The 144,179-nt window shown below is 40.7% G+C and overlaps 1 protein-coding gene across 1 annotated transcript; it reads right to left on the bottom strand.

Annotated features, from left to right (window-relative positions):
• Positions 1-65,005: 65,005 nt before the first annotated feature.
• On the bottom strand, positions 65,006-133,557 carry LOC128655029 (proton channel OTOP2). Its single transcript, XM_053708877.1, has 6 exons — positions 132,907-133,557; positions 110,784-110,923; positions 108,892-108,950; positions 92,270-92,409; positions 80,008-80,876; positions 65,006-65,904 (listed from the first exon to the last, which is right to left on the bottom strand). Exons 1-6 carry the CDS (start codon positions 133,235-133,237, stop codon positions 65,734-65,736), a joined length of 1,710 nt encoding a protein of 569 aa, XP_053564852.1. The 5' UTR covers positions 133,238-133,557; the 3' UTR covers positions 65,006-65,733.
• Positions 133,558-144,179: the final 10,622 nt, after the last annotated feature.

Below are 144,179 nucleotides of genomic sequence, written 5' to 3'. Positions count from 1 at the left end.
TTTTCATTCATGAAATCGTTAGTAGATACTTATCTTCAGAGATATTTCCCTATAAGCGCTACACGGTTAATAGCTGAACCTCTGGTCGCCATTTTCAGAATTTGATTGACAGATGAATCATCTGCAATTAACTAATCGTTGTTTCCCCCGGGCAGTGACGTTTGTGCAAAGGGGTTGGATCCCCCCGGGGAGGAAACAACGATTAGTTGATGGCAGATGATTCATCTGTCAATCAAATTCTGAAAATGGCGACCGTAGCTTTAGCTATTAGCCGTGTAGCGTTAATAGGGAAATTCTCGGAAGATAAGTATCTACTAACGATTTCATGAATGAAACTCATTCATTTTTTCAATACTATCGTTTCACTTTTGCTTTTATAGCTAACTTTATATTCACTTTAAGCAAAGTGTGTAAAAAGTGTAAAGGTCTTTAGCAAAAAGTTGCAATTTCCTTGACAGGAGTGTAACTTTAAAGTAACCTTCATTTGAGATGAGTGAGATTTTCACAGTAGCAGTGTTTAGAATTAAATGTGCAGTTGTCCCCTTTCTGTTGTTATCTCCTATAAGGCTTATTTGTTGGACCTGTGTGTGTTATTACAAGCAGATGATCCATGATATTGGTTTGATTGTGCAGATTAGATCTTTAAAGTGAATGTAAAGTTTCATGAATGAGTGCCCGGTTTTTTAAAAATACTATTAAAAACAGGGGTACTTTCATTGATGCAAGTTTATAGTGCAGCGTTTTTTTTTTTAAAACTTACCTTTTTCTTTAGCAAACAAAGACCGGTGATCCTCCGCCCGCAGCTCCTCTGTACTTAGCACTTCAATGACGAAACCGGCTTCCTCCAATCATGGCGTGGCCTCATGAGATGGACGCTCTGGGGTGCATGTCCTGATTGGAGGAAGCCGGTTTCGTCATTGCTGTGCTAAGTACAGAGGAGCTGCGGGCGGAGGATCACCGGTCTGTGTTTGCTAAAGAAAAAGGTATTTAAATAAAAAACACTGCAATGTAAAGTTTCATGAATAAAAGTGCCCCGGTTTTTATTAGTATTTTTAAAAAACAGGAACTCATTCATTCAACTTTGCATTCACTTTAAAGATGCCCTATGGGACAGTTATTGCTTGTCATCTGCAAGTGGTAGGGTCTAGAGTAAAATGCAATTTATTGTCTCTACTGCCCTCATGTGGCCAGCTAATACACTTTAGTTTTCATAAAGCAATTTAGCCCTATTAAAGCCCTGAGACCTACAACACAAATGCTCTTCTCAGCTTCCCAGAACTACAGCACTGCAGTCCTTTTCCATCCCCCAGAACTACAGCACTGCAGCCCTATTCCAGTCCCCAGAACTACAGCACTGCAGCCCTATTCCAGTCCCCAGAACTACAGCACTACAGCCCTATTCCCCCCCCCACCCAGAACTAGAGCACTGCAGCCCTATTCCAGTCCCCAGAACTACAGCACTACAGCCCTATTCCCCCCCACCCAGAACTAGAGCACTGCAGCCCTATTCCAGTCCCCAGAACTACAGCACTACAGCCCTATTCCAGTCCCCAGAAATACAGCACTACAGCCCTATTCCAGTCCCCAGAACTACAGCACTACAGCCCTAATCCACCCCCACAGAACTACAGCACTGCAGCCCTATTCCAGTCCCCAGAACTAGAGCACTGCAGCCCTATTCCAGTCCCCAGAAATACAGCACTGCAGCGCTATTCCAGCCCCCAGAAATACAGCACTGCAGCGCTATTCCAGCCCCCAGAACTACAGCACTGCAGCCCTATTCCAGCCCCCAGAATTACAGCACTGCAGCCCTATTCCAGCCCCCAGAACTACAAGCACTGCAGTCCTATTCCAGTCTCCAGAACTACAGCACTGCAGCCCTATTCCAGCCCCCAGAACTACAGCACTGCAGTCCTATTCCAGCCCCCAGAACTACAGCACTGCAGCCCTATTCCAGCCCCCAGAACTACAGCACTGCAGCCCTATTCCAGCCCCCAGAACTACAAGCACTGCAGTCCTATTCCAGCCCCCAGAACTACAGCACTGCAGTTCTATTCCAGCCCCCAGAACTACAGCACTGCAGCCCTATTCCAGCCCCCAGAACTACAGCACTGCAGCCCTATTCCAGCCCCCAGAACTACAGCACTGCAGCCCTATTCCAGTCCCCAGAACTACAGCTCTACAGCCCTATCCCAGTCCCCAGAACTAGAGCACTGTAGCCCTATTCCATCCCCCAGAACGAGAGCACTGTAGCCCTATTCCATCCCCCAGAACTAGAGCACTGTAGCCCTATTCCATCCCACAGAACGAGAGCACTGCAGCCCTTTTCCAGCCTTCAGAACTACAGCACTGTAGCCCTTTTCCAGTCCTAGAACTACAGCTCTGGAGCACTATTCCAGTCCTCAGAGCTACAGCCCTGCAGTCCTATCCCAGCCTTCAGAACTACAGCTCTGTAGCCCTATTCCAGTCCCCAGAACTACAGCACTGCAGTCCTATTCCAGCCCCCAGAATCACAGAACTGTAGCCATATTCCAGTCCCAGAACTACAGCACTGCAGCCCTATCCCAGTCCCCAGAACTACAGCACTGCAGCCCTATTCCAGTCCCCAGAACTACAGCTCTGCAGCCCTTTTCCAGTCCCCAGAACTACAGCCCTATTCCAGTCCCCAGAACTACAGCACTACAGCCCTATTCCAGTCCCCAGAACTAGAGCACTGCAGCCCTATTCCAGCCCCCAGAACTACAGCCCTGCAGCCCTATTCCAGTCCCCAGAACTACAGCACTGCAGCGCTATTCCAGTCCTCAGAACTACAGCTCTACAGCCCTATTCCAGTCCCCAGAACTACAGCACTGAGCACTATTCCAGTCCTCAGAACTACAGCTCTACAGCCCTATTCTAGCCCCCAGAACTACAGCATTGCAGACCTATTCCATCCCCTAGAACTACATTACTGCAGCCATATTCCAGTCCTAGAAATACAGCACTGCAGCCCTATTCCAGTTTCCAGAACTACAGCCCTGCGGCCCTATTCCAGTTCCAGAACTATAGCCCTGCAGCCCTATTCCAGCCCCCAGAATTACAGCTCTGCAGCAATATTCTAATACCCAGAACTACAGCACTGCAGCCCTATTCCAGCCCCCAGAATTACAGCTCTGCAGCCAAATTCTAATACCCAGAACTACAGCACTGCAGCTCTATTCCAGCCCCCAGAATTACAGCTCTGCAGCCCTATTCTAATACCCAGAACTACAGCACTGCAGCTCTATTCCAGTCCCCAGTGCTACAGTCTTGCAGCCTTACTTAGATATCCAAAACAATAGCTTTAGAGTCCTCATCAGAACCGCAGTCACAATAGATCAGAATGAACAGCTGCCATTAAGAGAAATGACTAGGCCAGGATTTTGTTTATTTTTCTGTTGTTTACAGACCAGGAAATACAATGAAACTGTTACTATACATACACTATGTACACATTACAAAGTACTGATGATTATAGTTAAATGTACACTTTGTTAATGTTAGTGACATTCTCTAAACAAATGGCTTTTACTGTGACAGTAATGTAGCATCTAAACACTTGGAACAAAGAATATGTGCAGCATCATAACAGAATATGTCATTACCTGTGGATGAGTCCCATGACATTGCCAATGTAAACTAATACAACTTGTCTGACACAATTAGTGTTGTCACTCACACTTATACATGAGATGTCACCAGTTTATCAATGAATAACTAGGTGAAAGAAAACACATTAAGATGCTTAGGGACAGGGGACCATATTTAGGGCTGATTACGAGTGGAGCGCCCGCTTGCGCATTAACTTCGCTTGATAGAGGCTTTTTGTGAGCGTTGGGTTGCGCTCGTATTGCAAGCTGAAAGAAAATGTTTGTGCATGAGCACTAACCCGACATGCGCAAAAAGCCAAACTTCAAATATCCCAAACACATTAATGTTTTCAACCATAGAATGGAGTTATATAAATATTTCACATTCCAATGTTCTTGAAATAGCAGAATATGTTCTATTTATTCTTAAATAAATATTTCAATACATATCTGATGTTGTTTTGGTAAATATATCTTTACCTGTGTGTGTGTGTGTGATTTTCTCATACACAATGGCAAAAAAAGAATGTCATCTCATCTTCATCAAAGTCACAAATACATAATGTGCTTAAGCTAACAACACACAATTATAATCCTTCATATCTGTATTGAACACATCCCATTAAACATTCACAGTGCTGTTGAAAATGTAAGCGAACATTTGGATTTATTAGCCAGTTGATCCTCCTTTGGCAGAAATAACCTAATGAACATTTCCAGTAGTTGCAGATTAGGGGCGCGATCCGATATACGGCATAGTTTTCGGCGCAAGCGAGGAAACCCACGCCGCCCGTAGTTTCACCTCGCACATCGGGGTATTACATATATCCCGCCGGCAGTTGCTAAAGTGCCGTAAGTCGGATAAACTAGCGATGTCCAGAAATAAGCGTAACTACAAATTTCTGGAGTCGCCAGTGACTTACGGCACTTTAGAAACTGCCTGTGCCTAAAAAAATTAACTAAAATATTAAATCTCCTGTAACTGTCTAACACGCCTCCCAAAAATAGCCCGACACGTATACCCCTATATACGCAATCCCCCCTCTCACTCCTAATAATAAATGTATTAACCCCTAGACCGACAACCCCCCACAACGCAATAAGCCTAATTATTAACCCCTAAACCACCATAGCGCACACTGCAATAAACCTATCCTAGTATTAACCCCTAAACCGCCGCTCCCGGAGCCCACCGCCGCCTACATTATATGTATTAACCCCTAATCCTCCGCTCCCGGACCCCGCCGCACCTAAATAAAGTGTTTAACCCCTAAACCGCCACCCCCGGACCCAGTCGCACCCAAATAAAGTGTTTAACCTCTAAACCGCCACTCCCGGACCCCGCCACCACCTACATTAAATTTATTAACCCCTAATCTGACCCCCCTACACCGCCACCACCTACATTAAATATATTAACCTCTAATCTGACACGCCTACACCGCCGCCACCTACAATAAATTTATTAACCTCTAATCTGACCCCCTTACACCTCCGCCACTTACATTAAATGTATTATCCCCTAAACCTATGTCTAACCCTAACACCCGCCTAACTTAATTATTATTTAAATAAATATTAATATTATTAAAGGGACACTCAGGTTAAATTAAATTTTCATGATTCAGATACAGCATGTAATTTTAAACAACTTTCCAATTTACTTCTATTAATAAAAATGGGCACAATCTTTTATATTTACAATTTTTGAGTCACCAGATCCTACTGAGCATGTGCAAGAATTCACAGACTATACGTATATGCATTTGTGATTGGCTGATTGCTGACACATAGTACAAGGGGAGTGGAAATATACATAACTTTGCAATTTGTTAAAAAAAAATCTACTACTCATTTGAAGTTCAGACTAAGTGCTATTGCATTGTCTTGTTATCTTGCATTTGTTGATTATGCAAATCTAAAGTGTTGACTGGTCCTTTAACTAAATTATTCCTATTTAAAACTACATACTTACCTATAAAATAAACCCTAAGATAGCGACAATATAATTAATAATTACATTGTAGCTATTTTAGGGTTTATATTTATTTTACAGGCAACTTTGTATTTATTTTAACTAGGTACAATAGCTATTAAATAGTTAATAACTATTTAATAGCTACCTAGTTAAAATAATTACAAAATTACCTGTAAAATAAATCCTAACCTAAGTTACAAATGCACCTAACACTACACTATCAATAAATTACCGTAATTAAATAAATTAACTACAATTATCTTAAATAAAATACAATTAAATAAACTAAACTATAGTACAAAAACAAACACTAAATTACAAAAAATAAAAAAATATTACAAGAAGTTTAAACTAATTACACCTAATCTAAGCCCCCTAATAAAATAAAAAAGCCCCCAAAAATAATAAAATTTCCTAAACTAAATTACAAATAGCCCTTAAAAGGGCTTTTTGCGGGGCATTGCCCCAAAGTAATCAGCTCTTTTACCTGTAAAAAAAAGAACAATCCCCCCCCAACATTACAACCCACCACCCACACACCCCTACTCTAAAACCCACCCGATCCCCCCTTAAAAAAAACTAACACTACCCCATTGAAGATCACCCTACCTTGAGCCGTCTTCACCCAGCCGGGCCGAAGTCTTCATCCGATGGGCCAGAAGAGGACTTCTAGACCGCGGGCAGAAGAGGACATCTGGACCGGCAGACATCTTCATCCAAGCGGCATCTTCTATCTTCATCCATCCGACAAGGAACGGCTCCATCTTGAAGACCTCCGGCACGGAACATCCTTCTAGGCCGACGGACTAACGACGAATGAATATTCATTTAAATGACGTCATCCAAGATGGCGTCCCTCGAATTTCGATTCAGCCAATCGGAATTAAGGTAGGAAAAATCTGATTGGTTGATTTAATCAGCCAATCGGATTGAAGTTCAATCCGATTGGCTGATTGGATTTAATTGTATTTCATTTTAGATAATTGTAGTTAATTTATTTAATTAATTTATTGATAGTGTAGTGTTAGGTGCTTTGTAACTTAGGTTAGGATTTATTTTACAGGTAATTTTGTAATTATTTTAACTAGGTAGCTATTAAATAGTTATTAACTATTTAATAGCTATTGTACCTAGCTAAAATAAATACAAAGTTGGCTGTAAAATAAATATAAACCCTAAAATAGCTACAATGTAATTATTAATTATATTGTAGCTATTTTAGGGTTTATTTTATAGGTAAGTATTTAGTTTTAAATAGGAATAATTTAGTTAATAATATTAATATTATTTAGATTTATTTAAATAATAATTAAGTTAGGGGGTGTTAGGGTTAGACTTAGGTTCAGGGGGTAATACATTTAATGTAGGTGGCGGCGGTGTAGGGGGGGTCAGATTAGAGGTTAATATATTTAATGTAGGTGGCGGCAGTGTAGGGGGGTCAGATTAGGGGTTAATAAATTTAATGTAGGTTTCGGCGGGGTCCGGGAGCGGTGGTTTAGGGGTTAATACATATAATGTAGGTGGTGGTGGGCTCCGGGAGTGGCGGTTTAGGGGTTAATACACTTTATTAGGTATTGCAGTGGGGATTGCGGTTGACAGGTAGATAGACTTTGCGCATGCGTTAGGTTAGGTTTTTTTTTGCAGGCATTTTAGGGAGTTACGGTGCTCCCATACTCAGCGCAAGGCCTGCTATGGATGCTTTTTATGGCGAGGTGAAAATGGAGTAAGATTTCTCCATTTATGGCACGTAAGGCCTTGCGCTGGATATTGGATACCAAATTGCGCAGGTTTTATATGTTAGTCTATCAGTGAAAAAACTACATCCGACGGGTGAAATATACGTGCCGCATTTATATGCGGCGCTGTATATAGGATACCAAACCCGCGCAAAAACCAGCATCGCCGCTTTTGCGGGCGACGCTGCATATCGGATGGGGGCCTAGATCTGCACAACGTTTAAAGTGATGGTAAATTCACTTCCATAACAAGAAGGTTTGGTTTTGCACACATAACAAAAACATTTTATATATTAGCACACATACTGTGGGAGTGCTTCCAAAATGACCAAAAGAACTTATAATACAAAAACGATTATTGGCGCACATACAAACACATAAGACCACATATATTTTCACATATTTTTAACATATTTATAAATGCTGCAAAATCCCAACTTTATTTAAAAAATTTAAAAGTTTAAAAATATTAAGAAGGCAAAAAATGTTTGCAGCATTTATAAATTTGTTAAAAATATGTGAAAATATATGTGGTCTTATGTGTTTGTATGCGCGCCAATACTTGTTTTTTGTATTATAAATTCTTTTGGTCATTTTAGCAGCACTCCCACAGTATGTGTGCTAATATATAAAATGTTTTTGTTACGTGTGCAAAACCAAACCCTCTTGTAGTTCTTAATTCTCAGGAAGACTGACCAAATCTCTCTACTGGTTAAAGCACACCACCCTGCTCAGGTGTGTTCCAAGGCAATTAAATTGAGTTATATATATAAAAAGTCTCATTTTTGCAGTCTTGATTTGTGGCAAGCACTGCAGTGTTGGAACTCTATTTTGGTAAATATGTATCAAATGATTTAACCCAGTAAGGCTTAGCTTTATAGTGTTAGGACCAGTTCATTTTGGGACACCTTGTAAGTGGTGACTGGCTGAGCAGAATATGGCCATCTTGTGTGACTAAGATCCCAACTTTATTTAAAAAAAAATGTAAAAGTTTAAAAATATTAAGAAGGCAAAAAAATTTTTGCAGCATTTATAAATATGTTAAAAATATGTGAAAATATATGTGGTCTTATGTGTGTATGTGCGTATGTGCGCCAATACTTGTTTTTGTATTATGAAAACTTTTCTCCTAACTAGCATATTGATATGCTTATTTTGTTCTAATGTCAAATGTACTTTTAATACTGAGCGTTTTTGTCAGGCTCTGTTACCTAATTCAATGCAGCCTTTCTGAATAATTTTCCCTTAGGCTTCTTTGACTGGCAGTTCTTTCAGCCAATCAGAGCCTCACCATGCACCCCATGTAAGTTAATAACCGCACGCTCCCGTGCTTGGAACTCAGGCTGGAAGTTGAACTGCGCAAACGCAACTGCTACGCTATTTGCGCAACATAAACAGTGAGGCTTCAATAACAGTAAGCAACATACTGTACACCCCTAACATTTAAAAAAATGTAAGGGGTGTACTCACTTTTGTGAGATACTGTACACATGTATAATTACACATACACAAATATCTACCAACAAACAAATACACACACATTTATAATTACACACACATACACATATATCTACACACATACAACTTTGAGCCTTTCCCACCTTGTCATACACCATATTCACTTAAATAGCTGTTAAAACAATTTTCAATAATAAATCTATATTTTAGATTTAATATGTAAAAATTTAAGTGAAAGACTAATTAAAAATATAAAAAATGTTGGCTGCATTAAAGGTAATGATGAAGAAAGTTCGGAAGATCCGTGGATAAAACAAACCAAACTTTATTTTTCGTTAAAAGCAGTGGAAACAGCAAGCATCAGCACAGAGAGAGCGCAACACCAATCTGGCTTACGCATTTCGGCTTGACGCCATAATCATAGCCATTGGTGTCAGGATCTCACTGCTTGTTATTTAAAATAATTAGAAAGCACCCATTGGTTAAAACATAATCCCTAATAACGCCCCCTCCGTGCAAAAGACTCTTTAAACAACACACTATAAATATAATTGACAATGTGTAAAATGAAATGCATAGATGGAAACAATATACATATATAAAAACAAAAACATAATTGATTAGATGTATAAGGAACAGTACAAAATATTACAAAATATGGCCCAAAGATAAATCCCATTTCAAACACATATCAGATATTGAGTACAAACAGAATGAAGATGAAATTATAATCAATCTATTAATATTGTGTAAAAAACCCACTAACATCATAATTACCCTTAAACCATCAACCGAAAATTGATGAAAAAAACATATCTTAGTATACTAAAATCAGATACATATAATAATACAATAGTTAAACTTGAAATTATCAAAAGTTCTAAGGTAAAACCCATAAAAGCTAATATGAAGATATATGCAATTTACAAGAACACTATAGCTGCCTAAAGAACATTTAACTGCAAGTAAAACTATTGGTAGTCAATATAACTCTGAAATTAGTCCAAAAATGGATATGTCAGGATAGGTAAAGTCCAGAGTTAGACCCAAATGCTAGAATGAGTTTAATAACACCCTAGCACAGTGAGTATATACCAGGACCTGACCCTGCGACAGCTTTAGTATAATATACTCACAGTAATAGACTGGAAGATGGCACAGCAGGGTCAGGAGAAGAAACTTTGTGTAGATAGGATTAATCAATAGAGTAATCAGGCAAGCGATGTTCAGCAACGTGTAATCAGGCAGGTAAGGTTAACCAATAGAATAGTCAGGCAAGCAATATCCAGTAACGTGTAATCAGGCAGATAGGGGTTAACCAGTAGAGTAATCAAGCAAGCAATGTCCAGCAACGTGTAATCAGGCAGGTATGGGTTAACCAATAGAGTAGTCAGGTAAGCAGTGTCCAGCAACATGTAATCAGGCAGGTATGGGTTAACCAATAGAGTAGTCAGGTAAGCAATGTCCAGCAAGGTGTAATCAGGCAGGTATGGGTTAACCAATAGAGTAGCCAGGTAAGTAATGTCCAGCAACGTGTAATCAGGCAGGAAGGGGTTAACCAATAGAGTAGTCAGGTAAGCAGTGTCCAGCAACGTATAATCAGGCAGGAAGGGGTTAACCAATAGAGTAGTCAGGTAAGCAGTGTCCAGTAACGATATGATCAGGCAGATAGGGGTTCAGGGTTCAGAATAAGAAGGCACAGGTTCAGAATAACACAGGTATAACTTGTACTCACTTAGCCAATGAGTGAAAACAAACAGGCACCGATGAGAGGAGACGCTGGAATAAGAAGGCCTCCTGACATCATCAGAAGTGCCGACAGGAACAGGGTTGCTAAGCAACCAAGAAAGCTCTACCGCGCTGAGACAGAGGCAGAAGAAAGCGATCAGCAGCTGAGCAATCGCGACAGGATAACAGTAGGGAAAATATACAAGCATATTAATATTAAAACAAAATCAATTTTGTTTAATGTGATATAATTTATTTTATTTAATTTATTAAATTGATTTAAATTTGGCTTTATTTAGCACTTAAAAGAAAATACTGGAAAAAGAGGCCATGCACACCTTTAATGAAAATACTAATCATTCCCAATAATTTATGAGGTCATATTTAGCATTAAGACCCCTAGAAATGTGTGTGCATAACCTATGAATCCAGTACATCTCTCTTTTGGCCAGAATCTGTTCAAGGTCACCTCCTCTTTTCGGAGTCCTCACTTTTTCGATGGCACACCATCTTAGAAAATCTACTTTATATCATATCTACTGGCAAAATGTTGTACAAGTGGGGTGGTTGATCGTCCCTGTGAAATAGTTGACAGATGTATACGGGAATTTACGTCCCTACTCGTGAGTCCAACATATTGAATTTGACAAACTGTACACTCTAATAAATAGACAACAAAGGTTGCTTTACATGTTAAACAAGATTGAATGTCAAAAACCTCACCTGTAGCATAAGACTGGAAATATTTGGTGATAGAAACATACTCACAGGGCCTACATTTACTGTGGCCACACCTGAACAATACATCCCTCAATGTTTTCACCATGAACTGGATGAGTTGGAAATGGGTTTTACTTGTGTAGGGGACAACAGTGAACCCAAAGTTCGACATTTTCTATAAGAGCATTTTAGACCTTTTTTAACATTATCTAGTAAGCCATCATCAGCTGCAAGTAGAGCAAAATGTTTCTTCACTATTGCACAAATTTGCCGATATTGACTACTTTAAGCTGTTACAAAATGTATACTCTGAGGCTGCATGTCCGTACTTCTGGACAAATCTCCTGTAATTAGGCTATTTCTATCAGTAGACACAACTTCCTTTCTGGCTCTTTTTACCTCACGTTTTGAATATTTTCTATTAAAAAGCCTTTTTTCCAGATCGTCAGATTGTTTACTGCAATCACGTTATATATATATATATTTTTTTTTTCAAAAGAGCTTTATTGAATATAACATATTACAGTAATATATCAGAAATGAATACATACAATTAAGTTTCATAAATGTAGATACAAGCGATGACAGTGGGATAGTATTCTTAGATCCTCTACACATAACCAGTGACTGAGTATTACATGTCCATAATGGGCGATGAGGTGTAGAACGTTCTGACCTGGTAGGTCATCAAGTACTAAGTTTAACAACAAAGCTCAACTTTTTATCTTTTTTCATGTCATGTTACAAGAGACAAACTTAACAACTTTTTGTGGTCAACAATGAACAAGTCTCTTGATAATCAAAGTCCCAATAGCAAAAATTAAGGCATTAGTAGCCAAGCAATACGTGCCTCTACTCTTTACACACAGATTAATTATCCTACACTGGCTGCTTAAGGTGTGGTGCTGTAAGAAAATAAAATAAAATAAAAATTATGGGGGGGGGGAGATGGGTAGAAAAGGAAAGAGAACGAAGAAAAAAGGGGGAGCTCCGCGTTTATCTAGGGTTCATAGCGGAGGGGCGAACCAGATTCGGGGCATCGGACACGGTCCGTCACCAGTTGTCCATTTCAAGGAACTCAAATCTGAGGCCTCCCCATAGTTGCATGAGGAGCTCATATGTGTCTAATTTAGAAACTCGGGCATAGTGAAATCTTTCAAGTGTGAGCAAATTCTGAGTTTTCTGCCTCCACTCAGATAGAGTCGGAACATGAGGAGATTTCCAATGTAGTGGGATCAAGTTTTTTGCTAAAGTTATCATCAGGAGCAAGAGTGTTCTCTTGATTGGGTCAGATATCTGGAATGGCAAATGGAAAAGCAGGGTACATGGGTGTCTTGGGATATCCATATCCATGATGCTATTTATCTCATCCCAAACTGAAGACCAAAAATTGTCTAGTAGGGGGCAACTCCACCAAATGTGTACCATAGTGCCTGATTCACCTCAACCCCTCCAACATCTGTCAGAGGCACTTGGATATATTGCTTTTAAGCGTGATGGTGTCAAGTACCAGCGGCTCAAATGTTTGTACTGTGTCTCTTGTGTATGCGCTGAGACTGAAATGGCTCTGATGGCCCGGAATATCTTTCACCAGTCCTCAGTTGATAATTCAATTCCCAGCTCCCTATGCCACATTTTGGCATAGGTCGGCAGTAAGCTTCCGTCTGATATTAAGAGGATTTTGTAAATTAAAGAGAGAAACCGACTTTCTTGAGCATAGCTGCTCAAAGGGCGTAAGCTTTCTCATTAGTTGGGGCTTGTGCCGGTGTGTGGAGATGTAATGGCAAATTTGTAAGTAAGCGTACAGGGGATAGGGAAGTCCGGATGGGCCTCCTCAATCTCTCTACGCGATCTAATTCCGCCATTGGATGCGTAACTGTAAACATGGTTGCTCAGTTTTCGTTCGCCTAAGGCGGCCTTTTTCATGTGTAAAGTTAGTCCGGGGTTGTCATATATGGGTGTCAGCGGGGAGTAGACTGTCGAGATGTGTGGGTCAGTCCATTGTGTCATGTCCCACTCCACTAACATTTCGTTTAGAAGGGGGAAATGGGCAGTGTCAGAGTGCCTAAACTGTTTTTCGGTCCATAAATAGGAAAATAAGTTCTTGGTGCGTAAGGTGGATTTATCCAGCATTATCCAGAGCTTCTGGTCACTGTCCTGGCACCACTCCACCACTCTCTGGAGGAGTGTAGCTCTCCAATATAAAAAAAGGTTTGGGAGACCCAAACCGCCATATTTTCTAGGCAGATACATTGTGCTTTTATTGACTCTGGGTTTGATACCTTGCCACACACATTCCTCAAGCATTCCCTGTAGTGATGGTAGGAACGCCTGGGGCAGAGGGATTGGGACCGTCTGCAAATACAACAGCCGGGGGAGAATATTCATTTTAATAACATGGATCCGGCCAAGCCAGGATATTGGTTTACGTCTCCACAAGGACAGGTCTGCTGAAATCTGGTTCTTTAGTTTTACATAATTTTCCCTAAAGACGTCAGCTTCATAGGTAGCTAGCTTGATGCCCAGGTAGGTGAGATGCTTCGTTTTTAGCGCAAACGGGCTATGCAGCTTGAGCCAATCTAGCGCAGTATTAGGTAATGTGACATTCAGAAGCTCAGATTTAGTGCTATTTAAATGGAAATATGAGGCTTCCCCATATTTCCTAAACTCTTCCAGCAGCGCTGGGACTGTCCTCTCGACCTCTGTGATTGTAAACAGAAGGTCATCTGCATACATCGCTATTTTGTGCACTCTGCCCTCTATCTCCAGTCCCTGTATAGTGGGGTTAGCTCTAATGTTACTTGCCAGGGCCACCACTGAGATAGCAAATAGCAGGGGTGAAAGTGGACACCCCTGCCTGGTACCATTGGTTATTATAAAGATGTCTGACAAAACATTGTAAACCTTGACCCGTGCATTAGGTGAGGAGTATAGAGCAAATGTTGTCTTAAGGAATCTTTCATCAAAGCCCAGTTTGGATAAGATTGAGCGCAAGAAGTGCCAACTCACCCTGTCAAAAGCTTTTTCAGCATCTGTTGATAACAGGGCGAGCGGCACTCCCGCTTTTTGTGCATGGGCCATCAGCTGTTGTACCGTAAGGGTGTTATCCCTCGCCTCTCGGCCTGGGATAAACCCGACCTGGTCTGGTGAGATCAGGCCTGGTAGGTATTTGTTCACTCTGTTCGCCAAGACCTTTGCAAGAATCTTGACATCCACGTTAAGGAGCAAAATAGGCCTATAACTTTGAGGCAGATCCACTGGTATCCCCGGTTTCAGGATAACCGCTATGTAGGCCATTAACATAGAGGAGGGGAGTTGTTCTGAGTCTGCTAATTGGTTAAACAGGTCCTGCATGAATGGAAGCAGTTATGCCAGGAAGTATTTGTAATACTTTGCCCCCAGACCATCAGGACCCGGGCTCTTGCCATTGGGAAGGTCTTTCAAAGCTGTCTGCATTTCCTCTCTTGTCAGAGGGGTCTCTAGAAAGTCAGTTGCGTCTTGGTCTAGTCCCTGTAGGTCAGTGGTGCGCAGGTATTCCTGTACGTCGTTGATAGTGGTAGCCCTTGGTTGTGTGCCAGTTAGGGTCCATTCAACATTATAAAGGGAGCTATAATATGACCGGAACGTGTTAGCGATATTGTGACTATCTTTATGAATCTTTCCCTCGCTATCTCTTAACGTGTGAATGAACGATTTCAGTTGGGAACGTCTGAGTCCTCTAGCAAGCAATTTGCCAGATTTGTTTCCGCCCTCATAGAATTTTTGCTGCATGTAGAGTGCAATGCGTTGATTTTCCTCTTGCAAGAGGTGTTTAAAGTCTATTATAGCCTGGCCGAGAGCAGACTCAGCTTCTAGGTCAGATGGGCATTTCTTATGTCTTTCCTCGAGTACTGTAATTTTTCTAAGAGCTAGCTTATATTTTTCCCTGCGTTTGCTTCGTTAGTCTTGCCTTGTGTTTTATTAGGTGACCCCTGATTACACTTTTATGGGCTTCCCAGAGAGTGGGCAGTGCCATCTCTTCAGAATTATTTAATTCAAAGTATTCTGTTATATTCGAGGAGATATTTTCTCTGATTGGGGGATCGTCTAGGAGTGATTCATCAAGGCGCCAAATAAATGGCGTATCAGGGGTGTCTGGCCATATCATGTCAAATGTAACTGGGGCATGGTCCGACCAAGTAATAGCATTGATGTCGCTATGTGTAACATAACCTATTCCTTGCGAGTCTGTGAAGAACAAGTCAATGCATGAGTATTTTTTGTGTGGGCTTGAGTAGTATGTATAGTTAGAGTCTGTGGGATGCATGGTCCGCCAAATGTCATGAAGCAAGTTGTCTCTAAGCACTGCGTTAATCTGCTTCAGTACCTGGTGAGGTGCACTGGAGATGCCATTTGATGTGTCTAATCTGGGGTTCAGTGGAGCGTTAAAGTCACCCCCCAAAAACACTACCCCCTTAGCTAGTTCTTGCAGCCAACTAGAAAGGTTTCTGAAAAATATATGTTGAGCGGTGTTGGGGGCATAAATGTTCGCTTTTTTTGTTTGTAGGTGAGTCATCTTGGGTAGAGGCAGCGAGAGAAAGGTAGCGGAGCAGGAGGGTGGAAGAAGCTGGGACGGGGAGGAATTAGGACCGAGATAGGGGTAAGGCAAAGAGGCGGGGAGAGAAACGAGAGGGGTGGGAGGAGGACAGGGAGAAGAGAAAATAAAGGGAAAATTATAACTATATACTTATTATAAGTGTGTGGTTTCCCTGTTGAGCAGCGTTACAGACTGTGCAGCCAGTAGAAGACAAGTTTGTTAGCTCTGTGAAGGGCTGAGAGTGTGGTGAGATCAGGAGAAGAGAACTAAGGTATAAAGGGGTAAAGGGGATAGGAAAAAATAATCACTGGAAAACCAAAGTGGTATTCCACAATAAACTCTTACACTAGAAGGGTCTATTTAGAGAGGTATGTGCCGTAAGCTGGCCCAATTTGAAGTATAAAGACATAGTTAAGCCTGCACACAATTTTAAAAAACAATTCAGACTTTATAAAACAACTAAATCTTATAATTGAACAATAATAGTATAACAAATTTTAAAGCATGAGAACCATTAAACCGAGGTATGGCATATTGCATTCTGAGGAAAAAACAGTCAAAAGCAAACATTATGGGTTACATTCTTATCCATTAACACTTAAATAGGGTAGCCTGAAGCAGGTGGTAAACAGTAATTTTAGGATTAAAGTAATATACAGACCTGATCAGGATATTATACTGATTACTTTTTCATCTCGCTATGTGAGTGAGTCTTTTCTAAGTAAAGGCAGTTCAGCCAGAGAGGGAATCCAGCAATATGAATGTCACTCATGACTGGGGTTGAACTTCACTCCTCATAGGAGTCTGTTGAGGCTGGTCAGGAACAGGAGTTGCAACACTCAGTGTGTCACAAAAAAGGTCCAGGTCAGATAGTGACCTATACAGAGCGGTGGCGATAATGCATGTTGGAAACCCCCATCTATAGGGAATTTTATTATCTTGAAGAGCTGTGGTGAGGAATTTCAGCTCTCTGCGTTTCTGCAGAGTTGCCGGGCTGAGATCCGAGAAGATCTGTAAAGTGATGCCTGCATGTTGGATCGGGTTCTTGTTTCTGCTGTTTCTGAGTATTTCCTCTTTGTCCTTGTGATTAAGGAGCCTGAGAATTACATCTCTTGGCGGTGCTTTGCTTGAGGCTTTTGGGCGAAGTGCCCTATGTGCCCTTTCTATGATCACTTCAGAGGCCATAGGTGTGCCTTTAATCAGTCTGAATAAGTCCTGCAGGTAACCTGGAAGTGCCCCAGGGTTGATCGATTCGGGAACCCCCCTGATGCGGAGGTTATTCCGCTGACTGCGGTTGTCTAAGTCCTCAATCCGATCATGTAAGCTCTGAATCATATTGGTGTTTTGCTGTGTTTGTGAGATGTTTTCTTTTAGTTGCTCCTGAATGGTGTTCTGGGTTTGTTCCACTACTGTAACTTTCTGTGTCACCTCTGTCAGATCTCTACGCAGCTCGCTGAATAAATTTTTAATTTCAAAGACCACCTCCTTTATATCTTCCTTGGAGGAGAGAGCTTTCAAGTCATCTTTAGTGACATATTGAGGCGATATATTGGGTTGTGAGAGGAGCTGTGGGGTTTCAGTTAGAATTACGTGTTGTAACTGTGTGTTTTCTTCTTCTGAGTGCACGTCTACACTTTTAAGATAATGGTTCATATTTCGTGTCTTTGAGCCTTTATCTTGTAGGCCACTTTTTTCTGCACCATTTTGTAGGTGATCGGCAGTAGAAAAAGTAAAGAAAAGTGAATAAAAAGGATCCACTACAGGTTAAACTAATTGCTGGATAATATAATAAATGTCCTCCATAGAAAACACCACAAAGGGAGAAGACCCTGCAGGCTCAGTTCTAAGTGCAGTCTGTCAGTGTTAATACATTAGGGCCTGCTAATCGCAGATGCAGTGGGTGTTATGGGGTGTTGTGGGGAGTCTCCCCTTATGTAAGTTCACCGCTGGTGGTATAGAAAAAGCGTACCCTCTTGTTTATAGCTCTCTAGGCCCTTGATACTCTGGGCTGCGTGGAAGAGTACTCACTCAGTATAGACCGGTAGTCCACCAGGTCTGTCTCCTCTGTAGCGTCCGATACAGTAAGGGGCAGCAAAATAAGTCGACCGCTAGGTTTTGGGATAGCTTTAGGCAGGTCTGACAGTGTCCACTGCTATCCGGGTCTCTGCCGCGTAGGTGCCGGGTCCCTCTTACTCAAGTATGGTTGCGGCCTGCGCGGGAAGTGCACCGCGCGTCTATTAAATTCTCCGGGTCTCGTTTCTGCAGTTTATGCTTAAGCTGGTGCTTCCCCTCGGTTTAGGGTGTTTATTGTGTGCAGGGCTCAGCTAAGGAGCTATAAAAAAGATATTTGGGCCGACTTTAACTCCGGAGCTCTAGGCAAGTGCGACCATTCTCCAGCACGGTCAGGCTCCGCCCCCGCAATTACGTTATATTTTGTAAATTGCCCTTTAGCCACAGCAAACCTGACATGTTCAGGATGGCAACTAGTGGCGTGCAAAAGAGTATTCCCTGAAATGGGTTTGCGATAAACCAAAGAAGTAATGTCACCATTCACTTCCCCTTTCAACGTTAAGTCCAAAAAATTGATAGACTTGGAGTGATACTCATAGGTAAAACGCAAACCCATATCATTATCATTAAGGTAAGTCACAAAATTTGATATAAGATTTTCAGGTCCTGACCAAATTAATAAAAGGTCATCAATATAGCGATTGAATACTGCGAAATAGGGTCTGTAGGAATTCCTTTCTCCAAAGATGTGCACCATCTCCCACCATCCTAAATATAAATTTTCATAGGATGGGGCGAATTTCGCACCCATGGCAGTACCACACCTCTGGAGAAAGAAATCACCCTCAAACCTGAAAAAATTATGTGTGAGTAAAAACCTTGCAATCCTAACAATTTTTGAAAATCAATGAAATAATCAGTGAATCGTGATAGAAAAAATTCCAATGCCAGCAAGCCTTTTTCATGGGGAATTGACGAATACAGGGATACTGCATTATTCAAGCACTATATCGATGACCTTTTATTAATTTAGTCAGGACCTGAAAATCTTATGTCAAATTTTGTGACTTACCTTAATGATAATGATATGGGTTTGCGTTTTACCTATGAGTATCACTCCAAGTCTATAAATTTTTTGGACTTAACGTTGAAAGGGGAAGCGAATGGTGACATTACTTCTTTGGTTTATCGCAAACCCATTTCAGGGAATACTCTTTTTCATGCCACTAGTTGCTATCCTGAACATGTCAGGTTTGCTGTGGCTAAAGGCCAATTTACAAAATATAACGTAATTGCAGTAAACAATCTGATTTTGTGGCGGCAGCAGACGATCTGGAAAAAAGGCTTTTTGATAGAAAATATTCAAAACGTGAAGTAAAAAGAGCCAGAAAGGAAGTTGTGTCTACTGATAGAACTAGCCTAATTACAGGAGATTTGTCCAGAAGTACGGACATGCAGTCTCAGAGTATACATTTTGTAACTGCTTGTAGTAGCCAATATTGGCAAATTTGTGCAATAGTGAAGAAACATTTTGCTCTACTTGCAGCTGATGATGGCTTACTAGATAATGTTAAAAAGGTCTAAAATGCTCTTATAGAAAATGTCAAACTTTGGGTTCACTGTTGTCCCCTACACAAGTAAAACCCATTTCCAACTCATCCAGTTCATGGTTAAAACATTGAGGGATGTTCAGGTATGGCCACAGTAAATGTAGGCCCTGTGAGTATGTTTCTATCACCAAATATTTCCAGTCTTATGCTACAGGTGAGGTGTTTGACATTCAATCTTGTTTAAATTGCACAGCAACCTTTGTTGTCTATTTATTAGAGTGTACAGTCTGTCAAATTCAATATGTTGGACTCACGAGTAGGGACGTAAATTCCTGTATACGTGAACATCTGTCAACTATTTCACAGGGACGATCAACCACCCCACTTGTACAACATTTTGCCAGTAGACATGATAGCAAAGTAGATTCTCTAAGATGGTGTGCCATCAAAAAAGTGAGGACTCTTAAGAGAGGAGGTGACCTTGAACAGATTTTGGGCGAAAGAGAGATGTACTGGATTCCTAGGTTATGCACACACAGATAGGGGTCTGAATGCTAAATATGGCTAGGGAGCAAAGATGTGTCGAACCTACTCTTCCAATCAGTCCAAACTAGTTAAAAAAAATCAGATCTACCTGATATGTAATAAATGTTTTTCTCCATGGAGTATATGTATGCCATTGTTAGTACAATGTCTATCCAAGCTGGGGGGAGTGATTTTTTCCAAGATCTTGCTATGTTAAGTTTAACCACAGAAAAGAGGTATATACTTAACGTACCATAATGTTTGGGTAATTTACATGTGCCTAGGTGGAATAAGGCCGTCTCTGGAGTTCTGGGGAGGCTTATGCCTATATTTGCAAGCATTGAGAAGCATTTATTCCAAATAGGTCTGAGCTTGGGGCAGCTCCACCAAATGTCACCTGTGTGTGAACAGTCTCTCCAACAAACTGGGGAGGCCTTAGGAAAGATTTCGGCAAGCCGAGCTGGAACATAGTACCAGTGTGTGAGTAATTTTATATAAGTTTCATATATAGTGATACAGTGAAGAGCTTTTTTTCGTAAATAAGTGCGTACGATGCCACTCCTTGGTGGGTGCTGTAAAGTCTAACCTCCGCTCCCATTTCTGAATGTGTTGGACTTTATCATCTTGCATCGCACCTTACATGATAGTATAATGCAGGGATAAGGGTTTACCTAGCCTGAGCCCTTGCTGCCACCTGGCTTCCCATAAAGTAAGTTGGCGGGATAGGGAAGGTTTGAAACCCCAACTGGACAGGAAACTAATAACCCTCGTGTATTCAAATTTCATGTATGATGGAGTGGATGGGGAAATATCTAGTTGATTGTAAGGAACAAATGTTACTTGAGGTGACGCTGACCAAAGGTCCGCAACTCTCGTAATACCTAGTCTGGACCAGGAGGTCGGGTGTGAGTCCAGTAGGCCGGATAGGAAGCCAGCAATAGAAGTGATTGGAGATGGGTGAGGAGCCACCTGGGGACTATGTCGCAATTGTTCATAGGCTGTAAAGCATTCTCGTATTAACAGATTAGCTACTGCCAGGTTTCTCCTACAGTGAGGTGGCGTCCAGACTAGGTCCCTCAGAGTAAGACTGTGAGGTAAGGAAGCTTGTTCGTTCATCCTCCATTTACTGTCGGAAGCTTTAACCCCCCACTGAGAGATGTGTGTGAGCATGGCAGCATCTGCATACGTACAAATAGATGGGGAAGCCATGCCCCCGTGCATTCTAGGATACTGTAAGATTTTATGGGTAACTCTGGGGGGTTTTCCTTGCCAGATATACTTAGTACATGCACTCTGGAACTGAATAAGGAGAGTTCTGGGTATCTTGATAGGCAGACAACGCAGAGCATACGTCAGCTTAGGCCTAACCAGGAGATGCATTTAAAATTCCACTTAGTATTCAGGGCCCGAAGTTCGGCCAAGAGTGGTTTGAAGTTATCTTCTATTATTTGGGGGAGTGAGTTGGGCAATTTAACACTGAAATTAGAAATATAATTATTACTAGGAATTAATTTATATTTTTCACATAAACTTTTAGAGACATCCTCAGAAAACCCATATGTAAATAACTCGGATTTAGAATGATTCAATTTGTAGTATGAGAAGGCCCTAAATGTCTCTAGCAGGGACAAGAGCCTTGGAACCTCCCTCAGGGGTCTGGAGAAAAATAATGTGGTGTCATCGGCGAACAAAGCCACCTTATGAACCGTACCATGAAGTGTGATTCCTGAGATTTCCCTATCTGCTCTGATGGCTGCAGCCAAGGGTTCCATGGCTAGTGCAAAAAGGATAGGGGAGAGGGGGCAACCCTGTCTAGTGCCATTAGTGATGGAGAAGGGAGTAGAGTCGAACCCCAGCCCCCTGACCAAGGCCGCCGGGGTTGAATACAGGGCACGCAATGCTTGTATTATCTGCGTTGGGAACTGGAAAGTTTCCATAACCCTCCAGAGGTACTCCCATCAGGCTCGGTCGAACGCTTTTTCAGCATCCAAGGAGAGCACCGCAAGTGGCTTGTTAAGCCTCTTGGCCTCTAGGAGAATGTTGAGAAGTCTCCTGGTGTTATCTGGACTCTCTCTCCTAGAGATAAAACCGACTTGGTCAGGATTAACAAGGGTTGGAACTAGTTTTGCTAACCTATTCGCAAGTATTTTGGAGTATATTTTAATGTCAGTGTTAATAAGCGAGATGGGTCTGTAACTAGCACAAAGTGTTGGGTCTTTATTGGGTTTGGGGATTGTGATAATTGAGGCCTCCAGGAATTCACTGTCAAATTTCCCCTTGTCCATTGCCAGGTTAAAGAATCTGGTAAGGATAGGGATGATCTCATTAAGGTAAGTCTTGTAAAAATAGCAGTGAAACCGTCTGGACCACAGGCTTTAAGGGATTTCAACTTTTTAATGACCTGTTTAACTTCCTGACATGTAATTGGGGTATCAATGCTCTCAATATGGGCTTTTTCTAAGGTGGGAAGTTTCAAGGATTTGTAGGAATGGGCCTATGGTTTCTGAGGGAATCTGTCAGAGTGCCATCTTGTCTTTAATGTCTTTAATGTCTTTAATGTTATAGAGTTCGGAATAAAACTTGTTAAACTGTTGGCCAATCAGGGAAGGGAGTCTGAAAGATTGTGTGCCCTGCTTAATCTCGTGTATGCAAGATGCACCTGTGCGCTGCCTAATTTTATTAGCGAGTAAGGAGTCCGCTTTGTTGCCTTTCAAGTACATGAGTTGTTTTAATATAAGAAGGTTGGATTGAGTTCTGGTAAATTCTAGGTGGCATATGTGTCACCTAAGATCTTTAATCTCCAATTCATATGCCGTGGGGTCTAAGGCGCGCCGTTGGGTTTCAAGAGCCCGTAACCTGCTAATCTACGCATTTGTATGGGCATTGCCCTTAAAAGGGCCCTTGGTAGTTTATTATAGATTAGTTGTTTTTTTTACTTTGGAGGTTTTTTTGTTTTTTTTTAAACGGACTATTAGAATAGGAATAATTTTTATTGCTTTGTATAATTTCGTTTGTTCATTCTTGTAATAGTATTTTTTTTTATTTTTTGTAATTTTAGTGTTTATTATTTTTTGTAATTGTAGTCTACATTTTTTAGTAATCTTAGGTTTTTTTATTTTTAGTAATGTTAGGAATCTTACGGCTAGATTACGATTTTTGCGGTAAGAGGGGTGCGGTACTAACTTGCACGTTATTGTCACCGCTCACTTTCCTACAGCGCTGGTATTACAGGTTTTCCTAAACCCGGCGTTAAAAGGGAAGAAGTGAGTGTAGAGCAAAATTGTGCTCCATACCGCACTCCAATACCAGCGCTGCTTAAAGGGACAGTAAACCTTGTGTTTTTTTCAAACAGCGCATCGGGCCAGCTGTATAGTCACAGCCCGGCCTGACCGCGCCATAGCACTAAGTGCAGCTCGCTCCTGCTGTCAGACCACAGAGAGCGGGTCTGCAAAACAGCAGTTTTTTTAAAAAATTCAAAGGGGAAATTATGTTTTATAAAGATTGTGCTAATATAATGTTATATAATTCTGCACTATGTGCAGAATTATATAACATTATTTTTAAGGTTTACTGTCCCTTTAAGTCAGCGGTGAGCTGGTTTTACGTGCTCATGCACAATTTCCCCATAGACATCAATGGGGAGAGCCGTCTGAAAAAAAGCCTAACACCTGCAAAAAAGCAGCGTAAAGCTCCGTAACGCAGCCCCATTGATTCCTATGGGGAAACAAAATTTATGTTTACACCTAACACCCTAACATGAACCCCGAGTCTAAACACCCCTAATCTTACATTTATTAACCCCTAATCTGCCGCCCCCGACATTGCGACACCTAGATTATACTTATTAACCCCTAATCTGCTGCCCCCAACATCGCTGACACCTACATTATATTTATTAACCCCTAATCTTCCGTCCCCAATGTTGCCGCAACCTACCTACACTTATTGACCCCTAATCTTCCGCCCCCAACGTCGCCGCCACTATAATAAATATATTAACCCCTAAACCACCATACTCCCGCCTCGCAAACACTAGTTAAATATTATTAACCCCTAACCTGCCGTCCCTAACATTGCCGTAACCTACATTACAGTTATTAACCCCTAATCTGCCACCCCCAACGTCGCCGCCACTATACTAAATTTATTAACCCCTACACCTAAGTCTAACCCTAACACCCCCTAACTTAAATATAATTAAAATAAATCTAAATAAAAACTACTATTAATACCTAAATAATTCCTATTTAAAACTAAATATTTACCTGTAAAATAAACAGCAGAAATACAAACTTGCCTGTAAAATAAAAATAAACCCTAAGCTAGATACAATGTAACTATTAGTTATATTGTAGCTATTTTAGGGTTTATTTTACAGGTAAGTATTTAGTTTAAAATAGGAATTATTTAGGTATTAATAGTAGTTTTTCTTTAGATTTATTTTAATTATATTTAAGTTAGGGGGTGTTAGGGTTAGGGTTAGGTTTAGGGGTTAAAAAATTTAGTATAGTGGCGGCGACATTGGGGGCAGCAGATTAGGGGTTAATAACTGTAATGTAGGTTGCAGTGATGTAAATAATATTTAACTAGTGTTTGCGAGGCTGGAGTGTGGCGGTTTAGGGGTTAATAACTTTAGTATAGTGGCGGCGACGTTGGGGACAGCAGATTAGGGGTTAATAAATGAAGGTAAGTGGCGGCTATGTTAGTGACGGCAGATTAGAGGTTAATAATATTTAACTAGTGTTTGCGATGCGGGAGTGCAGCGGTTTAGGGGTTAATATGTTTAATCTAGTGGCGGCGATGTCCGGAGCGGCAGATTAGGGGTTAATAATTTTCATTTAGTGTTTGCGTCGGTTTTTTTTGTTAATAGGTAGTTTATGGGTGTTAGTGTACTTTTTAACACTTTAGTTATGAGTTTTATGCTACAGCTTTGTAGTGTAAAACTCATAACTACTGACTTTAGAATGCGTTGCGAATCTTGCGGGATAGGCTGTATCGCTCAGTTTTTGGCCTAAAAAAAAAGCTTGTAATACCGGCGCAATGGAAGTCCCATTGAAAAAAGACTTTACGAAAATTGCGTACGTTAATTTGCGGTACGGCCAAAAAAGTGTGCGGGACATCTGTACCTACAAGACTCGTAATAGCAGCGGTAGTAAAAAAAGCAGCGTTATAACCCATAAACTCGTAATCTAGCCGTTAGGTTTTTTTTATTTTTAGTAATGTTAGGTTTTTGTTTTTAGAAATGTTTGATTTTATTAGTGTAAGCTTAGGTTTTATTTTTATCTCACAGGTACGTTTGTATTTATTTTAACTAGGTAGTTAGTAAATAGTTATATTGTAGCTGGCTTAGGTTTTATTTTCAGTTCACAAGCAAGTTTGTATTTATTTTTAAATAGGTAGTTAATAATTGTAACTTTAATTTAGGTCTATTTTAATTATGTTAAAGTTAGAGGTGTTAGGTTTAGGGGTTAATATAGTTTAATTTAGGTTGTTGCAATTTTGGGGATGGCGGTTTAGAGGTTAATAGGTTTATTTAGTGTTTTAGTTAGTGTTGGCGATGTCAGGGAACTGCGGTTTAGGGGTTAATAGGTTTAGTTAGTGTCGGCGATGTCAGGGAACTGCGGTTTAGGGGTTAATAGGTTTAGTTAGTGTTGGCTATGTGGGGGGGCGGTTTAGGGGTTAATAGGTATAGTTGTACATTCATGGATTGGCAATACAACATGGGGCTAGGTGCAAAGACCGGCTATTCCACCCCACTAATTACAGTTCTGAAAAGATGGATCTAACCGATTCCCTGCATGCAGACATCAGGGTATAGGTATGGTAACCAGTCTAGATCGATGCCAAGACTAGGCTCAAATGGCTCATCTCCACTCTTAAATTCAGTACCTTCTCCAATTGGTAAGTAATACAGAGCCTTTGATTTATTATGTCCTCGCCTCAGAAACGACTGTACATATATAAGAACAGAAGAGGGCTTCCTTTGTTGAGAGTTGCAGTACACTGCTTTGTAGACAGCAAACTCCGGATCTGCACCAGCTGGTTTTGACTTCTTGAGGAGCAGGCCGATCTCGCCCCGGGGGCGCCTTCCCATGGCTCGACCAGCTGGTTCTGTCTGGCAGGACCGGACTGGGAACAAAAATAGGCCCGGGCATTTAAAGGCAGAGCAGCCCACATCAGTTAGACTTCTGTAAGCTAGGTAGCCATTAGGGATGGGCGAATGTGTTTATATTCAAATTTAAATGTTAGAAGGAACGAATGTTATTGTCGAAATTCGATTTACATAATCGAATGTTGATAAGAATGAAAATTCTTAAAAATTCTATAATTGATTGCTATTTACAGTTTTCTAAATGTCCCTTTTCAAATGTTTATAATTAAATTGAATGTCTACATTTGAAATTTGAATGTAATAGTCAATTTAACAAATACTATTCAGAAGTTCAGTCATGTGGTAAGGAATTTAGTACACTGATACATAATAGATACAAATTTAAAAATGCAAATATTTCTATTTGAATATTGCATAATTTGAATATTATTTTTAAAGAAAGCATTAGAAATATTATTACAAATATATAAATTCGAATTTTTCTAATTTGAATATTGCGTAATTCAAATAGAATTTTTAGAAAATTTGAATAGAATATTACATTTAAAGAAAGCATTAGAAATACAATTACATTAAACGAATGTTAGAATGTTGTATAAACATTTGAAATGAACGAACAAATGTGTTAAAATTTGTTTCAATTTTCAAATGTTGTGAAGCATTCACCCATCCCTAGTAGCCATAATAAACCAGAACTTTCATTCTGCAGCATCTGCTTAACAGCCAGACAGAAAATGTACTTTCTGTTTTACAAAATAGGCAGACTGTAACATCTCTCCTATTTTTAAGAGAGGGCGGGGCTTCTATTTAGCAGCAAGGCCCACATAAGATACCCGGCCCACCTGGCATTTGCCCTGTATGCCCTATGGCCAGTCCGGGCCTGCTGTCGGGCCCTCTGTCAACGGCGTGGTTAGACTTCCCAAGGGCCTCTGAATCCATTTCCCTTTCTCGTTGCATTGTTCCCTAGAAGCCCAATTTTCAGGGCTCACAGATGTCACAGTTGCAGTGACACATAGCAGCCAGTCTGTACATAGGTGTGTGCAGAATGTGTCGAATCCTAATGCGTTTTATTAGTGCAGGTTATAGGTCTATCTATATATCCTATACTCAATCATTTATTTTATTACTATAGCTTACTACTGAGGCACCTTTGGGGCCCAAACATTTTTTTGCACCAGGGCCCTTTTTGAGTAGGTTCGCTACTGAGTCCATATGTCCCTTTAAACTTTTCTCAATGCAAAAATCCAAAGGTAGTCAAATATCTAAAATTATAATTAAAAAAGTCATAAAAGTCAGTTAGGGGTTTATACATGCATAAACTTAAAGGGACAGTCTAGTTAAAATGAAACTTTCATTATTCAGATAGGGCCTGCAATTTTAAACAACTTTCCAATTTACTTTTATCATCAAATTTGCTTTACTCTCTTGGGGCTCGATGACATAATCTTCGCCAGTTCAAACCTACTTTTTCTCGCCGACTCACGCAGGGCTGCCCCGGTACAATGAACGTAAAAAAGGAGCAGTCCCTGCGAGTGGCGAGGTGGCTCCTATTAAAAGTAATGGAGCTCGCTAGTTAGGGAAACTTCGCTCCTTAGTGCGAAGTTAGCAGGGAGCAGGGGGAGCACTGCAGCCAATATAACTCACATTACGCTGCTTTCTGCTTATAGCATCTTACATTCGCCTATATTTTAGTATGCATTTGTTTTTCTATTGGGGTTATAAGTGTTCGTATTGTTTTGACAAAAGCTCGCCACCTTTTAGTTGGCGAGAAAAAGCTGTGAGATTTGCAGTGCAAAAATCTTTATAGAATTACGCTGGGATTAGGGAGACATTTTCATATACGCCCATGGAACGTCCATGTTCAGCCCATTTTACGAAAAAACTATAATTACGCTTTGCATTTTGTATTTATAAGTTCATATTTTGGTGCGATTTTTGCACAACCAGTGTACTACAATTACGATTTACGCTGTGCATATTTAATTTGATTTATTCATGTGTAAATTACATACAAATTTTACTTTTTTTAACATACAATTTTTGGTGAAGCATTTTTGATGCACCTTAGCAATACAATTTTTCCCTGCTTATTTTTGTGTGAATGGTTCAAATATTTGTTTTGCATGATGTTTAAAATACAAATTTAATTGTGCATTTTTCATATGAAAATGCAGTATACGCCCCTTAGGGAGACACCCTGTTTTTAGAGTAAAAAGTGGCTTTAGATCATTCCACCAGGGAAATAGGACTGGCGAGCATTCTTTAATAATCTTGCCAGCCCAGAGACCTTTCAATCATAGAGCCCTTGGTATCCTTTGTGTAAAGCAAACCTAGGTAGACTCATATGCTAATTTCTAAGCCGTTGAACTGCCTCTTATCGCAGTGCATTTTTTTTTGAGGAATATTAAAAATATAACAGAAACAAAAAGTTACATGTCAATAATTGCAAAACAACCTCATGTAGGTATAATGCTACATAAAGACAGTATTTCACTTTTATAATGATACAGTTAACAATAGAAGGGTATCGTTACATGGGGTACAATAATAGTCAGTTGCATGGAATCCTCATTTTAAGTTGTTTATACAGTTGGAAATAAGCAGCCATTAGCTTAAGCCTATCAATTCAACAGATCTTAGAGTAAACTCTGTGGCCACATAGCGGGCCCATAAGATGTAGGCTATAATATGTATTTGGCTCTAACGAAATAATTTAAAAGGAGCGTTACGTTAATGAGTATTTACATGTATTAGCTAGATACTCCAGGCCTCTGTGGGGAGAGGGTAATATAGCAGAAGGGGACATGAGGGAAGAAGAAGAGAGAAGAAGAGGGGGTCCAGAGGGGGGGGGGAGGTGTTTAGATCAGCTCCAACTTTATGGTACAAGCATCAGTAATCCCAGACTTCTATGGTGTGTGAAGCTCACTCCATTTATTCCAGATCTCATGATATAATTCAAGTTTGTTTAAGTGTCCAAAGGCGAATTCCTCCATATTTCTCATGTGTTCAATAATAGAGATTACTTTTTTAGGGGACAGGGAAGAGGACTGCTTCCAGTCTCTGGCAATGGCCAATTTAGTGGCCATGAGTATGTAGGAGGCAAGAGTTCTCTCCGCCTCAGTCATTTCTGGGAAGCCATGATGCAGGAGACCCACAGACGGGGAAGGTCGTAATGGAATATTAAGAGCTTTAAGAATACTAAAAACAGATCTCCAGATACCCTTTATTGTGGGACAATTGCAGTGCATTTTGACAGTTTTTCATAGTTAAACATTTTTAGTTCATGTGTGTCATATAAATAAAATTGTGCTCACTCCAGTGGAGTTATTTAAGAGTCAGCAATGATTGGCTAAAATGCATGTCTGTCAAAAGAAATGAGAAACGGGGGCAGTCTACAGAGGCTTAGGTACAAGGTAATCACAGAGGTCAAAAGTATATTAATATAACAATGTTGGGTATGCAAAACTGGGTAAGGGGTAATAAAGAAATTATCTTTTTAAACAATAAAGAAGCCTTACATACATGTAGCAATCTATCTACAGGCCTCACACATCAAGTTCATTTGGAGATTTCCCGGAGGGGGATCATGTGGCAACTGTGACATCTGTGAGGCCTGAACATTGGGCGTCTAGGGAACGATGCAACGAGAAAGGGAAATGGATGCAGAGGCCCTTGGGAACTCTAACCACGCAGTTGACAGAGGGCCCAACAGAACCAGCTGGTCGAGCCATGGGAAGGCGCCCCCGGGGCGAGATCGGCCTGCTCCTCAAGAAGTCAAAACCAGCTGGTGCGGATCCGGAGTTTGCTGTCTACAAAGTGGTGTACCGCAACTCTCAACAAAGGAAGCCCTCTTCTGTTCTAATATATGTACAGTCGTTTCTGAGACGAGGACATAACAAATCAAAGGCTCTGTATTACTTACCAATTGGAGAAGGTACTGAATTTGAGAGTGCAGATGAGCTATTTGAGCCTAGTCTTGGCATCGATCTAGACTGGTTACCATACCTATACCCTGATGTCTGCATGCAGGGAATCGGTTAGATCCATCTTTTCAGAACTAGCCCCATGTTGTATTGCCAATCCATGAATGTACATGTATTTATGAGGTAGTTCCTGTTAATGTTAGCTCCATAGCTGTTTATTATTTCTCTGATCTAACTGTGTTTGTTTTCTTTATAAATACTGCCTCACATGTGTATTGCCCACTAGAGTCTACAGCTTAGATAGGTATTATAAATCCTTCACTGTTAGCACCATGTTTATACTTAATGAATCATAGCTTATTTTAACTGTATTTCTATACCACAGAGTTCTAGAAAAATGAGGGGACTTAAGTGTTGTAAACCTCTAAATATTAGGTTTGTCTAGCCTGACCTAGAGATATGAAGGTCTCTCCATACTTGGGATTGAACCATACTTAATGCAGCCCTTAGATTCAGGCCCATCACTGTACTCTTCTGGATGGAGAATTGCCCTAGGTGATAAAAGTCTAGTTGGTGGGGTATTATAAGGCTTAGCTGTACTCATATAATATTAGGAGATCTCCAGTTGGCCAGAGCAACTCTTGACTATTGAATTTAGTTAGACTAATATAAACATGAAATAACTCACCTTAGGGGATGTGAGACTAGCTGACACCCAACAATAAAGCTGATTTAATATTACAAGCATACTGAGGCTTTTTACCTCTATCTTATCATAAAGCATCTGAACGAGAACAGGGATTTGTGTCAGTGTACTAGAATGGTTATCAATCTCTTTATAGAAGATCTATGTATATCCAATTGCATTCCTCTCAACAGAGATAAAAAAAGTGGTGTATTCTATATTCAATCCATATATTGGGTCCAGGTTCTTCAGCTGCTCTTAAAATAAGATACCTGTTAGGGTCCTAGAGTGACACTTTTTGTTTGTCCCCTAAACCCTCCACTCTACTGTTTGATTTATGTTCCTGGTCCAAACGTGGCCAACGTTTATAATTAAGGGAGCTTATACTCTGTCAATATCCTAGAAGGGGATACTCACTTTTACATATCATTTTGTTCCTTCCCTAAACCCTCCCCATTATTGTTTGATTTATATTTCTCATGGTCTAAGAGTGGCCATTGTTTATAAGTAAGGGAGTTTATATTTCATACTTTATCAATATCCAGGAAGGTGATATTTGCTTTCTCATATAAAGGAGAACTGAGGTTGATTACGTGTCTTAGTAATAGAAAATATTCATACTGTAATACTGCATATATAATAAAGTATTATATTTAATTGTCAACTTGTATTATAATACATGCCCAGAGGGACACTGAGCCCAGGTTTTTTCTTTCGTGGTTCGGATGGAGCATGCAGTTTTGAGAGACTTTCTAGTTTACTCCTTTTGTCGATTTTTCTTTGTTCTCTTGCTGTCTTTGTTTAAAAAAGAGGGCATCTAGGCTTTTTTTTTGGTTCAGACTCTGGACAGCAATTTTTTATTGGTGGATGAAATTATCCACCAATCAGCAAGGACAACCCGTGTTGTTTGCCAGGAATGGGCCGGCATCTGGGCTTACATTCTTGCATTTCAAGTGGAGATGCCAGGAGAATGAGGAGGATTTGATGGTGGGAGTAGATTGGAGAGTTGCTTGGAATGTCATGCTCTGTCTGAGTCACGGGGGAGGAGGTTTGGGTTCATTGTCCCTTTGACCATCCATGCATCTTGCAATGCTATGTATAACAATGATCTTGTTGATTGCTACCATGTGTTTTACGCTGGCTGTATATACGGCAATCTTGTAATGTTTTTATTTTTCAACCTCAATAAAAACTATAAAAAAAAAATGCTAATAGAATACGCTGTCGGCATTTATCATTGCACAAGCAGTTCTGGTGAACTGCTAGTGCAATGCCACCCCCTGCAGATTTGCGGCCAATTGGCCGCTAGCAGGGGTTTTCAATTAGCCCGATCGTATAGGATCGGGCGGATTGATGTCCGCAGCCTCAGAGCAGGCAGACCAGTTATGAAACAGTGGTCTTTAGAACGCTGCTTCATAACTGCTTTTTCTGGTGGGCCTGAAGGCTCACGCAGAAACAGGGGCATCAAGCCCCATTTGGAACTGCAGGTGCAATGATAAATGCAGAGAGCATATGCTGCCGGCATTTATTGATGTGCAGCGGACATGATCCGCAATATCGGATCATGTCCGCTCGCACAATAATAAATAGGCCCCCTAGACTTAACTGGATGTTCATGCCTAGATTTATTATTGTTTAAAAAAAAAACTACTCTTATTACCACTCTATTGGTGGACATTGACACACCTCCACAAGCTTAAAAAACAAAATAATGTACAGTTTTCACAGTAAAAACAAACAAACTCTGTAACACATTTTAAAATATCCCTTTAGAGTTTTAAAAAACAAACAAAATAGGACCTAAAGGGACTTCCGGTGGGCGGGCTCCGGGATAGGCAGCAAAGCAGCAGAGCTCCGCATCAACTTGCTTCCATTTGCCATATAATCTGCTTTTTTTCAAATTCTTTGGCGAGCAAATTACCCCTCACATACCTAACTGCCTACCCGGAACCCCACAAGAAATTCCTTGGCAGGTCTCGCTGCCCGGAGCGGTGGGGTGACTAGAAGGTAACCTGCTACCGCACTTTCTCATAGGAGCGATCCCGGCTCCCCCACCGAAGACTCCCATCTTAACAAGAGGACCCTTGGACTAAGTGGCTTTACCTGATTACGCCCGCAGAGGCCATCCCGACCTACGCCACTTGCTGCGGAGGACTTTCTGGGAGTGTGGCACTGCCGCGGAGTCCCGCGCCACTACCTTGGCTGACGCCATATTGGGCCCACGTGGCTCACCTTCTTCCAAAGCCGGAGCAGCGAGTTGCAGCCGGGAAGGCTGTACATTACAGGGACAGGCTATTGCGACCCTCGACACCGGATACCCATGACTCCGGATACAAGCTCTTGATCAGTGGGGCCTAAAACTGCGGATTCCTCATCGCGGCCTGCCAGTGTATGCTTGAAGGAGCAGGGAGCCGGCCCGCTAGCCTAAGAAAGCCCTTGGACGTCAGGAGAAATTGGTTCAGGGCTCCTTCCATCCAGCGCTGAAATCAGTGGCCGCACCAGGGAGACAAACCCACGCTTAAAGGACATTGTTGCGGCCCAGGGTAAGAGAACTGCATTTGCACTCCCATATAAACATACTCTGCTCTCCCATATAACTGACCACCGGCCTTAACTACATTCACAGCGCATACCAAAAACAATAGCCTGGGCCTGCTTGTCACTGTCACGCCTCCCTTACAGCAAACGGACTTGGCCTCTCTTGGCTACCCACAGAAATGACCACTTCAGTATCTGCTTAACCCTTTGTGGGGAACAAAAAGGGGAAAAACAAAAAAACCTTGTTGGCCACCACTGCTGACTCTATATCAGACCTTACCAGGCTATTTTACAACAGGCCCTGGTGGACCGGACAAACACAGATTTCATAGTTCCCCCCAACGCTTGTCCATATCACAGGGAAAGAGGAACGACCCTTGTGCCTCCCAAGACCCCTGGAGTGGGAAACCGCATCACAACACATCTGCACCCCTTGATACTTGGAGACACTATCCTAGAGCTACGGGGCCTAAACATTCCTGCTACCATTTTATTTAAAGCTACCTTGTGCTACATGGTGCATGCTTGCTGTTTATGTTTTCTTCTAATCAATCCCTTCTCTTTTGCACTATGAAACAGTGTAGCCCCTAGTCTATACTGAGATCCCATTTCTCTGCAAGGAGGCCACAGGCTGGAGTAGCTGTGCAGGACTCTCACATCCCCACTTTTGACAGGTCTTGACATTGTTTATTCTGTTGCACACCATTTTGTTTTCTGATGATTGATGTTCTTTGTACTATAACTGTCTTACCATTTCTAGGTGTGTAGATATCTTTGTGCATTGCATTTGACATTTCATTCTGTTATAACAACGTAGTGCCTGCTTTCCAACACACCATACTCCCCCTTAAAGATCCCTGAGTTTATGGATAAATTTTTAACCAACAACCCAATGGCGAGTCGTAGCAAGGCCAATGACCGCCGCCATAGAGCTGCTAATGACCAACACTCACAGAGCCACAGTTCTGAAAACCCGATAGAGGGGGACCAGATTGAAACCCATCCCATTGTTAAACAAATTACCTTACTATTCATGCCTAAAATTGACAACCTGCAGAGTGGTGTAGACACCCTGGCGGGAGAGGTCAAACAGTTCTCCACTAGACTCGGTGAGGCGGAGGGCAGGATATCAGACCTGAAAGACTCTAATCTCAATACATCGAGTAGAATAACACACTTAGAGAAACAAAACACATCTCTCCAGATGAAAATAGACGATCTAGAAAATAGATCGAGGCGCAATAATTTGCGTCTCCTTGGCCTCCCCGAATCTGCTAAACAACAGGAGTTAATTCACTTTATAGAAAACACCCTACCCACACTACTGAACATACATCCCAAAGACCTTGCTGAAGGGGTGGAGAGAGCACACAGGGTTGGACCGGACAGACCGGGCCAGAACCTGGACCAACCCCACTCCATAATGATTAAATTCTTGCATTTTCAAACCAAAGTGGCCATCTTGAGAGCCTACAGAAAAGTAGGCGAGCTGATGTTTGAGAACTCAAGACTACTTTTATTTCAAGACTTCTCTGCGGACCTCATGAAACGCCGCAGAGAATTCTCACCCCTTTGCTCACAACTTCATAAGGAGGGTAAGCAGGCCTTCCTTCTATATCCCGCTAGGCTCAAACTAATCACCCCTAGGGGCTCTAGATTTTTCGACACTCCGGCTGCTGTCCGGGATTTCTTAGATAACTACGAGCCCCCAGTGTACAGTCCCGCACGCAGCCCCCAGAGACAATTGAGAGGGGAGGAGGGTTGATTGGGGAAACCAGGTTTGTCTAACAAATGCTCAATTATATTCGATTGTATCAATCTTCAATTGCAAATATGGTTAATTGGATATGGTTAATGTCTCTATCTCAACTACTCGCACTACTACTTAGACCCCCTTGAAAGGGGGACGAGAGTCTGGCCTACTCCCAGACCAGAGGTTCATGATCAGGGCAGCCCTGGCGGATTGCCCCGGTTGTGACCCCACGAGATTTGGTTATAAAGGTTTTGAGTTTTTAGTTGGGACAGTTCTTTTTTGGCTGCTCCTTATTGTTGGCGCACAAGACGAAGGAAAAGATATCTGTCATATCATGTTACTTTCAGCTGTTCTTATTATAAATACTGTATTAGATTTGGTTCTGATGACAAATTTGAATTTCATTACAGCGCCAAGTTTTGCAATGTTTGTTCAGTGGCGCCTGGCTGGATACCGGCAAGGAAAAGGGCTGAACCGGGAGCCTCTATCCCCGCCGCAAAGGTTTGGTTTTTTTTTTTTTTTTTTCTTCCCCTTTCTCTCTATTCTTCTCTCTCTCCCCCTCCCTTTCGCCACCCACCCTCCCTCTTTTCACGACCCCGCAACCATTTGCCTCTTCCTTTCCCTGCCCACCCCCCCTGCCTGTGCTTGCGTTACAACTTACTCCACACCACCCCTTAACCATGAGCAGACCCATAGCATTCATATCCTCCCCAATAAATAAGATTTAACTTATATTCCTGGAATGTTGGGGGTATCCATTCCCCTATTAAGAGGAAATCGATTCTAACCCACCTACGGAAAAAAAGTGCAGAAATTGTATTCTTGCAGGAGACCCACCTCTCAGATTTAGAACATGGCAAACTACAGACGGGTTGGGTGGGGCGAGTTGAGTTTGTTTCCTATAAGTCAGCGAGTAGGGGATTGTCTATACTATTCGGTAAACAACTGGAATATGAGATTTTAGATGTGCTAAAGGACCCAGAAAGTAGATACCTAGTAGTGCAGATTAGAATTCTAAACAACACCTACACCTTGTGTAACATCTATGCCCCGAATCAAAAAGACAAAAAATTTTGGGACTCCATTATTACCTTACTCACACCTTACCTGGATACTCACATCATCCTGGGTGGGGACTTCAACCTAGCCCCCAATCCCCATTGCGATAGACTAAGAGACCCTACTAGATGCGCACCGAAAAGCCTGCCTAAAGTGTCAGACAAATTCGAGAGAGAAATCTTCGAGAATCTGGGAAGTGCCCTGAATGTCTCTGACATCTGGCGTCAACTTAACCCCGATGGCAGGGATTATACCTGCGTCTCCAGGGCAACACCCTCTATGTCACGCATTGATCTATTTTGTGATCTCCAACTCGATGATTACTCAGGTCATAGATACAAAGATAGGTGAAATTATCGTCTCTGATCACGCCCCCATAGCACTCTTTCTAGATACCACCCCCAGGGTACCCAACAGGCGTACCTTGCGCTTCCCAAAATATCTGGTAACTTCCCAAGAATTCCAGTCCTATCTGGTACACTGTTGGGATGATTATAAGGCAAACAACATCCAACATTTAAACTCGCCGGAACTCTTCTGGCACACGGCTAAAGCTGTTCTCTCGGGCAACATCATTGCGTTCCTGGCCCGTAGAAAAAAGCAATGCATGGAGAAAATCTCAGGACTGAGAGATAAACTGGCGGAGGCTTACCGTGCATATTGCACTAACCCCTCTCAAACCACCTATCGCGCCTACACCGGCGTCAAACTGGAATATGACTCACTCCTTGCGCACCAGGCCTCTCAGACACTTATGCGAACCCGGGGTAGATATTATCGGTACGGAGACAAATCAGGGAAACTCTTGGCCACTTTAGTGAAACATAGTACCTCCTCCAAGCACATTGCGGCGATCAAGGCCATCAAACTCCGTCAAACCTTTCCGGGTATTGATGTCGCGGGTGCCCCACAGCACTTGGCTTTATATGCAGATGATATGCTCTTATTTGTACAGGACCCCCAAATACACCTACCTAATATTCTGCAAACCCTCTCCGAATTCGGCCTCTTCTCCGGCTATAAAGTCAACGTGCAGAAATCGGAGATCCTCTGGTTGAACCGCACTAGGGGCTCAAATATGCAATACCCCTTCTCGGTAGCCACACAAGATATCACATATCTGGGCATTAGGATCTCGGCCAACCCCAATAAATTATATGTTAATAATCTGACCCCGGTCTGCGCGAAACTCAGATCTCTCCCACTTTCGTTATCGGGAAGGGTGGCCCTACTTAAGATGGTGGTACTCCCTAGATTACTTTACCCGTTGCTCATGCTCCCCTTACTTGTGAGCAAATCTGATCTAAAACTCTTAAACTTAGCAGCAAGAGCCTTTATCTGGCAGGGGAAAAAGTCGAGGATCTCAAGAGATAAGCTTAGCCTACCCTTTAGCCATGGAGGTCTGGCGCTTCCAGATTTCCGGCTTTACAACTGGGCCGCACTGATCAGGTTGGTAATAGACTGGCAGGTTGGTTCGGGTCACTTTTGCCGTACAAACTTAGAACAGGCGGTGTTGGGTGATGTCTCTTTAGCTTATCTCCCACATGTCTCGGACACTAAATCCCTAAGACTCCTGGGTCTCAACATGCTATACAAAGACCCCTTAAAAGCCTGGCTATTATCTCACAAATACCTGGGTAAAACCTGTCATGCCTCTCCCTACTTGCCAATTAGAAGAAACCCTGATTTCACGGCAGGCTCTGAGACCCTGCCTTTTCGTATATGGGAGACACGGGGACTATCCTCCCTTAAACACCTGTTGGACCCCCTATCAAAAACAATTAAAACTTTCGGCACCCTGCAGAGAGATTATCTTATACCAAGGACTCATTTTTATGCCTACTTACAGGTCCGACACTATATGGGGACACTGATCAGAGACGATACAGACTTTTGGGAGGGCTCTCCCTTCCGCCTCACTCAGACATTATACACCATGGGCAGGTTCTCGCTTTCGGAAATATATCAGACACTCCTACAACACCTTTTCACTTCTCACCAATCCTCGATACAGTTGGGCTGGGTTAGAGAGGGTTTGAGAGAGGTCTCCTGGGAGGAGGTAAGGAACAGCCTGGACAAAACCAGGAAAGCTACTTTGTCAGCTTCATACAGAGAATCCCAAATACGTTTTCTCCACAGGGCCTACCTCACTCCAAGGACACTGGCAAAATGGGCTCCATCCTTCCCTAACACGTGCACTAAATGCACTTTAGCTAACCCCGGGCTCCTCCACTACATATGGGAATGCCCCCCAATCAGGCAATATTGGGGAAAGATACAATTCTGGCTCCGAAGGCAGCTGCAGATACAGATTGATTTACTCCCTGAAACTATAATTTTCCTGTTGTGGGATGAGAGGCTACGACAACAAAACTCAGTGTTGTGCCTAATTATCTTAGTGGCCAGGAAACACATACTACAACATTGGATAGCAGACAGAGGCCCTTCCTTCAGGGGTTTCAAAAACCTGCTGAAATCACAAATTTTCATAGAACAGATGGACGTGAGATTTGACGTCCAGAATAGATTGGGCCATTTCCTACGTAAATGGCGCAGACTTATACTCACTTTTGAACTAGAGGTCCAGAGGCTTATCCTTAGACCTTTTAGGGACTCGGTTGCCTTCCTGGAAGACACACTTAGAGGAGACTGGGACCACCTACTTAACTAAAAAACCTTTAAGAGATCTTGGACCAATCTCCATGCCTTACCTATACTCCCGCCCTTCTCTCCCTCCTCTACCATCACCACTACAATACTCCCCCTTCCTTCAACCCCCCCCCCTTTTTTTTTTTTTTTTCCAGCCAGGCCTCAGTACCCCAATGGCCTTGTCCCACAAGGTCCATGACAACCACCTCTAATAGAGGTTGTACTTTTTGTATTTGTTAGATAGTAATACATTGTTTAGTTAGGTTTGTAGTTATGTTTGTTATGCAGAAAAAGGAAAAACAAGTGGAGTTTGGACTAGGACTGATGCAACACTGCTCTGATCTCTACCTGATATAAATTGAGACTCAGTTTTCAACTGTTATTCTCCTTCAGTAGATAACATGCTAAAATTGAAATTGTTACCCTAACTGAGATCTTTGTACTGTACAATCACTCTCTGTTGTAATGTATCAAATTCATGTTCTTCTGATTGTTATATGTGTGCATTTTGTCCTACCGAATAAAAATGATATTGTAAAATAGGACCTAAATTCCTAAAGGCAATAAAACCAATATGCATGTGCTAATAAACTGTCATATCAAATCTTAATTAGAACATTCCAATGATATAAACATTTAATTATCTAGCTTATAACCGTGTAAGTAAATATATTTCATAAGTTTTACTGCAGTGCCAGCATTACAAGAACCATAATAGTACCATCCCTGCGAGTTCTACTAAACTAAATCCTGAGCTCAACACCCCAGTTGCTATAGCAATTACCGCAATTACCTGTTTGCAAACTACTTTATTTTGCTTGCAGAGAACTGCCTTACCCCAAGGCTGTAGTATAAAGTGCATTGCTGCATTAATTGTCGATGTAGCTTGCTAAAGAGAGATACATTCTCTATTTTATCCTATTGTATTTCTATTTGTTTTTTTTTTTAAATTGGAAATACTTGTTAATTCAGAGAATTGTTTAATTAATCATTGAAGCATCTAGCTAAATGAGTTCTCGCTATTTATTCATAGCTACTACAAAGGTTTGAAGCATAAAATAGAAAGTAGGGTCTATAGTGAGATTTGGGACATGGTCCTTCTCATCTTATATATATGTACAAATACACTCAGAAATATGTACATACATATACACAAATATGTGCATATTCATGTATAAATATTTCTCTCTATATATGTGTGCATTTATAGTGACCACTGTAGGAGCAGGGAATTGTGTCTGCAAGACATCGCTGCGAGCAGACAACATATGCTGTCTGCATTTAACATTGCACAAGCAATGCTCACTGGTGGCCAATCAGCTGCTAGCAGGGACTGTCAATCATCCTGATCGTATTGGATCGGGATGATTTCAATCTGCCAACTTTTAGGTGTTGGACAGGCTAAGGAACAGAGACCTTAAGACCGCTGCTACTTAACTATTGTTTCAGTCGTACCTTAAAGATGACCCTCTGAAGCAGCAATTGCTGCTTAGTGAATGGGGCCCATTAACATCCAAATACCAGGGTAAGATGAAAAACTACAGAACATTTAAAAACATACTCAGACCTATTAGTGCGATCTCCCAGCCTTGTTGTTATTTAGGCAGATATGTCCTTTGCTTACTTGCTACGTGAATGATATACAGTGGGGCAAAAAAGTATTTAGTCAGCCACCATTTGTGCAAGTTCTCCCACTTAAGAAGATGACAGAGGCCTGTAATTTTCATCATAGGTATACCTCAACTATGAGAGACAAAATGTGGAAACAAATCCAGACAATCACATAGTCTGATTTGGAAAGAATTTATTTGCAAATTATGGTGGAAAATAAGTATTTGGTCACCTACAAACAAGCAAGATTTCTGACTCTCACAGACCTGCATCTTCTTCTTTAAGAGGCTCCTCTGTCCTCCACTCATTACCTGTATTAATGGCACCTGTTTGAACTTGTTATCAGTATAAAAGACACCTGTCCACAACCTCAAACAGTCACTCTCCAAACTCCACTATGGTGAAGACCAAAGAGCTGTCGAAGGACACCAGAAACAAAATTGTAGACCTGCACCAGGCTGGAAAGACTGAATCTGCAATAGGCAAGCAACTTGGTGTGAAGAAATCAACTGTGGGAGCAATAATTAGAAAATGGAAGACATACAAGACCACTGATAATTTCCCTTGATCTGGGCTCCACGCAAGATCTCACGCCATGGGGTCAAAATGATCACAAGAACTGTGAGCAAACATCCCAGAACCACACAGGGGGACCTAGTGAATGACCTACAGAGAGCTGGGACCAACATAACAAAGGTTACCATCAGTAACACACTACGCCGCCATGGACTCAGATCCTGCAGTGCCAGGCATGTCCCCCTGCTTAAGCCAGTACATGTCCGGGCCCATCTTAAGTATGCTAGAGAGCATTTGGATGATCCAGAAGCGGTTTGGGAGAATGTCATATGGTCAGATGAAACCAAAGTAGAACTGTTTGGTAGAAACACAACTTGTCATGTTTGGAGGAGAGAGAACACCATACCTACTGTGAAGCATAGGGGTGGCAACATCATGCTTTGGGGCTGTTTCTCTGCAAAGGGAACAGGATGACTGATCCGTGTACATGAAAGAATGAATGAGGCCATGTATCGTGAGATTTTGAGTGCAAACCTCCTTCCATCAGCAAGGGCATTGAAGATGAAACGTGGCTGGGTCTTTCAGCATGACAATGATCCTAAACACACCGCCCGGGCAATGAAGGAGTGGCTTCGTAAGAAGCATTTCAAGGTCCTGGAGTGGCCTAGCCAGTCTCCAGATCTCAACCCCATAGAAAACCTTTGGAGGGAGTTGAAAGTCTGTGTTGCCCAGCGACAGCTCCAAAACATCACTGCTCTAGAGGAGATCTGCATGCAGGAATGGGCCAACATACCAGCAACAGTGTGTGACAACCTTTTGAAGACTTACAGAAAACGTTTGACCTCTGTCATTGCCAACAAAGGATATATAACAAAGTATTGAGATGAAATTTTGATATTGACCAAATACTTATTTTCCACCATAATTTGCAAATAAATTCTTTTAAAATCAGACAATTTGATTGTCTGGATTTGTTTCCACATTTTGTCTCTCATAGTTGAGATATACCTATGATGAAAATTACAGGCCTCTCTCATCTTCTTAAGTGGGAGAACTTGCACAATTGGTGGCTGACTAAATACTTTTTTCCTCACTGTATATAGCTAAAAGTAACAGTTAAATTCAGTTTCACATGAAATGAACCCAATCAGTATATACAAGAACACATTACTTAGAAATATCTCTTTTATTTTAACTATTAAATTAAAAATTCATGGGGGCGGAGCTAGCCTTTGAGAGGAGCAGACGCATCTTCTAGAGCTCCCGCTCATATAATTCACTAATTTTATGTTATCGCAACTTTTTCTAAACTTTAATACACTGAACTCTTACAGCTTCATCTATAAAAGTCTGCGATCACAGAGATACTAAATTTGCATAGATGAGTTGAGCGGGACCCACAATATTATATTGTTGTCTTCTGCGGCCCTGGCCTTTAGGACATATAGCACAGATTTCACCGTATTGGGCTTTGAAAGTACTCCTTGTCGTGGTGAAGAGTCATAGGAAAGCATACAGCATCTGATAAATTGAGCTGGGCTTCATATATACTGCTCTGAGGCTGATCTGTTGCACATATGGAGCGCCTGGAAAAATGGGAGTCGCAAGTGGCGCAGCTACTGGATTATCACTTTACTTCTCTAACCCGGGAATTTGGCGCCTTAATTGCTCTAGCAGGAGAGATGATATGCAATGTGAAGAACCTCCCGATACCACATATAGAGAGCCGAAAACATAGGCGAGAAGTCAGTGCCTGAGAAGTCAGTGCCTGAGAAGAGACCGGAGATCCCAGCCGACCGACTATTACCCCAAGAATGAAACCCCACCACACAACAGAGTTATGGCCCCTGAAGGTACTTATTCTCCCCGACTCAGCCTCAGTCAGATACGAAGCTCCGACACTGACCAGCTATCCCCAAATGGTTCAGCGCTGCGAACCAAGCGTCTCACCCACATACACGAACACTTCGAAACACCCACAGAGCACATCTGAATTTGCCAACTTTAATCATCATAGTGGAGAGCCCCCCCACACCGGAGCAGCACTTAACAGACCACGACAATGGATTAAAGGACTGCCGAAACCCAGAGACGCCCCTGCCTCCCCTGAAGCAGCCATTAACAATCTTCTCAGAGTCCGGAGACACATTAAAAGAGGAGACACAGGGAGTTGTCGCTTCCATATTCGGACACAGATAGAGGTCCCTGAAAACAGCAGACACTTGAAACCCTTAAACTCTCCTAATCATGTTGTTACCCTAATGTTTTATATCCCCTTACACAGACCCCCACATCTATGGATCCAAGGGGACATTCTGAAGCCTCTAAAGGAAGGAGTTGGTTAGTTAGAGATGATCCGACGTAAGAGGTCACAGGGAGTCATTTATGCCACACTTTGAATGTGACTTGATGCTGTTACCTTTACAAACAAACAAGCTCACGCAGACATCTATCTTGTTGGACTCTATGCCAATTCTCAGTGCTCTTAACCCTTAGTGATTTTACTAGGTTTGTCCATACTGTCCTTATGTAATATGTGCATAGATGATTGTCATATCTATTACTGTCTGTGTGTGTAGATGAAAATGTTACCTGGCTTTTTTTTTTTACTTTTTTTTTATTTTTTATTTTCTTACTATCTCTTGCTTATATCAATTTTCATTAAGCTAACTCTATAGACGCAGCATGTCTGTTTACCACTCACACGTTACAGGCTCTGGATTCTACTATTTAGTGTTACTATTAGAAGCAAGCCTTAAGGTCCAGATCTAAGGCCCCCATTACATTCACCCCCTGAGGATAGAGCTGTTCAGGCTTGACATTAGTGCTCTCTGAATAACTACTGAACCAGACTGACCGCATGTTACACATTTTATTTTGTACTTATTGATTTAATAGAGACACATGCAATTGCCTTGATGCTCTTGCTATATACTCCCACTCATATACACTTATATATGTTATGTTCCCATTGGAACTCCTTTAAACTCTCAATATATTTGATAATCTCAAGTTATGTTAGTCAGCATGCATTCCTGAACAATATGTTTGATGATAACTGTGATATGCAACACCCACATTCACAAACTCAAGAAGCTATTTTAACAGCATTTGTATCAATGAGGGATTACACTTCAGTTTATATTTAAATTTAGCTAGCCCTTTTCTCTCCTCTACCCAGATCGATTCAAGTTGATTAGAGAGACTTTATGCGTCCTCTTGATGAAGGTTCATATACCTTTTAATCGTTCCTCAAAAAATTTCAGTGCATTCTTGATACCTATAGATTATGTGAAGTTTGTCTGTATAATTGTTTAACCCTATACCATAGCAACTTTAGATGCCTTGACCGTATAACATATGATAACTATGTTTGACTATTGTTGGCCTGTTTAATATCTACCACCCTAGAGACTCTGGTATGATTGAATGTGCCTACTTCCCCTTACTCTGTAAGTCTCTACAAATTCACCACGGCTGAGAATGGAGAGCATCTAGTTATGCACCAGCAAATTTCCCTTCCTAGCCCTTTAGATTCCAAACATATAACCAGAGTAGTTGCTAGGTTCATCCCCCTCCTCTTTTATACTTTTATATTTTTAAACCAGCTACATTTCATATAGTGAAATCTATTATAGCTCTGCCCGCCCCCCCCTATATTGGGTCCTATACCCATTTTCCTTTTATTCAAGCGGCTCTTGTCCACTGTAATCTTTCCTTCTCTCACAATATTCCTGTTAAGTTATATCTTTACACAGTTATAGATTTCATAGTTTATCCAAGGGTCCCCGCCAGCTATTAGATAAATGTATTTTCTACAACAAGTAGACTCAAAGATCTCTTGCCATATTATTACTCAACACCCACTTCAGTCTACAGGGAGTGGTTTTCTTGCCCTACCCCATTACGAAGTAGGGATATAACTTTGTTAACTAATATTCATAATATCCTATATAATGTTAAAAAGAGACCCTATACTTCTTTCTAAGCAACCTCACCTCTATGCTCTCCAGCAAATGAAAATCTGCGTATGTGGAAAGAGCAAGTTAAACCTTATCATACCAATATCTAAGATTTATTGTTTACCATGATGTGTATGTAATTCCTATGCACATACTCTTGTGGAGTTGTATTACTTTATTCTGTTTTGTTTGTCAATAAAAATATTATTAAAAAAAAATAAAAAATTAAAAATTCATTATCAGTGTTCTCCGTAGAAAATGTTGTTAGCTGGATGGCGTTATAAAGTAGCCGGGTGTGCACTGTGTAATAAACTATCAAAAGTGCAAAATAATTTCATAATTTAGCAGTAATTAATTTAATGATAATTTGTGCAACAAACAAGAATTTCTGAGATAATTATAGCTTAATATTGGCTTCAATTTTAGCAGGGTGGTCAGTAAAATGGTGTGCCTATTAAGGGCCAGATTACAAATGGCGAGCGAGTGAAACCAAAAGCGGGCTAACCAAATATTGTGACCGCGCCAACGTATTCTTTCCATAGAAGTCAACCATATAGAGAACAGAAGAAAAAAACCTAACACCTATCACTCATGCGCTATCCCGACTGGAGTTATGAATATTTTACATTCCAATGTTTACCTGTATATGTATTATTATAGCTATATAGTTATAGATATCTATTTTACATTAACATTATCAGATATATATATATATATATATGGATTCCTTTTGGATTTTTGATGCGGTATGGCAACCGCGTCATGGAAACCACGTTGGAGGAATCCAAAAGGATCATATGAGGAAGCTAAGTGTAAAACTGACTTGACTTAGCATGCAAAGGTGACAAGGTCTCATGAGAAACCGAGCAAAAGGAATTACATCTGATGCTGCAATCATCAGACCTAACATTTCCAGGCATAGGACTACTACTACAGGCTTGGAAATAAACTGAAGTCTGGCACATGTTCACTGTAACTTTGATCTACTTTGATCTATTAAAGAAAATCTCATTGATATTGAGTGTCTAATGAGTCACAGGAAAGAGACTCTGGTCTGAGGAGAACAGCAACTCTAATGAACATGGATTCTCTAATTATGAGATTCGGCAAAAGGTAAAGATAGAGCTCGTACCAAGATATTGTCTAGGTAAAGAGCCAGCAAAATACCCTGAGCTCTTATTATACACAAGAGTTTTCAGAAACTTTCGGAACATTTGTGTGAGCACTACTCAGAACAAATGATAGAATACAAAACTGAAATTGTTTGTTCAGGAATGCAAAAAAATGAAGATGGACCTTAGTAAATATTAATATGAAGGTAAGCAGTATTTATTTTGGACTTATTTATTGCTGAACAAGAGGTAGAGTAGTCTGGATTGTTTCCATTTTTTAGGTCGGAAACCTGATAAAATAATGTTTTCAAATCCAGGTAGGGAAAATTCCCTCTTTTTGGGAACAATAAAAAGGTTGTTGGCCTTGCTCTGACAAAGGAACTGGAACTATCACTCCCATGATTCTTAGATCCCAAATACATGAAAAATAGGTTTGTGCCTTTACAGGGTCCTGGAACATGGGACAGCAGAAAACTTTCCCTGGGATGCCTTGATCTGAAGTCCATTCAGCTGTATCCTTGAGAAACTATGTTCATATGCAAGGATCTTGAATAGATTGGGGCCAGGCCTTCCAAAAAAAGGTGTGGTCTGCCCCCTACAGGAAGAGAATCTGGATCAGGGGATGCATCTTCATGAAGATTTGGTAGAGGAAAAAGGCTCTTTGATTGTTTGACCTTGTTCCAAGAGGATCTGGAAGAAAAATTGTTTTAGTGAAATTTTGGTTCTTAGATTGACAAAAGGAACAAAAAATACTCACCTAGATTACGAGTTTTGCACTAAACAGGGTGCTAAACTAACGCCAAAAAAGTTGTGTTATTTCACTCTTCATAGCGCTGCTATTACAAGTTACTAAAAAGCCTCTTTATGCATGTGATATGGTGGCGTTAAGCTCCATACCACACAAAATCCAAGGGCTGCTTTGACATGCTCGTGCATGCTTTCCCCCATAGACATCAATGAGGAGAGAGTGTTAGAGAAAAACACCTGAAGTGCGGAATGAAAAATATCCACAACGCAACCTCATTGATGTCTATGGGGGGAAAAAAGTTGCGTTTAAACCTAACACACTAACATAAACCCCTAGTCTAAACACCCCTAATCTGCTGCCCTGACATCGCCGACACCTAAATAAAGTTATTAACCCCTAATCTGGCGCTCCCGACATCGCTGACACTAATATAAGATATTAACCCCTAATTCACCGCTCACCATCATTGACGCCACTATAATAAAGTTATTAACCCCTAAACCTCCGGCCTCCCACATAGCCACCACTATAATAAAGTTATTAACCCCTAAACCTCCGGCCTCCCACATCGCCGCCACTAAATAAACCTATTAACCCCTAAACCTCCGGCTTCCCACATCACCACCACTAAATAAACCTATTAACCCCTAAACCTCTGGCTTCCCACATCGCCACCACTAAATAAACCTATTAACCCCTAAACTGCCGCTCCCACATCGCAAAACACTAAATTCAACTATTAACCCCCTAAACCTAACACCCCTTAACTTTAAATTAAAATTACAATATAATTATATTTAAATAAATAAAAACTTACCTGTGAAATAAAAATAAACTTCACATTAAACTATAAATTAACCTAACATAACTATTCTAATAAAATAAAAAAATACTAAAAATCTTATATGATAGCGGGTTCTGGTGGGCGGGGCGATCGGATAGCAGGAAAGAGACAGAGCTCCGTGAAAGCATTGAATACCTCTGCAAATCTGGAGACCCCCAAGCGCATAACCTTGCCGGGCAATAGTGTATAGAGATCAATACACCTTGCCACGTCTGGAATCAAAAGAGCTTAAAACAGCAGCTCTTGTCCATGGAACGCTAGGAGAGGAGTTGCAGGCATGGCCCGGCGCCATCTTGCTTTGTTAATACGAAGGCAGCGGCAGCACACAGACTGTGGAATCGGGGGCCTAAAAAAGAGGTGAAGGCAAAAGGGAACAGAGGCTAACTAGACACGACAGCTCCCACCGCCAAAACTGCCTGATTGAAGATTGGACCAGAAGCGGAGAGGGCACAAAGTTCCATAACGAGGCCAAGACAGTGTCAATCAGCGGAACTAGGGGAAGGAAAAGTACGTCACAAAAACAAATCAGCACCCTTGCATAAAAAGAAAAAAAAAGAGAATTTAAAAAAAGGACAGTCAGTAAAGAGACTATGCTCAAAAGCCAGGCCCCATAGAGGCACTCATAAAAGTATTTTCCTCAAAACAAAATTGAAAACCTAAAGGAGAATTGTGTAGTGATCGCCACAACAATGCACTTATGAGAGTGGATAAATACTTTCTTAGCTTTGCACCAAACTCTACAGGGGATATGGCATCAAAATCGAAGCAAAGGGACAGATGACAAAAGCAGGCAACAGATATTTATCCAGAACCTAGAGCCCCTCAGATACTGGAGGACAGCCTCACTGAGGATACACATCCTATAGTTAAGCAACTCACATCGTTCTTCCTACCAAAGATAGAACAGCTGCAATCAGGAGTGGATACATTGGCATCAGATGTCAGACAATATGCCAGCAGATTGAGCCACGTTGAACAACGCATATCGAAAGTCGAGGACAGACACAATGAAACGCACAGCACAGTCCTTATCTTACGAAGACAAGTTGCTACGTTACATGACCTTATGGAAGACCTTGAAAATCTCTCAAGGCAAAGCAACTTGAGAATAGTGGGCTTACCAGAGTCGGTGCAACAAAAAGACTTACTAGATTTTATGCAGATACACCTACCACAGCTACAAGATATCTTCATCAGCCTTCCCAGTAGTAGTGGAGAGGGTATACCGGGTGGGCCCAGAAAGATCAGCATTAGAAAGAAGAGGCCCGAGACAAGTAATGGCGAAACTCCTGAACTACCAGACGAAGATTGTGATACAAGCATTCTGCCAAGTACCAGAATTGATATATCAAGGTGCAAGACTTCTCCACTGAAATAGCTAAGCGGAGAAAGGAATTTGCACCATACTGCTCAAAACTCCACAATGAAGGCAGAAGAGTGGCGCTACTGTATCCTGCAAAGCTGAGGCTTCAGACCCCCCCCCTCAGGCCCAAGAATATTTACATCTACAAAGGACTTGGATCAATATCTGGAGAGAGGAGAGAAGCCTTTCAATAACTCTGAAAACATTTGGGAACACCTTACTAAAAGAGCCACAAAGAAATTACTTGTGATGGAGCTCCTGATTCCACAAGTGGAGGCCGAGAAAAAGGGCCAAGTTAACTTTAACTTTTATTTTGTTATTGGTTGTTATGTTGGGTTGTTTTTTGTTTATTATCTTGTTTGGGTTGTTGAGCCCTGCTCCCTACAGTTTTTCGCCCGACCTAGAACTTTTGGACAAACAAGCCAAGTAGGTTACAGCAGCAGACATCCTGGAACTGAAGATGCCACAAACAAGCCTCAGCAATGGACATTACACTTCCATCTTATCTGCGGGCGGGCAAGTACATTATCTAAGGAAAATACTGTAATGTTAATGGTTCATGTTGTAGGTATAGAAATGCAGATCGTGAGCAATATTATTTTACTACTTTTGTATTATCACAAATGGCATTATGGGAATAAGGAAAATATACAATTGGGTGCCCGTATGCTAGCTTCACCATGGCACTAACAGTTAAATCGATAACTTGGAATGACATTGTGGGGGGCATTACATTCCCAGCAAAAAGATCCATTATCCTGTCTAGACTGCATAGGTTAAAAGCAGAAGTTGCTCTTTTGCAGGAGACACACCTCATGACAGAGGAACACGCCAAACTCAACAAGGGCTGGGTGGAACAATTGATTCATACACCAGACACAGTGAGAAAAAGAAGGGTAGCTATTTTATTTAGAAAGGGACTACCTATGCTAATACAGCAGAGTATTATAGACGAGCAGGGTAGATTCATCACTGTAAAACTTTTACTGTACGACAAAATGTATTTACTGTGTAATGTCTATGGCCCCAATGGGAATAAGAAACACTTTTGGATTGAGTTCCAAACCCAAACAATGGCAGTTGCTGACATCCCCTTAGTCATGGGGGGAGATTTCAATATAGCCCACCACATTCCTTTTGATAGATTTCAGGACCCGACTAGAACTAATAAGTCTACAAAACCCCATCACTCAGCTAGAGGGATTCTAAGATTATCCAATCTCTAATGCAAACATTTAATCTAATAGATGGGTGGTGCCTAAGACATCCAGAGGAGAGGGGCTTCTCTTGTGTGTCATAGACTCATCTACGTTGTCCCGCATAGACTATTTTTTAATATCACAACTAGTCAACAGTAGCATTAAAGACATGGAAATCTCCCAGGTGGTAGTTTTAGACTATGTTCCGGTATGGATGACCTTAGAAACGGAGAGGGACAAACCAAATTCTGCCAAATGGAGGTTTCCTAACTTCCTGATACATAACACAGCTTTCAAACAACACATCCAAAACAAATGGAAAGACTATTTAGACAATAATGAATCAAGCAAGCAGAAAGTAGACTTGTTTTAGCATGCCTCTAAGGCTGTCATGAAAGGAGAGATCACCTCCTTTGGGGCATCATATATCAGACAAAAAAAGAAACTTTCTGAACATATGGCAAATAAGGTACTTAAAGCATATAATGACTATCTAGCATGTCCATCTAAACAGACTAGGGAATTATACTACTCCTGTAGAAAGAAAGGGACTCATACTTAAGCCATAGTCAATGAAAAACATAGAGTGGTTACACAGAGGAGGTATTATTACAGGTTTGGGAAAAAAACGGAAAATTGTTAGCAAACATGACTAAACTATACACCCCAGTAGATGTGGAAAACAGCACCCTTAGGCTTTTTTGAGGGGCACGGAACACCAGACTTGCTAGGTCCACTTATATATCAAAAAACAAAATGATTCCAGCCTCCAAATTGATAAAAGACCTTTATTCTTCCATGCAGGGTCCCGGAAAAACATACAACGTTTCAGGCCTGTATTAGGCCCTTAGTCATGTATACTTAAAGGGACAGTAAACCTAAAAAAAAATGTTATATAATTCTGCACATAGTGCACAATTATATAACATTATTTTAGTGCTATCGTTATAAAAGCTTTTTTTCCCTTTTAATTTTTTTAAAATATGCCCGTTTTACAGACCCGCTCTCTGCTGAGCGGGTCTGTTTTTTTACACAGCGCATCGGGCCAGCTGTATAGTCACAGCCCGGCCCGACCGCGCCATAACATTAAGTGCAGCTCGCTCCTGCTGTCAGACAGAGACAGGGTCTGTAAAACGGGCATATTTTAAAAAAATTAAAAGGGAAAAAAAGCTTTTATAACAATAGCACTAAAATAATGGTCCACCTGTTACCTATTCACATGGGAAACATCTTTGTACAATAGTGACATCTTGTGGATGTAGATCATACTGCATCCATTTTATCTTATCAGATGGTCCCATGAGAATATTTAAACTATTTTTATTATATTAAAAACATATTAAGAACCTGTATATACAAATTAAAAGAGGAGATTAGCAATAACAACTAGTGATGTCGCGAAGAGTTTGCCGGCGAATAGTTCCCGGCAAACATAGCTTGTTCTTGTTCGCCGCGGCGGGCGAACATATGCGATGTTCGGTCCGCCCCCTATTCGTCATCATTGAGTAAACTTTGACCCTGTACCTCACAGTCAGCAGACACATTCCAGCCAATCAGTGGCTGACCCTCCCTCCCAGACCATCCCACCTCCTGGACAGCATCCATTTTAGATTAATTCGGAAGCTGTATTATTAGTGAGAGGAGGGACAGTGTAGCTGCTGCTGATTAAATAGGGAAATCGATAGCTAGGCTAGTGTATTCAGTGTCCACTACAGTCCTGAAGGACTCATCTGATCTCTGCTTTAAGGACAGCACCCCAAAAAGCCCTTTTTAGGGCTAGAACATCAGTCTGCTTTTTTTTTTTTCCTGTGTAATCTAATTTCAGTTGCCTGTCTGCCAGCGTGTGTGTCAGGCTCACAGCGTATACTGTGCCCACTTGCCCAGTGCCACCACTCATATCTGGTGTAACAGTAGTGTACATTTAAAAAAACAACAACACTTTTTTGACTGTGAAATAATAGCAGACAGCTGCCAGTACCCAAGATGGCCGCCAATAAGGCAGATGGGGAGAGTTAGAGAGCTGTTTTGGGGGGGATCAGGGAGGTTGGGGGCTAAGGGGGAATGCTACCCCCCCCACAGCATATGTAAATATGCTATAAAAAATTTGATTTTTTTTTTAAAAACCTTTTATTTTAGTACTGGCAGACTTTCTGCCAGTACTTAAGATGGCAGGGACAATTGTGGGGTGGGGGAGGGAAGGGAGCTGTTTGGGAGGGATCAGGGGGTCTGATGTGTCAGGTGGGAGGCTGATCTCTACACTAAAGCTAAAATTAACCCTGCAAGCTCCCTACAAACTACCTAATTAACCCCTTCACTGCTAGCCATAATACACGTGTGATGCGCAGCAGCATTTAGCGGCCTTCTAATTACCAGAAAGCAACGCCAAAGTCATATATGTCTGCTATTTCTGAACAAAGGGGATCCCAGAGAAGCATTTACAACCATTTGTGCCATAATTGCATAAGCTGTTTGTAAATAATTTCAGTGAGAAACCTAAAATTTGCGAAAAAATTTAAGTTTTTTTTTAAATTTGATCGCATTTGGCGGTGAAATGGTGGCATTAAATATACCAAAATGGGCCTAGATCAATACTTTGGGTTGTCTACTACACTACACTTAAGCTAAAATTAACTCTACAAGCTGCAGGGCATAAAAACACGTGTGGTGCACAGTGGCATTTAGCAGCCTTCAAATTACCAAAAAGCAACGCCAAAGCCATATAAGTCTGCTATTTCTGAACAAAGGGGATCCCAGAGAAGCATTTACAACCATTTATGCCATAATTGCATAAGTTGTTTGTAAATAATTTCTGTGAGAAACCTAAAGTTTGTGAAAAAGTGAACAATTTTTTTTATTTGATCGCATTTGGCGGTGAAATGGTGGCATGAAATATACCAAAATGGGCCTAGATCAATACTTTGGGATGTCTTCTAAAAAAAAAATATATACATGTCAAGGGATATTCAGGTATTCCTGACAGATATCAGGGTTCCAATGTAACTAGCGCTCATTTTGAAAAAAAGGGGTTTTGAAATAGCAAAGTGCTTCTTGTATTTATTTCCCTATAACTTGCAAAAAAAGCAAAGAACATGTTAACATTGGGTATTTCTAAACTCAGGACAAAATTTAGAAACTATTTAGCATGGTTGTTTTTGGTGGTTGTAGATATGTAACAGATTTTGGGGGTCAAAGTTAGAAAAAGTGTTTTTTTCCATTTTTTCCTCATATTTTATAATATTTTTTTATAATAAATTATAAGATATGATGAAAATAATGGTATCTTTAGAAAGTCCATTTAGTGGCGAGGAAAATGGTATATAATATGTGTGGGTACAGTAAATGAGTAAGAGGAAAATTACAGCTAAACACAAACACCGCAGAAATGTAAAAATAGCCCTGGTCCTTAAGGGAAAGAAATTGAAAAACGGCCTTGGTCCTTAAGGGGTTAAAAAAAAACCTAGATTTTGACTGTGAAATAATAGCAGTCAGTTTCCTTCACGCGTGTGCATTTCAGGGCCTGCCAGGGCACAGTGTCACACCAGTGCAACTCATATCTGGTGTAACAGAAGTGTACATTAAAAAAAAATTTTTTTTTGACTGTAATAGATTGAATAGCAGTTAGTTGTCTGCAAGCGTGTGTGTCAGGCCTACAGCGTCTACTCTGCCAACTTCTGCCAGTGCACAGTGACACTCATATCTGTTGTCACAGTAGCATGCATGCATAGTACCACTAATCTAAAAAAAAATGACAGGCAGAGGCAGGCCACCCCGTAGGGGCAGTCGTGGTCGTGGTGCTGTGATTCCCTTTGGCCCTAGAATAATGCCCAGTGTTCACTGGCCACGTACCCTGAACTCGAAAAGTTCTGAGGACATAGTTGACTGGCTAACACAGGACACCCAATCTTCTACAGCTTCCGCTCGGAACCTTGACGCACCATCCTCCTCCAGCTTAGCTTCGGGCACCTCTCAAGTTACCACTCGCCTGCCTGCCGCCACCACCAACACTAGCACCACAGCCGCTTCACTTGATCTGTCAGAGGAGTTATTTACACATCAGTTGGAAGAAATGTGTGATGCGCAACCATTATTGCCAGAGGATGTAGATAACAGGGATATGTCTCAGTCAGGCAGCATTACACACATGGACGTACAGTGTGATGATGATGATGTTGTACCCGCTGCGGGAGTTTGGTCTGTCACTGTGAAGCGGGCGTAACCCTTACACTACCTGATTGATACAACATCATACCTGATGTTTTAAAGCACGTTATTCCAAACAATTTAGGAATGTTAGGTGATTTATGCCCTTTATGGATTAAAACCAGACTGTCATTTTCCATGGGAGTTTTGCCATGGATCCCCCTCCGGCATGCCACAGTCCAGGTGTTAGTCCCCTTGAAACAACTTTTCCATCACTATTGTGGCCAGAAAGAGTCCCTGCGGGTTTTAAAATTCGCCTGCCTATTGAAGTCTATGGCGGTTCGCCTGGTTCGCCCCGGTCGCGAACATTTGTGGAAGTTCGCGTTCGCCATTCGCGAACCCAAATTTTTATGTTCGCGACATTACTATTAACAACAGATTACCACATTAACAGCAAATTATTTAAAGTAAAAATAAGGAAAAAACATTTTTTATATAAACACAAAGATAGAGATATATGTTTCCATTATCCAGACAGTTTAAAGGAACAGGCTTTGATCAAGTGATTATTTAAACCTTTAAGGGCAAGATTACATAAAGCTCAAGATAGAAATACTAATTTAAATAAAAAGGCTCCAATCAAAATCCTTGTTGATACCCTTAGGGATAAGGGCCTCAAGTTTATGTATCCAGAACATCTCTCTAGTTTTTAAGAGATGTTCTCTATCAACCCCCCCCCCCTTCTAGGTCTATCTATCTGTTCTATGATTTGGAACCTCAATTGACTTATATTGTGACGTTGGTAGCTTATTGGCATTTGTCCAAGATCTAAATGACTCTTTTAGAGGACTTAAATTTACCTTAAACATGAGTGAGATTGGCATAGAATATCTGGATAAAACTTTGTATATTGAAGGAGGTTTTTTGAAATCAGACTTATATACAAAAAGCACTGACAGAAATAATTTATTACAGTATGGCAGCTGCCATCCAGATAGTGTATTTAAGGTTATTCCAAAAAGCCAGTTTACTAGGGAAAAACGCATTGTCTCTGATAGTAGTAAGTGTACACAGATTGGAAGAAATGGCTAATAAATCCATTACTAGGAATTATTCACCAACACTAATTTCAAAACAACTCAGTGCAGTATCCAATGAAACCAGACAAATTAAAAAAGATAAATGTCAAGAAAGAAATAATATATTTGTGACACAATTTAACAGACTGAGCCAGAGAATTGCAGGTATATTGAAAAAACACTGGCATATTCTGAGAGAATGTAACCCCCAAGTCAATGAGTTTAAAATGGGCCCTATGGTAGCCTACAGGAGGAATCAAAGCATTAAAGGGACACTGAACCCAATTTTTTTATTTTGTGATTCAGGATAGAGCATACAATTTTAAGCAACTTTCTAGTTTACTCCTTTTATCAATTTGTCTTCGTTCTCTTGCTATCTTTATTTGAAAAAGAATGCATCTAAGCTTTTTTTTTGGTTCAGACCTATGGACAGCACTTTTTTATTGGTGTATGAATTTATCCACCAATCAGCAAGGACAACCCAAGTTGTTCACCAAAAATGGGCCGGCATCTTACATTCTTGCATTTCAAATAAAGATACCAAGAGAATGAAACAAATTTGCAGATAGACTGGCAAAGGTACTTCCATCTATTATCTATGAAGACCAGACAGGGTTTATTAAACATAGATCATCGGTTACGAACATCAGGAAGGCCTTATTAGCAGTCTCACATTATTGGCATAAAAAAGGGGATAGGAACTGGGGGATCTGTCGGACGCCTGTCTCTTAGCGCTTGACGCGGAGAAGGTGTTCAACAGAATTGAGTGGCCGCATCTTCTCCGCACACTAGACATATTCGGCTTGCAGGGAGACTTCCCTAACTTAATAGGAAAAATATATCACCAACCGAAGGCCTCATTATTAATAAACGGCCAGAAATCTGACGCATTTTCTGTAGCTAGAGGCACCCGCCAGGGCTGCCCTCTCTCTCCCTTGCTGTTTGATATGGCATATCGAACCCCTGGCCCACCATTTGAGGACAACAATGAAAGAGATAATAATAGCAGAGAAAAAATTTGAAATGCCAATGTACGCTGGCGACCTTTTGTTATTTATCAGAGACCCAGGCACTTGTATACCTTCCATTATGGAATCCATAGAGAATTTTGGTAGCTTTTCGGTCTGAAAATAAATGTGGATAAGTCAGAGCTACTCTGGCTCAAGGGTAGTAATTTACAAACATTAAGTAGATGGTCATTTAGGGTAGTATCTAACTCATTTACTTATCTTGGAATAAACATAGCAGTGAACCCAAACACGTGGTACTAATTTAATATATCCCCCGCCATTTCTCAAATGGAAAAAACTCTAAAAAACTTGACTCATCTGCCCTTAACGCTCTCGGGTAGAATAAGGTCTAATTAAAATGTCAGTCTTCCCGAAAGAACTAGGGAATATGTACAAAGGATCCACTCAGTCTTTGCCTCATTTGTATAGAAAGGGAAAAAGAGTAGAATATGCTTCGCCAAACTCTCTTGCCCCACCTCAAAAGGAGGATTCGGCCTGCCGAATATACAATGGTACAATTGGGCAGCATTGACGAAAATAGCACTGGACTTGGTCACAGAATCCAATCACTTTACAATACGGGAGGTGGAGGGGGCTTGGGTTTAGAACAACCAATAGGATTTCAGAACAGCCAATAGGATTTCAGAAGCTCTCATCCTATTGACTGATTTGAATTTGAAGAATCAAATCAGCCAATAGTAATGCAAGGTACGCCATTTTGAAATGGCTACCTTGCATTCAACTTCAGGTGACCATATGAAGAGGACGATCCACGCAGGATGGGATCGGCTTCCAGGATGGCTCCGCTCCACTCCAAGCAGTCACTTTACAATGCGGGAGGTGGAGGGGGCTTGGGTCTCCCCGATTTCCCTAAGAAGCTTACCTATCACAAATTGCAATAGATTCCCAGAAGACATTAGACACAATCAAGTGTTTAAGAGGCTGGTTCTAGCATGGCAAAAAATGACAAGGTATTGGTGCATACAGGGATAATTTATAAAGCTACTTAGACTGAGTAGAAACCTGGAATTTATTCCAGGAATTACCACAAAACCTTTTCGACAGTGGGCAGAGAGGGGCCTACAGACACTCGGGCAATTGATGGACACTAGCCAGAAGAGTATCTTGTCCTTTGAACAATTTCAAAGTAAATTTGAAATCCCCAAAAATCATTACTTTGCATATCTGCAAATTCGACATTATCTGAACCAAGTAATACACCAGGTCAACTTCTGCTGGGGTCCGTCACACTGGGATTTCCTGTCTTCACTCTTTAAGCAGGGTATAAGATCGATCTCCCCAACATATAAACTGTTAATGGACACTAGGGCAGACAGATTATTAACACAGATCACTGACTATCAAGTGGGTAGGGAGAGAATACCCAGAAATAATAACTGACACAATAAGAGAGTTTCTCCAACGTTCGGAGTGCTACCTTGTTAGCGGTGCTGAGAGAATCACGCTATAAACTAATTCATAGAGGATACATTACACCAGACCGATTATCCAAGTGGGCACCATCACCTCACTTAATGTGTATGAAGTGTAGATCCTCCTGTCCTTCACTGAAGCATTTGATGTGGAAATGTCCTAGAATCATAAATTTTTGGGGAATGATGGCCCATTGGTTGAGAAAGATAAGTGGATGTAGACTAACCCTCACTTGGCCTAAGATTTTAGTGTTGTTTGCGGATAGTGAGACAAATAAACAGGCAAAGTTGACCAACAATGTCATGGTTATAGCTAGACACTTGATACTTTCTATGTGGCTTGATAACTCTCCCCTCCTACTCTCTAATAGGCTAAAAAACAGAATACACCAACAATTGAGAATAGAACAAGCGGACATGCAGGATGACATAGACTCACGTATCAAGCATTTTTTTATCAAATGGGAACCTTATATCTTGACGTTACCGGCACATACTCAACGACTAATTTTAGGATCATTCTCAGACTCATTATTCGTAATAGAGGAAAAATTAAGAAGCAAATGGGGAGGAAATAGGGAGTGGAGAGGAATAGAGGAAGATAGTCTGGGTCTTTGAGATGAGGGTGTGCGAGTTCACAGAACAGATGAGGTAGGGTTGCTAAGTTAAGTTATGTTTATATTTTGTCTTATTTTATGGTATATATTAACAAGAAAAATGGAAATGGTGGCAGTTGGATAATCACTTGACCAGAGCAGATGGAAGATAAATGTGGACCGTAATAAAACTGTCAGGAATGTGGATCAGTTGGTTATTCTGCTCAGGAAAACAAATGACTACTGTATACCAATATGTCTGTATTGTGATTTCCTTTGCCTCTGTAATAAATATAGTATTTAAAATAAAAAAATACTACCAATTAAAAAATCTAAACTACAAATTTAAAAAAACCTAACACTACGGAAACAAATTTGAACAGCCTGATTTGAACAGCCAATAGGATTTTAGTATCTCTCATCCTATTGGCTGTTTAGAACAGCCAGTAGGATTTCAGAAGCTCTCATCCTATTGGCTGATTTGAATTTGAAGAATCAAATCAGCCAATAGTAATGCAAGGTACGCAATTTTGAAATGGCTACCTTGCATTCAACTTCAGTGTACGGCGGTGACCAAATGAAGAGGACGCTCCACGCAGGATGGGATCGGCTTCCAGGATGGCTCTGCTCCATGTCACCGGGATGAAGATAGAAGACATCCCTGAGATGGATGAAGGTGTCGTTGCCTTGATGAAGATGGATATCCGGACTTCAGGAACTATGAGTAGATATTCGGGGGTTAGTGTTAGGTTTTTTTTTTTCATTTTATTGGGTGGGTTATTTTTTTTTTACATTAGGGCTTTGGGCTTTTGTAAAAGAGAGCTGAATGCCCCTTTAAGGGCAATGTCCATAAAAATGGCCCTTTAGGGGCATTGGGTAGCTTAGGTTTTTTTTAGAGTTAGGTTTTTTATTTTGGGGGGTTGGTTGGGTGGTGTCAGGATTTCCTTTGGATCACCTGCCTACCTGAGTTAACCCCTCCTACATTACCTTTATATCCTGCCCACACCCTGTTCCTAGTGCTTAGTAATTTTGATTCCATTGCTCTAGGAAGTCTGTTCTGAGCTAAGCTGCTCCTCAAGCTTGTCAAGTGAGATTACATACGGAGAATCTGTTCATGTCTTGGAATACATTCATCTGTACTCTGCCTCCCTAAGCTGTCACAAACAACGGATTCTGTGAACATCAATCCCGTTAGTATCAAGCCTGAATTTCCAACAAGATATAATTAAGGACTTCAACCGCAACCAAAAATACTTTGCCAGTTACTCACAAGTTGTTAAAAGCAACTTACAAAAGACGCTCCCCTGCTAAAACTTTCAGCTTGCTAGCCGCCGAACAGCATTAGGAGCTTGAGCGTGTGACGTCACTTGTCAGTCATTCACACTACTCCTGAAGCACGCCCAGTACAGCTTCAGTGTACAAACGGACTGCTTTCTAGTTACCGTGCACTCCTGATACAGATTGCAAATAGTTAGTCTTTCCAGACAACTCCACCTCAGTTTGTATTCCGATCTGAGAGAATACTTATGCTGCATAATAAAATTACACTGTGGTTATATTTACTCTTCTTATCAAATTCACTACTTATTAAGGCATTTCTTCAAGTAAAACTTGCCATAAATAAGACAGTGATACAAAACTTATTTAAGGTCTACAGCTGAGAATCAGTAATCAACTCACAGGATAATTACAGGCAACAGTAAAGGAAATTAATCCTGTTAAATCCTTACAGGTGGTGAGTTTTACTAATTGGGGGACTTTGTATTTTTTTTTACAGGTAAAAGAGCTGTTTAACTTAGGGCAATGCCCTACAAAACACAATTTTAAGGGCTATTGGTAGTTTATTGTAGGTTAGGGGTTGTTTTTGTTTTGGGGGACTTTTTCATTTTTATAGATTAGTTGTAATTGTTTTTATTTTTGATAATTTTGTTTATTATTTTTTGTAAGCTTAGTGTTTTTTATTTTTCGTAATTTAGTGTTTATTATTTTTTGTAGATTTTGTAGATTTTTTTAAAAAATTTCGTACTGTTACGTTTTTTAAATTTGTAATTTAGATTTTTTAATTGGTAGTATTTTTTATTTTATTAAAATAGTAAATGTTAGGTTAATTTATAGTTTAATGTTAGGTTTAATTTTATTTCACAGGTAACTTTTTATTTATTTTAAGATAATTTTATTGTAATATTAATTTTAAGTTAGGGGGGTGTTAGGTTTAGGGGTTAATAGTTTAATTTAGTGTTTTGCGATGTGGGGGGCTGGCGGTTTAGGGGTTTATAGGTTTATTTAGTAGTGGCGATGTGGGGGACCGGAGGTTTAGGGGTTAATAGGTTTATTTAGTGGCGGAGATGTGGGAGGCCGGAGGTTTAGGGGTTAATAACTTTATTATAGTGTCGGCGATGTTGGGGAGCGGCGAATTAGTGGTTAATAGCTTTATTATAGGGTTGGCAATGTGGGTGGGCGGCAGATTAGGGTTTAATAGGTTTATTTAAAAGTCGTGATGTTGGTGAGCGGCAGATTAGGGGTTAATAAGTTTAATATAGTGTTTGCGATGCGGGAGGGCGGCTATTTAGGGGTTAATAGGTAGTTTATGGGTGTTAGTGTACTTTGTAACACTTTAGTTATGAGTTTTGTGAAACATTTTTGTTTCGCAAAATCCATACCTACTGCTCTAAGATGGCGGCGGTATGGATTGTGTCGGTATAGGCTGTAACGCAAGCATTTTAACCTGAACACACAACCTGTAATACCGGCGCTATGAAAATCCCACATAAAAACGTCATGAGTGCGGAATGGACTTTGCGTTTCTGGCTAAAATGCTTGCGCTATAGCTATACCGACACGACTCTTAATATGCGTTCCTGGCCATTACGCTGGAATGGAATTTTTTCAGCGTTAAAAGCCGTAACGCAACACTTGTAATCTAGCCGACTATTAAGTCTGTTCTATGCTGTAGACTTCTTGTCTTGAGGGAAACAACTCCTCTTCCTCCAGTCACAGCAGAAGTTATGGTGTATAGATCAGGGCCAAACAACTTTTTCCTAGAAAAGGAAGATAAAAATCTAGATTTTGAAATCATGTCCGCTGACAATGACATAATTATTATTATCAGTTATTTTTAGGGCGCCAAAAGATTAGCAAAAACCGATAATGCCATATTTGTGACTTTAATTCTAACTATGTTATGAATAGCATCGCAGATAAAGCATTTGACTGTTTAGCATAATGTGATTCATACAAGAATTGTGAATCTGAGCAGCAAATAACAGACCTAGGCTTGTAAAATATACACATTAAGAAAGCAAGTGGATCTATCTACTAAAGGATTAGACGGATATGGTAATTAGAAGCGCGTGGGGAAATGTTCTAATATGAAAAGAACCGGTGCGCAATAAAGGAGCGTGCTTGCAAACTGCTGCAACGTCAGTAAAATAAAAAGAGACCGTTGAAAATAAGAGAAAATGGCGAGAATAAACCGGAGCATGCAAATAGTAAAGGGGCACGCTTCAGAATCGTTAAAGGTATAGAAAATCACAATTTAAAAAAGTAATACAAAATAAATATATTATATATAAAATATGATAAAAATACATAATTACAAATAAGTGTCTGTATAGTAAACTGTCCCCTGGCTATGATGTACTATACAATATGTACCTTCTAATAGCCTGTGGGCTATGTGAGTGCTAATGTTAGAATAGTTACCTGACAAGCACCAACCCCACTGTGCTTACCAGCCGCAGAGCAAACTGCTTCCAGTAGATATCCTATCCAGTGCTGAGCACATTACAGCAGAGTATTAAATTGAGGAGCAGAGGGCGGAACTGCGACCAGGCCCCTAAAGATTTTTTTTTTAAATCAACTTTTTTTTTTCCAATAAAAAACTTTGACCTGCTGCTACCTGCACTAATATCATGTGAGTGTGACATGATGCTTTACTAGTGTCTCTGATTACAGGGGTTAGTGTTTCTGTTTTACCAATTGGTGTTTATGTGTGTGTGTGTATGTATGTGACTGTGTGTGTATTTATGCATGTATGTGTGTATGTGTGTGTGTGTATGTATGTTTGTGGAACCAGCATATTACAGACCTTGATATTACAGCATTGGGGGGGTGTAAACAGTGTCACTATACAGTACCACTATATACAGTACGGGGGGGGGGGCTGGCCCATGTCACAGACTACTGTGGTCACTATATAAAGTACTGGAGCGAGTAGGGTCAGGCCAGCCATCTCACCGGCAGATTAGAGACTGTGTCACTAATTCAATATATACAGTACTGGTGGGTTAAACAGTGTCACTATATACAGTAATTGGGGGTCATATTATCTCACAGACTGTGGGCACAGGGTACCCCCTTTTGAAGACATGTAATCTGATTCACAATTTTTTTCTGTGTTAAATGTTAAAAAAAAAAGATATGTATCAAATTCACATTTTTTGGGGGGAGTGGATTGGGGGGCCCTTCTTACATTATTGCACCTGGGCCCTGTGGTTTCTAGTTACGCCTCTCCTCTGGTGAAGAGTATCTTGACGACCCAACAGGAGGAGGCTATGGACCAGTCACTGCAACACCTGTGCAAGGCTTGTGGCTAACACTTGTACTGAGTGTAATTGTGTCACTGCCCCATACTCCAATCTCCCCTCTGTCTCTCAACAGATGCTCTATGAAGAGGAAAACGGGCCTCAGATCAGTCTGAGGACCCCTCTCAACGAAGAATCTGGAGCACCTCATATCTTCACCTACCTCCTGGGAGGCAAAGTTAGACTGGCATACCAGAGAGGTGGGAGGGATGAAGTGCTCTTGGAAACTTTGGGAATCTTTGCCTCCTCCTAGTGACTAGGAAGTGAATCCCAGGAGTAATGGATCATGGATTCTCACTACCTTATGAAATAAATATATATTTTAAAAAAAACAACATTTTCTTTTATGTGAAGAACATTGGAATGTGAATATGTATAACTACCTATAGAGATGTAGGCCTAACCCGGTGTTGAGTTAGCAAATAAGCGATAAGTGTTAGGTTTCTTTTCTTCAGCGTGCTCCATTGAAGTCTATGCGGAGAAGATGTAATGCAGTCGTGATATCCGAAGTCCTGAAGTTGGTGAGTATTGGTTTTTTAATTGATCGATAGCGAAAAAAATGTAGTGCTAGATTACAAGGGGGTAAGTCGTGCAGCGATGGCAGCAATCAAATATAGTGTATATACTGATATACATATATATTTATATGTTAATATGTTTAATGGGAGAACACAGTTCCCATTGACCACAATCTAAATGCATTTTTCAGTGCCTTTTTGTTCTAACACCCCACTCCCACCAACTTTAACCACAAAATGCTGCCATCTTTATTTTTTAATAAACTACACTAGACAGTATTTTGGGGGTATTTGGGGCAGATTTATAAAATTAACCAGAGAACCAATCTTTTATAAGTGCTAATTGCTACCACAAGCTTGTGGTAGCAATAACCAGTCACTTGTATTGGCTAGTCAATTATCTCGCTCCCGCAAATGGGCTTATGCTCTGCTACAGAGATATGAATGTGCATATACAAAAGAGAGTAACGCTTAACCTAGGAATGAACAATAGCATAATAGCTTGTTCTATGGCTTGTTACTTCCCTAAAAACAGCCTCTTTCTGCTTAACATGTGCCATTCACAGAGAAGAACTTTCCCTGACGACGTGCCGCCAACGCCAAGAAACATGTTGGATCTGCAAGACATCTTGTTAGACTGAGTACACTGGGTGTGATGTTATTTGCACACTTTGAGCCACATATGGCATTTTACTTGAAATAACAATAAAAGTTATATATTAAAGGTCTATCAGGTCCATTGTCATCTGGGGCTCCTTCTTATGTTTTTGATTATTATGAGTAACTGTACTTAAAGGATTACTTTCTGTTATAATTTTTAAGCCAAACAACTAACATATTAAAGTTAATAAACATTAATTAAAACCTACTCACCTATATTTTCTCCAAAACTAAGTTTCATAACGTTCTAAAAGTTATATCTTTTATTCGCCGATGATGTCACGTTATCCTGCCCACTATTTTCAGCACTGCATGTTCAAAATGCTTAAACCAATAACTTTGTGTTTAAAACACCATTTTGAAACCTAGGTATTGTAAACGGATTGGTACAGAGCAAAGGATACCCACGGAGTGGGTTTGGAAAACAATTAAATTTGCAGACAAGATTTCTAATATACGATAGAGATATGTTAATGAAATGCTATTGATAAAAAGCGTATTTGGGGTAGTTAGTTAGTAACAGGCATAGAAAATATTTACTTACAGTGGCCCTTTAATGTATTTGTGTGACACTTTTTTGTTTTGCAAAACACAACAGCTCTGAGGAAACACAAGGAGCATTAACTTGAATTGTGCTCAAGAGATCACATTTACTTTCAACTTGTAATACGAGCTTAATTGTATTTGCGCCCAAGCGAACTGAAAACCCAATATCGCTCAAGCAAACGTTTGTGCTCTACTTGTAATCTGGCCCAATTGTTAAAAAAAAATTGTAATCTATCCCTATGTGTGTTCCTATCCATGTTGTAACTGAGTATCAGATGTTAGATCAGATACAAAAAGGCATTTGAAAATGTATTCCAGATTTTTTTCTCTCAGACAAATATTCATTTGTGAGAAGTGTAACTGCCTTCTGTAAACCTGTGGCAGTTCTGATTGTCAGCCAGTACTTTAATCCCAAAGTCATTTACTGTACAAATATTCACTTTATTTTAATTTCAAAATAAAAATACACAGCTTTAACTTAACCTTTTTAATGCAAATAATATTTTAAAGGGACAGTATACACTGCATGTAATAGAGACTACTATAAAGAAGAATATGTACAGCTACTGATCTAAAAATCCAGTATAAAACCATTTAAAAACTTATTTAGATGCTCCCAGTTTAGCACTGTTGATAAGGGTAGTCTGGGACACCCACTAAAATGGGCTATAAAGCAAAAAGAGCAGACATTCTCCCTCTCCTGCATATGAAAAGACCCTTTACACAAACAGGAGCAAGCTGAAGTAGGTAGACATCAGTATGCTTCTAAAACTTTGGGGATTGGTTAGGAGTCTGAAAATCAGCACAATGTTATTTAAAAATAAGCAAAAATATACATTTAAAAAAAAAACCTGTAGGTGCTATATAAATGGATAATCTACAAAACATTTATGCAAAGAAACATCTAGTATACAATGTCCCTTTAAACATTTAAAATGTGTTTTTATTGTGCATAATGTTTTTTTCTGTTTACAGCTTAATATCCTTTTAACCTAATATAAAACCCTTTTCCCCACAAAGTGCCCCAGATCAATAACATAGAATATGAATAATTAAATGTTCTAGAGAAAATATATTTTTCTTTTTAAAAAAAATGATTTAACCAAGGCATCCGAGTCTCTGATTCTGCTTTCAATTGCTGTTTTATTGTCTTTGTTGATGCAGTGAGTTCCATTTGCTGCCCACAGTGCCCAGTAATATCCATGCTAAGACACACTGTAAAGCTCCAGTAGGGTGGCAGCTGAATGCATCCGGTAGAATATCCCAAATGGAAGGCAGATGTTGGTAATGATAGCCCACATAAAGAATCCAAAAAACTTCACTTCCAGACCAGTGTCAAAGCGAATCCGAGCCCCGAATGCTGGCAAGATCCAAAACTACAGAGAGGTATAAGAAAAAAAACGTGCAAAGTGAGCTGAGGAATGATTTGTAACACAAAGCCAGAAAAGAAGCCATAAATTCATAATGCCAAGATAAAATCAGTATATTCTTTAAACATTCTCATATATTTGGTATATGCAATAGATTTAAAGGGACATGAAACTCAATTTGTTTCTTTCACGATCCAGATAGAGAATATGATTTTAAACAAGTTTCCAATTTACTTTTATTATCTAATTTGCTTCATTCTCTTAGTATTCTTTGTTGAAGGAGCAGCAATGCAATATTGGGAACTAGCTGAATACATCTGGGGAACCAATAAAAAGAGCCATTTGTGTACAGCCACCAATCAGCAGCTAGCTTCCAGTAATGCATTGCTGTTCCTCTGTACCCGAGCCTTCTTAGGTATCCTTTTCAAATATAGATACCAAGAGAATGAAACAAATTAGATAAGTAAATTGAAAAGTTGTTTAAAATCACATGCTCTGTCTAGATCATGAAAGAAAAGTTTTGGGTTTCATGTCCCTTTAATGGCCACCTTGTTTCTGATTGGGTAATTATTGATTTCACTTTTGTTTAAAGACACTATCATGTAGGATTATAGCTGGGGAACCTTTGCCATGATTTTGCTATCTTTATTTTTTTTCCATTACATATATAAATGTTTTAGTAATCTGAATATGAAAATATGAAGCACTGAAAATAAAGAAATCTATTTAAGGGGGTGGTAACTCATTTTAATTCACGTTTTAAATGAAAATCTCCAGAGGTTGGATACTAGGTGCCGATTTATCAAATGTCTGCTGTAGTGAATCATGTCAGCCCGACATCGCTAAATGCCATTGCACAAGCCTTTAACAAGAAATGATTGTGCAGTGCCGGCCCCTACACATTCGCAGCCAATCAGCCGCGAGCAGTGGGTGTCAATCATCCCGATCGTATCAGATAGAGATGATTGCAGTTCGCCACCTCAGACTTCAGACCGCTGCTTCTTAAATCCTGTTTCCAGCAAGCCGGAATACGCAGCATTTGAGGCTTGCTAAATGTACCCCCTATTGTTTATTTTTCACAGGTTTGAATAGGTACTGAAATTGACTACATTGCCCCAGCATATTGTTTTTAATATCTTACACATCTAATTTTAAACATTCAAATGAAGGTTGAAGACTCCTTTATTTGTTGTATTTATGTTCCAGGTGCCTATACATCTCCAGTAGGACTGTCAGGTTATATCTGGTTACGAGGAAGAAAAGTTCTTTAAAGAGTGAATCTCAACTGCAGACCCTGATGTTACGTAGTACTACAAGGAGAAATTGAGCTAACTCCTGCTATCTTGTTACAGGAGTAGTATGATTATCCCAAAGGCTAGAGCAGGCTGTAATATACGGCTGAATGTTAATGATAGACAGTGGATGCCTTTTTATAAGTAGCTCACAGAAGCAAAGTCAATCTATTACAGACACTGTACAGTTCAATAAGATAACAGGAGTTGTGGCAAGTAAGCTTGAATGAGCAATCAGTTGTACAAGTTTGAGAGGCAATTGTAAATGTTAGTAGTAACTGTCTGGTTATACTGAGAAGGGAGAGGTGCTCCGTAGCTGCAGCAGCAGCGGTTGTGTGGGTGTGAGCGCAGTGACCTATCAGCACGCTGGATCCGCTGACAGGCTGAGAAGACGCTGTGTACACAGAAGCTGCAAACAAACACGAGCGGTAAGGTTAAGTGTACGCTGAAAGCCTGTCAAGCGGCAAGGAAAGTTCAATTAGGTCCGTGAGACGGATAACGGTGAGCAGGCTTCAGAGGTAACTGTCTTTGAAAGGATAGGTAGGTCTCAGTTGTTTTACCCACAATAAGTAATATGAGCTTGATCCGGAGGTTGAAAGGTGCAAATAGCAAGATGCGGTATTTGCTTGGCAATGTTTTAGCACAACAGGTCCGGCACAAGATGTGTGCAATAGTTGTAATCCAATATATTAGAAAGTATAGATTTTAGCCACGAGTAAGAAAAGCTGTATCCAGGTAACTTGGTCAGAACTCTAACTAAATTAATTGGCAGGTGGAAGGGGGAGGAGCAGCCTTATATAGAATCTGCTTAAAGGTACAACCTGACTGACAAATACCTGACAGATCCCCCCTCAAAGGTGCTGCACTGCAGTACCAGCATGTGGCCTGTCCGGATGATCCCTATGGAATCGGGCGACGAGACGAGTGGCGTTGACATTTGCAACAGGCTCCCAAGAATCCTCATCCGATGAACATCCCTTCCACCTTATTAGGTACTGCAGCTGTCCTCGAAGTAACCTGGAGTTCAATATAGAAGAGATTTCATAGACATTCTCCTCGACCACCACTGGAGAAGTCGTCTGACCAGATGTCTGTTGCCTAGTAAAGAGGTAGGGCTTCAAAAGAGAGACATGAAATGTGGGGTGCACCGGAACCTCTGGAGGAAGATCCAAAGTGACAGCATTTTCGTTTATCACTTTGATTATCTCGTAGGGTCCTATGAAAAGTTGTGAGAACTTTTTCGACGGAGTCTTCAGTTTTAGGTGTCTCGTTGAAAGCCATACTCTATCACCTAAGCGATAAACAGGGGGTTTCCTTCTTTTCGAATCATAGTACTGTTTATGTTTTTGTTGAGCCAGATGGATGTTCTCTTTGAGGAATTCAGACGAGTGGCGTTGACATTTGCAACAGGCTCCCAAGAATCCTCATCCGATGAATATCCCTTCCACCTTATTAGGTACTGCAGCTGTCCTCGAAGTAACCTGGAGTTCAATATAGAAGAGATTTCATAGAGATGTTCTCTTTGAGGAATTCGACGATCTCAGATAGGGTTCTGGAAGTATTGTCTACTTGTGGTGATGCGGAATTAAGATGTGGATATAGATGGAATGTTGGATGGTATCCGTAGTTAGCATAAAATGGAGAGCACTTAATAGAACAGTTTAAGGTATTGTTGTATGCATATTCTGCCATGGATATATTGTTCTCCCAATCGTCCTGTTGATGGGAGCAATAACAACGTATATATTGCTCTATCCATTGATTAATTCTCTCCGTTTGGCCATTCGTTTGCGGGTGGAAAGCAGTACTATAGCGATGGTCAATTTTTAAAACGGAGCAGAGATGTTTCCAACACCTGGACGTAAATTGCGAGCCCCTGTCCGAGACTATGACTGAAGGTAAGCCATGTAGACGTACAACATGTTTTAGGAAGAGAGCTGCGGTTTCGGTAGCCGTGGGAACTTTATGATGAGGTATGAAGTGGGCCATTTTAGTGAGATAATCAACCACGACCATGATGGTGTTAAAATGGTTTGATGCAGGAAGTTCCACAATAAAATCCATCCCAACTGTGTGCCAAGGCCTTTCAGGTATTGGCAATGACTGGAGTCTGCCAAATGGTTTAGATCTTTCTGACTTGGAGACTGCACACACATGACATGACTTAATGTATGTGTCCACAGTTCGCTGAAGATTCGGCCACCAGTAGTTTCTAGACACAAGGTCAGTGGTTTTGTGAATGCCTGGGTGGCCTGCGAGTGGGGAGTCATGTTGTTCTTGGAGAATCTCTTGCCTTAATGTAGGTGGTATATATATTTTGCCATGTACATGAGAGATGCCTCTGGAATCGAGATGCTGAATGTCTTTGGATAGGCTGGTGTCTGTTTGTTGGTGAGAACGGAGAGTGGATGAGGCAAGTTTTGAGATACCTAGGAAATGTTGGGGATTCAGGACATGTGAAGGCTGAGTGGATGAACTTGGACGCTGTAAGTGTCGTGAGAGAGAATCAGCCTACTACCTGGTCGGTAAGTAATCAAAAAGTTAAATCTGGTAAAAAACAGACTCCACCTAGCTTGCCGAGCTGAAAGCGTTTTACAGGATTGGAGGTATTCGAGATTCCTATGATAGGTATATATGAGAATCGGGAGGATGGTGCCTTCCAAGAGGTGCCTCCAATGTTCCAGGGCTGACTTAATCACCAAAAGCTCTTTCTCTCTGATAGCGTAGTTCTGTTCAGCAAGAGTCATCAGTCTAGAGTAGAAGGCTTACAGGATGTATAGGATCTGAGGGAGTTGTGCGCTGTGATAGGATAGCTCCAAGGGCATACTCAGAAGCATCAACCTCTAGAATGAATTGGAGCTTCGTGTCTGGGAACCGGAGAATGGGAGCAGTAGTGAAGCTACGTTTGAGAGAACAGAAAGCATCTTCTGAATCTGGATTCCATTGGAATTGGGTATTGGAGCCGGTAAGCATACTGAGGGGTTTTGCAATCTTGGAAAATCCTTTGATGAACTTTCGGTAAAAATTAGCGAAACCGAGGAAACGCTGAACGTCTTTTTTGCTGGAAGGTCTAGGCCAGTTGAGGATGGCATCTATCTTACTGTTTTCCATCTTAACCCCAGAGGAGGAAATGTTGTAACATAAGAAGGTTATTTCTTGATTGTGGAATGAACACTTTTCTAACTTAGCATACAATTGATGGGTCCTAAGTCAGCCTAACACCCATCGGACATGTTTGGTGTGTTCTTCTATGGAGTTAGAGTAGATCAGGATATCGTCTAAGTAGACCACAACGCATACGTCCAATAAATCCCTGAAGATATCGTTGATAAAGTATTGGAACGTAGCGGGGGCGTTACAAAGCCCAAATGGCATCACTAGATACTCATAAAGACCATATCTGGTGCGGAAGGCGGTGAGCCACTCATCCCCTTCTCTGATCCTTATCAGGTTGTACGCACCTCTGAGGTCTAGCTTGGTATAAATGGTTGCTTTTCCAAGACGTTCCACCAGCTCAGGAATCAAGGGAAGGGAGTATCTGTTCTTCCTGGTCCTCCTATTCAACTCACTATAGTCAATTATTGGTCGTAAGGAGTTGTCTTTATTTTTTACGAAGAACATCCCGGCACCAGCCGGGGAGGTAGAGGGTCGGATGAACCCCTTCTTTAAATTTTCTTCTCGGTACCCCTTTAAGTGATCCAATTCAGGTTGCGAGAGCAGATATATGTGTCCAAAGGGAATGTTAGATCCAGGTAGCAATTTAATTGGACAGTCATATATCCGGTGTGGAGGCAGAGATTCTGCCTGTTTTTTGTCAAAGACATCATGGAAATCTTGGTATTCAACAGGGATTGCTGGGTTAGAAATGTGTAGTATATTCTGTTGGGGATAGCAAGTATCCCTACAGTATGCAGAGTCCAATTGAACTTGGAGGGACTGCCAGCAAATTGATGGTTGATGCTGTTGTAGCCAGGATAATCCCAATACTATTGGGAATAAAGGGGAAGGTATGACATCAAAACATATCAACTCAGTGTGCCCCTTACCTATCATGACCTTAAGAGGAATGGTGTGGTGCGTTATAGGGCCAGAACTGACCATGGTACCATCAATGACTCGTATGGAGACTGGAACTGCTTTCACACACAATGGAATTTTATTTTTATTTACAAGAGATAAATCAATGAAATTTGCATAAGCTCCGGAATCAATGATTGCTTCCGCCTGGAGAGCCTGGAGGTCCCACTGTATGGATAAAGGGAGAGTACAGTAAGCAACCTCAAAGACCTTGTTTGTTAAGCAATTGCTAGTGACTGTTAACTTACTTCTTTTTTGACGTTGAAGCAAGGGACATTCCTTTACTGGATGGTTAGGAGAGGCGCAGTACATACAGAGGTTTTTCTGCTGGCGGCGATGTCTCTCTTCCAATGTGAGTGGGCCTTTAGTAAAGCCAATCTCCATGGGAACAGTGGATTCTTTCATGCCCTGGGAAGTTGATGGGAATCTTGGAGGTCCTTCTGTTAGTTGACGTTCCGAGCGTCTCTCCCTGACCCTCCTATCGATCTGTATAGAGAGGTTCATGATACCTTCCAGTGTGGCGGGTAATTCAGTACGGGCTAGCTCATCCTTCAGGATATCAGATAGACCCAAGCGATACTGATTACGTAGAGCAACCTCACTCCATTCAGAGTCTTTTATGTAAAGTTTGAATTCTGTAAGGTATTCCTCCACGGGTCGTCTACCTTGTCTGAGAGAACGCATCTTGGCTTCTGCAGTGAGCTGTTTTTGCTTATCTTCGTATAGTAAACTCATTTGTGCGAAGAAGTCAGTGAGTGAGGTGAGGGTTGGATCATTATTCTCGAATAAATTGTCAGCCCATATCCTAGGTTCTCCAGACAAGAAGGAAATCACTGTCATGACCTTAAGTCTTTCAGTTTGGTAAGTCCTTGGGCGCATCTGGAAAAGGAGATAACAGGCATTCCTGAATTGCCTGAAATTCTTCCTGTCTCCTGTGAATCTTTCAGGTAGGCAGACCTGAGGTTCTGGGGTGTTATCTCTTAGTGCTGCCCTCAAGTTATCATTTTGTAATTGAAGCTCTCTAAATGCCTGTGATAGTTGATCCACACGCTGTGTGAGGTTATACACCACATTGGGGAGGTCTGCTGGATCCATGATAGGCCAATTAATATGTCAGGTTATATCTGGTTATGAGGAAGAAAAGTTCTTTAAAGACTGAATCTCAACTGCAGACCCTGATGTTACGTAGTACTACAAGGAGAAATTGAGCTAACTCCTGCTATCTTGTTACAGGAGTAGTATGATTATCCCAAAGGCTAGAGCAGGCTGTAATATACGGCTGAATGTTAATGATAGACAGTGGATGCCTTTTTATAAGTAGCTCACAGAAGCAAAGTCAATCTATTACAGACACTGTACAGTTCAATAAGATAACAGGAGTTGTGGCAAGTAAGCTTGAATGAGCAATCAGTTGTACAAGTTTGAGAGGCAATTGTAAATGTTAGTAGTAACTGTCTGGTTATACTGAGAAGGGAGAGGTGCTCCGTAGCTGCAGCAGCAGCGGTTGTGTGGGTGTGAGCGCAATGACCTATCAGCACGCTGGATCCGCTGACAGGCTGAGAAGACGCTGTGTACACAGAAGCTGCAAACAAACACGAGCGGTAAGGTTAAGTGTACGCTGAAAGCCTGTCAAGCGGCAAGGAAAGTTCAATTAGGTCCGTGAGACGGATAACGGTGAGCAGGCTTCAGAGGTAACTGTCTTTGAAAGGATAGGTAGGTCTCAGTTGTTTTACCCACAATAAGTAATATGAGCTTGATCCGGAGGTTGAAAGGTGCAAATAGCAAGATGCGGTATTTGCTTGGCAATGTTTTAGCACAACAGGTCCGGCACAAGATGTGTGCAATAGTTGTAATCCAATAGATTAGAAAGTATAGATTTTAGCCACGAGTAAGAGAAGCTGTATCCAGGTAACTTGGTCAGAACTCTAACTAAATTAATTGGCAGGTGGAAGGGGGAGGAGCAGCCTTATATAGAATCTGCTTAAAGGTACAACCTGACTGACAAATACCTGACAAGGACTGCTTTCATTTTTTGGGCTTTATTCCATAATCCTATGGGTTGTTTAATCTATGGGGCAGATTTATCATCGGTCTGTCCGACATGATCCACTCAGCGGATCATGTTCGACAGACATTGAAGCTACAGACCCTAACATAAACCCCACGTCTAAACACCCCTAATCTGACGTCTCCGACACCTACATAAAGTTATTAACCCCTAATCTGCCGCTCTCGACATCGCCGCCACCTAAATAAAGTTATTAAACCCTACTCCCCGCACCCCAACATCGCCCACACGATAACAAAGATATTAACCCCTATGAAATTCTATTGGCGATTCAAATCACCTAATAGAATTTCAGTAGCTCTCATCCTATTGGCTGATTTGAATTTCAAAAATCTAATTCGCCAATAGGAATGCAAGTAGGAAAAATCCTATTGATTGGAACAGCCAATAGAATGCAAGCTCAATCCTATTGGTTGATTGCATCAGCCAATAGGATTTTTCCTACCTTAATTCCGATTGGCTGATAGAATCCTATCAGCCAATCGGAATTCAAGGGATGCCATCTTGGATGACGTCATTTAAAGGAACCTTCATTGTTCAGTTGGATGTCGTTGGAAGAGGATGCTCCACGTCGGCTGGCTTGAAGATGGACCCGCTCTGTTCCAGACGGATGAAGATAGAAGATGCCACCTGGATGAAGACTTCTGCCCGTCTGGAGGGCCACTTCTGCCCGGATCGGATGAAGACTTCTGCCCGTCTGGAGGTCCTCTTCTGCCCAGTTGGGTGAAGACGTCTCAAGGTAGGGTGATCTTCAAGGGGTTAGTGTTAGGTTTTATTAAGGGTGAATTAGGTGGGTTTTAGAGTAGGGTTGGGTGTATGGGTGGTGGGTTTTAATGTTGGGAGGATTGTAATTTTTTTTACATGTAAAAGAACTGATTACTTTGGGGCAATGCCCCGCAAAAGGCGCTTTTAAAGGCTATTTGTAATTTAGTATAGGGTAGGGCTTTTTTTTATTTTGGGGGGCTTTTTTATTTTATTAGGGGGATTAGAGTAGGTGTAATTAGTTTAAAATTCTAGTAATTATTTTATTATTTTTTTGTAATTTTGTGGGTTTTTTTGTACTTTAGTTTATTTTATTTTATTGTAATTAGTTTAATTTAATTTAGGTAATTAATTTATTTATAGTGTATTTATAGTGTATTTTACAGGTAAATTTGTACTTATTTTAGCTAGTTAGTTATTAAATAGTTAATAACTATTTAATAACTATTGTACCTAGTTAAAATAAATACAAACTTGCCTGTAAAATAAAAATAAATCCTAAAATAGCTACAATGTAATTATTAATTATATTTTAGCTAGCTTAGGGTTTATTTTACAGGTATTTAGTTTTAAATAGGACTAATTTAGTTAATTGTAGTTATTTTATTTTGATTTATTTAAATTATATTTAAGTTAGGGGGGTTAGGTTTAGGGTTAGACTTAGATTTAGGGGTTAATACATTTAATATAGTGGTGGCGACGTTGGGGGCAGCAGATTAGGGGTTAATAAATGTAGGTAGGTGTCGGCGATGTTAGGGACGGCAGATTAGGGGTTAATAAAATGTAACTAGTGTTTGCGATGTGGAAGTGCGGCGGTTTAGGGGTTAATATATTTATTACAGTGGCGGCGATGTCTGGTCGGCAGATTAGGGGTTAAAAAATGTATTTAAGTGTTTGCGATGTGCGGGGGGGCCTCGGTTTAGGGGTTAATAGGTAGTTTAAGGGTGTTAGTGTACTTTTTAGCACTTTAGTTAAGAGTTTTATGTTACGGCGTTAGCCCATAAAACTCTTAACTACTGACTTTTAAATGCGGTACCAGTCTTGACAGGAGAGGTTGTACCGCTCACTTTTTCCAAGACTCTTAATACCGGCGTTATGCAAGTTCCATTGAAAAGATAGGATACGCAATTGACGTAAATGGATTTGCGGTATGCTCAAGTCGCGGAAAAAAAGGGAGTGGTACACCTATACCTGCCAGACTCGTAATACCAGCGGGCGTTAAAAAGCAACGTTGTGACCTCTCAACGCTGCTTTTTAAGGCTAACGCAAGACTCGTAATCTAGCCGTTTGTTTGTTATTTTTTGTAATTTAGTGTTTGTTATTTTTTGTAATTTTGTTGTTTTTTATTTTTTGTAATTTAGTATTTTTTAGTTTTTGTAATTGTAGATTTAATTTGTTTTAGTAATGTTAGTTCTTTTTTTAATGTGTAATTTGGTTTATTTAATTTGTAGTTATTTTAATTGTAGTATAATAGTAATGTTAGTTTAATTTATAGTTTAAACTTAGCTTTTTTAAATTTCACATGTAAAGTTTTATTTATTTTAAGATAGGGATATTGTCATTTTAATTTAAAGTTAGGGGTTGTTAGGTTTAGGGGTTAATAGTTTAATTTAGTTTTTTGGGATGTGGTGGGCTGGCGGTTTAAGGGTTAATAGGTTTATTTAGTGGTGGTGATGTGAGAGGCCAGAGGTGTAGGGGTTAATATCTTTGTTATAGTGTGGGCGATGTTGGGTTGTGGGGGAAGAGGGGTTAATAACTTTATTATAGTGAAGGCGATGTCGGGAGCAGCGGAATAGGGGTTAGTAAATTTAATATAGTGTTTTTTGCTATGTGGGAGGGCAGCAGAATAGGGGTTAATAGGTAGTTTATGGGTGTTAGTGTACTTTGTAACATTTTAGTTATGAGTTTTGTGTAACAGTTTTGTTGTGCAAAACTTATAAATACTGGTCTCAGATGGTGGTATAGATCAGGTCATTATAGGCTTTATAGCAAGCATTTTAGCCTCACGCACAACCTGTAATACCAGCGCTATGGAAATCCCACGCAAAAATGACATTTTTTTGAGTGCGGGAGATGACATTGCATTACAGGCTAAAATGTTTGCGGTATAGCTATACCGACAAGACTCATAATGGCTGCGTTCCAGTTTTTACTCTGAAATGGCCATTTTTTCAGCGTTAAAACCGGAACACAAAACTTGTAATCTAGGTGTTAGTTTCTAAGATGGTGGCATAACAATGATGGTGGCACCTAAATTATGGTGACATGAGCTCCTTGTCTCTTGGGACCATTTGATAACGCAGGTACTTAATTTTTGTCACTCCCTGGTTGAGGATTCTATAGACGGTTTGTAGAACTTCTTGCAATGTGATTGGAGGGAACTGGATACTTTGAGTAAAGTTAATAAACCCTTCTTAAAATGAAGAAGAGAATTACAAATTGAGAAATGTTAAGCTCATTACTTAGACTCATGTCTGGAGATATATAGATAATCAGGAGATTAAAGGAACATAAAATCCCAAACTTTCTAATTACCAAGGTAGGCTTAGGAGCAGCAATGCACTACTGGAAGCTAGCTGGTGATTGTGACAGACCCTTCAGTCAGGACTGAAAGTGTTAACTTTATTTTCTAACCACAAGTGGCTGGCTCCAGCTACAATCTAATTAATGCTTAGCATTCTATTGTTTGATCACCCCCAGAGAGAAACGCCTAAGTGATAAGGAGAGTCAAGAGTGTCCTGTGGTTGAAGTGTTTAAGTAATATAATCCTATTGTATCATGTCAAGGGCGCTTCTCCCTTCTATCTAATGTACAACATTCTTTCAACCCCCATCTGAGGGGGGGTCAAAAACCTGTATAAATCTGTGTGCTGCCTTCAAATAAAGTTGTCATTCTGTTTTAAACCTGAAACTGGCTGGGTTGTGAATTGCTGATTGTCTATGCAGGACATTGTTCATCTGGGGTTAACCCTTGGTACACAGTTGGTACCGTAACATTGGTGGCAAGCGACGGGAGAATCCTTATCGCCCAGAAGAGCAACTACACAAGCCAGTAACCTCAGGAAGAGGGGGATTATTACAATACTGACTAAGATGGAAAGAGTACCAGGGACAGAAGGAACCAATGGGCCCAGCATAGCAGACAGAACCCCTGAAGAAGCAAGTTTTGACCGGGCTGTCAAAATAAGACTGGCACATTATGGCCCCAACCCATCTGCGGAAATTATCGACCGGGTCATAGCAGCTGTGGAAGCCAACCTACTTCGCCAAAGCGGCGCTGCAGCAAACCCAGTGGAAAAGAGAAAAGTGAATTTTGCAGCTTTTAAAAACTTCCTGGAAACAGAAGGAGAGATTGATGGGTACCTTGCGGATTTTGAGAGGCAATGTGCACTACACAAGGTACCCGCAGAGGACTGGGTCATGATATTATCCGGAAAATTATCCGGCCGGGCCAGTGAGGCTTTTCGGGCCATTCCAGATGAGGAAGTCGGGGATTATAATACTGTAAAAGAGGCTCTGCTCTCCAGGTATGCGGTTACACCGGAGGCATACCGGAGGCGGTTCAGAGACACTGTTAAATTGGCTGGTGATTCCTACCTTGAGTGGGCATGTAAGGTGCACCGCACAGCAGCTCACTGGATAGCGGGGTGCCAAGCCGTATCTGGGGAAGAGGTGCTGCAGCTATTCCTGTTGGAACATTGCTTCGACAAGTTACCCGCAGGAGTTCGAGAGTGGGTTCGGGACCGTAAACCCTCCACCCTGCACGAAGCGGCTCGCTTGGCAGATGAGTATACGGATGCCCGCAAACTGGACACTGCTACCACTAAGCCCCCTGCCAGAGTGGAGTACAGACCCCCAGTCACCCCAGCACCTGCCAGTTACCAACCCCCAGCACACCGCTATACCACACGGTCTCGGGCCACGAACTACCCTCAGAGAGCCTGGTTCAATTCGCGGGGCTACTCACAACCTATTCGGTGCTTTGGATGTAAGCAACTAGGGCACAAAAGACCAGAGTGTCCCCTAAACGCAGCGAACCAAGCACAGTCCTGGAGAAGACCCGCTAGCGGAATCCCACGTAATCCTCAGCCTGCGGCCCGCTATGTAGAGGCGCAAGAATGCTGGGGCATCCTACATGAGACAGACCTTGTGCAAGCTGCCCACCGGAATAACCGGCAACTGGTTAAAGTGAATGGGAAGGAGGTCAGTGGTCTACGGGATACTGGTGCTACCATGACCTTGCTTCGAAAGAACTTGGTGTCTGAGAAACAGCACACAGGAGACACTGTGGCTGTGAGGGTAGCAGGGGGCACTGTGTTCCGCCTACCTGTTGCCAGGGTGCATTTGGATTGGGGAGGGGGCGCTAGACCTGTGAATGTGGGGGTCATGAAGGATTTACCAGCTGATGTTCTCCTTGGAAATACCTTGGTCCCCCTTGTTTCTGCCTATGCTCCCATGGGTCCCGCTGATGTTAACCCTGTGACTACCCGTGCTCAGATCCGTGCAGCAGAGACTGACCCCCCTGCTGCTAAGCCCCAGGACGCTGAGCTCAGTAAATCTCTATCCGCTATTGATATGTGGGAGTCACGTTACAATGCGCTGATGAAGGAGAAGAGTCACGTAGAGGATAAAATGGTCACGTTAAATAATCATGTAACAGTGCTAGCGGGAGAGAAGAGGAGTGCAGAGGAAAAAGCACGTTTAGAACAGGAATCTCTGCTAGACAAGCTGCACCGACAGACTGCAGAAAACACCAGCTTGAGAGTGGAACATGAAACATTAAGGACAAACTTAGTGACACTGGAGGAGAAGCTGACGCTGGCTCATAGGGATGTGCAGCAACTCAAGGGCACCCTATGTCAGTATGAAGGGATTGTGGATACCTATAAAGAGCAGGTACAAAAACCACGTAAAGAAGCCGATGATATTTTGAAGGACTGTTTAGCCCTAGTCGGGGCACTGAAGAGGTTGAACCCTTATTTATACAGACAGGGATTCTCTCTCATAACGGGAATACAGATGGATTGTCCCAGCAAACTGACATGCCTACCACCCCTTAGTCCGGTCATCCCCAGGTTGACCCGCAAAAGGGTCAAGCCGGGTCTGCCGGAGTGTTCCACAAGGGGGGAGCTATGTGACAGACCCTTCAGTCAGGACTGAAAGTGTTAACTTTATTTTCTAACCACAAGTGGCTGGCTCCAGCTACAATCTAATTAATGCTTAGCATTCTATTGTTTGATCACCCCCAGAGAGAAACGCCTAAGTGATAAGGAGAGTCAAGAGTGTCCTGTGGTTGAAGTGTTTAAGTAATATAATCCTATTGTATCATGTCAAGGGCGCTTCTCCCTTCTATCTAATGTACAACATTCTTTCAACCCCCATCTGAGGGGGGGTCAAAAACCTGTATAAATCTGTGTGCTGCCTTCAAATAAAGTTGTCATTCTGTTTTAAACCTGAAACTGGCTGGGTTGTGAATTGCTGATTGTCTATGCAGGACATTGTTCATCTGGGGTTAACCCTTGGTACACAGTTGGTACCGTAACAGTGATTGGTGGCTAAACATGTATGCCTCTTTTGATTGGCTCATCTGTGTTCAGATAGCTCCCAGTAGTGCACTGCTGTTTCTTCAACAAAGGATACCAAGAGAATTAAGCACATTTGATAATAGAAGTAAATTGGAAAATTGTATGCTCTATCTGAATTATTGTAAAAAATTGGGTTGTATGTTCCTTTACTAAAAAGTGACAACATTATTTGTAAAAGATATAGATACACATGTATAGTCATGAAGGATTATTTGAAGTAAGACAAAGTTCAAAGTTCATGTTAGCTGTAATGTGATCTAGTGCTAAACTATGGTGTCCTGTTGCTAATTATAATACAGCTTTTGAATAAAACATTAAGGACTTACAATAATGTTACAAAGGAAGAGAAATAAATAGATATCCTTCAATGTCTTCCTTTCTTTGAGATGTGACTTGATGTGGTCAGTCAGTGTAGCTCTTCTGGAGAACTCCTGGGCAGTAGGTGGGTCTTCATGTTCTTTGACACAAGAGACCTCCATCTCTTCAATATTGATATTTTCCCTGGAGCCTTGGTGGCTTTTAAATGTGAAATGGTCTGACCTTCCATGTGAGGTAAGGGGGAGCTTTGGTGGAAGACGATGGAGACCCTCAATGATAAAGGCATTTTGCAAGGAATGCTGGACAATCATCAGTAATGAGTATATAAGGGTGAGAGAGCTGAGAAGCTTGAGAGGAGATAAAGCGACCATAGCTATAATAGAATAATAGGAGATCCCATATTGGGCTAAAGTAGTACACAAGAGCAGGATCATGTCCAATGTCCGGCTAGGATTTTTTTCATTGTCCATGCTCCTCTTATCCAACCGGAAGATGATGATACCTACAAGGGTGGCCAGACTCATAAGACTAAGGCTGATTACATGAAAATAGTAGAAAGTTGTCAGTGAAAGCAAATCCATCATGTCACGCTCCCTTCCTATTTCATATAAAATGAACATTACCAATCCAGTGACCAATATAGCAACTCCAGAGAACAGGCCAAAGATAGGAATGTGTTCCTGGATTCCTGGACCCAGCCCGTGGTGATGTGATGCATTATCATCTATCTGACGCCCAACATTTTTCCACATGATGTAAACCATGGCTGCTGAAAGGAGGTTGTACTCAATGTAGAAGGGATACAGATAGACAAATGAGACGGGGAGAAAACTGCGAATGGAAGTGCACTGAGATGACTGGAGCATCTCAGCGTGTTCTGTGAAAAGAAAAACAAAATGTGCCAATTGAGAAAGTCAGTAAACACATTGCACTGGGCAAAAGTATTATAGGGATGTATGGAATACAATTTTAGTATGGATTGCATTAAAAGCAAAATGTTCAGGGCATATGGGGCATAATCAAGACAGTTTATAATTCCAGACATCTCACTTAAAAAGTTTTATTGTTTAAAAAAAAAAACTAGCTGAGACAGAAGCTCACCGTGTCAAATCTGCATTCTAAAGTGCTGTTCATTAAATGTTGCTGCCTGATCAAAATGACTTCTTCAATGCTCCTCCAGCATGTTAAAATAATGATACATATTTATTTTATGAGATGGTGAGTCCACTAGCCATGTGGGATGAATGTGCAGTCCACTAAGAGGGAGCAGAACACCCAATACAACAGAGCTTTTAATCCCTCCTACTTTCACGTAATCCCCATGTTAATGTTTTGCCTCCAGCAAGGAGTGAGGTGAAACTTGAAGTTATGATCTTCATGTCATTTTACAGGTGTATTCTAACTGATTTGAGACCCGTTTCCTCCTCAGAGTTAATACAAACTGGGCAGAGGGATAGACAGGAGTTCAGCCAGGCAGCGATCATCTTCTAATGCTGTGGACACAAGCCTCTTAAGTAAAATGTGGGCATGCTCGCCAATCCCATGGTCTACAGTATGCTGCTCCTTGTTATAACTTTATGGATCCTTGGCACTGTGCTTGCACTGCCTCAGATCGGCCTGTCTACTGGAAGCAGTCTTTTGCAGCTGATGTGAGCATGGTGCATGAATGTGCTAACAGTTAAGTATTGTGAACCTTCATAGCCTGCAGGCTATTAGTATGACCATGTTATTATTATCGATTGTTTGTAGAGCGCCAACAGATTCTGTCACGCACATGTTTCACTTAGCCTGGAGACATAGGCCGCTAGTTATCAAGCCGTCAACCTCAAATACGCTGGAATTCCACAGCGTATTTGTGGCGAGGCTGATTCGCCTTAGTTATCAAGCCCTAGACACCAGCAAAAGTAGAATATAGTGACGTAAGCTTCGATCCGCCAGACTCAGTCCGACACAGATCGATTCTTACGTCACTACAGATGTTCCTCACACAAGTTCGCCACAATCTGACTACTTTTGCTAGTTATAAAAAAACTAGCAGGTACGCTCGGCACTTTTCCGGCCCAGCGTACCTGGTTTTCAACCCGCCGCCCTGGAGGCGGCGGATCCCATAGGAATCAATGGGAGTCTGACCATAGCGAAAGTTCATGTTCGCTGCTGCCAGACATCCCATTGATTCCTATGGGAGTTGTCTACACCTAACACCCTAACATGTACCCCGAGTCTAAACACCCCTAATCTGTCCCCCCTACACCGCCGCAACTAAATAAATGTATTACCCCCTAAACCGCCGCTCCCGGAGCCCACCACAAGCTATAATAAATATGTTAACCCCTAAACCGCTGCTCCCGGTCCCCTCCGCAACTATAATATATGTATTACCTTAACCGCCGCTCCCGGACCACGCCGCCACCTACATTATACCTATTAACCCCTATTCTGCCCCCCCTACTCTGCCGCCACTATAATAAATTTATTAACTCCTATCCTGCCCCCCCTATACCGTCGCCACCTATAATAAAGTTATTAACCCCTATCCTTCCCCCCCTACACCGTCGCCACCTATAATAAATTTATTAACCCCTATCCTGCCCCCCTACACCGCCGCCACTGTAATACAATTATTAACCCCTAAACCTAAGTCTAACACTAACCCTAACACCCCCCTAACTTAAATATTAATTAAATCAATCTAAATAATATTTCTCTTATTAACTAAATTAATCCTATTTAAAACTAGATACTTACCTTTAAAATAGGTATTATTTAAAATAATAATTATATTGTAGCTATTTTAGGATTTATGTTTATTTTACAGGCAAATTTCAATTTATTTTAACTAGGTACAATAGCTATTAAATAGTTATTAACTATTTAATAGCTACCTAGTTAAAATAAAGAGAAATTTACCTGTAAAATAAAAACTAACCTAAGTTAAAATTACACCTAACACTACACTATACTTAAATAAATTATTCCTATTTAAAACTAAATACCTGTAAAATAAACCCTAAGATAGCTACAATGTAATTAATAATTACATTGTAGCTATTTTAGGATTTATATTTATTTTACAGGTAACTTTGTATTTATTTTAGCTAGTTAGAATAGTTATTAAATAGTTATTAACTATTTAATAACGACCTAGCTAAAAGAAATACAAAATTACCTAATATAAATCCTAACCTAAGTTACAATTAAACCTAACACTACACTATCATTAAATTAATTAAATAAATTACCTACACATAACTACAATTAAATTCAATTAAATAAACTAACTAAAGTACAAAAAATAAAAAAAGTAAGTTACAAACATTTAAAAAATATTACAACAATTTTAAGCTACTTACGCCTAATCTAAGCCCCCTAATAAAATAACAAAGCCCCCCAAAATAAAAAAATTCCCTACCCTATTCTACATTAAAAAGTTACCAGCTCTATTACCTTACCAGCCCTTAAAAGGGCCTTTTGCGGGGCATGCCCCAAAGAAAACAGCTCTTTTGCCTGTAAAATAAAAATACAACTCCCCCAACATTAAAACCCACCACCCACATACCCCTAATCTAACCCAAACCCCCCTTAAATAAACCTAACACTACACCCCTGAAGATCATCCTACCTTGAGCCGTCTTCAGCCAGCCGACCACCGATGGAACCGAAGAGGAGATCCGGAGCGGCAGAAGTCTTCATCCAAGGGGCGATGAAGAAGTCTTCCATACGATTGAAGTCAACATCCAGGCGGCGCTGAAGAGGTCTTCCATCCGATAGAAGTCTTCATCCATGCGGCGTCTTCAATCTTCATCCATCCGGAGCGGAGCAGAGCCATCTTCAGAAGAGCCGACGCGGAGCCATCCTCTTCTTCCCGACGACTAGCGACGAATGAAGGTTCCTTTAAGGGACATCATCCAAGATGGCGTCCCTTCCATTCCGATTGGCTGATAGGATTCTATCAGCCAATCGGAATTAAGGTAGGAAAAATCTGATTGGCTGATTGAATCAGCCAATCAGATTGAAGTTCAATCCGATTGGCTGATCCAATCAGCCAATCAGATTTAGCTTGCATTCTATTGTCTGATCGGAACAGCCAATAGAATGCAAGCTCAATCTGATTGGCTGATTGGATCAGCCAATCAAATTTAACTTCAATCTGATTTGCTGATTCAATCAGCCAATCAGATTTTTCCTACCTTAATTCCAATTGGCTGATAGAATCCTATCAGCCAATCGGAATTGAGGGACGCCATCTTGGATGATGTCCCTTAAAGGAACCTTCATTCGTCGTTAGTCATCGGGAAGAAGAGGATGGCTCTGCGTTGGCTCGTCTGAAGATGGCTCCGCTCCGGATGGATGGATGAAGATTGAAGACGCCGCATGGATGAAGACTTCTATCGGATGGAAGACCTCTTCAGTGCCGCCTGGATGTTGACTTCAATCGGATGGAAGACTTCTTCAGCGCCCCTTGGATGAAGACTTCTGCCGCTCTGGATCTCCTCTTTGGTTCCATCGGTGGTCGGCTGGCTGAAGACGGCTCAAGGTAGGATGATCTTCAGGGGGGTAGTGTTAGGTTTATTTAAGGGGGGTTTGGGTTAAATTAGGGGTATGTGGGTGGGGGGTTTTAATGTTGGGGGGGTTGTATTTTTATTTTACAGGCAAAAGAGCTGTTTTCTTTGGGGCATGCCCCGCAAAAGGCCCTTTTAAGGGCTGGTAAGGTAATAGAGCTGGTAACTTTTTAATTTAGAATAGGGTAGGGAATTTTTTTTATTTTGGGGAGCTTTGTTATTTTATTAGGGGGCTTAGATTAGGTGTAAGTAGCTTAAAATTGTTGTAATATTTTTTAAATGTTTGTAACTTATTTTTTTTTATTTTTTGTAACTTAGCTTTTTTTATTTTTTGTACTTTAGTTAGTTTATTTAATTTAATTGTAGTTATTTGTAGGTAATTTATTTAATTAATTTAATGATAGTGTAGTGTTAGGTTTAATTGTAACTTAGGTTAGGATTTATTTTACAGGTAATTTTGTAGTTATGAAATAGTTAATAACTATTCTAACTAGCTAAAATAAATACAAAGTTACCTGTAAAATAAATATAAATCCTAAAATAGCTACAATGTAATTATTAATTACATTGTAGCTATCTTAGAGTTTATTTTACAGGTAAGTATTTAGTTTTAAATAGGATTAATTTATTAAAGTATAGTGTAGTGTTAGGTGTAATTGTAACTTAGGTTAGTTTTTATTTTACAGGTTAATTTCTCTTTATTTTAACTAGGTAGCTATTAAATAGTTATAAACTATTTAATAGCTATTGTACCTAGTTAAAATAAATTGAAATTTGCCTGTAAAATAAAAATAAATCCTAAGATAGCTACAATATAATTATTATTTATATTGTAGCTATATTAGAGTTTATTTTAAAGGTAAGTATTTAGTTTTAAATAGGATTAATTTAGTTAATAAGAGAAATATTATTTAGATTTATTTAATTAATATTTAAGTTAGGGGGGTGTTAGGGTTAGTGTTAGACTTAGGTTTAGGGGTTAATAATTTTATTACAGTGGCGGCGGTGTAGGGGGGGCAGGATAGGGGTTAATAAATTTATTATAGGTGGCGACGGTGTAGGGGGGGCAGATTAGGGGTTAATAAGTTTAATATAGGTTGCGGCGGGGTCCGGGAGCGGCAGTTTAGGGGTTAAACTATTTATTTAGTTGCGGCGAGGTCCGGGATCCGCAGGATAGGGGTTAATAACTTTATAATAGGTGGCAGCGGTATAGGGGGGCCAGGATAGGGGTTACTAGGTATAATGTAGGTGGCAGCGGGGTCCGGGAGCAGCGGTTTAGGGGTTAATACATTTATTATAGTTGCTATAGTTGCGGTGTCTGTTAGTGACAGCTTGTCAATAAAGCTGTAAAAAAGCCGAAGAGCAGCGAGATCGGATGAGTGATAACTATCACAGTCCGCTGCTCATCGCCCCGTACTTGGTGCGTGGCTTTTTGATAGCTTTATTGATAACTTAGGCAAAATTTTTCAGGTCCGCGGCGGCGATGGTAGGCGAGCTTAGGCGGGCGTATTGGACCGGCGAAGGCAGGTAAAGTAGACACGTTGATAACTAGAGGCCATTGTCACATAAACCATATTTACTACAGTTTTGGGCAAAACAGAGGTACTCTTTAAATTTACCACTTTCAGCTTTAGCGCACGCCAGAGCTCTGGTTCCCCTCAGCAGCAGGCTCTCATATTATATAAATGTATGCATTTTTAGCACTTTCTTGGCTGCAAATTGTTTTGGGTGATTTTAAAACACGTTTTCTTCTGACTCCCTTCTAGGGACTTCAGTTTTACATTGGGCCAGTATTCTGTGTTCCCCTTACGGAGTTAACCATTTGTGTGAAAATTATACTGTACTTCTGTGCTACTATCTACCTGTAGATATATGCCTATTCTTACTTATATACTGTTCCCAAGGCAGAACATGCTGTGATCTGAGATGTCATCGCAGAAAATGCAGTATGTTCACAAAAAGAATGGGACATTATGCAGGAACTTTTAGCGCTTTTGCTTTGCAGCACTGCTCCACATCAGGTCGTTCTTTTCAAATAGCAATGTGCTCTGGCTGCACTGTGTAAGTTTCTTGACACAGTGCAGCCAGAGCAAATTGGTTTGAAGAGAATAGTCAAATATGGAGCAAAAAGATGACTCGCTTTTAGGGATTTTTTCAATCACGCCCCATATACTTTCCCAGTATGCAAAGCTATGACTTTCGAATGAAAGATGTTCTTGTCAGCAATGCACCTTTTATTTATTACATTTTTACTTTATAATTATGTGGTTAGACCAAGAGCAAATTAAACAATTTATTCAAGAGACGTTTTGAAAACTGTCTTTTCTTTTCTCTGCATCTAATTTCCAATGCAATTTTAAACTACTTAAATATATAATAACATTTTATAAAAACGGCTTTATTCTACAGTTGATTAACACATTATAATTGAGCTGCTGCTTTAGTGTAACTGCCTAATTTAAAATGTCATTTAATTTCATATATGAGCTACAGAAAACTTTCCCTAAAAAAAATCTCTGGGTATATAGGACAAACTGCTACAGCTCACGTCTTTGGACATCAAGCTGATGCCTTTTAAAGGGTAATCCACAGATAATTTAACCCCTTCACAACAATGTTTGCTTTGTAAAGATGTTTTGATGCCCCCTTACTCAGTTATGCCACTTACGCTCTTGGGGGCCTACTTATCAAGCTGTCAACTGTGCTGCATTCGCCGGCACCAATATGCTCGCCTAACATCGCTGCCGCGGACCTGAATACATTCTCCATATTTAACATCGATCTCGCTGCTATTTGGCTTTTTCACAGCTTTATTTGTATACTGTCACTAAATACCCACACTATACTAAACTGTTTAATCCCTATACCGCCGCTCCAGGACCCAGCCGCAACTAAATAAAGTTATTAACTCCTAAACCGCCGCTCCAGGAGCCCACCGCCACCTACTTATTAACCCCTAATCTGCCATCCCCTACTACACAGCCACCTACATTATACTTATTAACCCCTAATCTGCCACCCCCTATACCGCCGCCACCTACATAAAGTTATTAACCCCTATCCTGCCACTCCCGGAGCCCACCGCAACTAAATAAATGTATTAACGCCTAAACCGCCAGCCCCCCACATCGCTATAAACTAAATTAACCTATTAATCCCTAAACCTAACAACCCGCTAACTGTACATTAAATATTAAGTCATCCCCATCTTATAATAAATTTAAACTTATCTTTAGATTTAAATTAAACTATATTAAACTAATAATTAACCTATTCTATTATAATAAAATTACATTAAACTATATTAAATTAATAATTAACCTACCCTAACTATAATAATAAAATTACATTTAACTATATTAAATTAATAATTAATCTAACCTAACTTTAATACTAAATTACATAAAATTACAAATTAAAAAAACTATATTATATATTTAAACACCTAACCCTACTGAAATAATTTAATTCTACACTAAAAAATTACATAGTTACAAAAAACTAAGTTACAAAAAATAACAAACACTAAGTTACACAAAAAAATAAACACTAAGTTACAAAAAATAAAATAGCTTTAAACTAATTACACATAATCTATGGGCCCCCCAAAATAAAAAAAAAACCCTACAATAAACTACAAATAGCCCTTAAAAGGGCCTTTGCGGGGCATTACCCAAAGGTAATCAGCTCTTTTACCTGTAAAAAAAATACAAATACCCCCCAACAGTAAAACCCACCATCCACACAACCAATCCCCCAAATAAAATACTATCTAAAAAAACCTAAGCTCCCCATTGCAGGCCCAAGTCCTAATCTAAAACTAAAACCCACCCAATAAACCCTTAAAAATATTCTAACACTAACCCCAGAAGATTTACTTACAGTTTTGAAGATCCGACATCCATCCTCCAAGAAGCCGGGAGAAGTCCTCAACGAAGCGGCCGCTCCACGCCGGATGGATGAAGATAGAGGATGCCGTCTGGGTGAAGACTTCTGCAGGCTTGGATGAAGACTTCGGCCTCTTCGTTGAGGACTTCTCCCGGCTTCTTGGAGGATGGATGTCGGATCTTCAAAACTGTAAGTAAATCTTCTGGGGTTAGTGTTAGGATTTTTTTAAGGGTTTATTGGGTGGGTTTTAGTTTTAGATTAGGACTTGGGCCTGCAATAGAGCTAAATGCCCTTTTAAGGGCAATGCCCATCCAAATGCCCTTTTCAGGAGCTTAGTTTTTTTTAAGATAGTATTTTATTTGAGGGGTTGGTTGTGTGGGTGGTGGGTTTTACTGTTGGGGGGGTATTTGTATTTTTTTTACAGGTAAAAGAGCTGATTACTTTTTTAGTTTCATAGGGCCCTTAGATTAGGTGTAATTAGTTTAAAGCTTTGATACTTTCTTTTTTATTTTTTGTAACGTGTTTATTTTTTTGTGAAACTTAGTGTTTGTTATTTTTTGTAACTTAATTAGTTTTTTGTAACTTTGTAATTTTTTAGTGTAGAATTAAATTATTTGAGTAGGGTTAGGTGTTTAAATATATAATATAGTTAATTTAATTTGTAGTTTAATGTAATTTTAGTATAAAAGTTAGGTTAGATTACTTATTAGTTTAATATAGTTTAATGTAATTTTAGTTTAAAAGTTAGGTTAGTTTAATTATTAATTTAATATAGTTTAATGTAATTTTAGTTTAAAAGTTAGGTTAGTTTAATTATTAATTTAATATAGTTTAATGTAATTTTAGTATAATAGTTAGGGTAGAATAATTATTACTTTAATATAGTTTAATGTAATTTTATTATAATAGTTAAAATAGGTTAATTAGTAGTTTAATATAGTTTAATTTAAATCTAAAGGTAAGTTTAAATTTATTATAAGATAGGAATGAATATTTAATATAAAGTTAGCGGGTTGTTAGGTTTAGAGGTTAATAGTTTAATTTAGTTTATGGCGATGTGGGGGGCTGGTGGTTTAGGGGTTAATACATTTATTTAGTTGCGGTGGGCTCCGGGAGCGGTGGGATAGGGATTAATACTTTTATGTAGGTGGCGGCGGTGTCAGGGCGGCAGATTAGGGGTTAATAAGTATAATGTAGGTGGTGGAGGTGTAGGGGGCGGCAGATTAGGGATGTTTAGACTCGGGGTACATGTTAGGTTGTTAGGTGTAAACATAACTTTTATTCTCCCATATGAATCAATGGGATATCGGGCAGCAGCGAACATAAGCTTTTGCTGCTTTCAGACTCCCATTGATTCCTATGGCATCCGCCGCCTCCAGGGTGGCGGATTATAAACCAGATATGCTGGGCCGGAATAGTGGCGAGCGTACCTGATAGTTATTTGTTAAGTAGCAAAAGTAGTCAGATAGTGCCGAATTTGCATTCAGAACATCTGTAGTGACGTAAGCATTGATCTGTGTCGGACTGAGACCGGCGGATCGTATGTTACATCACAAAATTCTACTTTTGCCGGTCTGTAGCCTTTGATAAATAAGGCGAATCAGGCTCGCTACAATTACGCTGCGGAATTTCAGCGTATTTGTGGTTGACGGCTTGATAAATGGGCCCCTTAGAGGCCGATTTATCATATGTCTGTCGGACCTGATCCGACAGTGCGGATCAGGTCTGACAGACATCGCTGAATACGGAGAGCAATACGCTCTCCGTATTCAGCATTGCACCAGCAGCTCAAAAGAGCTGCTGGTGCAACGCTGCCCCCTGCGGCCAATGGGCTGCCAGCAGGGGGTGTCAATCAACCCGATTGTACTCGATTGGGTTGAATTGCAGCGATTCCTGTCTGCCTGCTCAGAGCAGGCGGACAGGGTTATGGAGCAGCGGTCTGAAGATTCACCAAAAACACAGGCCGGAGCTTGATAAATGGGCCTCAGTGTCTTAAGTCTCATGCTAGACAGGGTCATGCAGAGATGCGGTTGCAGCTGAGTGCTTAAGGGATTCACAACCCACCAGGGTTATCCCCTATACAGCTGTTCTGCACTCTACCAGTTAAACGCAGATGCTTGTAAGGGCCAAAGACAATCCTTTGCCGCCTTAGGCTCATCAGATACAGGAGCTACCCATTTAGGCCAGTAGCAGAGGATGTCAATCATCCAGATTGTATCTGATCGGGTTGATTGCTGTCCGCCGCCTCAGAGGTGGCGGATAAGTTAAGGAGCGGCGGTCATAAGACCGCTGCTTCTTAACTTATATTTCCAGCGAGCCTGAAGGCTCCTGCGGAAAGAGCTGCGTTTGCAGCACGTTAAATCGGCCCCATAGTCTTCATATTCAGCTGTTAACTTGAAAGGTTCTTTTCTTTAGGCAATTTCTTCAGCCAGCAGAGTGTCTGAAATGGTTGCTCTATCCTGTGATTTACCTGATTTTTAATCCTTCCTAAAGTCGTATCTGCAGATAACTTTAATCAAGACATTGTCCAGCTTCTAATATGCTAAAGAGATACCTTTTTTTCACCACTAAAATGTTTTTAGATACTTAAAGGGACATGAAACCCAAACATTTTCTTTCATGATTAAGATAGAGAATACAATTTTAAACAACTTTCTAATTTACTTTTATTATTTAATTTGATTTATTCTCTTGATATCATTTGTTGAAGGAGCAGCAATGCACTACTGGTTTCTAGCTAAACACATGGGTGAGGCAATGACAATCGGTATATATATGCAGCGACCAATCAGCAGCTAGAACCTAGGTTCTTTGCTGCCCCTAAGCTTTCCTAGATAAACCTTTTAGCAAAGAATAACAAGACAATGAAGCAAATTAAATAATAGAAGTAAATTGGAAAGATGTTTAAAATCGTATTTTCTATCTGAATCATGAAAGAACATTTTTGGGTTTCATGTCTCTTTAACATTTTATCTTCAGGCTACAAAAGAATTTAGTTTCTCATTCTTTATTTATTCATTTTCTGGTCACTGCGAAGGGGCAGAAAGCTACAGGAACTACTTTATCCACTTGGCTGAAGGCTTTAGTTTGCGAAGCCAACTTGGTGGTGGGTAAGGCTCCTCCAAAGGGAATTGCTGCTCACTCTACTAGAGCATTGGACACCTTTTGGGCTTTCATGAATGAAGCTTCCATTTGTCAAATTCGCTGGTCCTCTTTACATACTTTCACAAAGTTCTACCATTTTGACACATTTGCCTCTTCTGAGGCTGCTTTTCGCAGAAAAGTTCTGCAGACCGCTATACCTGTTTAGCGCCGTACCTGCCTTAACTTTTTCCCTAATTCATGATGGTCTTGTGAACTTTATAGCTTTGGTATATGATCCCACATGTGATGACTTGTGGACTCTCACCACCTTATGAAAGAAAGCTAAATTTATGATTACCTGATAAATGAATTTATTCCATTATGGTAAGAGTCCACAAGACGATCCCTGTTTTATTATAGTTGCGGCAATATCGACTTGCACTTCACTTACCCTGCTTTCTCTTTCCTGCTTTTCTCCTTTCTCTTTGCCATATGTATGACTGAGTTATTATGGAAAAATGGGAGCGATTAAAAGCCCTGTTGCTTTGGGTGTTTTTCCTACATGTGATGGCTCGTGGACTCTCACCATTATGAAAGAAAGAAATTTACCAGGTAAGCATAAATTTTGTTATATTTTTTTTTTAATTTAACCTGAATATCCAACTCTAATTAGCTAATAGTCTGACTCACTAGAGCGCAATCTTTAAACGTAAAGAGTTCACTTTGCAGACATTGATACCTTCATGTTCTGTGTTTATGTTCACTGAACTGTTTGCCTCCAGATATCGCTCCAATTCGAGAGTGTGATGTCTTGATTCCTCAATCACTGCAATCACCCAAATGGTCAAATTCACAGTCAGCAAAAACATCAGACCACACCTGTGAGCACAAACAAAACAGCCGTAGGATCAACCTATAAATATTTTATATTCAGCACATACTCTTCATTTATCTGGGAATAAAAAAAAGTCCAAGACAATATATAATGATGAAAATTAGGACATGTATAACTTTTTAGTCATCATAACAAAAACACAGTGAAAAAGAGCACCGCGCCAATTCCTCTTGTGTTTGTGCAAGGTAATTAATAGGAATTCCCTCATCTGCATCTGAACTCTCCAAAATCAACACCATCCCAGCAACACACAGATCCTTGCACTGGTGTAGCTGTATTGAGGATAGCAGATAAGTAGCCATGTAGGATTTCGCGTCAACAAATAAAGGTGTATTTCTGATGCATCACACTGTGTTTTGCAATTATAAAAACCCAATACTAGGGTAGATAGATATACCCTAATCCTAATTGGTAAGTATATTATTCATATATTTTTGAGTGTGTAGATTCCATATTTCAGGTTTCGAATGTTAACCTTTTGTGTGAGCTGTTGTGATATTTATATAAAATGTAACAAAGTGAATGTTTAGCATTCATCAAGCCATGCAGCCAGAAAATCTCTCGCAGGAAGATGGTAGCTTAGTTATCAGCATCAGGTACACCCTTGGTGGCAACAAAATGGGCCATTTTAGAAAAGCGATCCAATACCACTAAAACTGAAGTAATACCTTGAACAAAAGGTAAATCGACTATAAGTCCATGTTTTTTTCAGCCCACGGTCTGTTTGGTACAGGAAGTAGTTGTAACAAATCTCAAGGGGGTTGCAGAGAGTCTTTGTTGACTATACACACAGGACAAAAATGTACATAAGATTTAATATCTTTTTGTATGCCATGCCACCAGAATCGTTGACTAATTCACTTTTGAATCTTATGGATTCCCCGTATGTCCTCAGAGGGGTGTCATGTAAATAATAAAGGACCTCAGGGACTACGGAAGATGGCACTACAACCATCCTCAATCTGCAACTCCGAATGCTGGATATTCCCTGTGGATCTGGAGATATTCTTTGAGTTTGAAGTATTTTGATGGATAGTGTCCCATAAGGAAGCTTTCACCAAGATTACAAGTTTTGCATTACGGTGCGGTACGGCTATACCACTGAAAAATTGGCCATTGCGCGTGAAATGGCAGGTCTCCCGTATTACAAGTCGTGGCGGTACAGCTATACCACAAGCATTTTAGCCTGTAACGCAACTCTCCATTCCGCACTCAAAAAATGAATGTGTAGGATTTCCATTACGCTATATTACAGGTTGTGCGGTCCGGCTAAAATGCTTGCGTTATAGCCTATACCGCCATGATCCATTCCACGATCTGAGACCAGTAGTTATAGATTTTGCAAAACAAAAATGTTTCACAAAACTCATAACTAAAATGTTACGTAGTACACTAACACCCATAAACTACCTAATAACCCCTAAACCACCATCTACCACATCGCAAATGATATAATAAATCTATTAACCTCTAATCCACCACCCCTCCACATCGCCAACACTATATAAAGCTATTAACCCCTAAACTGCTGGGGCCCCACATCGCTACTAATAAACTAAACCTAGTAACCCCTAAACCGCCGGACCCTCACATCGCAAATCACTAAATTAAACTATTAACCCCTAAACCTAAACCCCCACTAACTTTAAATTAATGATACAATATAACTCTTAAAATAAATAAAAACTTACCTATGAAATAAAAAAAAATAAGATTAAACTATAAATAAACCTAACATAACTATTTTAATAAAATAAAATAAACTACAAATAAAAAAAACTAAAATTGCAAGATTAAAAAAACCTAACACTACGAAAAAAATTAAAAAACCTAAATTACAAATGAAAAAAAACTAACACTATGGAAAAAAAACAAAACTAACATTACCAAAAAATAAAAACGCTAAAATTACGGAAAATAAAAAACACTAACGCCTAGATTTAGAGTTTTGCGGCCAAAGGGGTGCGTTAGCTACGCGTGCTTTTTTTCTCCCGCACCTTTTAAATACCGCTGGTATTTAGAGTTCACAGAATGGCTGGGTTTTCACTGCGTTAGGCTCCAAAAAGGGAGCGTAGAGCATAATTTAACGCCACTGCAACTCTAGATACCAGCGGTGCTTACGGACGCGGCCAGCTTAAAAAACGTGCTCGTGCACGATATCCCCATAGAAAACAATGGGGCATTTTGAGCTGAAAAATAACCTAACACCTGCAAAAAAGCAGCGTTCAGCTCTTAATGCAGCCCCATTGTTGTCTATGGGGAAACACTTCCTACGTCTGCACCTAACACCCTAACATGTACCCCGAGTCTAAACACCCCTAACCTTACACTTATTAACCCCTATTCTGCCGCCCCCGCTATCGCTGACACCTGCATATTTTTTTTAACCCCTAATCTGCCCCCCGTAAACCGCCGCTACCTACATTATCTCTGTGTACCCCTAATCTGCTGCCCCTAACACCGCTGACCCCTATATTATATTTATTAACCCCTAATCTGCCCCCCACAACGTCGCCTCCACCTGCCTACACTTATTAACCCCTAATCTGCCGAGCGGACCGCACCGCACCGCTACTATAATAAAGTTATTAACCCCTAATCCGCCTCAATAACCCTATAATAAATAGTATTAACCCCTAATCTGCCCTACCTAACATCGCCAACACCTAACTTCAATTATTAACCCCTAATCTGCCGACCGAATCTCGCCGCTACTGTAATAAATGGATTAACCCCTAAAGCTAAGTCTAACCCTAACACTAACACCCCCCTAAATTAAATATAATTTAAATCTAACGAAATAAATTAACTCTTATTAAATAAATTATTCCTATTTAAAGCTAAATACTTACCTGTAAAATAAACCCTAATATAGCTACAATATAAATTATAATTATATTATAGCTATTTTAGGATTTATATTTATTTTACAGGTAACTTTGTATTTATTTTAACCAGGTACAATAGCTATTAAATAGTTAAGAACTATTTAATAGCTAAAATAGTTAAAATAATTACAAAATTACCTGTAAAATAAATCCTAACCTAAGTTACAATTAAACCTAACACTACACTATCAATAAATTAATTAAATAAAATACCTACAATTATCTACAATTAAACCTAACACTACACTATCAATAAATTAATTAAATACAATATCTACAAATAAATACAATTAAATAAACTAACTAAAGTACAAAAAATAAAAAAGAACTAAGTTACAAAAAATAAAAAAATATTTACAAACATTAGAAAAATATTACAACAATTTTAAACTAATTACACCTACTCTAAGCCCCCTAATAAAATAACAAAGCCCCCCAAAATAAAAAAATGCCCTACCCTATTCTAAATTACAAAAGTTCAAAGCTCTTTTACCTTACCAGCCCTTAAAAGGGCCCTTTGCGGGGAATGCCCCAAAGAATTCAGCTCTTTTGCCTGTAAAAAAAAACATACAATACCCCCCCAACATTACAACCCACCACCCACATACCCCTAATCTAACCCAAACCCCCCTTAAATAAACCTAACACTTAGCCCCTGAAGATCTTCCTACCTTGTCTTCACCATGCCAGGTATCACCGATCGTTCCAGGCTCCAAAGTCTTTATCCTATCCGGGAAGAAGAGTAGATCCGGACTGGCAACCATCTTCTTACAAGCGGCATCCTCTATCTTCATCCAATGAGGACCGGCTCCATCTTGAAGACCTCCACCGCGGACCCATCTTCTTCTTCCGACAACTTCCCGACGAATGACGGTTCCTTTAAGGGACGTCATCCAAGATGGCGTCCCTCGAATTCCGATTGGCTGATAGGATTCTATCAGCCAATCGGAATTAAGGTAGGAAAATTCTGATTGGCTGATGGAATCAGCCAATAAGAATCAAGTTCAATCCGATTGGCTGATTCAATCAGCCAATCAGATTGAGCTTGCATTCTATTGGCTGTTCCGATCAGCCAATAGAATGCGAGCTCAATCTGATTGGCTGATCCAATCAGCCAATCGGATTGAACTTGAATCTGATTGGCTGATTCCATCAGCCAATCAGAATATTCCTACCTTAATTCCGATTGGCTGATCGGAATTCAAGGGACGCCATCTTGGATGACGTCATTTAAAGGAACCATCATTCGGTGAGTAGGCGTCGATTGAAGAGGATGTTCCGCGTCTGCTTGGAAGAAGATGGCTCCGCTCCGCTCCGGAAGAAAGAAGATTGAAGATGCGGCTTGATAGAAGACTTCATCCCGATGATGGACTTCCAACTTCAGCCCGATGATGGAGTTCTTCAGCCGCCGCTTGGATCCAGACTTCAGCCCGAGGATGGACGTCACTCTTCAGCCCCCCGCTTGGGCTTGGATCAAGACTTCGGACCCTCTTCGGGACCCGGTGAGGTGAAGACAAGGTAGGGAGATCTTCAAGGGCTTAGTGTAAGGTTTATTTAAGGGGGGTTTGGGTTAGATTAGGGGTATGTGGGTGGTGGGTTGTAATGTTGGGGGGGGTATTGTATGTGTTTTTTACAGGCAAAAGAGCTGAATTCTTTGGGGCATGCCCCGCAAAGGGCCCTTTACAGGGCTGGTAAGGTAAAAGAGCTTTGAACCTTTTTATTTTAGAATAGGGTAGGGCATTTTTTTATTTTGGGGGGGCTTTGTTATTTTATTAGGTGGCTTAGAGTAGGTGTAATTAGCTTAAAATTGTTGTAATATTTTTCTAATGTTTGAAAAATATTTTTTTATTTTTTGTAACTTAGTTCTTTTTTATTTTTTGTACTTTAGTTAGTTTATTTAAATGTATTTATTTGTAGGTATTGTATTTAATTAATTTATTGATAGTGTAGTGTTAGGTTTAATTGTAGATAATTGTAGGCATTTTATTTAATTAATTTATTGATAGTGTAGTGTTAGGTTTAATTATAGATAATTGTAGGTATTGTATTTAATTAATTTATTGATAGTGTAGTGTTAGGTTTAATTGTAACTTAGGTTAGGATTTATTTTACAGGTAATTTTGTAATTATTTTAACTATTTTAGCTATTAAATAGTTATTAACTATTTAATAGCTATTGTACCTGGTTAAAATAAATACAAAGTTGCCTGTAAAATAAATATTAATCCTAAAATAGCTACAATATAATTATAATTTATATTGTAGCTATATCAGGGTTTATTTTACAGGTAAGTATTTAGCTTTAAATAGGAATAATTTATTTAATAAGAGTTAATTTATTTCGTTAGAATAAAATTATATTTAACTTAGGGGGTGTTAGGGTTAGGGTTAGACTTAGCTTTAGGGGTTAAAAAATTTATTAGAGTAGCGGTGAGCTCCGATCGGCAGATTAGGGGTTAATACTTGAAGTTAGGTGTAGGCGATGTTAGGGAGGGCAGATTAGGGGTTAATACTATTTATTATAGGGTTATTCAGGCGGGAGTGAGGCGGATTAGGGGTTAATAACTTTATTATAGTAGCGTTGCGGTCCGCTCGGCAGATTAGGGGTTAATAAGTGTAGGCAGGTGGAGGCGACGGTGAGGGGGGCAGATTAGGGGTTAATAAATATAATATAGGGGTTGACGGTGTTAGGCGCAGCAGATTAGGGGTACATAGCTATAATGTAGGTGGCAGCGGTGTACGGAGCGGAAGATTAGGGGTTAATAATAATATGCAGGGGTCAGCGATAGCGGGGGCGGCAGATTAGGGGTTAATAAATATAATATAGGGGTCGGCGGTGTTAGGGGCAGCAGATTAGGGGTTCATAGGGATAATGTAGGTGGCAGCGGCGTGTGGTCGGCAGATTAGGGGTTAAAAAATTTTAATAGAGTGGCGGCGATGTGGGGGGACCTCGGTTTAGGGGTACATAGGTAGTTTATGGGTGTTAGTGTACTTTAGAGCACAGTAGTTAAGAGCTTTATAAACCGGCGTTAGCCCAGAAAGCTCTTAACTACTGACTTTTTTCTGCGGCTGGAGTTTTGTTGTTAGATTTCTAACGCTCACTTCAGACACGACTCTAAATACCAGCGTTAGAAAGATCCCATTGAAAAGATAGGATACGCAATTGACGTAAGGGGATCTGTGGTATGGAAAAGTCGCGGCTGGAAAGTGAGCGTTAGACCCTTTCCTGACTGACTCTAAATACCAGCGGTAGCCCAAATCCAGAGTTAGGAGCCTCTAACGCTGGTTTTGACGGCTACCGCCCAACTCTAAATCTAGGCCTAAGATTACAAAAAATAATAAACAAAATTTTCCAAAATAATAAAAATTACACGTAATCTAATACGCCTATACTGTAAAAACAAAAAAGCCATCCCAAAATAAAAAAAACCCTAATCTAACAATAAACTACCAATAGCCCTTAAAGGGGCCTTTTGTAGGGCATTGCCCTAAGTTAGACAGCTCTTTTACCTTAAAAATTTACAAAGTCCCCCCTAAAAGTAAAACCCCCCCACCCAACCAACCACCCAAAATAAAAAACCTAACTGTAAAAAATACTAAAATACCCATTGGCTGATTTGAACAGCCAATAGGATTTCAGTAGCTCTCATCCCATTGGCTGAATTGAAATTGTCAGCCAATAGGAATGCAAGGTACCCCAAATATAAATGGGTACCTTGCATTCAATCTTCAGTGTGCGGCATTGATCGCATGAAGAGGATCCTCCACGCTGGATGGCTCTGTGGTCACCGGTCCTGTTCCAGGTTCACCTCCGCTCTGAGCCACCTTCGCCCTGGATGAAGATAGAAGAGGTCCCCACACTGGATGAAGATGTCGCCACCTGGAGGAAGACTTCACCGCCTGGAAAAAGACCTTCTCCGCAGGACTTCAGGGATGGTGAGTACCTATTTGGGGGTTAGACTTAGGGGTTTTTTTAGGTTTTTTGGGTGTGGTTTTTTTTTAGAATATGGATTTTTTATTTTAATGGGCTGTAAAAGATCTGAATGCCCTTTTAAGGGCAATGCCCATACAAATTCCCCTTTAGGGGCAATGGGTATTTTAAGATTTTTTAGAATTAGTTTTTTTTTATTTTGGGGTGTTGGTTAGGTGGGGGGGTTTACTTTTAGGGGGGACTTTATAATTTTTTAAGGTAAAAGAGCTGTTTAACTTAGGGCAATGCCCTACAAAAGGCCCTTTTAAGTGCTATTAGTAGTTTATTGTTAGTTTAGGGGGTGTTTTGTTTTGCGGTGGCTTTTTTGTTTTTATATTAGATTAGGTATAATTTTTATTATTATGGATAATTTCGTTTATTATTTTTTGTAATCTTAGTGTTTTTTTATTTTCCGTAATTTTAGCATTTTTATTTTTTGGTAATGTTAGATTTTATTTATTTTTTCGTAGTGTTAGGTTTTTTTAAATATTTAATTTAGGTATTTTAATTTTTTCGTAGTGTTAGGTTTTTTTAATCTTGTAATTTAGTTTTTTTTATTTGTAATTTATTTTATTTTCTTAAAATAGTTATGTTAGGTTTATTTATATTTAAAGTTAAATTTTGTAATTTGCGATGTGGGCGGCTGGCGGTTTAGGGGTTAATAGGTTTAGTTTATTAGTAGTGATGTGGGGCGGTTTAGGGGTTAATAGGTTTATTTAGTGTCTGCGATGTTAGGGGGTGGTGGATTAGGGGTTAATAACTTTAATTAGTGTCGGCAATGTCGGGGGCAGCTGATTAGGGGTGTCTAGACTAGGGGTTTATGTTAGGGTGTTAGGTTTTAACATAACTTTCTTTTTCCCATAAATATTAATAGGGATTGTATTACGGCAATCACCATTCCACGATCGCAGGTGTTAGATTTTTTCTAACACTTTCTCCCCATTGATGTCTATGGTGGAAAGCGTGCACGAGCACATAAAGTCAGGCCTTGGGTTTTGTGCGGTATTGTGGTATTGTGTATTCTGACCCTTTGGTCAGTGGAAACATAAATGGAATGATCAGACCTTTAAGTAGTTAACTGTCCCCTACATCATAGTTTATTTCTGCTGGGGAGAGAGGTGTGGAGACATAAAGGATACAGGGTAGAGGTAATCCTTGTCACCTGCTCTTTGTGATAATACTACTTGAATGTCTTGGTAGTGCCAACTTCAATGTAGAAAGGCTTCCTTGGTTTAGGTAAGATCAGGATGGGTGAGAAGGTTGTTTTAGGTTATCAAGGGCTTGTTGTTATCAGACCAGAAAAATTTGGTAGTCTTTTGGTGAGGGCTTTAATAGGTTGGATAATAGAGGAAAAGTGTCTTAAAAACTTTCTGTAAAAATTTGCGAAACTTACAAAGTGTTGAATAGCTTTTTTACTGTCATGAATGGGCCAGTTTATTATAGCTTCAATTTTCTTGGAATCAATACCAATCTCTCCAGATGCTAGGATGAAGCTTAGGAATTATACTGAGTCAGTGTAGAAAATACATTTCTCAAGAAAGCAGAGTCCTCATGTGATTATAGTGTTGTTGTGTAGAAGAGGGGTAAATGAGTATGTCATCCAAGTAGGCTACTACATAAATATCCAGGATATCACAGACTATGGGGCCTATTTATCATAATGTGAGTGGACATGATTCGATATTGCGGATCATGTCTGCTGCACATCGATAAATGCTGACAGTATACGCCTTCGGAATTTATCATTGCACCAGCAGTCCTTGTGAACTGCTTGTACAATACCGCCCCCTGCAGATTCACGGCCGCTAGCAGGAGGTGTCAATCAACCCGATCGTATTCAATCGGGTTGATTTCCAGCGATGTCTGTCCGCCTCCTCAGAGCAGGCGGAAAGGTAATGGAGCAGAGGTCTTTAGACTGCTGCTTCACAACTTGTGTTTCTGGCGAGCCTGAAGGCTCACCAGAAACACAGGGCATCAAGCTCCATCCGGAGCTTGATATTTCGGCCCTCATGTCATTTACAAATCTCTAAAAGATAGCTGTGGTGTTGCACAGACCAAAGGGTATTACAGTGTACTCATAGTGCCCATAATGGGAACGAAAGGCAGTTTTCCTCTCATCTCCTTTGCGTCATCTCACAAAATTGTAGGCACCTCTTAAATCAATTTTACTGAAGATGACTGCTGATTGATCCACCAGTTCTGGAATAAGTGGTAGTGGGTATTTATTATTTACATTGATGGCATTAACGTCCCTGTGATCTGTGCATTAACCTCCAGATTGTGACCAATAAATTAATAATTTCCTTTGTGATTGGTCCTTTTTTTAGTGGTGATCCAACTATGACTTGTATGTGAATTGGCTTTTCTTTAGTGAGACAAGGAATCTGAAGTATTTGTGTGTCCTGGAAACATCCACAGGCCCCAGAATCAATCATGGCAGGTAGACTAACAGAGCTCTTATCCCATTGCAAAGAGAGAGGTAGGGACAATTGAGGTTTAGAATATCTAGGCATTTGATCAACAGAGAGGAAGGGAATAGGCTGCTTAACCCTAGGAGTCTTGGGCTTGGTAGTGCACACTCAAGCTATATGTTCAGGTTTTCCACAGTACAAGCAGAGATTTAATGACCTTCTACTTTGCTTTTCAGCTTAAGGGAGGGGATCCCTGACACCTATTTGTATGAGTTCTTTGGTAGGTGGAGGCACAGGACAAACAAACCACTTGTGAGGAGAACAAAATGAATATGTATATATATATATATATATATAGCTATATGTAGAGAAACAATTGTTATATCAACCACATATATAAAGCATAACAAAAGGTGGCGTTCACTATTAAACAAATATACAACAATGCAAGAAAGACAGAAATAAGCACTAAAAATAAAAAATGTATATTCCAGTATAATCTGCCAAACTAGTCAACACTCTTGATAAGAGATCCTGGATCCCTGGCAAACTTTAATGAAGAAAAAAAAATGGAGTCACCTTCTTTCTAATTCCTAGACCATCTCCAGTTTCTTAAATTTCGCATCCCAGGAAGAAAATTTTGTGAAGCACATTTCCTTACTAGGTAATTGCTTCCAGAGAAATGTTTTCTCCTTCAAGTAGTTTTCTACTTGATTGTGTAACTATGGGGGCTACCAGAGATATACCTAATGACTTATTTTTCCAAGAGTCATAAATTAAATTTATTAGAGCATTTTTCATTAATATGAATGTTCCAGTCAGGTCCCACAGAACTTGACTTACAAGTCTGATTCAGATGTCAAGCTTTCTTCAACCATTAAGATCTTGAGTGTCTCATCTTGATGAATTAGAGATTGTATACCTATTTTTTTAATAACAAATACGTTTCTTTGGTGTTGTATTGAACAATGAACACCTTATTTCAGGCCATAAAGTAACATTTCTCAAAAATTGTTTCTTTACTACTTTTGAAAAATAGCGTTTAAACTGGTACTAGAATTCCAAGACTTTGGATAATGACTTATCTGATAAGCCTTTAAAGAGTCACATTACAGTAAAATTGCTAACTGTCTTGATATCATGGCTTTGTTCAGGCTTAGGGGTAGATTTATTAATAGTCAAGCAAACATGATTCACTGTAGTAAATCATGTTCGCTAAACCTCACTAAATTTAACATTTCTAGGGAAATTCTTGTGCAGTGCCGCCCCCTGCTCACTGGCGGCCAATCTGCTGCTAGCGGGGGCGGTCAATCCTTCCAATCGAGTCTTGATGATTTAAATCCGATACCTAAAAGGTGGCAGAAAAGTTAAGGAGCTTGAAACGATGGGGCCCAGAAGCAGCATCCTCTACTTAATAAATGGAGCCCTTAGTCTAAACCAATTTCTCCTCTTTGGAACATTATTATTTATTTATTTATTTTATAAAGGTCTTAACATTTAGCTTCTGTTTATAACGTTTTTGATGTTTTTAGCAATATCGTCTGCAGGAAGACTTCCTGTATTTTTTTTTTAATCTAAAGTGATTTTTCAAATATCATCAATCAAGAGATTATATCCCATCTCCTTTTCCTAATCCAAAAAATTAATTTGATGGCCTCGTACTTAATTAAGATATTGTAAGAGCATTAGAATTCTACTTAAAGGGATGATCTACTCCAAAAAATTTTATTGTTTAAAAAACAAAAAAACACACCTCAAAGTAAAAAACCCTAATCTATAATAAACTACCAAGGGCCCTTAAAATTGCCTCTTGTGGGTCCTTAAAAGGGCCCTTTGTAGGGCATTGCCCTAAAGATAACAGCTCTTTTCCTACAAAAGAAAAACAAACACCCCCTAACAGTATACAAACCCCCACCCCCCAAACCCACAAAATAAAATAAAGTAAAATCTAATCTACTCATTGCCCTGAAAAGGGTATTTGTATGGGCATTGCCCTTAAAAGTGCATTAAGCTCTTTTTCCTGCCCTTAAAAGGGCATTCAGCTCTTTTATGAAATGCCCCATCCCTAATCTAAAAATAAAAACCGACCCTAAAACAAAAAAGAAACATTACACAAAATAACAAACAAATTATCCAAAATAATAAAAATTATTCCTATTCTAATACCCATTTAAAAAAAAAACACCCCAAAATAATAGAAACCTAATCTAGAATACCAATTCTACCAATAGCCCTTAAACAAGCCTTTTGTAGGGCATTGCCCTAAGTTAAACAGCTCTTTTACTTGAAAAAAAAATACAAAGACCCACTAACATTACAAACCCCCAAACCCACAAAATAAAAATAAAAATATCTAAAAAACCTAATCTACTTATTGCCCTGAAAAGGGCATTTGTATGGGCATTGCCCTGAAAATGGCATTTAGCTCTTTTGCTGCCCTTAAAAGGGCATTCAGCTATTTTAAGAGAGCCCACCCTAATCCAAAAAAAAATCACCCCAGAAAACCTTAAAAAAACCTAACACTAACCCCTCTTTAGGTACTCACAGTTGTTGAAGTACCGCTTGAACGATCTTCATCCCGGCGGCTCCATCTTCATCCAGACAGCATCTTCATCCAGGTGGCTCCATCTTCATCCATCGTGGGACTGGCATCTTCTTCCTCCCTGCAGAGGCAGATCGGTCGATGCGCGGATGTGGAGGTCCAAAGCGGTGGTCGAGGACGTGGAGGTCCTCTTCATGTGATCGTCTACCGCACACTGAGGTTTGAAATGCAAGGTAGCCCTTTTATGCTGGGGGTCAGGGCCGCCACTAGAAATTTTGGGGACCCTGACTTAACCATTGATCAGCCCCCCCCTCCTTTGACATGTGCAATTTTTGACCAAGTGACTAAAACGTATATGCACTTTATTCTTGTGTCTATTTAAACTTGGAAATGTTGTAAAGGTAGTAACATACACACACACACAGACACTCATACACTGAAACACTCACACATAAGGATTCACATATAGACACTCTAGCAGACACGCAAAGAAACACACTCAGACACAGACACCCAAACAGACACTCAGCACTTGTTTACATTGACCTGACAAGTAATGAGGTAAACTACAGTTTTGTAAAAAAATGAGATTTAGAAAACAAAATATGGTGTTCTGATTATCTTTTTGTAAAGGAAGATGCTAACTAAGTGATGACAACAGCATGCAGTGGCTGAAAGGAAGGGCTCTGAATGGCCTAAACAATAATTTAAAGGTTAAATGGTGGATTGGTGACTTCCGGAAAGGTCTTGTTATTCTCAAAAAGTCTGTAGAAAGATGTGAATAATCAGTAGTAAGGTCAAAATGTCCTAAAAAGGAACAGACAATGGACATACACACAAACTTAAACTTGCACATACACCCAAGGAAACACCAACAGAGACATCCTCAGAAAACACACAAAGACATACACACACACACAGAGACACCCACAGAAAACACACAAAGACATACACACAGAGAGACAACCACATAAAACACAGAAAGACATACACACACACACCATCACTGAGACATCCACAGAAAACACACAAAGACATACACACACCCTCACAGAGACACCTACAGAAAATACACACCCTCACAGAGACATCCACAGAAAACACAGACATATATACATGCATACACACACACACACACCCTCACAGAGACATCCACAGAAAACACATACACACCCACCCTCACAGAGGCATCCAGAGAAAATACATAAAGACAAACATACACACACCCTCACAGAGACACCCATAGAAAAAGCTCAAAGACATATGCACACACCCTCACAGACATTCACAGAAAATGCACAAAGACATACACACCCACCCTCACAGAGAGGCCCACAGAAAAAAGCTACATACACACTCATAGAGACACAAACAAAAGCACAAAGACATAAACACGGACACGAAACAGAAACACTCACAGGAGGAAACATTTATGCACCTTGCATCCCCTAAATCAACAGTGTGTGACATGCATGATAAAAAAATTGCAGAAATTAAGATATCATTTTTTAAAGAATCATATTTGTAAATGTTGAAACAAAAATAATTCTGTATATTGGCAGATAGAGGCGCTGGTTCTAAGGGATCTCCAAAGGATTTTTCTCTATGGGGCCAATTTATCAAAGGTCTTGCGGACCTGATCCGACAGTCCGGATCTGGTCCGCAAGACCTCGCTGAATGCAGAGAGCAATACGCTCTCCGTATTCAGCATTGCACCAGCAGCTCACAAGAGCTGCTTGTGCAACTCTGCCTCCTGCTTACTCGCGGTCAATCGGCCGCCAGCAGGGAGGTGTCAATCAACCCGATCGTACTCGATCGGGTTGAATTCCGGTGATTCCTGTTCGCCTGCTCAAAGCAGGTGGACAGGGTTATGCAGCAGCGGTCTTTAGACTGAAGACTCGCCAGAAACACAGGCCCACAAGCTCCGTTCGGAGCTTGATAAATGGGCACCTATGTTTCACAATTTTCCCAGAAGAATTCTGTCTGTATCTGTGTTCAAAGAATATCACATTGGCATAGTATGTCTGAGCACCTTAATACATAAGTGCAGTATACTCACAGAATAATATCAGATAAACAGCTCCACAGGTGATTTCACAATCTTCCCAAAAAGGGGTTCTGTCTGTATCTGTGTTCAAAGAATATCACATTGACATAGTATGTCTGTGCACCTTAATATATACTGTAAGTGCAGTGTACTCACAGAATATCAGGCAAACAGCTCCACAGGTGATATCACAAAAAAACAGCAGGTGATTTCACATAAAAACAACAATCAGGAAAGGAAAAAAGCTGGCTTTTTTTTTTTTTTTAAATAAAATTTTTATTTTGCTCAGCGCAAAAGCGTTTCAACGGCTATACAGTCTTTTTCAAGAGCTATTTAAAAACTTTGTATAGCTTACAGAAAATCATATACAATGCCACATCGCAGATGGCCTTAAATACACAATCATGGGCGGTATGATTCCAACAACTATCCGTTGCACTATTGGACGAATAATATCATGTGACCAAGCCATACAGAAACGGATCTGGTTGAGAACTTGCACACAGATGACAACCTGAAAGGGAACTGAGAAATATAACGATCTAGGATTGGTTTATATGTTTTTCTTTTAAATAATGTTACTTTTAGACATTTGTTTAAATGAATTGTTAAATATGTGTTTATCATTTATTTAGTTTTTTTATTTTAAATGTTTTTCTATTTTAAATATTTTTTAAATCGAGTGTAAATCTGACCTCAACCAATGAGGTATCAGATACCGCCCATGATTGTGTATTTAAGGCCACCTGCGATGTGGCATTGTCTATGATTTTCTGTAAGATATACAAAGTTTTTAAATAGCTCTTGAAAAAGACAGTATAGCCGTTGAAACACTTTTGCGTTAAGTAAAATAAACATTTTATTTAAAAAAAAAAAAAAGCCAGCTTTTTTCCTTTCCTGATCGTTGTTTTTTTGTGAAATCACCTGCGGAGCTGTTTGCCTGATATTATTCTGTGAGTACACTGCACTTATATATTAAGGTGCACAGACATACTATGTCAATGTGATATTCTTTGTACACAGATACAGACAGAATTCTTCTGGGAAATTGTGAAACATAGAGAAAAATCCTTTGGAGATCCCTTAGAACCAGAGCCTCTATCTGCCAATATACATCGTTTGTACAGCTTTGAGAGAGACTGTTTGGAAGGCAGTGGTTCTAACTAAAGGGAAGTAACTATCCTATTGTATACTCTTGTTTTGTTCTGTAAATATCATTCTGTGAATTCAGAATTGTACATTAATGATCTGGGTAGATGGCTAGAGGAAGAAAAGTACTTTTAAAAGGTTGACATATGTTGTTTTTTTTTCCCATTTTCCCCAACCAAGAGCACCACTTCAAATATAGTGTACAAATGTTCCCATCTGTCAGCTGTACTTATGGATTTTGAAAATGCTGTACTCAATATGGTCTTGGTGGAACCATAAGCTGTGGTACTCATACCATTAGATCTGGTTAAATGCAGGATTGTTTGTATGTATTTCAAAATTAAGTCAGCTGTAGTGTAAAATGAACAGTTTTAAGTTAACCTGTCTCATTTCAAACACTGAGCAATCTTAGTCTGAGAGTATAACATCTTATGCTGATGTAAAAATCTTAGACAAAATGCCTCCTTGCATCTGGAAAGTCGTTGTCTAAAGGGGCAGTAAACTGGAATGTAATATATATCTGCATATCTGCCAAAAGGGCACCTACCATTTGTGTATTGAGGAGGAAACATTTCTGCATGGTTTTAAATATAGAATTTCTACAGCATTGTCAAATAATCATAAATACACTACTGCTAAAAAAATGTGTTTTTATGGACCCCTGGCCCCACCATACAACTAATACCACACCGAAGTTACAATCCGAAATTGCACAAAGAAATAAAAAACATTTGCTAAGTAAGTCCTACCTCCTCTGCAAATGAAAGTGATCTGCTGTCTGACTCAGGCACACACTCAGAAATCCTCTCAAATGCTAATGCTTTACTCCTTGTAATAACATTCCCCATGCTCAATAAGCACTCTGCTGTAGTACCCAATGGTGGCTGCAAAATTTTTTTTTGTTATTTTTTTGTTTGTTCTTGCCTCATGGGGCCCCCATGGCCCATTGGGCCCCTGACAGGAGTCACCCCATTTAATGGTTCTTGCCTCATGCCATTTAATGGTTCTTGCCTCATGGGGCCCCCCTGGCCCATTGGGTCACTGACAGGAGTCACCCCTGTCACCTCCTGATGGCGGCCCTGCTGGGGGTACCATTGCATTCCTATTGGCTGAAAAATTTGAATTAGCCAATTGGAATTAGGGCTGCTAAAATCCTATTGGCTGTTCAAATCAGACAATAGGATTTAAGCAGCTCTCATTCTATTGGCTGATTCGAGGGTAGCTCACCCTGCATGTGACTCATACTATTTAGTATTTAGATGAATGATGAAAATACAAGAAAACAAAAAATGATTTCTACCAAATAAAATTTAGATTTGTGTATTTGCACAAATTAAAGCCACTTAATCCATCATTTTATATTACATCTTCCTGGTCTAGAATGCGGGAAGATGTAATATCAGCTCTATTTATCAGGAAATAACAAGACTACACTTAGTGCTTATTCTCATCTGCTCACCTGGTGGTGTTCTTGAATATCTGGACGCAGTGTTTGCAAGACACCCAAAGGAAGTAAGTCTGATAGGAACAAAGAAATAGCTGTTAGTCCTCATTAACACTACCAATGGTGACAATGTCAAAGTAACCAAAGTGGGAGACAGTAGAATAAGGAGAAACAAAACAATGATTAGAGGCATGGCTTATGGAGAGGGGCAGAGACATATGGCACAGGAGGAGCAGGAGCAGATACACACGGAACAGAGAGAGCAGGAGCAGATACACACGGTACAGAGAGAGCAGGTACAGATACACATGGTACAGGGAGAGCAGGTACAGATACACATGGTACAGAGAGAGCAGGTACAGATACATATGGTACAGGGAGAGCAGGGGCAGATACACATGGTACATAGAGAGCAGGTACAGATACACATGGTACAGAGAGAGCAGGTACAGACACACATGGTACAGAGAGAGCAGGTACAGATACACATGGTACAGAGAGAGCAGGTACAGATACACATGGTACAGAGAGAGCAGGTACAGATACACATGGTACAGAGAGAGCAGGTACAGATACACATGGTACAGTGAGAGCAGGTACAGATACACATGGTACAGGGAGAGCAGGTACAGATACACATGGTACAGAGAGAGCAGGAGCAGATACACATGGTACAGGGAGAGCAGGTACAGATACACATGGTACAGAGAGAGCAGGTACAGATACACATGGTACAGAGAGAGCAGGTACAGATACACATGGTACAGAGAGAGCAGGTACAGAGAGAGCAGGAGCAGATACACATGGTACAGGGAGAGCAGGTACAGATACACATGGTACAGGGAGAGCAGGTACAGATACACATGGTACAGGGAGAGCAGGTACAGATACACACGGTACAGGGAGAGCAGGTACAGATACACACGGTACAGAGAGAGCAGGTACAGATACACATGGTACAGAGAGAGCAGGTACAGATACACATGGTACAGAGAGAGCAGGTACAGATACACACGGTACAGAGAGAGCAGGTGCAGATACACACGGTACAGGGAGAGCAGGTACAGATACACATGGTACAGGGAGAGCAGGTACAGATACACATGGTACAGGGAGAGCAGGTACAGATACACATGGTACAGGGAGAGCAGGTACAGATACACATGGTACAGGGAGAGCAGGTACAGATACACACGGTACAGGGAGAGCAGGTACAGATACAAACGGTACAGAGAGAGCAGGTACAGATACACATGGTACAGAGAGAGCAGGTACAGATACACATGGTACAGAGAGAGCAGGTACAGATACACACGGTACAGAGAGAGCAGGTGCAGATACACACGGTACAGGGAGAGCAGGTACAGATACACATGGTACAGGGAGAGCAGGTACAGATACACATGGTACAGGGAGAGCAGGTACAGATACACATGGTACAGAGAGAGCAGGTACAGATACACATGGTACAGAGAGAGCAGGTACAGATACACACGGTACAGGGAGAGCAGGTACAGATACACACGGTACAGAGAGAGCAGGTACAGATACACACGGTACAGGGAGAGCAGGTACAGATACACACGGTACAGGGAGAGCAGGTACAGATACACACGGTACAGGGAGAGCAGGTACAGATACACACGGTACAGGGAGAGCAGGTACAGATACACACGGTTCAGAGAGAGCAGGTACAGATACACATGGTACAGAGAGAGCAGGTACAGATACACATGGTACAGGGAGAGCAGGAGTCAGAGATAATCATCACAGGGACAGAGATTAGTGGCACAGGGAGAAAAAAGATCAGATATACACAACACAGGGACACCAGGGGTAGATACAACTCAAGGAGGGCAGAGTACTTAGATCAGGTACATAGGAACACCAGAGAACAGGGGGCTCACCTGAACAATGACAAATGTAGCATGTATGGCAGGGTAAGTAACGTTGATGGCATAATGCTTGCAGTGCAGACGCTCCAGTGAGTTTGCGATCCCAAAGCCATTCATAATGAGAGTCCCAATCCCAAACAGAACGATGCTCCCTGGTGGAAGGGTAAATGGTGTTCATTTATCATAATCATCTTTAATTGGACAGAGTTTAGATTTTGTTATATATGGTATCTGCCAGCACATGAACAATTTTATGCTGTTCCCAACCCTAGCACAGGGTTAACCCTTCACATCAGTTCTTTTCAGGATTATTACTCCAAAGGCAGAATCATAACTGCCTAACATAACACATCAGTCCTTAATCTTTAGTTAAACTGCAATTGTTGGTCACTAGGGTTGCCACCTTTTCCTCAAAGAAATACCGGCCATGGGTGAAGGCGGAGCCAAAAAAGTATGGAGTCACAAAAGAGACAGATTCACTCAAGATTGAGCTTCAGGCTCCTCGGTACAGGTACCGGGTGCTGGAGCTCAGTTCTCGTAAAGCACTGTGGATATCCTGAAGCACATAGATTTATCTCCCACCCAATACTACATATGGAGTAAACAGCCTACAACCATTGATTTGTAATCGCACTAATGCTTGCAGCAGGTTAATAAACTCATAATCGCACTAATGCTTGCAGCAGGTTAATAAACATTGTTTTATATTAAATTTCTGTGGCAAACCTAGCCACTTCTGGACTATAATGTAAGAAAGGTTGTCTATAGGCTGTATTGTGTGCTATGTAGATGTGACAGACCCTTCTGTCAGTACTGAAGGAGTTAACTGTGTTCAACTTTAAGAGCTATTGTGTACTGTCATTAAAGTTAGTGATAAACAGTCCATTGTTTAATCACCCTCAGAGAGCAGACGCCTAGGTGATAAGGAAAGCCAAATGTGTTTTGTGTTTGTTGTTATCTATCTAGTAAAGTAATGTGCTTCTATTGTGGTCTGTCCAAGGGTGTGGTCCCTCCATCTAATGTACAAAATTCTTTCAACCCCCCATCTGGGGGGTCAGACCTGCATAAATACTAGGCATAGCCTTTTAATAAATGTCATTCTGTTTTAAACCTGAAAACTGGCTGGGTCGTGAGTTATTGACTCCCAAACTGTTTCGTCCGGTTATTGGGAGTATTTTAATATTGCTCTCCGCTACAATTGGTGGCAAGCGTTGGGATCCGACCTTACAGCCGAAAAGCGCAATTCGTGCAATTGTAACTGCCGAATAAGAAAAGGGAATGGCAAGCAGAATACAGTGAAAGAACCGACTACCGAAATGAAAGGAGACGGATTATTGTAAGCTAAAGAGACAAACGTTAAAGGAACTGCTAGAAGTCAGGGGAAAGATAGCCAGCAGCAAACCCAAGGCTATATTAATTGCCGAGCTGATGGAGGGAGACAGAGCTCGCAGCGCTACGCCTCCAGCAGCCATGGAGGAGACCCTATACCAGAGGGAAATGAGGACCAGGCTGGAATTTTTACCCCAACATGTACCACGGGATATGCTATCCGTGGTAATGGCAGATGTGCAGGAGTACGGGATGGCACACAGTCCGCGGAATGCATCCTCCCGAGCTGAATCCATTTCGGAAGCACTCAGTAACCCAGTAAGACCCAAAATCCCATACCATGCCTTTAAAATGTTTTATGAGGAGAAGGATGAGATCGATGGGTATTTACAGGATTTTGAGAGACTGTGCGAGTTACATGATTTGGAGCAGTCCGTATGGGTGCCGGTGCTAGCAGGCAAGCTAGCCGGTAGGCAGCAGAAGCGTATCGTGCTGTACCCAGGGAGGACAGCAAGTATTACGCTAAAGTGAAGAGAGCGATCTTGGAAAAATATGCCATTACCCCAAAGGCATACCGCGCAAGTTTAGAGGCCTGCGCAAGCCAGAAAGAGATTCCCCTGCAGAGTGGGCCCACAAGCTGGATCAAGCATCTCAGGGGTGGATACAGGCCAGCCAAGCTACCACCATGGAAGAATTGCGACAACTGATGCTGTTGGAGCAATTCTTTAACGGCTTGTCCCCAGAAGCCCAAGAATGGGTGAGATATCGAAAACCCCTCACCTTAACCGAAGCAGCCAGATTAGCAGACCAGCATTTTGATGCCAGGAGGCACCATGGACTACTACCTAAGACGTACGCTCAACCCACGGGACAACCCAGTCCTCTACAGCCTAACATCCCCACAGTGGCACCGTTTCGCCCAGCCCCAGGGAATCCACCACCCACCTCACGATACAATGGATGGGCGAATATACAATGCCACACCTGCAAGCAGTGGGGACATATGGCACGTGAGTGCACCCAAAATCGGAGCAGACAAGCTTGGAACCAGGTCAGACAGAACCTGGCCCCAAGGGCGGCTGCTCACCATTACCAAACAGAGCCAGCCGCTCATGAGGTGTTGAGCACCCGAGCCGGGGAACCCCTGGGAATTCTGCATGAGGTGATGTCGGTCCGGGCCACCGATAACCAGCAACATCACCGTCAGCTGGTGACCATGGAGGGGAAGGAGGTCCAGGGACTTCGGGATTCGGGAGCTACTTTAACTCTGATAGCTCCCCATTTGGTGCCAGATACAGCACACACTGGCGGATCCGTGGCAGTACGAGTGGCAGGGGGAGCAGTATACCGATTGCCCACTGCTAAGATTAATTGGGATTGGGGTGCGGGGGAGGGTATGGTAGAGGTGGGCTTAATGCAAAACCTACCAGCGGATGTTGTACTGGGGAATGACCTGGGTCAGATGACCTCTGCTTTTGTACCTCAGGCTCCACATCAGGAGGCCCACCCAGTAACCACCCGGCAGAAGGCACGCACTACGGCCCCACCAGCTCACAATGAGGCTCAGGTAAGAGACCATGACACCCCCTTAACACGTATGACCTGGGATACCCTCACCCAATTTGAGGCAGAGGTGAAATCTGACCCCACGCTGCAGGTATATCGGGATAAAGGGAACACCGATCAGGCTGGGTTAGAAGGGGAACGGTACATCTGGGAGAAAGGGTTATTGTACCGCATAGCTGAACGGGGGGTAGGCAGAGCAGTCACCGTGACCACTAAGCAACTGGTAGTACCCCAGAAGTATAAGCAGGAGCTGCTCAGGATAGCTCATGACATTCCCCTGTCAGGCCACCTGGGAATGACACGCACCCGCTACAGATTGACCCACGCCTTTTTCTGGCCTGGGATCTCTAAAGATGTACGGCAATATTGCACCTCCTGTGACGTGTGCCAACGAGTAGGCAAATGAGGTGACCGCCATAAGGCTAAATTATGCCCGTTACCCATTATTGAGGAACCCTTTAGCAGGGTAGCAGTAGATATCGTAGGGTCTCTACCCAAGCCCAGTCCCTCCGGGAAGAGGTACATTTTAACCGTAGTGGACTACGCCACTAGGTACCCCGAGGCCATTGCTCTCTCCAACATCCATGCAGAGACGGTAGCTGAAGCCTTAATAAAAATATTTTCCGGGGTAGGGTTCCCCCAGGAGATAATATCCGATAGGGGCACCCAGTTTACCGCAGAGGTGACCCAACAACTTTGGAGGGTATGTGGTGTTAGACCCATAATTAACTCAGCCTACCATCCCCAGTCCAATGGGTTATGTGAGAGATTTAATGGGACGCTAAAACAGATGCTCCGTACATTTGGCGAGACTCATAAGGACTGGGAGCGCTACCTACCCCATCTGCTTTTCGCATATAGGGAGGTACCCCAAGAGTCGACAGGTTTTTCCCCCTTTGAATTGCTATTTGGGAGAAGGGTGAGGGGGCCATTAAACCTCATTAGGGAGCATTGGGAGGGAGAGAGTAGCCCCGATGGTAACCCCATTGTACCCAGGCTGTACCCACCAACCTCCAGGCGGCTCAACAACGCCAGCGCCGCTGGTACGATAGGGGAGCCAGGGACCGCAGCTTTCAAGTGGGGCAGAAATTTTTAATTTTAAAACCTGTAAGCACCGACAAGCTGCAGGCCGTCTGGCAAGGCCCATACCAGCTAGTAGAGCAGCGATGCGACACTACCTATGTGATTGGCCCCTGCTCAGGGGTAGGGAAGCGACGCATGCTTCATGTGAACATGCTCAAACCCTACCATGAGAGGATAGAGGACGTGGCGGCAATATGCGCCTCGGCCTCTGAGGATCAGGAGAATCTGCCTCTACCTGACCTATTAGAATCAGAGGACCAGATAGAGCCCTCCAGGGGTGTTCAGCTGGGGGAGCGGCTAAGCCCTTCAGAGCGTGCCCAAGTACAGGAGTTGATAGTAGCTAAAGGGGCTATATTCTCCCATTTACCTGGGTACACTCCGCTGGCCACTCACCGAGTTGAAACCCCAGGACAGCTACCTATGCGGCAGACCCCGTATCGTGTCCCTGAAGCAGTCAAGGCACATATGAAGGCAGAAATTGACGAGATGTTGCAACTAGGGGTTATCGAACCTTCAGACAGCCCCTGGGCATCGCCGGTAGTGTTGGTACCCAAGAAAGACGGCACCACACGCTTCTGCATCGACTACCGGAGGCTAAATGACAAAACGGTGTCTGATGCCTATCCGATGCCCCAGATAGACGAGTTGCTTGATAAAATAGCTAGGGGGCAGTATCTTACGACTTATGCAAGGGATACTGGCAAATTCCGCTAGCCGATGACGCCATTCCCAAGTCGGCGTTTGTCACCCCGTTTGGCCTGTACCAATTTCGGGTCATGCCTTTCGGGATGAAGAATGCTCCAGCAACCTTTCAAAGGATGGTTGATCGGCTACTGGACGGGTTCCAGGAGTATGCCTGTGCATACCTGGACGATATTGCCATATATAGCCAGAACTGGGCAGAACACCTAAAGCATATAGGAGCGGTTATTGACCGTATAGGGGAGGCAGGGCTGACCCTGAAACCTAGTAAATGCCATATCGGGATGGCAGAGGTGCAGTATTTAGGTCACCGGGTGGGGAGCGGGCACCAGAAACCCAAACCAGCCAAAATTGAAGCTGTTGCCAAGTGGCCCACCCCTAGGACCAAGACCCAAGTACTGGCATTCCTAGGTACGGCGGGGTACTACAGAAAGTTTGTGCCCATTTATAGTGCCCTAGCCAAACCCCTGACTGACTTGACACGTAAGAACCTTCCCCGACAGGTTACTTGGGCCCCAGAGTGTGAGCAGGCATTCCAACAACTAAAGACGGCTCTAACTAATGCGCCTGTACTTGCTGCACCCGATCCAACTAAAAGATTTCTTGTTCACACAGACGCTTCGATGTTTGGAGTGGGGGCAGTGCTGAGCCAAGTTGGAGCAGATGGCGGAGAACACCCCGTATCTTACTTGAGCCGAAAGTTGTTGCCCCGTGAAGTAAGCTACGCCGACATCGAAAAAGAATGCCTGGCTGTGGTGTGGGCCCTCAAAAAGTTGCAGCCGTACCTGTATGGACAACCTTTTTCCTTACTCACAGATCACAACCCGTTGGTGTGGCTGAACCGTGTGGCCAGGGACAATGCCAGGCTGCTGCGCTGGAGTTTGGCGTTGCAGCCCTTCGACTTTAACATCCATTACCGCCCAGGGAAACAAAACGGTAACGCCGACGGGTTGTCCAGACAAACTGAACTTGAAAAGTGATCTGTAAGTACTTTCCCGGACATCCCCAAGCCGATCCGTTGGGATCAGACTGTGTATGCCGGCTTAGTTCTGGGCATTGTGGCAAACCTAGCCACTTCTGGACTATAATGTAAGAAAGGTTGTCTATAGGCTGTATTGTGTGCTATGTAGATGTGACAGACCCTTCTGTCAGTACTGAAGGAGTTAACTGTGTTCAACTTTAAGAGCTATTGTGTACTGTCATTAAAGTTAGTGATAAACAGTCCATTGTTTAATCACCCTCAGAGAGCAGACGCCTAGGTGATAAGGAAAGCCAAATGTGTTTTGTGTTTAAGTTGTTATCTATCTAGTAAAGTAATGTGCTTCTATTGTGGTCTGTCCAAGGGTGTGGTCCCTCCATCTAATGTACAACATTCTTTCAACCCCCCATCTGGGGGGTCAGACCTGCATAAATACTAGGCATAGCCTTTTATTAAATGTCATTCTGTTTTAAACCTGAAAACTGGCTGGGTCGTGAGTTATTGACTCCCAAACTGTGTTTCGTCCGGTTATTGGGAGTATTTTAATATTGCTCTCCGCTACAATTTCTTTCTAGACTTTTGGCATTAAAGGGTTGGCAGCTCAATGGGTTAATGAAAAACAAATCACCAAAAGTCTAAAAATAAATTTAATATAAAACAATGTTTATTAATTTGTTTCTATAAAGCATAATTTTAAGATGCATAGACTCAATTATTGAAACGTGTTTTAAAATGTTATCAGTGGAAAAAAAAACATTTATCCTATGCACATTTAATTTTTGTTACGGTACCAACAGGGTACCAAGGGTTAATACCAGATGAACAATGTCCTCCATATGGGATCAGCAACTCACAACCCAGCCAGTTTTCAGGTTTAAAACAGAATGTACTTTATTAAGGCTCATATGCCCAGTATTTATGCAGGTCTGACCACAGATGGGGGGGTTGAAAGAAATGTTGTACATTATATGGAGGGAACACGCCCTTTGACATGATACAATAGAATACCTTGCTCAAGCTGATAACAATTTAAACACAAGACACACACTTGGCTTTTCTTATCACTGGGGCGTCTGCTCTCTAGATGTGATTGAACAATGGAATGTTTATCACTAACTTTAATGACAGTACACAATAGCTGAGGCTAGTAACCTTGTCGTTAGAAATTAGCTTCTTAAAGCTGAACACAGTTAACTCCTTCAGTCCTGACAGAAGGGTCTGTCACATAGCTCCCCCCTTGTGGAACACTCCAGCAGACCCGACTTGACCCTTTGGCAGGTCAACCTGGGGATGACTGGACTAGGAGGTGGTAGGCATGTCAGTTTGCCGGGGCAATCCATCTGTATTCCCCTTATGAGAGAGAATCCCTGTCCGTATAAATAAGGGTCCAACCTCTTCAGTGCCCCGACTAGGGCTAAACAGTCCTTCAAAATATCATTGGCTTCTTTACGTGGTTTTTGTACCTGCTCTTTATAGGTATCCACAATCCCTTCATACTGACATAGGGTGCCCTTGAGTTGCTGCACCTCACTATGAGCCAGCGTCAGCTTTTCCTCCAGTGTCACTAAGTTTGTCTTTAATGTTTCATGTTCCACTCTCAAGCTGGTGTTTTCTGCAGTCTGTCGGTGCAGCCTGTCTAGCAGAGATTCCTGTTCTAAACATGCTTTTTCCTCTGCACTCTTTTTCTTTCCCGCTAGCACTGTTACGCGATTATTTAACGTGACCATTTTATCCTCTACGTGACTCTTCTCCTTCATCAGCGCATTGTAACGGGACTTCCATGTATCAATAGCGGATAGAGATTTACTGAGCTCAGCGTCCTGGGGCTTAGCAGCAGGCGGGTCAGTCTCTGCTGAACGGATCTGGGCACGGGTAGTCACAGGGTTAACATCAGCGGAACCCATGGAAGCATAGGCAGAAACAAGGGGGGCCAAGTTATTTCCAAGGAGAACATCAGCAGGTAAGTCCTTCTTGACCCCCACATTCACAGGTCTAGCGCCCACTCCCCAATCCAAATGTACCCTGGCAACAGGTAGGCGGAACACAGTGCCCCCTGCTACCCTCGCAGCCACAGTGTCTCCAGTGTGCTGTTTCTCAGACACCAAGTTCTTTCGAAGCAAGGTCATGGTAGCACCAGTATCCCGTAGACCACTGACCTCCTTCCCATTCACTTTAACCAGTTGCCGGTTATTCCGGTGGGCAGCTTGCACGGGGTCTGCTTCATGTAGGATGCCCCAGCATTCTTGCTCCTCTACGTAGTGGGCCGCAGGCTGAGGGTTACGTGGGATTCTGCCGGCGGGTCTTTTCCAGGACTGTGCTTGGTTCGCTGCGTTTAGGGGACACTCTGGTCTTTTGTGCCCTAGTTGCTTACATCCAAAGCACCGAATAGGTTGTGAGTAGCCCCGCGAATTGAACCGGGCTCTCTGAGGGTAGTTCGTGGCCGGAGGCCGTGTGGTATAGCGGTGTGCCGGGGGTTGGTAACGGGCAGCTGCAGGGGTGACTGGGGGTCTGTACTCCACTCTGGCAGGGGGTTTAGTGGTAGCAGTGTCCAGTTTGCGGGCATCCGTATACTCATCTGCCAAGCGAGCAGCTTCATGCAGGGTGGAGGGTTTACGGTCCCGAACCCACTCTCTAACTCCTGCTGATAACTTGTCAAAGCAATGTTCCAACAGGAATAGCTGCAGCACCTCTTCCCCAGATACGGCTTGGCACCCCGCTATCCAGTGAGCTGCTGTGCGGTGCACCTTACATGCCCACTCAAGGTAGGAATCTCCAGCTAATTTAACAGTGTCTCTGAACCGCCTCCGGTATGCCTCCGGTGTAACCGCATACTTGGAGAGCAGAGCCTCTTTTACAGTATTATAATCCCCGACTTCCTCATCTGGAATGGCCCGAAAAGCCTCACTGGCCCGGCCGGATAATTTTCCGGATAATATCGTGACCCAGTCTTCTGCGGGTACCTTGTGTAGTGCACATTGCCTCTCAAAATCCGCAAGGTACCCATCAATCTCTCCTTCTGTTTCCAGGAAGTTTTTAAAAGCTGCAAAATTTACTTTTCTCTTTTCCACTGGGGTTGCTGTGACTTGGGCTGCTGCAGCGCCGCTTTGGCGAAGTAGGTTGGCCTCCACAGCTGCTATGACCCGGTCGATAATTTCGGCAGATGGGTTGGGGCCATAATATGCCAGTCTTATTTTAACCGCCCGATCAAAGCTTTCTTCTTCAGGGGATCTGTCTGATATGCTGGGCCCATTGGTTCCTTCTGTCCCTGGTACTCTTTCCATCTTAGTCAGTATTGTAATAATACCCCTCTTCCTGAGGTTACTGGCTTGTGTAGTTGCTCTTCTGGGCGATAAGGTTCATTCCGTCGCTTGCCACCAATTGTTACGGTACCAACAGGGTACCAAGGGTTAATACCAGATGAACAATGTCCTGCATATGGGATCAGCAACTCACAACCCAGCCAGTTTTCAGGTTTAAAACAGAATGTACTTTATTAAGGCTCATATTCCCAGTATTTATGCAGGTCTGACCACAGATGGGGGTTTGAAAGAAATGTTGTACATTAGATGGAGGGAACACGCCCTTTGACATGATACAATAGAATACCTTGCTCAAGCTGATAACAATTTAAACACAAGACACACACTTGGCTTTTCTTTTCACTGGGGCGTCTGCTCTCTAGATGTGATTGAACAATGGAATGTTTATCACTAACTTTAATGACAGTACACAATAGCTGAGGCTAGTAACCTTGTCGTTAGAAATTAGCTTCTTAAAGCTGAACACAGTTAACTCCTTCAGTCCTGACAGAAGGGTCTGTCACAATTTTGTAACCTTTTCTTAATCCCTGTTTAACTTTTGCATCATATGCAGCATTATAAATGGGGGGGTTTATGGAACGCTATAAAATATATAAAGAATATAAATGTAATACATGAACCTAGTGGGTAATCCTGTCTAGATTGCACTCAGCTAGGCGTCAAATTAAATATAATGTACGAAAATAGATAAATTTATATTCGTGATTTATTTTGGGATTATTATTATTTTTTTAAAATATTGTGTAATGATTTTTTACTTTTTTATTCGCAATTATTTTAATAGCATAAAATAATCATAGGTACAGTGTTCACTAAAAGTTAATAACTGCTGAAGATTGCGGAGGAAATTCACCAACTGTACATGTAAAATCCCATTTGTATTGTTGAATAAACAGCGTTCCATAAACCCCCCCATTTGTGATAGAAAATCCCACGCATGCGCTATAGAAAGGTTTCTGAATTTAACAAGTCTAAATAGTTTCACAGTGACGTATGCGGCCAGGTATGTGATGACGCTGGCACGCATGCGCATTAGGGGCAAAATGTGTACAACAGCTTTAGGGGCAAAATGTGTACAACAGCTGATGTAACGTCACAGGAAGTGACGGGGCTCACTCTTTTGAAAAGTTCGGTCCCTTAACAGAACACCGGCTCACTGCCTCCTAATTGCACAACAATGGATGCTGAATTTGGCAGCGCAAGCGCAGTACAAATAAAATAATGATAATGTGGGTAATCACCATTGTGGGGTGGGGGCACCCTTGGGGTGGATTTAGGAGCGGCCAAAAAAAAAAGACAAAAAATACTTTTTTTTTTTAATAAATATTATTTGAAATCTTTTTTCTCTGATTTGACAGGGGAGGTGCTGCCTCCCCTGCCTCCTATTACTGCACGTCACTGGGGTCACACACAGGGGCAGCTATATATACCATGAAATGTCACATACAGATAGCAGTTATATAGCCTGCAGTCACACACAAAGGCATTTATATACCATGTAATGACATATACAGAGAGCAGTTATATAGCCTGTAGTCACACACAAAGGCAGTTACATACCATGTAATGACACATACAGGGAGCAGTTATATAGATTGTAGTCACACACAAGGGCAGTTATAAACCGTGTAATGACACATACAGAGAACAGTTATACAGCCTGTAGTCACACACAAGGGCAGTTATATACCATGTAATGACACATACAGAGAGCAGTTATATAGCCTGTAGTCACACACAAGGGCAGTTATATACCATGTAATGACATATACAAAGAGCAGTTATATAGCCTGCAGTCACACACAAAGGCAGTTATATACCATGTAATGACACATACAGGGAGCAGTTATATAGATTGTAGTCACACACAAGGGCAGTTATAAACCGTGTAATGACACATACAGAGAACAGTTATACAGCCTGTAGTCACACACAAGGGTAGTTATATACCATGTAATGACACATACAGAGAGCAGTTATACAGCCTGTAGTCACACACAAGGGTAGTTATATACCATGTAATGACACATACAGAGAGCAGTTATACAGCCTGTAGTCACACACAAGGGCAGTTATATACCATGTAATGACACATACAGAGAGCAGTTATACAGCCTGTAGTCACACACAAGGGTAGTTATATACCATGTAATGACACATACAGAGAGCAGTTATACAGCCTGTAGTCACACACAAGGGCAGTTATATACCATGTAATGACACATACAGAGAGCAGTTATATAGCCTGTAGTCACACACAAGGGCAGTTATATACCATGTAATGACACATACAGAGAGCAGTTATACAGCCTGTAGTCACACACAAGGGCAGTTATATACCATGTAATGACACATACAGGGAGCAGTTATATAGATTGTAGTCACACACAAGGGCAGTTATATACCATGTAATGACACATACAGGGAGCAGTTATATAGATTGTAGTCACACACAAGGGCAGTTATATACCATGTAATGACACATACAGAGAGCAGTTATATAGCCTGTAGTCACACACAAGGGCAGTTATGTACCATGTAATGATACATACAGAGAGCAGGTATATAGCCTGTAGTCACACACAAGGGCAGTTATTTACCATATAATGACATATACAGAGAGCAGTTATATAGCCTGTAGTCACACACAAGGGCAGTTATATACCATGTAATGACACATACAGAGAGCAGTTATATAGCCTGCAGTCACACACAATGGCAGTTATTATAATATACCATGCAATGACACATATAGAGAGCAGTTATACAGCCTGCAGTTACACACAAGGGCATTTATATACCATGTAATGACACATACAGAGAGCAGTTATATAGCCTGCAGTCACACACAAGGGCAGTTATGTACCATGTAATGACATATACAAAGAGCAGTTATATAGCCTGTAGTCACACACAAGGGCATTTATATACCATGTAATGACATATACAAAGAGCAGTTATATAGCCTGTAGTCACACACAAGGGCAGTTATATACCATGTAATGACACATACAGGGAGCAGTTATATAGATTGTAGTCACACACAAGGGCAGTTATATACCATGTAATGACACATAAATGGAGCAGTTATATAGATTGTAGTCACACACAAGGGCAGTTATATACCATGTAATGACACATACAGGGAACAGTTATATAGCCTGTAGTCACACACAAGGGCAGTTATATACCATGTAATAACACATACAGAGAGCAGTTATATAGCCTGTAGTCACACACAAGGGCAGTTATATACCGTGTAATGACACATACTGAGAGCAGTTATATAGCCTGCAGTTACACACAAGGGCATTTATATACCATGTAATGACACATACAGAGAGCAGTTATATAGCCTGTAGTCACACACAAGGGCATTTATATACCATGTAATGACACATACAGAGAGCAGTTATATAGCCTGTAGTCACACACAAGGGCAGTTATGTACCATGTAATGACACATACAGAGAGCAGGTATATAGCCTGTAGTCACACACAAGGGCAGTTATTTACCATATAATGACATATACAGAGAGCAGTTATATAGCCTGTAGTCACACACAAGGGCAGTTATATACCATGTAATGACACATACAGAGAGCAGTTATATAGCCTGCAGTCACACACAATGGCAGTTATATACCATGCAATGACACATACAGAGAGCAGTTATACAGCCTGCAGTTACACACAAGATCATTTATATACCATGTAATGACACATACAGAGAGCAGTTATATAGCCTGTAGTCACACACAAGGGCAGTTATGTACCATGTAATGACACATACAGAGAGCAGGTATATAGCCTGTAGTCAGACACAAGGGCAGTTATTTACCATAAAATGACATATACATGTACATATACATATATATTCCCAGCAATGCTGTTGAAGATCAGTGCGCCGGCAATTGCTAAACCCATCACAACCCTAATTAACGAATCCTTGGTGTCTGGATACATACCCAAACTTTGGAAAACTGCAAGAGTAGTGCCTATCCATAAAAGTGGGGAGTTAACCTTGGTTTCTAATTATCGTCCCATAGCTTTGCTCCCAGTATTGTCAAAAATTTTAGAAAAATGCGTCCATACGCAACTTTGTGAGTATTACCAACAATCTAACTATCTGACCCCTGATCAATCAGGTTTTCGCCCGAATCACTCCACTACAACTGCCCTCCTAAAAGTTTGCAACAACATCCAAACTGGCATGGAACAAGGAGACCTAACTGGAGCTATTTTCCTTGACTTTGCAAAGGCCTTTGACACAGTAGACCACGATATACTACTGCTCAAACTAAAAAACTCAGGTATTGGTGATCGTCCGCTAACCTGGTTTCGATCATATGTATCGGATCGATCACAATATGTCTCCATTTCTGACAGTGACTCCCTCTCCCGGTCACGTGTGGTGTTCCCCAAGGATCCATTCTCGGCCCCCTGCTATTCACATTATTTATAAATGATCTGCCTAATGTCTGCAAATCCTCAACTGTACACATGTACGCTGACGACACGGTAATCTATGTAAACAATTCCGATCTACCGTAGCTTGAAGCAGTGCTCCAAGACCAATTCACAGAGGTAGAAAAGTGGATATCAAAAAACAAACTCTTCCTAAACACTGACAAAACTGTCACAATGATCTTTGGAACAGGGCCTAAATTACACAAATTACAAAATTCCCATCTACGCATCAAAACAAAATCCAATTGCACACTGACTGCAGTCCACTCTTTCAAATACTTGGGTATGTTGTTAGACCCCAATCTATCTTTTGGCCTCCACATAGAAAAACTTGCCTCTAAACTTTATCCAAAACTAGGTGCCCTGTACAGAAACAAATCTTGCCTCAGCCCTACAGTAAAGGAAAAGATTGTACAGCAAATGCTGATGCCTATCATGGATTACGGGGACGTAGTATATGCACCTGCACCGCAAACTCACCTTAATAAACTAAATACGTTATATAACTCGTTCTGCCGCTTTGTGCTACAATGTAACTATAGGACCCACCATTGTGACATGCTAAAAGAACTAAACTGGCTGTCGCTGGAATCCAGACGCTCCCTCCATCTTTCTTGCCTTGTGTTTAAGAGCATTTCTGGGAAGCTCCCACCCTACCTGAGCAGAATGCTCTCCCCGGCTATTCCCACCTCCTATAACCTCCGATCCAATACCAGCACATTATTTAGCTTGCCTCAATACAAAAAGAAAGCAGCTCGATCCTCCTTTTCCTACAGAGCACCACAATTATGGAACAACCTCCCGCACACTTTCAAACCTTCCCCAAGCCTAATATCCTTTAAGAGATCCCTCTCTACATATCTCAAAACAGAATGCATCTGTCATGGTTGATTAAATACCTGTTCTATGTTATTTTTTTTTTTTTTTTCATATATTGTGTATTATTATTGTTTTTTGTATTTTATTGTACCCTATGTTATCAATGCAATGTCTTGTGGACCCAGGACATACTTGAAAACGAGAGAAATGTCAATGTATCCTTCCTGGTAAAATATTTTATAAATAAATAAATAAATGTTATAAATAAAATATACAGAGAGCAGTTATATAGCCTGTAGTCACAAACAATGGCAGTTATATACCATGCAATGACACATACTGAGAGCAGTTATATAGCCTGTAGTCACACACAAGGGCAGTTATATACCATGTAATGACACATACAGAGAGCAGTTATACAGCCTGCAGTCACACACAAGGGCAGTTATATACCATGTAATGACACATACAGAGAGCAGTTATACAGCCTGCAGTCATACACACAAGGGCAGTTATATACCATGTTATGACACATACAGAGATCAGTTATATAGCCTGTAGTCACACACAAGGGCAGTTATATACCGTGTAATAACCCATCCAGAGAGCATTTATATAGCTTGCAGTTACACACAAGGGCAGTTATATACAATGTAATGACACATACAGAGAGCAGTTATACAGCCTGCAGTCACACACAAGGGCAGTTATATACCGTGTAATGACACATACAGAGAGCAGTTATATAGCCTGTAGTCACACACAAGGGCAGTTATATACCATGTAATGACACATACAGAGAGCAGTTATACAGCCTTTAGTCACACACAAGGGCAGTTATATATCATGTAATGACATATACAGAGAGCAGTTATATAGCCTGTAGTCACACACAAGGGCAGTTATATACCATGTAATGACATATACAGAGAGCAGTTATATAGCCTGTAGTCACACACAAGGGCAGTTATATACCATGTAATGACACATACAGTGAGTAGTTATATAGCCTGTAGTCACACACAAGGGCATTTATATACCATGTAATGACATATACAAAGAGCAGTTATATAGCCTGTAGTCACACACAAGGGCAGTTATATACCATGTAATGACACATACAGGGAGCAGTTATATAGATTGTAGTCACACACAAGGGCAGTTATATACCATGTAATGACACATACAGGGAGCAGTTATATAGCCTGTAGTCACACACAAGGGCAGTTATATACCATGTAATGACATATACAGAGAGCAGTTATATAGCCTGTAGTCACACACAAGGGCATTTATATACCATGTAATGACACATACTGAGAGCAGTTATATAGCCTGCAGTTACACACAAGGGCATTTATATACCATGTAATGACACATACAGAGAGCAGTTATATAGCCTGTAGTTACACACAAGGGCATTTATATATCATGTAATGACAAATACAGAGAGCAGTTATATAGCCTGTAGTCACACACAAGGGCAGTTATGTACCATGTAATGACACATACAGAGAGCAGGTATATAGCCTGTAGTCACACACAAGGGCAGTTATTTACCATATAATGACATATACAGAGAGCAGTTATATATCCTGTAGTCACACACAAGGGCAGTTATATACCATGTAATGACACATACAGAGAGCAGTTATATAGCCTGCAGTCACACACAATGGCAGTTATATACCATGCAATGACACATACAGAGAGCAGTTATACAGCCTGCAGTTACACACAAGGGCATTTATATACCATGTAATGACACATACAGAGAGCAGTTATATAGCCTGCAGTTACACACAAGGGCATTTATATACCATGTAATGACACATACAGAGAGCAGTTATATAGCCTGTAGTCACACACAAGGGCAGTTATATACCATGTAATGACACATACAGAGAGCAGTTATATAGCCTGTAGTCACACACAAGGGCATTTATATACCATGTAATGACACATACAGAGAGCAGTTATATAGCCTGTAGTCACACACAAGGGCATTTATATACCATGTAATGACACATACAGAGAGCAGTTATATAGCCTGTAGTCACACACAAGGGCAGTTATGTACCATGTAATGACACATACAGAGAGCAGGTATATAGCCTGTAGTCACACACAAGGGCAGTTATTTACCATATAATGACATATACAGAGAGCAGTTATACAACCTGTAGTCACACACAAGGGCAGTTATATACCGTGTAATGACACATACAGAGTGCAGTTATATAGCCTGCAGTTACACATAAGGGCAATTATATACAGTGTAATGACACATACAGAGAGCAGTTATACAGCCTGCAGTTACACACAAGAGCATTTATATACCATGTAATGACACATACAGAGAGCAGTTATATAGCCTGTAGTCACACACAAGGGCAGTTATGTACCATGTAATGACACATACAGAGAGCAGGTATATAGCCTGTAGTCACACACAAGGGCAGTTATTTACCATAAAATGACATATACAGAGAGCAGTTATATAGCCTGTAGTCACACACAAGGGCAGTTATATACCATGTAATGACACATACAGAGAGCAGTTATATAGCCTCACAAACAATGGCAGTTATATACCATGCAATGACACATACAGAGAGCAGTTATACAGCCTGCAGTTACACACAAGGGCATTTATATACCATGTAATGACACATACAGAGAGCAGTTATATAGCCTGCAGTCACAAACAATGGCAGTTATATACCATGCAATGACACATACAGAGAGCAGTTATATAGCCTGCAGTTACACACAAGGGCAGTTATATACCGTGTAATGACACATACAGAGAGCAGTTATACAGCCTGCAGTTACACACAAGGGCAGTTATATACAATGTAATGACACATACAGAGAGCAGTTATATAGCCTATAGTCACACACAAGGGCAGTTATATACCATGCAATGACACATACAGAGAGCAGTTATATAGCCTGTAGTCACACATAAGGGCAGTTATATACCGTGTAATGACACATACAGAGAGCAGTTATATAGCCTTTAGTCACACACAAGGGCAGTTATATATCATGTAATGACATATACAGAGAGCAGTTATATAGCCTGTAGTCACACACAAGGGCAGTTATATACCATGTAATGACACATACAGGGAGCAGTTATATAGATTGTAGTCACACACAAGGGCAGTTATATACCATGTAATGACACATACAGAGAGCAGTTATATAGCCTGTAGTCACACATAAGGGCAGTTATATACCGTGTAATGACACATACAGAGAGCAGTTATATAGCCTTTAGTCACACACAAGGGCAGTTATATATCATGTAATGACATATACAGAGAGCAGTTATATAGCCTGTAGTCACACACAAGGGCAGTTATATACCATGTAATGACACATACAGGGAGCAGTTATATAGATTGTAGTCACACACAAGGGCAGTTATATACCATGTAATGACACATACAGTGAGTAGTTGTATAGCCTGTAGTCACACACAAGGGCATTTATATACCATGTAATGACATATACAAAGAGCAGTTATATAGCCTGTAGTCACACATAAGGGCAGTTATATACCATGTAATGACATATACAGAGAGCAGTTATATAGCCTGTAGTCACACATAAGGGCAGTTATATACCATGTAATGACATATACAGAGAGCAGTTATATAGCCTGTAGTCACACACAAGGGCAGTTATATACCATGTAATGACACATACAGAGAGCAGTTATATAGCCTGTAGTCACACACAAGGGCAGTTATATACCATGTAATGACATATACAGAGAGCAGTTATATAGCCTGTAGTCATACACAAGGGCATGTATATACCATGTAATGACATATACAGAGAGCAGTTGTATAGCCTGTAGTCACACATAAGGGCAGTTATATACCATTTAATGACATATACAGAGAGCAGTTATATAGCCTGTAGTCACACACAAGGGCAGTTATTTACCATAAAATGACATATACAGAGAGCAGTTATATAGCCTGTAGTCACACACAAGGGCAGTTATATACCATGTAATGACACATACAGAGAGCAGTTATATAGCCTGCAGTCACAAACAATGGCAGTTATATACCATGCAATGACACATACAGAGAGCAGTTATACAGCCTGCAGTTACACACAAGGGCATTTATATACCATGTAATGACACATACAGAGAGCAGTTATATAGCCTGCAGTCACAAACAATGGCAGTTATATACCATGCAATGACACATACAGAGTGCAGTTATATAGCCTGTAGTTACACACAAGGGCAGTTATATACCGTGTAATGACACATACAGAGAGCAGTTATACAGCCTGCAGTTACACACAAGGGCAGTTATATACAATGTAATGACACATACAGGGAACAGTTATATAGCCTATAGTCACACACAAGGGCAGTTATATACCATGCAATGACACATACAGAGAGCAGTTGTATAGCCTGTAGTCACACATAAGGGCAGTTATATACCATTTAATGACATATACAGAGAGCAGTTATATAGCCTGTAGTCACACACAAGGGCAGTTATAAACCATGTAATGACATATACAGAGAGTAGTTATATAGCCTGTAGTCACACACAAGGGTTGTTATATACCGTGTAATGACACATACAGAGAGCAGTTATATAGCCTGTAGTCACAGGGCAGTTATATACCATGTAATGACACATACAGAGAGCAGTTATATAGCCTGTAGTCACAGGGCAGTTATATACCATGTAATGACACATACAGAGAGCAGTTATATAGCCTGTGGTCACACACAAGGGCAGTTATATACAGTGTAATGACACATACAGAGTGCCAACACAAAAGGACAGTAATGTACTTTTCATTTACACATAGAGAGAGCAGTTATATAGCCTGCAGTTACACACAAGGGCCGTTATTTACCATGTAATGACACATACAGAGAACAGTTATATAGCCTGTAGTCACACACAAGGGCGGTTATATACAATGTAATGACACATACAGAGAGCAGTTATATAGCCTGTAGTCACACACAAGGGCAGTTATATACAATGTAATGACACATACAGAGAGCAGTTATATAGCCTGTAGTCACACACAAGGGCGGTTATATACAATGTAATGACACATACAGAGAGCAGTTATATAGCCTGTAGTCACACACAAGGGCGGTTATATACAATGTAATGACACATACAGAGTGCAGTAATGTACTTTGCATGTACGCATAGAGAGAGCAGTTATATAGCCTGTAGTCACACATAAGGGCAGTTATATACCATGTAATGACATATACAGAGAGCAGTTATATAGCCTGTAGTCACACATAAGGGCAGTTATATACCATGTAATGACATATACAGAGAGCAGTTATATAGCCTGTAGTCACACACAAGAGCAGTTATATACAATGTAATGACACATACAGAATGCAGTAATGTACTTTGCATGTACGCATAGAGAGAGCAGTTATTCAGACTGCAGGTGGGAACATAGCATGTAATCAGGACCGTCTTTAACACAGGGCAAAAGGGGCAGCTGTCCTGGGCCCAGTTTCTGGTTCATACCAGACTGCTGATGTGACATGGGGAACACACACATTCAGTCCTAATACTGTCACAGTTCAAAGTACTCTGCTTATATTTTTTTTAAAAACTGTGCCAGACCGTGCCGGTGTCATGTGACATGCCAAGCTAGTGCCATGTGCTGTTTTAGATGTGCACTGTGCAGCACTGAATGCTAAGCCCTAACTCGGCATCCAGCCATTTCCCACTGCATCAGAAAAGGTCCTACTGGGGTTACCACTGTTACCAGGTAACTGCTCTGGTGGTGGGGATTGTTTCTGGGTAGGGCTGACTGTAGGCGCATGCAGCAGAAAGCTGGAGCGGCAGGAACATGAGGATTTGAGCATCTGTGCAGCTGCACTGCTCTCTTCAGTCTTGAGGCTGTTTGACTCATCTCACACTGTATCTATGCAGCCTTGGACAGACAGCATCCAGTCTACTGGTCCCCTTAGCCCTGCTCTTTCTGCTGTGGCCCTAAGATCAACTAACTGAAGTTTGTTAGGGGAATAGTGCTTTGTAGAAAGGTGTCAGTGGGAAGAATAAGTGAGTGCACACACGCCCCTCCCCATGCAGCATTGTCTAGTTCAGGGTGAGAGGGAACTTGTTCCTAGCAAAGAAGCGACATGTGCTGGTGTGGCTGATGTATAGCGTCATGCTGATACTTCACACATTAATGTAAGGTTTATTTTTACAGTTTTTATTTTTTCTCTGTCTCAGATTTTACAGCTTCCCATAGTAGTTCTGCTGTTCCAGTCAGTAAACTAATATTTGTCTGCACCTCCATGCTTCCTCCTTTACCTTGCTTTGCTCCTGTTGGCTGCCCTAAATCTCTTTAACCAGGTAACCTCACACCAGAATCACATTCAAAAGAATATTAAATGAATCCACAGTGGAGGAATTTATATATTTATTTACTTATTAGTACTGCTTAGGTCCAGTTTCACATATTGCAATTTTTTTTTTTTTAAATGATTAGCCCAGCAGTGGATGATCCACCGCTGGGCTAATAATAAAAAAAAAATTGATTTATTTAGTTGTTTTTTGGGATGTTGGGGTGGAGAGCGAAATTGCATGGGGTGGGGGGGGGGGGGGTCGGGGCGCAAGAAAATTTTTGCCCAGGGTCCAATCAATATTAAAGACGGCCCTGCATGTAATGATATGACCATAGTAATGTAGTCACATACAAAACATTATAACTTGTTGCCAGTGACTGCCAATAGGCAAGAGTAGCAAAAAAGTAGAAAATCTGCCTTACATTCTATGTGCACCAGTAAATCCCTGAGTATAGCTGGGTTTCTACTTTAGTAAACTCTGGGCCCCTAGCAGCTACTCTTAGAAACCATCTTGGTCCAACTTATATATTTCAGTTATTTTAAAGGGACACTCAGATAGAGCACACAATTTTCCATTTTACTTATAATATTAATTTTGCTTTATTCTCATGGTATGCTTTGTTGATGGAGCAACAATGCACTACTTGGAGCTATCTGAATACATTGTTAAGCCTATAACAATAGAAATAAATGGGGGCCACCAATCAGCAGCTAGCTTTTTTTTTTTTTTTTTTTTAATCAACTATTTTATTGAGTTTTCAAACAAATATCCAAGAGGGGTAACATTACAAACTGTTACAGTAGCATATATGTAGGCAGGCAGTTCAAGTGATTGATGTTATCCAGTTCCAAACCACCAATCTTATCTTACTGATATCATGGTTACAGTCAATTGTACACAAGCAATTAATTACTCCATATAGAGGTACATCTACTGAGGGGGGGTTACACACTGTCTATACACTTGACATCAATTCTGACAATTCTATCAACGCATATGTTTTCATTTCATTACATGGAGTAAGAGGTATAGAGTGTTATATTGTTATATGTCTTACTGTGTCAGTGAGTAGGTCTCTGTTCCCATATGTCAGCAGCTAGCTTTTAGCTCCTGAGCCTACCTAGATATGCTTTTTAACATATAATACTAAAAGAATAAAGCAAATTAGATAACAGAAGTAAACTGGAAAGTTGTTTAAAATTGAACTGTCTATCTACACTTTACATAAGCTGAATACCACAAACATTCAGCATGTTTACTTTCTAAGACTATGTTCAACTGCCTTTGGTAAATCCCAAACCTCAATGAAACATATAATATCCCTTATAAATAAGCCCTTATCCTGACATTGCATCTCTCTTCTTGAGGTTGGTAATTTGGTGGTGGTGCGGATTTGGGGGGTATTGTTCAAGTTCACTACTGTGAGATTAATTAAACAAGACACTTCTTTGTTTCCAGTATTCAGCACAAAATGTACTTACCTCTCATCCATATAGGTCCTGCCTCACAATCCTTATAATTGACTGCACCTTTGCACATATAGGAAAAACACATCTGGAAACACATCCATAGAATGCAGATCAGCATCAAGAAAGACAGATATATGAGCAGGTCCTTCTCCCATATATACAGTTCTTCAGTGAAGGCACAGGTTATCAAGGCACAGCTGAACAATAGGACATTAGAACCAATAAGACCAGACAGAACTCGCCCACCTTTCTTCCATTTTTCTGGTGGTGGTCCATCTCTTAGAGATGCTGCTTTCAGTTCTGAAATAGAATCAGATGAGTGCAAGTCCTGACTTTTCTCCATATTAACTAGGTCAATAAGTGTTCTTTGTACCAGTTATCTGTGTATGTGGATTGCTGCCCACTCTCTGTCCTAGCTCTCCCTATCTGTGTTAGTTCCAGTACTATGTCTATAACAGAGTCCACAAGTCCTCTCCCAGTGCCAGCACTAGTCAGTGTCAGTTTCCACTTCTGATATTAGCTCTTTTATTAGTTATATCTGACTTATGCCCACTGGACTTTACCTGTCTTCATTCCATAAATAACAGTGCTCCAATTAATATCAGTGCCCATTGCCTATGAATCACTGAACACTCTCTGTAAAAGGTATTGTTTTGTTTTAGTTAGTAAGAGCTGTCTTTCTGTTTGCATTGATGTTGGTGCCAGAATAATAGAAGAGGAACATTTAGGAGGAGCTGGGACATAAATAAAAAAAATATTGACAAAATGGTGATAGAGAGAGTAACCTCAGAGCTAAGGAGGAGCGATGACTCAAATTAGACAGCAATATTCATAGATAATTCTCATAAAGAACATGAAATGGTGCCAGGGATTGGTGCCTACAGCTTAGGTGTGACTCTGGTATGTGTTTGTATGTGGCCATGCCAAGCAAAATCATATCTGGGCACCCACAAAACTATAAATTAGCTGCCATTAGAACAAGATGCCTGTTTTTTACAGAATATTACATGCTAACTACACATTGGGCTACACAAGTGGCACGCTATCGCTAGAGCGCAAACGATATTGAAATATCGCAGACACAATAATTTTCACGCGTATTGCAAGTTGAGATTAAAAATGTTTGTTCGAGTGCCAGATTACGAGTTTTGCGTTTTGAGTAGCTCGGTAATAACTTGCAAGTTATTTCCACCGCTCAGCTTTAATAGCGCTGCTATTACAGGTTTTCCAAAAACCTGCGTTAGCGGGCAATATGGTTGCGTTGAGCTCCATACCGCACATAAATACCAGCGCTGCTTTGAGCTGGTTTTACGTGCTCGTGCACGATTTCCCCATAGACATTAATGGGGAGAGCTGGCTAAAAAAAAGCCTAACACCTGCAATAAAGGAGCGTAAAGCTCCATAATGCAGCCCCATTGATTCCTATGGGGAAAGAAAAGTTATGTTTACACCTAACACCCTAACATAAACCCAGAGTCTAAACACCCCTAATCTGCTGCCCCCAACATCGCCACCACCTACATTACACTTATTAACCCCTAATCTGCTGCCCCAACATCTCCGACACCTACATTATACTTATTAACCACTAATCTGCCGCCCCCGACATCGCCGCAACCTACCTACACTTATTAACCCCTAATCTGCCACCCCCAATGTCGCCGAAACCTACATACATTTATTAACCCCTAATCTGCCGCCCCCAACGTCGCCGCTGCCACTATACTAAAGTTATTAACCCCTAAACCTCTGGCCTCCTACATCGCTAACACTAAATAAATATATTAACCCCTAAACCTAACCCTAAGTCTAACCCTAACTCTAACTTTAATATAATTAAAATAACACTAAATTAAAACTTACTATCATTACCTAACTAATTCCTATTTAAAACTAAATACTTACCTATAAAATAAACCCTAAGCTAGCTACAATATAACTAATAGTTACATTGTAGCTATCTTAGGTTTTATTTTTATTTCACAGCTAAGTTTGTATTTATTTTAACTAGGTAGACTAGGTATTAAATAGTTATTAACTATTTACTAACTACCTAGTTAAAATAAATACAAATTTACCTGTAAAATAAAACCTAACCTGTCTTACACTGACACCTAACATTACACTACAATTAAATAAATTATATTAATTACATACAATTAACTAAATTACAAAAGAAAAAAAACCAGTAAATTACACAAAATAAAAAAGAAATGATCAAATATTTAAACTAATTACACCTAATCTAATAGCCCTATCAAAATAAAAGCCCCCCAAAATAAAAAAAACCCCTAGCCTAAACTAAACTGCCAATAGCCCTTAAAAGGGCCTTTTGCGGGGCATTGCCCCAAAGAAATCAGCTCTTTTACCTGTAAAAAAAAATACAAACAACCCCCAACAGTAAAACCCACCACCCACACAACCAAAACCCCCAAATAAAATCCTATCTAAAAAAACCTAAGCTCCCCATTGCCCTGAAAAGGGCATTTGGGTGGGCATTGCCCTTAAAAGGGCATTTAGCTCTTTTTCTTTGCCCAAACCCCTAATCTAAAAATAAAACCCACCCAATAAACCCTTAAAAAACCTCACACTAACCCCCAAAGATCCACTTACAGTTTTTGAAGACCGGACATCCATCCTCATCAAGCAGGGAGAAGTCTTCATCCAAGCGGGCAGAAGTCCTCAACGAAGCCGGGAGAAGTCTTCATCCAAGCGGCAATAAGTCGTCCTCCAGGCAGGCAGAAGTCTTTATCCAGACGGCATCTTCTATCTTCATTCTTCCGATGCAGAGCGGCTCCATCTTCAAGACATCAGGCGCGGAGCATCCTCTTCATACGGTCCCAGCTGTACACCGAAGGTTCCTTTAAATGAAGTCATTCAAGATGGCATCCCTTGAATTCGGATTGGCTGATAGAATTCTATCATCCAATTGGAATTAAAGGTGAAAAAATCCTATTGGCTGATGCAATCAGTCAATAGGATTGAGCTTCAATCTTATTGGCTGATCCAATCAGCCAATAGGATTGAGCTTGCATTCTATCACCTGTTCCAATCAGCCAATAGGAGTGAAGCTCAATCCTATTGACTGATTGCATCAGCCAAAAGGATTTTTTCGCCTTTAATTCTGATTGGCTGATAGAATTCTATCAGCCAATCGGAATTCAAGGGAATTCAATGACGTCCCTTAAAGGAACCTTCATTCTTCAGTAGCCATTGTCGGAAGAGGAAGCTTCAATCCTATTGGCTGATCTAATCAGCCAATAGGATTGAGCTCACATTCTATCGGCTGTTCCAATCAGCCAATAGAATGCAAACTCAATCCTATTGGCTGATTGCATCAGCCAATAGGATTTTTTCACCTTTAATTCCAATTGGCTGATAGAATTCTATCAGCCAATCGGAATTCAAGGGACGCCATCTTGGATGACGTCATTAAAAGGAACCTTCAGTGCACGACTGGGACCGTATGAAGAGGAGGCTCCGAGCCGGATGTCTTGAAGATGGAGCCGCTCCGCGTCGGAAGGATGAAGATAGAAGATGCCGTCTGGATGAAGACTTCTGCCCGCCTGGAGGACCACTTCTTGCCGTCTGGATAAAGAATTCTCCCGGCTTCGTTGAGGACTTCTCCTGGATTCATTGAGGATGGATGTCCGGTCTTCAGAAACTGTAAGTGAATCTTCGGGGATTAGTGTTGGTTTTTTTTAAGGGTTTATTGGGTGGGTTTTATTTTTAGCTTAGGGTTTGGGCTGAAAAAGAGCTAAATGACCTTTTAAAGGCAATGCCCATCCAAATGCCCTTTTCAGGCGATGGGGTGCTTAGGTTTTTTTAGATAAGATTTTATTTGGGGAGTTTGTTTGTGTGGGTGGTGGGTTTTACTGTTGGAGGTTGTATTGCTTTTTTTTTTACAGGTAAAAGAGCTGATTTCTTTGGGGCAATGCCCCGCAGTTTAGGTTAGGCTAGGTTTTTTTTTTTTTTTTTTTAATTTTATTTTGATAGGGCTATTAGATTAGGTGTAATTAGTTTACATATTTGATAATTTCTTTTTTATTTTGTGTAATTTAGTGTTTTTTTTTGTAATTTAGTTAATTGTATTTAATTAATGTAATTTATTTAATTGTAGTGTAAGGTTAGGTGTTAGTGTAAGACAGGTTAGGTTTTATTTTACAAGTAAATTTGTATTTATTTTAACTAGGTAGTTATTAAATAGTTATAACTATTACTAACTATTTACTAACTAGTCTACCTAGTTAAAATAAATACAGACTTGCCTGTGAAATAAAAATAAAACCTAAGATAGATACAATGTAACTATTAGTTATATTGTAGCTAGCTTAGGGTTTATTTTATAGGTAAGCATTTAGTTTTAAATAGGAATTATTTAGGTATTAATTGAAATTTTTATTTAGATTTATTTTAATTATATTAAAGTTAATGGGTGTTGGGTTAGACTTAGGGTTAGGTTTAGGGGTTAATAACTTTAGCATAGTGGCAGCGATTTTGGGGGCAGCAGATTAGGGGTTAATAACAGTAATGTAGGTTGCGGTGATGTTAGGGACAGCAGATTAGGGGTTAATAATATTTAACTAGTGTTGTTTAGGGATTAATATGTTTTTTCTAGTGGCGGCGATGTCGGGAGCGGCAGATTAGGGTTTAATAATTTTATTTTAGTGTTTGCGATACGGGAGGGCATCGGTTTAGGGGTTAATAGGTAGTTTATGGGTGTTAGTGTACTTTTTAGCACTTTAGTTATGAGTTTTATGTTATGGCTTTGTAACATAAGAGCCATAACTACTGACTTTCAGTTTACGGTATGGATCTTGTAGTTAGGCTGTACTGCTCACTTTTTGGCCGGACAGGCAAACTCGTAATAACGGCGCAATGGAAGTCCCATTGAAAAAGGACTTTTGAAAAGCTGTGGTAGTTACGTTGCGTGACGGCCAAAAAAGTGTGCGGTACAGATATACCTGCAAGACTCGTAATACCAGCGGTAGTGAAAAAGCAGCGTTATGAGGCTTTTTCACCCATAACGCAAAACGTGTAATCTAGCCGTATATTAGGTAGTTTGCGATGTAGGAGTTGTCAGATTAAGGGTTAATATATTTTATTAGTTATTGCGGTGGGGGTGGCGGTTGACAGGTTGATAGATATTGCGCATGCTTTAGTTGTTAGTTATTTTCAGGAAGTTACGGTGCTCACATATTCAGCGCAAGGCTTGCTGCGTCTGCCTATGTGTGGCGAGGTGAAAATGGAGTAAAATTTCTCCATTTTCACCCGCATAAGTCCTTACACTGAATATGTGATACCTACTTGTGATGCGGTTCTATGTTAGCTTATGGGAGTAAAAATAAGTAGAAAATTAAAACATTATGTATGTATGTATGTGTATATATATATATATACATATATATATATATATATATATATATATATATATAAAAACACCACCAAGGCCTAGCACTCACTGTGAAAAAATACTACCGGGGTGCACTACAAAAATATTACAAGTCCATAAATAAAGAAGGTACTCTCCGGATTTGAAAATGGGTATAATTTAATCCCAAGTGACGTTTCGGGGTTTTATCCCCATCTTCAGACCAACAACAATACCAAATAGTATAACAAACATTTATACCTTACTTACTCTCTAATCACCCAGTGCACGAGTAAGAAACGGCTGACGCAGGTCACTGTACGTGCGTCATCAGACGGCACCTGTTGCTAAGCAACCCGCAGTGTAAACAAAACATTCAAAGTGCCAATAGCAACCCATGAGAGAATAAAAACAAGACACAGAAAGACAATGCAACTAACACGGTGCAATACTAGGAACCTAGTACCCCTATCACATGCTAAAGCGAATACTGACAAAACAAGAGACCTACTTAAGCACACAGAAAACGCAGTCTATCAGTAGCCTAATACAGACTTTACTATTACGCTATGAACTGGTGATATAAGCGGTCTCAAGAATGTCCTTAGTACATACACAAACTCCATATGTACCAATCGACACTGCAGCTAAACCCTGGAGAGAAAAAGAAAAAGTAAATAAAAATTAAAAATGAGCAAAAATCATAGCAAAAATAAACCAAAAGGAAAAAATAAATAAATAATAAACTAAAAGGAAAAATAGTAAAAAGAAAGAATAGAATAAAATAAAAAATATAATAAAAATAAACATAACAAAACAATATATAATAACAATAAAAAACAAATAATAAAATAAAAATAAAAGAAAGTAATAAACAAAAAAGTAAAAGAGAAAAAAAAAAAGAAGAAAAGAAAGGCAACATCCTAATTAAGCCGACCATCCTGTTGGGGACTCAAAAGACACAAAGCTAAATAAAGGAAGCTGTGCCATTCTAGTTTGGTGTTTAATCTCTTCGGGGCGAGTGTCTCCAGTTCATATGTCCATCTCGTTTCTTTCTGAAGCAGCAGTCGGTATCTGTCCCCTCCCCTCTTCATAGGAGGTACGTGATCAATAATAGTGTATCTGAGGTCAGAGACATTATGTCCGCATTGGAGGAAATGGCGTGCTACCGGCTGGTCTGATTTTTTATAGCTTGTCTTATAGCACTCCGATGAGTATTGCTCCGTGTTAGTTGCATTGTCTGTCTTTCTGTGTCTTGTTTTTATTCTCACATAGGTTGCTATTGCCGTCTGATGATACACATACAGTGCCCTGCACCAACCGTGTCTTACTCGTGCATGTTTGTTATACTGTTTGGTATTGTTGTTGGTCTGAAGATGGGGACAAAACCCTGAAACGTAATTTGGGATTAAATTATACCCATTTTCAAATCCGGAGAGTGCCTTCTTTATTTATGGACTTATATATATATATATACAGTATATATATATATATATATATATATATATATATAAACCTGCACTGATCAAATAGTCGCTGTGAGTGTTTTTTTTACTGCATTAGGGCTCTAAATTTCTCAGGATGCATCCGATGCACTCCTGCCTGTCTGGGTTGAAAAATAATTTTTTTTTAGTTCAATTGCATGAATATTAGACATGTGCATGGCGAAAAAATTCGGTTCGGTTCGGATCGATTAGGATTTTTTCGAATTTGGGTTCGGAGCGATTCGAATTCGGAAAAATTTGAATCAATTCGGTTCGGATTTGTTTCGGATTCATTCGGATTCAAATAAATTCGGTTCGGATTTGAATAAATTCGGCTGGATTCGGTTCGGTTCGGAAATTCGGAATTTTGGTAAGTGTTAGGTGGGATTGGACTAGTATTATGTACTGTATATTAGGTGTAACCCATAGCAGAGTAATATAACCTAATATACTGTACAATACTAGTGTAATCCATGGCCATCCGAATCTACCGAATAAATCCGAATAAATCCGAAGTAATTCGGACTTATTCGGTAGATTCGGCACTATTTTAATTAGGAAATTCGAATTGATTCGAATCCCGAATTGTACGAATTTTTCAGAATTTCCAAATCGATCCGAACCGAATCGCACATATCTAATGAATATCTGATAATAAAATATATACAGATATAACAATGGAAAGTTATTTTACATACTGGAATTTTAATTGAGAAGTTTAGGGGCATTTCATTTTGAGTTTAGTGTCCCTTTAAGAAAGATTACAAGCACAACCACAGTTTGTAAAATTATAAGACCCATTATTTTTATGTTACTAGGGATAATTTTCTTTCTTTTTCTTGCTTTCTTTCTTTTTTTTTCCATTTAAAGGGGTACAAAAATTATATTTGAAACGCTGCTTTTTAACTCCCGCTGGTATTACGAGTCTTGCAGGTACAGGTGTACCGCTCACTTTTTTGGCCAGACTCGGAAATACCGCAAATTCACTTAAGTCAATTGCGTATCCTATATTTTCAATGGGACTTGCATATCAGCCAATCGGAATTAAGGTAGAAAAAATCCTATTGGCTGCTGCAATCAGCCAATAGGATTGAAGTTCAATCCTATTGGCTGATCCAATCAGCCAATAGGATTGAGCTGGCATTCTATTGGCTGTTCCAATCAGCCAATAGAATGCCAGTTCAATCTTTTTGGCTGATTGCATCAGCCAATTGGATTTTTTCTACCTTAATTCCGATTGGCTGATAGAATTCTATCAGCCAATCGGGATCTAAGGGACGCCATCTTGGATGACGTCATTTAAAGGAACCTTCATTCAGTCGTCGGATGTTGTTAGAAGAGGATGCTCCGCGTCGGATGTCTTGAAGATGTACCCGCTCCGTGCAGGATGGATGAAGATAGAAGATGCCGTCTGGATGAAGACTTCTGCCCGTCTGGAGGTCCACTTCTGCCCGTCTGGAGGTCCACTTCTGCCCGGTTGGGTGAAGACGTCTCACGGTAGGGTGATCTTCAAGGGGTTAGTGTTAGGTTTTTTTAAGGGGGTATTGGGTGAGTTTTAGAGTAGGGTTGGTTGTGTGGGTGGTGGGTTTTAATGTTGGGGGGGTATTTGTACTTTTTTTTTTACAGGTAAAATAGCTGATTACTTTGGGGCAATGCCCAGCAAAAGGCCCTTTTGAGGGCTATTTGTAATTTAGTGTAGGGTTGGGCTTTTTTTTTATTTCGGGAGGCTTTTTTATTTTGTTAGGGGGATTAGAGTAGGTGTAATTAGTTAAAAAAAAATCTTGTAATTATTTTATTATTTTCTGTAATTTAGTGTTTGTTTTTTTCGTACTTTAGATCATTTTATTTAATTGTAATTAATTGTATTTAGTTTAAATAATGTATTTAATTATAGAGTAGTGTTAGGTGTTAGTGTAACTTAGGTTAGGTTTTATTTTACAGGTAAATTTGTATTTATTTTAACTAGGTAGTTATTAAATAGTTAAAAACTATTTAATAACTATTCTACCTAGTTAAAATAAATACAAAGTTGCCTGTAAAATAAACCCTAAGATAGCTACAATGTAACTATTAGTTATATTGTAGCTAGCTTATGTTTTTTTTTATAGGTAAGTATTTAGTTTCAAATAGGAATAATTTAGTTAATTGTATTAATTTTATTTAGATTTATTGTAATTATATTTAAGTTAGGGGGTGTTAGGTTTAGGGTTAGACTTAGGTTTAGGGGTTAATAACTTTATTATAGTGGCGGCGACGTTGGGGGCGGCAGATTTGGGGTTAATAAATGTAGGTAGGTTGCGGCGACATAAGGGGCGGCAGATTGGGGGTTAATAAATAAAATGTAGGTGTCTGCGATGTTGGGAGCAGCAGAATAGGGGTTCATAAGTATAATGTAGGTGGCGGCAGTGTCCGAAGCGGCCGATTAGGGGTTAATAAGTATAATATTAGGGGTGTTTAGACTCGGGGTTCATGTTAGGGTGTTAGCTGTAGACATAACTTTTATTTCCCCATAGGAATCAATGGGGCTGTGTTAGGAGCTTTATGCTGCTTTTTTGCAGGTGTTAAGGTTGTTTTTCAGCCGGCTCTCCCCCATTGATTCCTATGGGGAAATCGTGCACAAGCACGTTCAGCCAGCTCACCGCTGACTTAAGCAGCGCTGGTATTGAGGTGAGATGTGGAGCAAAATTTTGCTCTTCGCTCACTTTTTTGCGGCTAACGCCGGGTTTGTAAAAACCCGTAATACCAGCGTTGTCTGCAAGTGAGCGGTGAGCATAAACTGCTCATTAGCACCGCACAGCCTCTAACGCAAAACTCGTAATCTAGGTCAGTGATTTGCAACCATTTTTTTTGCTGTGGCACGCTTTTTTACATAAAAAAATCCTGCGGCACACCACCATCCCAAAATTTTACAAAATCACACATTGTAGCCTAATACAGGATATATATATATATATATATATATATATATATATATATATATATACACACACACACACACACTGTACTGTGCTGTCATGCCTCCTACAAACTATACATGACATATTGACATTCATTCACAAACAATCATAATGATTGTCTGTGAATGAATGTCAATGTCATGGTTGTAAATGATGCCTGATGAGCCTGTCACATACCTCCCAATATTTCAAAACTTGAAAGAGGGACACCCTCGCACTGTTGTCAGTCTGCCGCAGCACACCTGAGGATCTCTCACGGCACACTAGTTGAAAAACACTGATCTAGGTGAATGAATTTTAACTTCTTTTTAATTATTTGTGAGTCCCTCTAACTACAAACAATGTCACTCTTTGACCTAATTGGAGAGAGAGTACAAAGAGAGAAACTAAAAGGATGAATACGGTCACTTTTGGACATTGAGAATCAGTATCATAGATCATAAGCTAGCATTACTATATACATGTACAATGCCTTGCAAAAGTATTCACCCCCCTTGACTTTTTACCTATTTTGTTACATTACAGCCTTTAGTTCAATGTTTTATTAATCTGAATTTTATGTGATGGATCAGAACACAATAGTCTAAGTTAGTGAAGTGAAATGAGAAAAATATATACATAAAACTATTTTTTAGAAATAGAAAACAGAAAATTGGCATGTGCGTATGTATTCACCACCTTTGTTATGAAGCCCATAAAAAGCTCTGTTGCAACCAATTACCTCCAGAAGTCACATAATTAGTTAAATGATGTCCACCTGTGTGCAATCTAAGTGTCATTACATATACACACCTTTTTGAAAGGCCCCAGAGGCTGCAACACCTAAGCAAGATGCACCACTAACCAAACACTGCCATGAAGACCAAGGAACTCTCCAAACAAGTAAGGGACAATGTTGTTGAGAAGTACAAGTCAGAGTTAGGTTATAAAAAAATATCCAAATCTTTGATGATCCCCAGGAGCATCATCAAATCTATCATTACCAAATGGAAAGAACACGGCACAACAACAAACCTGCCAAGAGACGGCTGCCCACCAAAACTCATGGACCGGGCAAGGAGGGCATTAATCAGAGAGGCAGCACAGAGACCTAGGGTAACCCTGGAGGAGTTGCAGAGTTCCACAGCAGAGACTGGAGTATCTGTACATAGGATGACAATAAGCCGTACGGTCCATAGAGTTGGGCTTTATGGCAGAGTGGCCAGAAGAAAGCCATTACTTTCAGCAAAAAACAAAATGGCACGTTTTGAGTTTGCGAAAAGGCATGTGGGAGACTCCCAAAATATATGGAGGAAGTTGCTCTGGTCTGATGAGACTAAAATTGAACTTTTCGGCCATCAAAGAAAACACTATTGCCTCTAGTTATCAACGCGTCTACTTTACCTGCCTTCGCCGGCCCAATACGCCCGCCTAAGCTCGCCTCAAATCGCCGCCGCGGACCTGAATACGTTCGCCAAAGTTATCAATAAAGCT

The sequence above is a fragment of the Bombina bombina genome, chromosome 1, assembly GCF_027579735.1.
Source record: "Bombina bombina isolate aBomBom1 chromosome 1, aBomBom1.pri, whole genome shotgun sequence".
Classification (NCBI taxonomy): domain Eukaryota; kingdom Metazoa; phylum Chordata; class Amphibia; order Anura; family Bombinatoridae; genus Bombina; species Bombina bombina.
Note: the sequence above shows the minus strand (reverse complement) of the source record. Positions and strands in the feature narration are given on the sequence as shown.

Excerpts from the sequence above, each read along its gene's own strand:
- LOC128655029 (XM_053708877.1), bottom strand. The coding sequence starts at position 133,237 with ATGGAGAAAAGTCAGGACTTGCACTCATCTGATTCTATTTCAGAACTG. Across the intron at positions 108,951-110,783 it reads CTACATTTGTCATTGTTCAG|ACTTACTTCCTTTGGGTGTC; the intron begins GTGAGCCCCCTG and ends TGTTCCTATCAG. Across the intron at positions 65,905-80,007 it reads TCTTCCTTTGTAACATTATT|TTTTGGATCTTGCCAGCATT; the intron begins GTAAGTCCTTAA and ends ACCTCTCTGTAG.